General features: G+C 42.3%; 1 protein-coding gene across 1 annotated transcript; it reads left to right on the top strand.

Moving 5' to 3' along the window:
• Positions 1 to 21,047: 21,047 nt before the first annotated feature.
• ano7 (anoctamin 7) lies at positions 21,048 to 100,087 on the top strand. Its single transcript, XM_029714384.1, has 24 exons — positions 21,048 to 21,352; positions 30,159 to 30,281; positions 30,568 to 30,625; positions 33,909 to 34,060; positions 34,598 to 34,705; positions 35,054 to 35,190; positions 35,611 to 35,668; positions 36,344 to 36,454; positions 44,188 to 44,356; positions 45,882 to 45,972; positions 46,203 to 46,299; positions 47,878 to 48,021; positions 48,216 to 48,353; positions 48,671 to 48,769; positions 56,851 to 56,953; positions 57,060 to 57,171; positions 57,295 to 57,349; positions 73,145 to 73,242; positions 73,641 to 73,801; positions 93,710 to 93,915; positions 94,006 to 94,145; positions 94,269 to 94,359; positions 96,925 to 97,044; positions 98,994 to 100,087. The coding sequence occupies exons 2-24, from the start codon at positions 30,189 to 30,191 to the stop codon at positions 99,156 to 99,158; spliced, it is 2,706 nt and encodes a 901-aa protein (XP_029570244.1). The 5' UTR covers positions 21,048 to 21,352; positions 30,159 to 30,188; the 3' UTR covers positions 99,159 to 100,087.
• The last annotated feature ends 19,403 nt before the right edge of the window (positions 100,088 to 119,490 follow it).

The following is a 119,490-nucleotide window of genomic DNA, read 5'->3' as shown; positions in this document are numbered from 1 at the left end:
CAGACCCTTTACTCAGTACTTTTCTGAGGCACCTTTGGCAGCGATTACAGCCTCAAGTCTTCTTGAGTATGACGCTACAAGCTTGGCACACCTGTATTTGGGAAGTTTCTCCTATTCTTCTCTGCAGATCCTCTCAAGCTCTGTGAAGTTGGATGGGGAGCATCGCTGCACAGCTATTTTCAGGTCTCTCCAGAGATGTTCGATTGGGTTCAGGTCTGGGCTCTGGCTGGGCCACTCAAGGACATTCAGAAACTTGTCCCGAAGCCACTCCTGCGTTGTCTTGGCTCTGTGCTTAGGGTCATTGTCCTGTTGGAAGGTGAACCTTCACCCCAGTCTGAGGTCCTGAGTGCTCTGGAGCAGGTTTTCATCAAGGATCTCTCTGTACCTTGTCTCCCAGTCCCTGCCGTTAAAAAACATCCCCATAGCATGTCAACATTTACCTGTGTTCGAACCATCAAAGAACAGTCAGACCTAGAGCTCTGAAATGTTATAAACCTGTTCTAGGGCTTAAATTGGTAGTGCACTGTGAGTTATGTGGCTCTAGAAGGTTCTCAGGTCGAGAAACAGCCTTGTCCATTTGCAATACAAATCATTTAAACGTCGCGAAAATGACGACACTGAGGAAAGTCCCAGAATCACAAGACTAGGTGCATTGAAACTGCCTCAACCCATAGAGACGGACCCTAAAGTTTCTGTCCGATTTCTCTTTCAGGGACCTCATAGCAAGGCCCGGAAAAAGGGCATTTTCAGCACTAATTAACGTCGCTGCTCGAGCTCCGAATGACCTATCGAGACAGAATTTGGGGTTGCCTCAGCTAGGGCTGCACATAATGTCAGAACTGGACCCGCAGCTAGAATGTAACTACGTGTTTTACGTTTTTTAAAATTGTTTTATCAGAAGGCGCTGTGAATTTCTGGGCCGGCTCTGAAATATGTGATAGTTGGCTTCTAAACGAGTTGGACAAAGTGGGTTTGGTGTCAGTATGTATCAGTTTGGTGTAAGAATGATGTCTTATTGACTGATGGACACTGACTTGATGGTTGAGCGATGGGGAGGAACCACTATCACTGCTCGGCCACCCCGAGTTAAACGAGCCAGTCAATTGGGCATTTTGGCAGTATATTAGAGCATGTCCAATTCGTGATTTTACAGTTTACGTTTATCCATTTCCAAGTATTTCATGGGGGATTTTCCATCACCAACTGGACAGGCTGAAATCAACACCAACGAGTGATTGGACAGTGTTCATTACACATATCCTATATTGTCATTGTGAACTGCTCTTCTGCACGTTGAGTGTCCATTGCCAATGTATATCCATAAGGACTTCCCATTATGAAATGGATATGCTGAATCAACATCAACAAAAAAATCTTACTTCCTATGATCAAACATCACAAATAGACCTTCTAGGTTGATTCGGGGCTTAAAACCTCTTACATCTACACGTTCCGCTAGCGGAACGTCTGCTCCAATATCCAATGATGGGCGGGGCGCGAAATACAAACTCCTCTAAAATCCGAAAACTTCAATTTTTCAAACATATGACTATTTTACAGCTATTTAAAGACAAGACTCTCCTTTATCTAACCACACTGTCCGATTTCAAAAAGGCTTTACAGCGAAAGCAAAACATTAGATTATGTCAGCAGAGTACCCAGCCAGAAATAATCAGACACCCATTTTTCAAGCTAGCACATCATGTCACATAAACCCAAACCATAGCTAAATGCAGCACTAACCTTTTATGATCTTCATCAGATGACACACCTAGGACATTATGTTATACAATACATGCATGTCTGTTCAATCAAGTTCATATTTATATCAAAAAACAGTTTTTTACATTAGCATGTGACGTTCAGAACTAGCATTCCCACCGAACACTTCCGGTGATTTTACTAAATTACTCACGATAAACGTTCACAAAAAGCATAACAATTATTTTAAGAATTATAGATACAGAACTCCTCTATGCACTCGATATGTCCGATTTTAAAATAGCTTTTCGGATGAAGCACATTTTGCAATAATCTAAGTACATAGCCCAGCCATCACGGGCTAGCTATTTAGACACCCAACCAGTTTAGCCTTCACCAAAATCACATTTCCTATAAGAAAAATGTTCTTACCTTGCTTGTTCTTCGTCAGAATGCAGTCCCAGGACTTCTACTTCAATAACAAATGTAGGTTTGGTCCCAAATAATCCATCGTTATGTTCCATCAAGACGTTTTGTTCGTGCGTTCTAGACACTATCCCAACGCTAAATCTCGGCCACGAGCATGACGCAGAATGTGACAAAAAATGTCTAAATATTCCATTACCGTACTTCGAAGCATGTCAACCGCTGTTTAAAAGCAATTTTTATGCAATTTATCTCGTAGAAAAGCGATAATATTCCGACCGGGAATCTGCCTGTCTGTATACTGAGGGAAAAACCGAAAGCCGGGGGCGGGTCGCGAGCGTAAGGCTTAGTCCACTAGCATGTGACGTTCAGAACTAGCATTCCCACCGAACACTTCCGGTGATTTTACTAAATTACTCACGATAAACGTTCACAAAAAGCATAACAATTATTTTAAGAATTATAGATACAGAACTCCTCTATGCACTCGATATGTCCGATTTTAAAATAGCTTTTCGGATGAAGCACATTTTGCAATAATCTAAGTACATAGCCCAGCCATCACGGGCTAGCTATTTAGACACCCAACCAGTTTAGCCTTCACCAAAATCACATTTCCTATAAGAAAAATGTTCTTACCTTGCTTGTTCTTCGTCAGAATGCAGTCCCAGGACTTCTACTTCAATAACAAATGTAGGTTTGGTCCCAAATAATCCATCGTTATGTTCCATCAAGACGTTTTGTTCGTGCGTTCTAGACACTATCCCAACGCTAAATCTCGGCCACGAGCATGACGCAGAATGTGACAAAAAATGTCTAAATATTCCATTACCGTACTTCGAAGCATGTCAACCGCTGTTTAAAAGCAATTTTTATGCAATTTATCTCGTAGAAAAGCGATAATATTCCGACCGGGAATCTGCCTGTCTGTATACTGAGGGAAAAACCGAAAGCCGGGGGCGGGGCGGGTCGCGAGCGTAAGGCTTAGTCCACTGAGTGACCACTTAGCTTTTGCTCTCCTTTGTTTCAGCCAGGGCTTTGAATTACGCCATTCCTGTTTTTCCCGGGCTCTGAGACTCCATTGGAGACGTGGGAAGTGTCACGTAACAGCAGAGATCCTTAGTTTTTGGAAGAGATGTCAAACAAAGAAAATAAAAGGTCTGACAGGGTACTTCCTGAACAGAAGCATCTCAGGTTTTTGCCTGCCATAGGAGTTCTGTTATACTCACAGACACCATTCAAACAGTTTCAGAAACTGTGGAGTGTTTTCTCTCCAAAGCTAATAATTATATGCATATTCTAGTTTCTGGGCAGGACTAATAATCAGATTAAATTGGGTACGTTTTTTATCCAGCCGTGAAAATACTGCCCCCTAGCCATAAGAGGTTAAGATAGTATTATTTATATATAAAATTTGGTCAGACTTTTGTGTTCGGAAGCCGACTTCCTATGATCATATATGGCAAATGGACATAAAATCCTGATTTGGTACTTTCAACACTTATATATGCCACTTGGACATGGTTCACTGACTTTTGTGTTCGGAAGCCAACTTCTTATGATCATATATGGCAAATGGACAAAACATAGACCTTATGGACAAATGATACACATGATTACTACATATGTATAATTGACAAAAAAACACAATTAAAAAAAAACGGTCCAATAAGCACTTTTTATTAGGTTTTAAAATTATTATTTTTTTTTATTTTTTGTTAAATGTCACACTTGGGACCTGAGTTTGTGACCATTTCCCATATGAAAATCTACGGTGGTGCGCATTCACCCCAATGGGATTTTTGGTGTATTACACTTGGCATTTGTAATCCTCTGGTTGCAATATGGTTTTGATGAACTGCCGTCCATTTGAGTGGTATTTGTGATTGTGTATATGGTTCACCCAATGCCAATAAGTTGCCATAAATTTTTGTACATTTCATGGGGGTCTTCTCTTAACCCCATCATGCTAGTTCGGCATGACGGGAGACACCATTTCTGGGTCACAAAAATAAATAAAATTTCAGCACTTTTTTGTGAAAATGGCCACGAGTTCGTCTTGACGAAGACACCGTTTCTGTGTCTCGAATTTGAAACATATTTTTTTGACACTTTTATTGTGAAAATTACAAAACAATTTAATAATTTTTGGCCCTATTCGGCTTGACACGAGACACCGTTTCTGGGTCATGAAACAAATCCCAGTGCTGCCATCTTTATTTGCATCTTTATTTGCGCAAGCCTTCACCTGTTCTGCTTTTTTGCAGGGTTTTTACGGTCATGTAGGGCCATGCAAGGAGAAAATAACAAACATTAATTGTGTAATATGGACTCTTGTGACTGCAAACATATGAAGATCATCAAAGGTAAGTGATTCATTTTATTGCTAATGTTTGTATGCTTTTTGGAAGCGGGGCGCTATCCTCAGATAATCACATGGTATGCTTTCGCAGTAAAGTCTTTTTGAAATCTGACACAGCGGCTGGATTAACAAGAACTTAATCTTTAAGCCGATGTATAACACTTGTATCTAACATGTTTATTATGAGTATTTTGAATTTCGCGCTCTGCAATTTCACCGGATGTTGGCCAGGTGGGACGTTAGCGGTGAGCACGGAAGCCTAGGGCACGGGCCCGGGTGGAGCCGCCGCGGGTGCAGATCTTGGTGGTGGAAGTAGCAAATATTCAAACGAGATCTTTGAAGGCCGAAGTGGAGAAGGGTTCCATGTGAACAGCAGTTGAACATGTGTCAGTCGGTCCTAAGAGATAGGCGAACGCCGTTCGGAAGGGAGGGGCGATGGCCTCCGTCGTCCCCGGCCGATCAAAAGGGAGTCGGGTTCAGATCCCTGAATTCGGAATGGCTGAGACAGGCGGCGTGAGGTGTCGAGTGCGGTAACGCGACTGATCCCGGAGAACCTGGTGGAAGCCCTGGGAGAGTTCTCTTTTCTTTGAAGGGCAGGGCACCCTGGAATGGGTTCGCCCCGAGAGAGGGGCCCAAGCCCTGGAAAGCGTTGCAGTTCCGGCGGCATCCGGTGAGCTCTCGCTGGCCCTTGAAAATCCGGGGGAGAGGGTGTACCCATATCCGCAGCAGATCTCCAAGGTGAACAGCCTCTGGCATGTTAGAACAATGTATAAAAGGAAAGGCAGCTCGCTCTCACGGCCGTGCACATGACTGAGCTCATGCCAATTTTCCAGACACCTGATACAATCAGCTCTTATTCTCTCCCCCATTCACAGTCGAAGCCTGAAACAACGTTCTAAAGACTGTTGACATCTAGTGGAAGCCTTAGGAAGTGCAATATGACCCCACAGAAAAACTACCAACCTCAGATTTCTGACTTCCTGGTTGCATTTTTTTCTCAGATTTTTGCCTGCCATATGGGTTCTGTTATACTCAGACATCATTCAAACAGTATTAGAAACTTGCTACTCAATACTGCCGCCCCTTCCCCAAAGAAGTTAAGCAGGTGGTGTCAGAAAAGTTACCACAGGGATAACTGGCTTGTGACATTCAAGCGTTCATAGCAACGTCGCTTTTTGATCCTTCGACGTCTGCTCTTCCTATCATTGTGAAGCAGAATTCACCAAGCGTTGGATTGTTCACCCACTAATAGGGAACGTGAGCTGGGTTTAGACCGTCGTGAGACAGATTAGTTTTACCCTACTGATGTGTTGTTGCAATAGTAATCCTGCTCAGTACAAGAGGAATCGAAGGTTCAGACATTTGGTGTATGTGCTTGGCTGAGGAGCCAATGGTGTGACGCTACCATCTGTGGGATTATGACTGAACGCCTCTAAGTCAGAATCCCCCCTAAACTTAACGATACCTCAGCGCCATGGATCTTCAGTTTGCCCGGGATAGCCTGCTTCTTTTGGCAGGTGAGTAGAGCCGTTCGTGACAGGGTCGGGGTGCGGCCGGATGAGTTGCCGCCCCTCTCCTGATGCGCACCGCATGTTTGCGGGGAACCTGGTGCTAAATCACTCATAGACGACCTGATTCTGGGTCAGGGTTTTGTACGTAGCAGAGCAGCTCACTCGCTGCGATCTATTGAAAGTCAGCCCTCAATCCAAGCTTTAGTCGGGTACGGAAGGCGTCTTCCTCCACCTTCCTCCTTCTTTACTAACGGGTTACTAGGTGCACAGAGAAGGGCCAGGAGCCAGAGTACGAGAGGCTGGAGGCCCAGAGAGAGAGAGGGAGGGCAAGCAGACTAGTGAAGGTGGAGACCCGGGTTGAAAGTTCCACCAGCACCTGGTAATCCATGTGTATGGACTTAGTCTCTGAGCGGAAAGTGGCTGGGTGACCAGGTGCACACGGTTCGTAACAGCAGGGCAATATACTTTAGTGTCTGTGGAAGGGTGCTTAAGTGTGGGTGCCCCGGTTCGCCTGGTGTGCGAGGTTATGGAGGTGGGGGGTGTCCCCGGCTGGAAGTCATGCCCAGAGAGAGGGATGTTGACCCGGGCAGGGAGTTGAGGCCTGGAGGTCCGTAGTTCCAGGGAGTAAGCTGTACTCTCTGGCCTGGAGAGAGGGGTGTTACCCGGGCAGGGAGGGTAAGCCTAGAGGCCTGGATGTATTTAGTTCCAGGGATGATTTTGCATGATTTTTATTGAACACAGCGATTCTTCTATTAACAGTCGTGCTTTGCAAGCGTTTCTGGGTATAGTTGCAAAATTGTAGTGTCCATATTGAGTTTCCAGGGAATGTAGCATATACCGACCAACAATACCCCTGTTTGTATCATTAGATTTGGCAAAGTTCAGCGTTGCGATCGAACGGCGTATTGTTCCAAATATCATGGTATCACAGACACCATATTCTTGGAATATATTTTTCAAGGCATTTCCTAATGTGGTCAGAGGTTTGCCTTTTGACCTGAAAAAAAAAGGTTTGACTTTCCATAACCATTCAACAAGGGCCGGATTTTCTGAAAATGTTTCAGCCAGGCTACTTCCTCTTGGGATAAGACGATTCTGGATTCCCCAAATGCGAAGTTGATTTTGTGTTGGTAAACACACATTTGGAAGGTGCTTCCTTCCAGGGCAATGCCATTAAATTCTGCTTCCTTGAATGACATTAGCGGTCCCCGACGAGATCCATTAAAAATGTCCAATTGTCCGCAAATTAGTCCAGCAAAATGTAATATGTCTTTGTTTAATGGACACCCTCCAATCGAGCTAAGGCACGCTCTATCAATGAAATGTTGTTATCCAGAAACGTGTGAATCTGATCTGCGTTCAGGATGGAATCCCAGCATTGATTTCGAAATTGGGCCGGCTCTGCTGCCAGACCCATCCTGCAATCGCCATCTCTCTTAGCCAAAGTTATCAGGGTCTTCCTAACTCTTGAGGCGTTGGCTGCGAACATACATGGCTGGAATTCCAGGCAAAACGTAATAAATTGCCTAATATCAGCACGGTAACTTTTTAAGGTACTTGTCACATTCCGAAACCAGTCCCAAATCCGTTGGTAGTTTTCCAGAGATTTCAATCCGATATCGGGGTCCAGACCTGCCATTATTTTTAAGAATTCTTTAATTCTCGAGATTGGCGATTTGGAGTTATATTTACATTGAAATGAAGGGTTTGTTCCCATAAGGTAATGGGTTCCGGAGCATTCTTTGTCCGCCTCGGGTGCAGAATCTATCTCAGATTTGGACTTTGAAAGTTGGCTCTAGTCGGCAGCGGGAATCTCTTCCGTCGCTTGAAGTTGCCCGGGTGGAAGTTGTCTCTTGTCGGCAGCGTGAAGTTCCATCCCTTCTGTCCATGGTAATTCACGGCTTGATGAAACCATTTGCATAGCGTTACTGTAAAACTTTATAGCCCTTTTTAAGTTGTTGAACCGAGCGTAAATGTCTATCTTGTCTTGAAAGTCTTCGTTACCCACAGATCACAGTCTCATATCGGTCTGCCCATTGCAACCCTTCGATGCTAATGAGCTTCCCTTCCAGCCATTTAACCTAACCCCTACCCTCTAACCCTAACCCATTCTCAAGTCACCACCCATCCATTAAGGTTAAATACATAATAGATCCATGTGAAGTACACTTCTTGGATACTACAGTCTTCTTTAATCACGTAAATCAGTCTCGAAAAACAATACTCACAAAAGTTTATTTCTAACCAACAGATACACATGCTTTACTCCAAAAACACAATTATCATCCCAAACACATTTAGATGCATCGTTAAATTATATGGTTTCATAGGATATCCTCTGCAAACAGGATCTGGTAAAAGCAATTCAAACACTATTTCATGCACTCAGAGAGGTTACTCCAAATGATATCTCAGAACTATAAAAAAAAACAGCACCTTGGGGGCCCTCTCTCCCATTTAGCCTACACACTCGCATAACACAAGTCTGTCCATCACTTCATTATAGAGGTCCCGGAGACATTTCCAAATCAAACACAATTTTTCCCTCACCAAAGAGGCACACACACCCCTACAGCCGTATAGAATAATCTCAGCATTTAGGAGGAGTAAGAGTCTCAAAGACATCCTCATCCAAGTTAAATACAGTACTAAGCCCCCACAACCACCCAAACCCTACACGGCCCACTTCAGACCAAGAAAAATGTCAAACTCATATAGCAAGACCTCCACTTCAGTATTAGACTCAATTTCACTCTACACTCAAAATGTCATATATATATATATATATATCACTTGCACATTTTGCAAAAACACTACATTGGGGAAACCCAGTATACAATAGAAAATAGACTTAAACAACATATATACAATATCAAACGGGTCCATCTACACACAGAGCTAGTCACTCATTTCCAGGATCATCCCATCACTTACCTCAATATATCAGGATTACAGTTGTGTTCTGGGTGGACCAGTGGGCGGCGAAAAGCAGTGGAACGTAGGTGGATAAGAGACATACAAACAATTACACCCAGCGGTCTGAATGAGCGTTTTTAACCAGTCAGATAGGATCAATTGAAAGGGATAGCACTTGTTTACAGGGTTCTCAAGGAGTTGGAAGAAGGATGCACCACAAAACAAAAAACACAATAAATAAAGTTTGTGGTTTTTCTTATTTAACATATGCATGCTTATTTGTAATAGTTTTATTCCTTTATGTATTCGAATTTGTTTTAACAACTTAGCACTTGACCTCATAGCACTTTTATAGATATATGGGTTTATAACTGTGTTTATATATGTACTAATAAAGCATCTATCCCTTGACCACTTGTATATTTCAATATCTTAGTCTCTTCATGGTCCTAGATAAACATTCAGACTATAATTTTAGAAGCAATATTAACCTACTTACTTTTGGTAAGGTTCTTAGGAGGCAATCTATTGGATTTTAACAGTGGAATTTATTTAGATTGGAGTGGCACACAACAATAGGCCTGCGCACCACAAGACAAATCAGTCTCTTTTTAACCCTACTCAAATTAAAAACCTAACCATAACCCTAACTCTAACCCAGAGTTAGGATCATGGAAGGGAATAACTCTTAATTATACTTATGATTGAAAACATCCAGGACTACAGACAGACTGACACGGACTAAATACATAGACAACGTGGAGATAAAAAGAAGGATCCGATGGGGGAGTAACTCCTTGGTTGAACTATGCTTTCCACATCCATTGACAAACAGACTTTGAATGACCTACCTAACCTTAACCCTAACCATTCTAACCCTAAACTTAACCCGAACCTTAACCATTCTAACCCTAACCTTAACCATTCTAATCCTAAACCTAACCCTACGGACGGACTGTTTTAAGTCCAAGTGGGCAAACATGTGGTCTACAACTTTGCCTGGGTGCGCCCGGACTCCCCTGGCCCGCGTGTCAATGCTGTGGAGTGCACCCATTCCCCCCCCCCCCTTCGGCTTCCACGTGTCAGAGATGGAAGTGGATCAACCGCTTCAAAACTAGAAACTAACCCTAACCCCTAAACCTAACCTTAACCTTAATCTTAACCCTTTCCCGATTCTGGGTCCATAACCCTATCCCACCCCATCCTATCCCAGTCCTCCACCCCCTTTCCCAGACCCCCTGTTCCTATTCCCCCAATAGATACAGAACCCCAGATTATACCCATCATCAGCACCTTCTCAGACATAAACAGACTCCTTCATTGTAGACTTAAAGTCGCTTTCACTTAAACACAACGCACATTCCCCCCACTTCAGGAATATAGACCCATATCAGCTTTTCGCAGAAACCCCAACCTCAGGGATCTATTCATTTTTGCTAAATTTCCCAATGAACTCATTCCCAAACCACCCATTGATCAACAGTATTATAGACAACTTCCGCATATTCAAAATCCATATGCACAAACCTCCAGTCCTATCCCACAACTCATGACAATTCAAAGCATCATTCAAAGCACCACTATGCCATAACATGCACACTATGCCACAACATTTATATAGGAGAAACCGGTCACACAGTCTTGACACGCCTCAAACAGCACCTCTACACAGTTGAAAAAAACATATTACAAACACACCTGGTCAAACATTTTCAAATCCACCCTACAACCTCCCTCCGCGTTACCGGTCTGGAGATGAAAGCCTCCTGGACCACAGGCCAGAGAAAAGCAGCCGAATCCAGGTGGATTTCAAAACTTTATAATTTGGCTCCACTTGGAATGAATGTGTGGGAGTCGGTGGGGGCCTAATTAAGAGAGCTGGAGGGGCCCCGACACGAGGAGGAAGTTCAAATAAAACATTATGTATTTGATTGCTCAACCTGGTCTTTTTTTTATTTCGTACTGAATGTTATTATACACTGCTCAAAAAATAAAGGGAACACTTAAACAACACAATGTAACTCCAAGTCAATCACACTTCTGTGAAATCAAACTGTCCACTTAGGAAGCAACACTGACTGACAAATTTCACACGCTGTTGTGCAAATGGAATAGATAACAGGTGGAAATTATAGGCAATTAGCAAGACACCCCCAATAAAGGAGTGGTTCTGCAGGTGGGGACCACAGACCACTTCTCAGTTCCTATTCTTCCTAGCTGATGTTTTGGTCACTTTTGAATGCTGGCGGTGCTTTCACTCTAGTGGTAGCATGAGACGGAGTCTACAACCCACACAAGTGGCTCAGATAGTGCAGCTCATTCTGGATGGCACATCAATGCGAGCTGTGGCAAGAAGGTTTGCTGTGTCTGTCAGCGTAGTGTCCAGAGCATGGAGGCGCTACCAGGAGACAGGCCAGTACATCAGGAGACGTGGAGGAGGCCGTAGGAGGGCAACAACCCAGCAGCAGGACCGCTACCTCCGCCTTTGTGCAAGGAGGAGCAGGAGAAGCACTGCCAGAGCCCTGCAAAATGACCTCCAGCAGGCCACAAATGTGCATGTGTCTGCTCAAACGGTCGGAAACAGACTCCATGAGGGTGGTATGAGGGCCCGACGTCCACAGGTGGGGGTTGTGCTTACAGCCCAACACCGTGCAGGACGTTTGGCATTTGCCAGAGAACACCAAGATTGGCAAATTCGCCACTGGCGCCCTGTGCTCTTCACAGATGAAAGCAGGTTCACAGTGTGCACGTGACAGACGTGACAGTCTGGAGACGCCGTGGAGAACGTTCTGCTGCCTGCAACATCCTCCAACATGACCGGTTTGGCGGTGGGTCAGTCATGGTGTGGGGTGGCATTTCTTTGGGGGGCCGCACAGCCCTCCATGTGCTCGCCAGAGGTAGCCTGACTGCCATTAGGTACCGAGATGAGATCCTCAGACCCCTTGTGAGACCATATGCTGGTGCGGTTGGCCCTGGGTTCCTCCTAATGCAAGACAATGCTAGACCTCATGTGGCTGGAGTGTGTCAGCAGTTCCTGCAAGAGGAAGGCATTGATGCTATGGACTGGCCCGCCCGTTCCCCAGACCAGAATCCAATTGAGCACAATTGGGACATCATGTCTCGCTCCATCCACCAATGCCACGTTGCACCACAGACTGTCCAGGAGTTGGTGGATGCTTTAGTCCAGGTCTGGGAGGAGATCCCTCAGGAGACCATCCGCCACCTCATCAGGAGCATGCCCAGGCGTTGTAGGGAGGTCATACAGGCACGTGGAGGCCACACACACTACTGAGCCACATTTTGACTTGTTTTAAGGACATTACATCAAAGTTGGATCAGCCTGTAGTTTGGTTTTCCACTTTGGTTTTGAGTATGACTCCAAATCCAGACCTCCATGGGTTGATAAATTGGATTTCCATTGATTATTTTTGTGTGATTTTGTTGTCAGCACATTCAACTATGTAAAGAAAAAAGTACTGTAATGTAAAAGTAATAAGATTATTTCATTCATTCAGATCTAGGATGTGTTATTTTAGTGTTCCCTTTATTTTTTGGAGCAGTATATTATGCACTTTAGTATGGCATGTGATCCCATCACCCCCCCCATCATTTCTAATTCTATACTTGATTATTTGTTTAATTATTTAATTGTTTAGGTACTTAACTGATCTAGTATGCATGTTTTATCGTGATTTTATATGAAATTTGGTTTAAAGTTAAACCCTTTACTCCCAGGTTTTTATTGATGATTGTCTTCCTCCTGTTTTTTTAATTGTTGTGGGTGACCCCTCAGAGCTCTTGCTCTCTCATGTCCTCCCACTTTCTCGAGACCGGTCAAATGTACAACACAAAAACAGGGCGGAAAGTTGCAATAGGCCTGTGCAACCCAAGGTTTGATACCAATATATACATAAACCCTCTTAACCTTTAACCCTAACCCTTAACCCCTAACCTTAACCCTAAACCCTGACCCCAACCCTACCCCCTAACCCTAAACCCCAACCCCTAACCCCTCTCCAAATCTACCCTGCAACCACATCTTTAAGGCCTTCACGCGGCCCTCACCCTCGCTGCTCCGAGGGGCTCAGAGTTGGAGTGCAGGGATAAGAAACTCTAACAAAGCGATGCTGCCCTACACATATCCGTTCCATATCTCTTTAAAAAAAAATGCCAGACACTCACCGAAGAGAATGCAGGGCTTGACTAGCGGCCAACGACACGCTTTCGCTCCCGGCAGAGCTACCCTGTGAGCCACAGGCCTGCTGATTCAGTACCTTGACAGAATGAGTCGGGAAGTTCAGCCACTGACTGGCTGGTGGCTCTTGATGTCTCCGATAGAGTGTTGGTGAAATGGGCTTGGGACCGCTCGGCGCACCGGAACCTAGTTGGGGCCTCGGAACCTGGAAGGGAGACCAGGTGCTGTTTGATGGGGAAGAGGATCCGTCAGATATACAAACCAGCTTCGGACACTCTGCGGACTCCCGGCCCCGTCTCGCTCCTACTGATCCGACCACTATAAGACTTGAACAACATAGCAACAATAACTCACTGGCTAAGAATGACACCCTATGGGGACCCACAATCCTGGAAGGGAGTGGCCTCACTAGTTCTTGCCATCTGAACCACTGAGTATGAAGGACTGACTCCTGGGGTGGATGCATAACAACCTTAGAGGAGGTTATACTTCCTGGGTTTTTGTCTGCTCAAACTCTTAAGGCCGACTGACTGACATGCTTGGGATGGACACATGGCAACCGACTGAGAAGCTGGGCTCCTGGAAGGGAGCAGCCCTCTATGGTTTTTGCCTGACCCTAAACCAAGTATGTATCTATGAGGACGATGGATGGAGCGATGGACGGAGCTCAAAGGGTGGATGCATGACAACCGTAGAAAAGGTTAATCTTCTGGGTTTTTGTCTGCTGAAACCACAAGAACTCAATGACAGACTGTTTTGGTATGGACACATGGCAAGCAACTGAGACACCAGACCCGCACAGGATACGCAACTCAACCTCATTGCCTGATCCTACACCAAGCATGCCACGACAGCACCAGCTAGATGTGAATACATGGCAATTGCTTCAGAGTAAGGATCCTGGAAGGAAATTACTCTTAAACGAATTGACGTACGAAAACATCCAGGACCTAACGACAGACGAACACGGGGTGGACCAGAGGTGTGGACTCGAGTCACATGACTTGGATTCGAGTCAGACTCGAGTCACAAATATGATGACTTGCAACTCGACTTTGACTTTAACACCAATGACTCGTGACTTAACTTGGACTTGAGCCTTTTGACTCGAACTGACTTGATACCCTCCCCAAACCCAAATATAAAAAATCATGCTATTAAAAAAAGTGTGCAGCGCATAAACTCTTCATTTAACGGATTACAGTTTGAATCGGAAATCAGCCAATCAAATTGTGCCAGCTGAGAAAAAGTTGAGCGTGGCAGTGCAGAGGAACGTTGGCGGATGAATTCAGATGGAGCCCTTGGAAAGATGATACCCAAAATTATTATTTTCAGATGTAAAGACTACGCTGTATCAATAAAAAACAGATTGCAAAACATGCGGGAAGAAAATGACATACGGAGGTGCAACAACTTCCAACTTTGTTCGACATTTGAAGCTGCACAAAGGATGGTAAACCGTGGCTAATATAGCTGACAGCAATATAATTTACAACTTTGCAAGTGTAGCATGTATGCTGACGTAATATTAAATCAATGAGCCTCCACACAGTCAGTCAGTGCGGGAACGTGATCATTGCACCCAAGATTGAGCTACAACTGGCTAGGCAGTTAGTAGCCTAAATCCTGACTGATGTTACTGCTGTTCCTAAAACCATTGACATACGTTAGCCTACTGTAACCACACACAGAGAGGGTGTGGGGGTGTGTGTGTGTGTGTTAAGGTTGGGCAATTGTGTACAAGCCTACATCGCCAGATTGCGCCCCCATAGCGATCCTCGATCGTCGATCGCTATGGGGGGGGGGGGTCTTTCTCATGGCTACCCATGTATTTCCATGGAAATATAACATTTATTTAGAAAGTAATAAATATATATATTTTTAAAAGCATTCATGATTTGAGTAAATGTAATATACTAACTGTTACTAACTGGTACTTGTTAAAAATATGAAATGGTATTACATTTGGTGAAGAGCACATTGACATTGGACTTGAGACTTGACTTGAGACTTGACTCGGACTTGCCTGTCTTAACTTGGCACTTGAGTGCTACGACTTGAGACTTACTTGTGACTTGTAAAACAATGACTTGGCCCCACCTCTGGGGTGGACACTTGGCTAATCAGCAGGAAAAGATGGTTCAGAGGGCGAATTTCTCTCCGATGGCCTTTTTTTCACAACCGTCGACACTCGTACACATAGGAGGACTTCTCTAACCCTTAACCTACCCCCACCCTAACCTACCCCCACCCTTACCCTAACCCTGACCCCACCCTTATCCTAACCCTAAACTCACCCTTATCCCAACCCTAAGCTACCCCCACCCTAACCTACCCCCACCCTTACACTAACCCTACCATTATCCTAACCCTAATCTCACCCTTACCTCAACCCTACCCCTGGTCTCTGCATTAGCTTGAAGTCATCAGATCGACCTTGTGGATTTCTTACAAACACAAACCTAGCCCCTAATCCGAACCCTAACCCCTAACCCTAACCCTAGAGAGGACTTCCCATTCCTACAATCTACCGTAGTTGAAAACTCACATACCACAGCCAAACCAAAGACAATTACAATTGAGGCCCAGGTGATCCACACACCTTGGCGCTAAGTGGTCATCCCGACCACTTCTCAACCCACTGTAGCCATAGGGCCAGCACAACCACCTGGCAAATCTAGATCTAGATAATGTGGCAGTTTACTCTGACTTGAACATCTCAGGTCCATCCAGCCCAGACACTAACATCTTTACTTCTGTTTCCACAGAGACCCAAACCAACATACCCATAAACCCCACTAAGATGTTGAATAAGGAGAAAGGGGCTAAGGGTGCTAAAAATGTGATGATCGGACAGACTAAAGGGAAGTTCAATCCCTGTAATGTCCCGTCTGAACCCTCCCCAACACTTACCTCTCCACACACCAGACCCCCCTTACTACCTACCCTACTTAGTATGCCTCCAAACAATGGGCTCCCCAAACAGCCTATGGTGAGACTGGAACTCAATTTCCCCTCTGAAACATCTCCAATATTTGCCTCTACACATACTGGAAACCTTGTACCCACCCCACTTATTTGGGGTCCCAGGAAAAAGATTGACATTCCCAATGAAGGGGGTTAAGGTTAGGGCTTGAATAAAAGGTGAAGTTAAGGTTAGGGCAAGGCTCAAGGGCATGCCTTAATAAACTGTAAGTGCTAGGATTAAGTTAAAAAAAGGGTTAGGGTTAAAGTTACGGTTAGGGTTAGGTGGGGATAGGGGATGGTTGGGTTGGATGGGAATGGGGATTAGGGTTGGGTTTGAAATTACGGGTAGGGTTAGGATAGAGTTGGGATAGGTGTTAGGGTTGGGGTTAGGATAGGGTTGGGGATTAGGGTTAGGATGGGGGGAATTGGGGTTAAGGTTAGGGTTGAAATTACAGTAGTAAGTATTAACTATTGCTCCTAGGGATACATCTTTATGAAAGTTGTTATATGAGAAGTGAGGAGACATTCCAGTCAACTGGGCATTTGTGCAGTATATTAGAGCATGTCCAATTTGTGTTGGTAAATTCCCATTGGAAGACATTGAAAATGGACAGTGTACAATTCCAATGTATTTTATGAGGGATTTACCATCACCAAATGGACAGGCTGAAATCAACACCAACAAGTGATGGAGAGGAACAGCTATCACTGCTCGGCCATCCCGAGTTCAAAGGGCCAGTCAATTGGGCATTTCTGCAGTATATTAGAGCATGTCCAATTCATGATGGTAAATTCCCATTGTAAGACAATGCAAATGGACAGTTTACATTTCTCCATTTCCAATGTATTTAATGAGGGATTTTGATGTTAGGACTTCCCATTATTACACCTGGCATTTGCAATGTTCCGGTTGCAATATGGTTTTGATGAACTGCCGTCCATTTTAGTGGTATTTGCGATTGTGTATATGGTTCGCCCCATGCCAATACGTTACCCAGATCTTTGCCTCGACACAATCCTGACTCTGAGCTGTACGGACAATTCCTTTGAACTCATGACTTGGTTTTGCTCTGACATGCACTGTCAACTGTGGGCATGTATAAAGGTAGGTGTGTGTCTTTCCAAATCATGTCAAATCAATTGAATTTACGACAGGTGGACTCCAATCATGTTCTAGAAATCTCTCAAGGATTATCAATGGTAACTGTAGCATACTGCACTAGCATTGAATAGTCCCTGCGATATGCAACTTTTCAGGGAAGTCAGGAACCAATACACAGTCAGTTAGGAAAGCAAAGGCTAGGTTTTTCAAACAGAAATTTGCATCCTGTAGCTCTAACTCCAAAAAGTTCTGGGACACTGTAAAGTCCATGGAGATTAAGAGCACCTCCTCCCAGCTGCCCACTGCACTGAGGCTAGGAAACACTGTCACCACTGATAAATCCATGATAATCGAGAATATCAATAAGCATTTCTCTACTGCTGGCCATGCTTTCCTCCTGGCTACCCCAACCCCAGCCAACAGCTCCGCACTCCCCCGCAGCTACTTTTCCAAGCTTCCCCAGCTTCTTCTTCACCCAAATCCAGATAGCAGATGTTCTGAAAGAGCTGCAAAACCTGGACCTGTACAAATCAGCTGGGCTAGACAATCTGGACCCTCTCTTTCTAAAATGATCTGCCGCCATTGTTGCAACCCCTATTACTAGTTTGTTCAACCTCTCTTTCATATCGTCTGAGATTCCTAAAGATTGGAAAGCTGCCGCGGTCATCCCCCTCTTCAAAGGGGGTGACAATCTAGACCCAAAGTGTTACAGACCTATATCCATCCTGCCCTGCCTTTCTAAAGTCTTCGAAAGCCAAGTTAACAAACAGATCACTGACCATTTCGAATCCCACCGTACCTTCTCCACTATGCAATCCGGTTTCCGAGCTGGTCACGGGTGCACCTCAGCCACGTTCAAGGTACTAAACAATATCATAACCGCCATCGATAAGAGACAATACTGTGCAGCCGTCTTCATCGACCTGGCCAAGGCTTTCGACTCTGTCAATCAACGTATTCTTATCGGCAGACTCAACAGCCTTGGTTTCTCAAATGACTGCCTCGCCTGAATCACCAACTACTTCTCAGATAGAGTTCAGTGTGTCTGTAATCGGCCTGTGTGTTGCTCGTGTGGAGGAGTCAGGCGCAGGACAGCAGATATGAGTAAGGAACGTAATTTACTCAAGGAATCAATAGAATACAACACAATAAACTAGCCCACAATAACGGACCGTATACATACAAACAATCACTCACAAAAAACCATGGGGGAACAGAAGGTTAAATAACGAACAAGTAATTGGGAATTGGAACCAGGTGTGTAAAACAAAGACAAAACAAATGGAAAATTAAAAGTGGATTGGCAATGGCTAGAAGGCCGGTGACGTCGACTGCCGAACGCCGCCCGAACAAGGAGAGGGACCGACTTCGGCGGAAGTCATGACAGTGTCAAATCGGAGGACCTGTTGGGGGTGCCACAGGGTTCAATTCTCGGGCCGACTCTTTTCTCTGTATATATCAACGATGTCGCTCTTGCAGCGGGTGATTATTTTATCCACCTCTATGCAGACGACACCGTTCTGTATACATCTGGCCCTTCTTTGGACACTGTGCTAAAAAACCTCCAAACGAGCTTCAATGCCATACAACACTCCTTCCGTGGCCTCCAACTGCTCTTAAACACTAATAAAACTAAATGCATGATCTTCAACCGATCGCTGCCCGCCCGCACCCGCCCGCCTGACTAGCATCACTGCTCTGGACGGTTCTGACTTAGAATATGTGGACAACTACAAATACCTAGGTGTCTGGCTAGACTGTAAACTCTCATCCAGACTCATACTAAGCATCTCCAATCCAAAATTAAATCTAGAATCAGTTTCCTATTTTGCAACAAAGCATTCTTCACTCACCCTGCCAAACATACCCTCGTAAAACTGACTATCCTACCTATCCTCGACTTCGGCGATGTAATTTACAAAATAACCTCCAACACTCTACTCAGCAAACTGGATGCAATCTATCACAGAGCCATCCGTTTTTTCACGAAAGCCCCATATACCATCCACCACTGCGTCCTGTATGCTCTCGTCGGCTGGCCCTCGCTACATATTAGTCGCCAGCACTGGCTCCAGGTCATCTATAAGTCTTTGCTAGGTAAGGCTCCGCCTTATCTCAGCTCATTGGTCACCATAACAACACCCACCCGTAGCACGCGCTCCAGCAGGTATATCTCACTGGTCATCCCCAAAGCCAACAGCACCTTTGGCCGCCTTTCCTTCCAGTTGTCTGCTGCCAGTGACTGGAGCGAATTGCAAACATCTCTGAAGTTGGAGACTTATATCTGCCTCACTAACTTTAAGCATCAGCTATCTGAGCAGCTTACCGATCGCTGCAGCTGTACTTGGCCCATCTGTAAATAGCCCATCCAACTACCTACCTCATCCCCATATTGTTTTTATTTACTTTTTCGCTCTTTTGCACACCAGTATTTCTACATCATCAGTATTTCTACATTTCTACATCATCATCTGCACATCTATCACTCCAGTGTTAATTTGCTACATTGTAATTAGTTCGCTACTATGGCCTATTTATTGCCTTACCTCCTTACTCCATTTGCACACACTGTATATAGATTTTTCTATTGTGTTATTGACTGTACTTTTGTTTATCCAATGTGTAACTCTGTGTTGTTGTTTTTTGTCGCACTGCTTTGCTTTATCTTGGCCAGGTCACAGTTGTAAATGAGAACTTGTTATCAACTGGCCTACCTGGTTAAATAAAGGTGAAATCAATATAAAAAAAACAGGATGCACCTGAGCTCAATTTCGAGTGTCATAGCAAAGGGTCTGAATACTTATGTAAATAAACCTGTTTTCGCTTTGTCATTATGGCGTATTGTGTGTAGATTGAGGAACATTTTTTATATTTAATCAATTTTCGAATAAGGTTGTAACATAATATAATGTGGGAAAAGGAAAGGGGTCTGAATACTTTCCAAATGCACTGATTATACTATAAGTGTTATTTTCTTATGTCTCCGTGATTGTTTAACATAAGTATAAAAGTATCTTACCCTAACTCATTCACCACAGCATATAGACTGAAAACACCGTATTCATTATACTGTTAGAGCATGGGAAGGAGGTTATGTTAAGATATGTCAGTAACACTTCATAAAAGCTCATACATGCTTATAAGAAATAGGAAGGCATTATATTTTATGTCCTGGATTAACTGAATGGATATGGACTTGCCCTGAAGCTGGTCTTTCAGCAGAGCCAATATATTTCACAACATCTCCTTCATCAGTAGCATCCCTTATGTCTAGATTGAGAAAATACAAATGAGGAGCCTACAGCACTGGAGTGCAGTAGAGTGATGTAGTTAGTATATGAATGTGAAATGTAAGAATTATGCCTAGCCATCAGTATAGGGGTCAATTGCATTTTATTTCAGTAAATTCAGGAAGTAAACTGAAATTCTAATTCCAGTTATACATTTTTCCATTGCCACACACCAACAGTAATTCTGGAAGTTCTCATCTTTCATGTAGAATTACAGTTAAAATCATGTTTAAAGTATATACATCAGAAGTTATATTAAGCCTGTAAAACTCATATTTTACCTGTGAAGACAAGATCAATCAACTTGACCAATGCAAAGGCATGTATTTCCTCATAAAAAATGAATCATTTTGAAAAGATAAACTATTGCGTGCTTGCGTGAGTGCGTGCATCTGGTGTGTTTGTGTGTGTGCGTCTGCACGTATGTCTCAGGGGTTGTAAGGGTGAAATTAGGTGAAAGGAGCTCCACCTTCACAGCAAACAAAAGCCTCTTCTCCTTCCTGCTCTCTCTCTCTTACTCCCTTCCTTGCTAACTTTTCTTCCCTCCCTCCCTTGTCTCTTATCTGTCCTGCCCGGATGTGTATGTCTATGTCTGAGTGCTGTATCCTGCAGTGCCTCTGGCAGTTGCGACAGTTAAGGAAGTTAGTAACAACTACTACAGCAAAGGAGTACAGAACATTAGTTGCTGTTGGAGAGACGCCACACGGACCAAGCCTTTTAGTCTGGGAAGACCCAGAACAGAGTAGGACTTCTGAGGATATCCTTCCTTCCCATCTATAGTATCTGGACTGAGGAGGGACTCCACCTGTAACGTTGTGATGGTGATTAAGTGAAAGTTGTAACCTGGGTGTGCGCCATAACGGTGAAACTGGAGGAACACAGGTGAGCTCGAAATGAGAGAAATAAGAGAAGGGAAAACAGTGTAAATTAATAATAATTAATGTTGAGAGCGAGAAAGTATTTAGTCAGGTTCATTATGAGATGATTATAATGATACATGCTTAAGACAGGTCTTACAATTGCATCATATTCCATCTGCAGGCTAGTTAACAGTTTTTTATTTATTTTAGGTGTAGATCAGCTTTAATATTGCAGATTGTAGCTTCCATTCTCCCATATCTTTTTTTTGTAAATTTACTGTAACAGTCAGTTTGGACACAGCTACTAATTCATTTACATTTTAGTCATTTAGCAGACACTCTTATCCAGAGTGACTTACAGTAGTAAATGCATACATTTCATACATTATTTTCCCCGTACTGGTCCCCCGTGGGAATAGAACCCACAACCCTGGCGTTGCAAACACCATGCTCGACCAACTGAGCCACACGGGATTTTACTTTATTTGTTCTATTTTCTACATTGTAGAATAATAGTGAAGACATCAAAACTATGAAATAACACTTATGGAATCATATAGCAACCAAAAAAGTGTTGGTGAAGTACTGTATATACATTTTTACAAATATATTTTTCTTTATTATATTACCATAACCCTACCACCCCTCCCCTAATTGGAGTAGACTGATGGACAACAACACTTCGACTTCTATTTCCAGCTTATACATACTAAATACATTTTACGGACACAACTATTGTAAAATATATAATATATATTTTTTTTTTAATCCCGTCCTTCAGCTACCCTCAACCTATCCAATCTATCGCTGAAGACCATTCAGTTTGGGTTTTGCCATGTATTTTTAACTGCTGTTTTCACAAAAGTTCTGAACCTATATACATTTTACGGACCCAGTATATTTTTCATTAATTATATTGTTGTTTTTAGTCCCACCCTTCAGCTAGACTCAACCCCTCCCATCTAAACTCAGCAAAAAAGGACGCGTCATCTCACTGTCAACTGCGTTTATTTTCAGCAAATTTAACATGTGTAAATATTTGTATGAACATAACAAGATTCAACAACTGAGACATAAACTGAACAAGTTCCACAGACATGTGACTAACAGAAATGAAATAATGTGTCCCTGAACAAAGGGGGGACAACGGCGGGACTGAGACAGGTAGGGGCAGGACTGAGACAGGTAATGGCGGACTGAACGTAGTTATGTTGAGCACCTCAAGATAAAAACATAATATTCAATATCGGCAAGTTAGACTAAATATTAGCACTACACAATCTGGTGGGTGATAACTTTCAATCTGGATAATAACACAAAACAAATCTTAAGACTAAAGAAATTTATCGACAAATATTACGAAAACAAGCAACACCCAAACATGACAGAGTAAGACAGGGGAACCGATTTCAAAACGAAAACGTGACTCTTCTACAGACAGACAATTTAATTTTTTCACCACCGGGAATGGTAAAGGTCGAAACCGATCTGTTAAAATCAATAAATGACAAACTGGGTATACTTGAATTAGTCAGTTAGGATATAAAAGAGTTGAAGGCAAGCCTCGAGATGAGTGATGAAAAAGCTGCGACACTGAAGAAGGAAACAAACAAGCTAAAAGTGTCAGTCAATTAGATTGAAATCGAAGTGAATGAACTTAAAAAGGAGAACATCGTTCTGAGAGAAGCCTTACTTGACATACAGACTAGATCCATGAGATAGAATCTGGTACTTACAGGTATCCAAGAGAAAGAAGGAGAAGTTCCTGAATCTGTAGTTAGAGAGTTCCTCCTTACAGCGCTTCAGATTCCACGCGAAGCAATCGACAAAATCCAACTCGAACGTGTACACCGTTTCGGACAGAGAGGGCAGAGGTATGAACGCCCAATCGTTGCCAAATTTGCTTCATTTAAAGATAAAATAATGGTTAAAAGCCTGGGTAAAAGACTTGCTGGGACCAAAATTGGCATGAATGACCAGTTCCCGAAGGAAATTGCAGAACGGTGTAAAGTTCTGTATCCAATTTTCAAGGAAAATAGATTAAAAGGGAAACGAGTAGCTCTCGTTGTCGATAAACTATATATTGATAACCAATTGTTCAGAGACATAAAGACTACTCCACGGCTATTTTAAAAATTACAAAGTTCTTATAGACGAGGAAAATAATGAAACACAATTCTATCCTGGTTATGGATTGTAATAATACAATAAAAAATATAGCTTTTCTATATACAGTGGGGAGAACAAGTATTTGATACACTGCCGATTTTGCAGGTTTTCCTACTTACAAGGCATGTAGAGGTCTGTAATTTTAATCATAGGTACACTTCAACTGTGAGAGACGGAATCTAAAATGGAGGCGCACTGGAGTTCTGGAGCGTATAGCTGGCACAACCCGTCCTGGCTGGATGCTCACTTTAGCCCGGCACGTGCAGGACGCACTGGGCTGTGAAGGCGCACTGGCAACGCAGTGCGTAGAGCCGGTGCAGGATATCCTGGACCGAGGAGGCGTACTGGAGGTCTGGAGCGTAGAGCTGGCACAACCCGTCCTGGCTGCATGCTCACTTTAGCCCGGCAAATGCGGGGCGCTGGCACAGGACGCACTGGGCTGTGAAGGCGCACTGGCAACGCAGTGCGTAGAGCCGGCGCAGGATATCCTGGACCGAGGAGGCGTACTGGAGACCAGGAGCGCTGAGCCGGCACAACCCTTCCTGGCTGGATGCTCACTTTTGCACGGCAAGTGCAAGGAGCGGGCACAGAACGCACCGGGCTGTGGATGCGCACTGGAGATACATTGCGTATCTCCGCAAAGCATGGTATCTGAACCGTGACCAACTCCTCATCGTAAATACAGGGAGTTGGTTCTTGTTCCCACCTTTGCTCCGCTCACCACCCTGTGTGCCCCCCCAATTTCTTTTTGAGGCTGACTCTCGGGTTTCCGTCACCGTTCCTCTCTTGCTACCTCCGCCTGCTTCCATGGCAGGGTCTTGTCCCCTGCCATTACCTCCTCCCAGGTCCAGGATGTCCTCCACTCCCTTTTCTCCCGGGCCCAGGATCCCTGCTCCTCCTGGGCACGCTGCTTGGTCCTTTGGTGGTGGGATCTTCTGTTACGTCTGTTGTTGGAATGAGACCAAGGTGCAGCGAGGTAGGTGTACATTTTCATTTATTTCAAATGACACCGGGATAACAACAAAATACGAAAACGAATGTAAAGCTATGTGCAGTGCAGAAAGCAACTACACACAAACAAGATCCCACAATCACAGGTGGGAAAAGGGCTGCCTAAGTATGATCCCCAATCAGAGACAACAATAAACAGTTGCCTCTGATTGGGAACCATACTAGGCCAACAAAGAAATAGAAACATAGATATGCCCACCCAAGTCACACCCTGACCTAACAAAATAGAGAATAAAAAAGGCTCTCTAAGGTCAGGGCGTGACAAGTAAAGTACTTTAAGAATATGTTTTAATTTCAGTCTCCTCCGTCTCCACTAGCTGAAACTAATTGTATGGATTTTTTTCCTAATAATAATGTAAAATTAACACGCAACAAGAAGGTCTGATATCATCATTACTGAAACAGGACCCAAGTGGTATATATGAAGATCCATTCCAGTAAAAAAATTGGAGACCTCTTACACTTCAGTGTTGTGATGCAAAAACCCTAGCAAAATGCTTGGCGCATAGAATTAAAAAAGCATTGTCAGATATTATTCATCCTAATCAGACAGGTTTTTTACATGGACGATACATTGGAGATAATATAAGACAAGTTCTGGAAACAATAGAATACTATGAAATATCGGGGACACTAGGCCTGGTTTTCATAGCTGATTTTGAAAAGGCTTTTGATAAAGTACGACAGGAGTTTATATATAAATGCCTGGAATATTTGAACTTTGGGGAATCTCTTATAAAATGGATTAAAGTTATGTATAGTAACCCTAGGAGTAAAATAATAAATAATGGTTACATCTCAGAAAGTTTTAAACTATCTAGAGGATAGGGTTGTCCACTATCAGCAGATCTATTTATTATTGCCATCGAAATGTTAGCTGTTAAAATTAGATCAAACAATAATATTAAGGGATTAGAAATCCATGGCTTAAAAACTAAGGTGTCATTGTGTCACGACTTCCGCCGAAGTTGGTCCTTCTCCTTGTTCGGGTGGCGTTCGGCGGTCGACGTCACCGGTTTTCTAGCCACCACCGATCCACTTTTCATTTTCCATTTGTTTTGTCTTCATTGTACACACCTGGTTTCCATTCCCATAATTATGTTCCTTATTTAACCCTCTGGTTCCCCCATGGTTTTGTGCGTGTTTGTTCTTTGTAAGTTGGTCTGTATTTGTGAGCCTGATTATTTTCCTTCTTGGAAGATTTGTTGTTTTGAGTAAAGTTACGTGAATTACTCATCTCTGTGTCCTGCGCCTGACTCCGCCTTACCTGCTACACCTAGACGCCTTACATATTGTACGCTGATGATTCATGTTTTCTTTTAAAACCACAACTAGAATCTCTCCACAGCCTCATAGAGGAGCTAGATACTTTTGCTATCCTCTCTGGATTAAAACCAAATTACTTATTGGATCACAAAAAAATGCAAATTTTACATTACCGTGTAGTTTACCAATTCAATTGTCTGACGGAGATGTGGACAAACTCGGTATACAAATCCCAAAAGAAAGAAATTATCTCACTCCAATACATTTTTAAAGAAAGTTAGCAAAAATACATAAGATCATAAAAATCACCCTGATTAACTCTTTAGTTATATCACAGTTTACCTATTTGCTTATGGTTTTGCCTACACCTAGTGACCTGCTTTTTAAATTATATGAACAAAAAGATTCAATTTTATTTGGAATGGCAAGCCAGACAAAATTAAAAGGGCCTATTTATATAACGAATATGAATTCTGAGGGCAGAAATTATTAAATATTAAACCATTGGACCTCTCAGTAAAGGCATCAGTCATACAAAAGTTATACTTAAATCCAAACTTGTTCTCTAGTAAATTGGTAGGAATGTCTCTTCCTATGTCCAAGAATGGCCTTTTTCCCTTTATTCAGATTACACCTGCTCACTGTCGGTTGTTTGAAAAGGAAATAATCTCCAAAATATCATTATTTTTTAAACAAGCCTTAGAAAGTTGATTGAAATTTCAGTTTAATCCACCTGAAAAGACAGAACAAATAATACAACAAATAATGTGGTTAAACTCAAATATACTAATTGATAAATAAAAATTTATTTTTCGAAGACATTTTTTAAAAAAGGTATAATTTCTGTGAATGATATTAATAGGACTGGTGGAGTTATGTCACACATGCAGCTAATACAGACATATGGAAATATCTGCTCAACCCAAAATTACAACCAACTAATTGCAGCATTACAACAAAAATGGAAGAGGCAAGTAGAGGGGGAAAAAAGTAAGGAACTTGTATCCCTGTATTAAAGAACATAAATGGTTAAAGAAAAGTGTGATAAGTAAAAACATATACCAATTTAATTTAAGGACCAAAAAAACTGACAGCTGTGCAATATAAATTGCAAAATAGTTGGGAAGTGATTTTCGATGTACCCATTCCATGGCACATGATTTATGAATTGATACGCAAAACAACGCAGGGTTCAAAATTTTGAATTTTTCCATTTAAATTACTATACAAAATTCTTGCAACCAACAGAATGTTATGTATACGGGGGATACAATCTTTACAGCTCTGCAGATTTTGCTGTGAGGAGGCAGTCATTTAGATCATTTATTTTAGTATTGTCCATATGTAGCTCATTTTTGGTCACAGGTCCAGGAATGGCTGAAGAATTGCAACATTTGCCTAGAACTAACGCTGCAGATAGCAATACTGGGTGATTTGAAAAGGCATAGTCAATAAATCAATAATATAATAATTATTTTAGCAAAAATGTTTATTTTTAATTTACAATCTGTAGAAGCTATGCGAAACGAAAGGTTCAGTACTTTTTGTCAAGCATCACAGCACAGTTGAAAAATATATGGCAAATAGAAATTCAAAATGGATGGTGTTGAGAGATAGATGGGAGGGGTTGAATGGAGCTGAAGGGTGGGACTAATAACAAGATAACCAATGTAAAACATATGGGGTCTGTAAAATGTATATAGGTTCCGAAATGTTACAAATAGAAATCTAACTGGATGGACATCAGAAACAGAGGAAGGACTAAAAACAAACAAAATATAACATTGTAAAATAGATTGTGTCTGCAAAATGTGTATAAGATGTATATACTGAAGGTAGAAGCCTAAGTGTTATTGTTTATTAGTTTACTCCAATTCGGGGAATGGTGGTAGGGTTTTGCCATGAATAATAATTTTAAAAAGTATGTATGTCTATATAGGTATGTGTATGCATATGTATGCATATGTGTATGTATATGGATATCTTTACAAAATAAATATATGGGGGATTGGAAATGATGCAGACAATTACATTGATGGAAGCTAAAATCTTTTCGCAATATTAGGCTGATCCACCCATTTAAAAAAAAGAGAAAAAAGAAATGAAAAAATGGGGGTCAAAATCAAAGTAACAGTCGGTATCTGGTGTGGCCACCAGCTGCATTAAGTACTACAGTGCATCTCCTCCTCATGGACTGCACCAGATTTGCCAGTTCTTGCTGTGAGATGTTACCCCACTCTTCCACGAAGGCACCTGCGAGTTCCCGGACATTTCTGGGGGGAATGGCCCTAGCCCTCACCCTCCGATCCAACAGGTCCCAGACGTGCTCAATGGCATTGAGATCCGGGCTCTTCGCTGGCCATGGCAGAACACTGACAATCCTGTCTTCCTGTCTGAAATCACGCACAGAACAAGCAGGATGGCTGGTGGCATTGTCATGCTGGAGGGTCATGTCCTGATGAGCCTGCAGGAAGGGTACCACATGAGGGGGGGAGGATGTCTTCCCTGTAACGCACAGCGTTGAGACAGTCTGAGACAGTCTGAGCACTGATGGAGGGAGTGTGTAACTGGTGTAACTCAGGCAATTGTTGTTGCCATCCTGTACCTGTCGCGCAGGTGTGATGTTCGGATGTACCGATCCTGTGCAGGTGTTACACGTGGTCTGCCACTGCGAGGACGATCAGCTGTCCATCCTGTCTCCCTGTTGCGCTGTCTTAGGGGTCTCACAGTACGGACATTGCAGTTTATTGCCCTGGCCACATCTGCAGTCCTCATGTCTCCTTGCAACATGCCTATGGCACGTTCACACAGATGAGCAGGGACCCTGGGCATCTTTCTTTTGATGTTTTTCAGAGTCCGTAGAAGGCCTCTTTAGTGTCCTAAGTTTTCATAACTGTGACCTTAATTGCCTACCGTCTGTAAGCTGTTAGTGTCTTAATGACCATTCCACAGATGCATGTTCATTAATTGTTTGTGGTTCATTGAACAAGCATGGGAAACAATGTTTAAACCCTTTACAATGAAGATCTGTGAAGTTATTTGGATTTCTACAAATTATCTTTGTAAGACAGGGTCCTGAAAAATTGAAGTTTTATCAAGTTTTAAAAATGAGTTTATCTCTTAACACCATCCAGTTTTTCTATTTGCCATATATTTTTCAATTGTGCTGTGACATTTCACAAAAGTTCTGAACCTATCTAATGTCATAGTTTCTACAGATTGTAAATGATTATTATTAAGTATTATTATATTATTGATCGATTGACTATGACTTTTCAAATCACCCAGCAGTGCTAGTTGTAGAGTTAGCTCCAGGTAAATATTGCAATTATTCAGAAATTCCTGAACCTAGTTAAGTGTTTCCAAAGAAAGAAAAGTAAATAGATTAGTCACAGGATAGAGTTGTTCAGGGCCTAAGGCTGGGATTCGGTCAAACCTGACATATGTTTACGCAGTGTCTACATGTACAAACTACTGTCTGAAAACACACCAGCAGCAGCAGTAGCAGTAGTAGTAGTAGGTTTTCATAGCACCCAAAACCAATCTGTGATGTTATTTAACCATGGGATAAAAGCAACTGCATTAACACCGTAATGCAGGTTAGATTGAATTGAGCCCTATTACAAGTGCATGATACCATTCTGCCCTACAGCTGGCCCTGTATACAGTAGAGCCATTGCTGTGAGTCAGAGCCCGAATGGAGTGCTATCTGCATGGCTCATATCCAACAGTGTGAGGTGAAACATGCAGCCACACTCCAGTGCCACATAGCAAACCTCCTGACCGGTTTATTTGACTAGATTGTGAATAGACAAATTTGAGGCCTCAGGGTTTCCTCATTACTCAATGTCAGTTGGTCCTCACTGACTAAATTTGTGGTGAGACGTTGCTGTTAAGAGGCCATGTTCTCTGAACCCCAACTTAATTTGCTACTCTTAATGGCCTCAATTGAGTTAATATGAAAACATGATTTTGTATCAAATGGCACCCTATTCCATATATAGTGCACAGTAATGCACTATATAGGGGATAGTGTGTCATTAGGGACACAGCCCCATGACTGAGATGTTTGAGCTGTATACCTTCAAATGGTCACTGTCTAGCTACTGAGGCGAATTCATCTGCCACTGTATATTAATGCAGCTAATGATGGCATATCAGACATAATCGTGTTACATACAGACATACAATAACTTGGGATGTAAAGTCATTTAAATTGGACATACAGTGATGGGAACAATTAGGACGTGGCTGTTTTTCTGTATGAGTTTCATGTTGTGTGTTTTGATGAGAGGACATATTGTGCTGAGTCCCCTGGTATCTTGCTTGCTCTGGGAGCTTGTTCACACCAATGGAACATGAGGGTACTTTATGTGGAGCAGGCCTGCAGCCAGACAGCCTACTGAGGGACCATGATGAGGAGGGGAGAGGAGCGAGAGGACATCACCACTCTCATCTCCATGACTAACACTGCAGACCACAGCTACGGGAGCATGGATACTGGGGTAATCATGAAAATATATTGTTTGATCATATTTAAACACTCATAGTTATGGAGTGTGTGCGTGCGTGCGTGCGTGCGTAGAAATAATTATGTTATGTCAACACCCGCCCATGCTAGTCTCCTGTTATGGTGTTGGGACATTAATCAGTGACTCGGATTACAAAGACAGGAAGTCAGAGAGCATTAGTCGAATTGCAACAACACTATAACTAAGGGGAGAGTGGATGTTGGTTAGGAACAATCTTAAGTGGATACATTGATAATAAATCAACTATTCATGTTCACAGATTTCTCAGGTCAGCTCTGGGGACAAAAATGTGTTCAGCGATGGCATCACTCGCATTGGTGAGTATACTGATGGAATGGGATGACGTAAGGATAGATAAAAAAAAACTATTGGGAAAACTGGTTGCAATGGTCAGGTTGTACACAGCTTGTGTAAGGACGTTTTCTTAACATCTTTATCTGGTTGTAATCTTTAATCTGACCTAATAATAATGTATGGATCTTGTCATGAAAAATATATGTTTATATGGTCTTTACAGAGACCAGATGATTGTAATCTGGTGACGTCTTCTTAACCAGTTTTAACTTATGAAAGCTTAAATGAAAGTTTGCCCGCTAGGTACATTTCTTCCATTCCTGGAGTCCTTTCCTTTGTCCTCACTGGGTTTAGGGTGAAGTTGGCCCTAGACGCTGATCTTAGGTCAGTTTTGCCTTTCCCTACTTATTAGTCCATGGGCAAGAGGGTCACATTTCACATATTTGTCCACTTTGGATTATATTTTGGTATGTTTGCAATATATTCGAAGTAGCTAAATGTGTCTCACTGCATGCATTATATGTTATGACCCCTATACGGTTAGTACGGCAAACAGGATCAGGGTATTAAATGTGGTTTTGTATTATCAGGGAACAATCTTCTCTAAGGCAATTTGATATGTTATTAACTTCATAATGCAACATATTAAGGTATGAAACAATTGGAATGGGAAGGACCTGCATTGATTTTGCATGGTCAAAACCGAATAAATAATTGGTGTAACGACCAATTACAATGAGGACAACCCAAAATGATGGCCCAAGTATGTCATACATATACATATTTAGCTGAATATTACCAGAATAGTGATAAAAATAGGCCAAAAAAGCTGCTTGAATTGCTGAGTTCTGTAGCCGTTTCAAATATATTACATTAAAAACACTTAAAATGTTCTAAAAGCGTTGACTGATTTCTAATAATTCCAATGGAATGCAATATGATTCTGAAATATGTATTGATTAGTGGCTGCTGAGGGTTGTCAAGAGCATCAGCGATGGTTCAATTGCTAAAAGGCTGGATTTTTTTCTAATCATCAATTGCATCATTTCTATGCAATTTGTCAACCAGCCACTGAACTAATGTCTACAAAATAATTAGGCAACATATTTCAATAAATAACAAGGTTAGAGTGTATAAGTTTAAATCATGATGGTCAGGGACTGAAGCAGTGGTGTAAAAAGTACTAAATTGTCTTACTTGAGTAAAAGAAAAAGATACCTTAATAGAAAATGATTCATGTAAAAGTCACCCAGTAAAATACTACTTGAGTAAAAGTAAAAAAATATCTGGTTTTGCATTTACTTAAGTACAGGGGTGGAAAAAGTACTCAATTGTCATACTTGAGTAAAAGTAAATTCTGTACATCAAATTCCCATATATTAAGCAAAGCAGACAGCACAGTTTAAAAACAAATAATTTACAAATGCAGTATTTGCATTTAGTGAGTCCACCAGATCAGAAGAAGTAAGTATTACAACTTGTTATATTGATAGGTGTGTGAATGGGACCATTTTTCTGTACTGCCTGAGCATTCTACATCTAAAGAGTAGGTGTCAGGGGAACTGTATGGGAGTAAAAAGTACATATTTTATTTAGGAGTGTAGTGGAGTAAAAGTAAATATTGTCAAAAATATCAATAATAAAGTACAGATACCCCCAAAAACTACTTAAGTAGCACTTTAAATGATTTTTTATTAAGTAATTTACACCATTGGGCAGAAGAGATTAATCACACATATTCCTTTTTAGAGATCCTTGTGTTTACCTAAATCTTTGTTGACTTGCTGGGACAACTCAACAAACGACAGAGCACACATTTTAACTTAGCATTGCTATACTATCACGTTTCAGGTAAGACCCAGATGCAGAAAGTGTCGAAGTAACAAAAGTTTATTACTAGTACAAGGGACGGCAGAGGTCAGTAATCCAGATAGAGTGCAAAAGACCCAGAACTGCAGGCAGTCTCAGTGTCAGAGCAGGCAAGGGTCAATAATCCAGTGTGGTGTGGCAAGGTACAGAACGGCAGGCAGGATCGTAGGCAGAATGGTCAAAACCGGGAAAACAAGAACAGACAGGTGCAAGGGGAAACCACTGGTAGGTTTCACAAAACAAAACAAACTGGCAACAGACAAACCGAGAACACAGGTATAAATACACTGGGGATAATGGGGAAGATTGGTGACACCTGGAAGGGGGTGGAGACAAGCACAAAGACAGGTGAAACAGATCAGGGTGTGACACTATACAACAGACTATTACAGGTGGCAATTATAAAAACAATATGCTACCAGCTGATATCATCTGACTGTTATTTTGTCGTCTGAGTCATGTGACTGTAGTATTTTTTTATATCATGCGACAAATGGCAGTGTAAACCATGTTTTGGTACAATTGTTGATGGAATAACCATCAACTGTATGCAGTTGTTGACAGAATAACAATATGTTGTGTGCTCACTACACCCACTGAGACTTGGAAAAGCATGCACAGTTTTATTAGGCTACAGATCTAATCATTTATTTAGAACTTCACATGGTGGTGAGAGTGCACAGTGATGAGCTTGATGCTAATTTCCTATAAATATTGTATTCTGGTGAGATGATGATCAGTGCTTGGCTGCCATTTTTATGGACAAATAGAAATGATCTCGCTCCTATCCATAACATCCTCATGTACCCTCTAGACTGTATCTGCGAGCTGTTGGCTAGAGCATATGTGCAAAGAGCATAATGGCCACATTTACTGTTTGTTGCAACACTTTTTGTGGCAAAACTATCAACAGAGTTAAATATGGGATGGAAACACATAGACCTTCTGTTTTTCATTCGGTAAATGAAAATGTATACAACAAAGTGCTTTTCATGTGAACTGCGCCATTATGAACAGCTTTGCATTCGCAACAAGCCAGCTTGATGTAAACACACCGCTGACAATTGAATGTGCATATTTTTGTGTGCAAATATTAATATACTTGCTTGAAAATCTTTCAACAAATGGATTGAATGTTTGTTGAGCCGAGCCTAAGCCCGATCGGTAATTATAATGCTAATTGTACACTGCATGAAGGGGTATATGTACGGTATGCACATGTTTATATGACGTATATACCTGGGTCCCACAGAATTTGTGTTTAATTTAGGAGGAGAATTTGGCTGTGTTGAAGGATGGTGCTTCAGAGAAAGATACTGAGCAGAGCCTATGGAGAATATAAGTTTGCTGAGCAGAGCCTAAGCCTTATTGGTAATTACAATGTTCATTTTATATATCTAAACATGTTAATACCATGTATACACCTGGGTCCCACAGACTTTGTGTTAGTTTGGGAGGAGAGTTTAGCTGTGTTGAAGGATGGCGCATCAGAGAAAGACAAGTCAAGTCACGCCACCCAAGACTCACACAGGAAGTGGAGGGAAGACTTCCTGTCCAGACTTCAAGCAGCCGGCATCGACCAGGAGATGGTGAGCGAGTGCTAAGGGACAGGGTCGTTTACATTTACTAGAGCCCTGAGTTTTTTGCCCAGACTAGGAAAAACTCTGAGCCCTAGTTATAGCCTATAACCAGGGCCCAGAGTTATTCCTGATCAGGTCATGTTATCTGGAAAAACTCCTGCCCCAATAAATTACACATCACCCATCATAAACAACTGCTCCCATACCATTCATGGTTCCTATGTGAGTTGCACACTCCAGGATTCACCAGGAAAGAGAAAGACATTATCAATATTTACACGGCTTCCAGAGAGCTTGTCTTCCAAGTCATTTACTTAGCCCTTTCTACTGGGTGCTTGAATCAACAAGCTACCACATATAATATCGGTGCATAATACCATATAATTGTATTATGCCAACAATGTAAAAAGTGTGAAACTTTTTAAATGTTTTATTACATTATAATAGTTTTATCATCCAGCATCAGTTGAAATAAATCATTGCTGTATCCAGTTTATAAACATGCATAGTCAGTGATTTCTGTTTTCCTGTTTGCCTCTCCGCTAGCGGGAAGTTCTTCAAGCTAAGAAGAAAATCTCCTATGTGCTCCTGAGCGCCCCCTGGAGTGTCCTTTGCTACTACGCTGAGGAGATCAGTCTCCGGGTCCCTCTGCAGGTCAGTTAGTTAGTTGACTCAGTTCTTATGTTTCTACTCTCCTGTCACATGTCAAGAGATGTAGACCTTTGGTATTAGGGTCAATTCAGCTTTCAATTCAGTCAATTCACAAAGTGAATTGAAATTAAATGAATCAATTGAAAACATGCACATAGAAATGTTGAGTTCATTAACTGAATTTCAATTCACTAGTCAACCCTCATTCTGGAGAACTACTGAACAGCCTTTATACCCAGTAGCTCTCCAGGAGGAGGGTTGGTCACTCTTGCTTTAGGGTGCTTAATCTCACATGTTCACAAAATGAAACAAATGGGACACAAGTAGATAATGGTGCTGCATATTCCTCAGATGGTAACCACACCAAACTACAACTGGTCAGAAAGGATGCTAGAGAAAACAAAAATCCCAAACCTCATGAGCCAAGACGTGCCCAGCATGCCCCCGGACTATTACACCTGCATGTTTCGCACCAACAAACTGGAAAGGTACGTTAAAATCCAGCTTAGCAGCTGCTGTCATTCAAACCACACTAAATTCTTTGTATTTCCACAACTAAACATCTTCCTGAAACAGTTAAACAATATGACCAGTTTAGATTTTCCCAGCAAGACACTTGTCCAGTTTTAAAACCAGTTTACTGGTTTTGTACAAAGAAAACACCTTCTATAAAGTATTATTCCCTCAGGCCATGCCGTTTAACCTGAAGGTGAAAAGGCATGATGTGTACATTCAGGTTTAAATGGTGTCAAATACATGGTAAATAAAAACACAGTGTTGTGTTTGAGTTGCAGGTGTTGCTACAGAGAGGTGGAATCTAGGCAACAGACGAGTATATCCAATATTTAACATCAAAGCCTGCCATATACTGTACATACTATGTTATGACCACCTGGCTGTGTCTACAGGTTTCTGGGCAGTGAGAATAAGGAGACGTTCTTCAAGACTACCCAAAGACACCAAGTAGTGAGTTTGCCATTTCAACTTGATTCTTCAAATTGGATCAGTATCTTGCAGTAAAAGCGTCACCAATACGGTATTTCAAGGAAACACAGCCGTGCAGATTCTGTCACACAAATGTGGATCTTTCTACTCTTCAGGTAACTCTCTATCTGAGCTCAGGGTTGAGTTCATTAAGGCAGGCAACGGAAACCATTTCAAAGCATTTTGGAATTGAAAATGAAATTTGACAATTATTGTTAGTCCCTCCCTGTTTCCGTCCGTTTTCTTCCATTTGGTGCCCAGTGAACACTACCCTGATTTACTAGTCAGATCCTTCTAGGTTTAAACAGTCCCTATTTAAGGTCAATAATCCTATTTAAAAAAATATATTTTGGGGGTGTTTTTTACACTTTATTGAGACAGCATGCATATCAGAAGGGGATAACGGCAGGTGGAAGAAACAGTGGGAAGGGTGGACTCAGGGATAGAACACCGGTCTCCGGTGCATTACCACTCAACCATGGCTTCATTTGGATGACTGTCTATTAGATTAATGCAGGGAAATGTAATTGTCAAACCACCATACAAAGAGGTCATAATGAACATGTGATAAACACATCTGATATATTTGACACTACAGTAGTAGAATAATAGACTTACTCACTTTGACAGTACAACACATTCCTTTGTCTGACCTAGCTGTATGAGATTTTAGCACGGACGCCTTATGGGGCATTAAAAAGAGGAGAGGTGGGAATCGAAAGGCTGCTCAGCGAAAAGGCCTTCTCTGCTGCATACCCCCTGCATGAGGTTAGTGTCCTCCATAGACATACCATATGTATGTATGTATGTATGTATGTATGTATGTATGTATGTATGTATGTATGTATGTATGTATGTATGTATGTATGTATGTATGTATGTATGTATGTATGTATGTACAGTTGAAGTCGGAAGTTTACATACACTTAGGTTGGAGTCATTAAAAATCGTTTTTCAACGACTCCACAAATTTCTTGTTAACAAACTATAGTTTTGGTAAGTCCGTTAGGACATCTACTTTGTGCATGGCACAAGTAATTTTTCCAACAATTTTTTACAGACAGATTATTTCACTTATAATTCACTGTATTACAATTCCAGTGAATCAGAAGTTTACTTGCACTAAGTTGATTGTGCCTTTAAACAGCTTGGAAAATGCCAGATAATGATGTCATGGCTTTAGAAGCTTCTGATGGCAAATTTACATAAATTGAGTCAATGGAGGTGTACCTGTGGATGTAAGTCTAGGCCTACCTTCAAACTCAGTGCCTCTTTGCTTGACAGTATAAACACAATGGGACCACGCAGCCATCATACCGCTCAGGAAGGAGACGCGTTCTGTCTCTTAGAGATGAACATACGTTGGTGCGAAAAGTGCAAATCAATCCCAGAACAACAGCAAAGGACCTTGTGAAGATGCTGGAGGAAACAGGTACAAAAATATCAATAACCACAGTAAAACGAGTCCTATATCGACATAACCTGAAAGACCACTCAGCAAGGAAGAAGCCACTGCTCCAAAATCGGCATAAAAAAGCCAGATTACGGTTTGCAACTGCACATGGGGACAAAGATCGTACTTTTTGAAGACATGTCCTCTGGTCTGATGAAACAAAAATAGAACTGTTTGGCCACAATTACCATCATTATATTTGGAAGAAAAAGGGGGAGGCTTGCAAGCTGAAGAATACCAATGTGATGAAAGAAGTAAAAGCTGAAATAAATCATTCTCTCTACTATTATTCTGACATTTCACATTCTTAAAATAAAGTCGTGATACTAACTGACCTAAGACAGGGAATTTTAATGGGATTAAATGTCAGGAATTGTGAAAAATTGAGTTTAAATGTATTTGGCTAAGGTGTATGTAAACTTCCGACTTCAGCTGTATGTATGTATGCCTTCGGAAAGTATTTAGACACCTTGATTTTTCCACATTTTGTTTTTTTAAATACTCAGCAATCTACACACAATACCCCATAAAGACAAAGCAAAAAGAGGTTTTTAGTAGGGATATACCGAGATGACATTTTGGGCCGATACCGATATCCAATATTTTACTTGCCAAAAAAAACAACACCGATAACCGATATTTAACATTTTAGCGGCATTTTAAGCTTTCTAGTACAGTTAAATAGTTGAAACACACACACACATTGACCAAAAAGTTATTTTGTTGGCATGTCGCCATTATCAGTAAATCATAATCAAAACCTACAGTGGGGGAAAAAAGTATTTGATCCCCTGCTGATTTTGTACGTTTGCCCACTGACAAAGAAATGATCAGTCTAGAATTTTAATGGTAGGTTTATATGAACAGTGAGAGACAGAATAACAACAAAAAAATCCAGAAAAACGCATGTCAAAAATGTTATAAAATTATTTCCATTTTAATGAGGGAAATAAGTATTTGACCCCTCTGCAAAACATGACTTAGTACTTGGTGGCAAAACCCTTGTTGGCAATCACAGAGGTCAGACGTTTCTTGTAGTTGGCCACCAGGTTTGCACACATCTCAGGAGGGATTTTGTCCCACTCCTCTTTGCAGATCTTCTCCAAGTCATTAAGGTTTCGAGGCTGACATTTGGCAACTCGAACATTCAGCTCCCTCCACAGATTTTCTATGGGATTAAGGTCTGGAGACTGGCTAGGCCACTCCAGGACCTAAATGTGTTTCTTCTTGAGCCACTCACTTGTTGCCTTGGCCGTGTGTTTTGGGTCATTGTCATGCTGGAATACCCATCCACAACCAATTTCAATGCCCTGGCTGAGGGAAGGAGGTTCTCACCCAAGATTTGACGGTACATGGCCCCGTCCATCGTCTCTTTGATGCGGTGAAGTTGTCCTGTCCCCTTAGCAGAAAAACACCCCCAAAGCATAATGTGTCCACCTCCATGTTTGACGGTGGAGATGGTGGTCTTGGTGTCATAGGCAGCATTCCTCCTCCTCCAAACACGGCAAGTTGAGTTGATGCCAAAGAGCTCCATTTTGGTCTCATCTAACCACAACACTTTCACCAGTTGTCCTCTGAATCATTCAGATGTTCATTGGCAAACTTCAGACGGGCATGTATATGTATTCTTGAGCAGGGGGACCTTGCGGGCGCTGCAGGATTTCAGTCCTTCACGGCGTAGTGTGTTACCAATTGTTTTCTTGGTGACAATGGTCCCAGCTGCCTTGAGATCATTGACAAGATCATCCCGTGCAGTTCTGGGCTGATTCCTCACCGTTCTCATGATCATTGCAACCTCACGAGGTGAGATCTTGCATGGAGCCCCAGGCCGAGGGAGATTGACAGTTCTTTTGTGTTTCTTCCATTTGCGAATAATCGCACCAACTGTTGTCACCTTCTCACCAAGCTGCTTGACGATGGTCTTGTAGCCCATTCCAGCCTTGTGTAGGTCTACAATCTTGTCCCTGGCATCCTTGGAGAGCTCTTTGGTCTTGGCCATGGTGGAGAGTTTGGAATCTGATTGATTGATTGCTTCTGTGGACAGGTGTCTTTTTCACAGGTAACAAGCTGCGGTTAGAAGCATTCCCTTTAAGAGTGTGCTCCTAATCTCAGCTCGTTACCTGTATAAAAGACACCTGGGAGCCAGAAATCTTTCTGATTGAGAGGAGGTCAAATACTTATTTCCCTCATTAAAATGCAAATCAATTTATAACATTTTTGACATGAATTTTTCTGGATATTTTTGTTGTTATTCTGTCTCTCACTGTTCAAATAAACCTACCATTAAAATTATAGACTGATCCTTTCTTTATCAGTGGGCAAACGTACAAAATCAGCAGGGGATCAAATACTTTTTTCCCCCACTGTATTTCTTTCACTTACTTGCTGTGCTGCTTCGCTGTTCATTTGTTCAGTCTCAACCAGGATTTCATCATACATGTCAAGCAGTGAAGTTTCAGCTCTGTCTATCTGTGGCCTCTCTTCCTCGGTGCGCAATGTCAATGTGTCCGTTTCCATCTTGTCCAGCTGTGTCTGTAACATTTAATGTAAACACTATTTCTTGTCTGCATCGAAGTAGCGGTCCTTGTACCTTGCATCGAGTATGGTGGCGACACAGTAGAGGCTCAGAGAGAATGCCACGAATCGCTTGTTCACAGCCTCTAGTGGAGTACTTTTCCAAGTTAACCGGACGGTCTGTGTTGGCATTTTTGTTGAGCAGGCTTCTCAATGCCATGACAGGGTATCACGTCTGCTGCAGACGCAGTTTAGCTTTTTTCTCGAGTCAGTTGTTCGAATCGAGCTTGGAGTGTTCATGTTTCCAAGTTTCAAACATGTTCTCAAATGCCATTGAAATGGCAGCAGCGGTATGAGAACAGGCACATTCTTGAGCATGCTTTCCTCAGTAGGAAATCCTTGTCGACCAACTGTGCTGTCAGACTCATAATGCTCATGGGGCTGACATCACTGGTCCAAATGTCAGTCGTGAAGCTAATAGCAGTGACGCCCATTAAAAGTAGCTCATGGATGTGCGTTTCAACAATACTGTGTAACTCCAGTAGGGCAACATCTGAAAAATAGCGCCTATTTGGTAGTGTGTACCGGTGCTCCACCAGTCGGTGAAAGCCAACATCATCCACGACAGAGAGCGATTGATTGTCAAGGGAAATGAATTCTATTATCTTGGCGTTAATGGATTTCGCCTTTGAGTTGTCTCACTGGAATGTTCTTACTCTTTCAAATGACTGCTCGACTTGTTGACTGCTCGATCCACACAGCAGACATTGTGGGCTAGGTTAGGAATGCTGTGTTGCACGTATAGCTCTACATTTTTTGTGGCGTCATTACGTCATATACCTACGTTATGTAAGTATGCACGTCAGCTTTAACATGGGTTTAGCACATCGGCGTTAAACTCGACATCGGGCCGATGCCGATGTTGGCATTTTTAGCTAATATTGTCAGATTCTGATATGCTTACCGATATATTGTGCATCCCTAGTTTTTAGGGAAGAGTACCAAAACAAGTCTGGGGAAGGGTATCAAAAAATGTCTGCTGCATTAGAGGTCCCCAAGAACACAGTGGCCTCAATCATTCTTAAATGGAACACTTTTGGAACCACCAAGACTCTTCCTAGAGCTGGCCACCTGGCCAAACTGAGCAATCGGGGGAGAAGGACCTTGGTCAGGAAGGGGACCAAGAACCCGATGGTCACAATGACAAAGCGCCAGATTTCCACTGTGGAGATAGGAGAACCTTCCAGAAGGACAACCATTTCTGCAGCACCCCATCAATCAGACCTTTATGGTAGAGTGGCCAGACGGAAGCCAGTCCTCAGTAAAAGGCAAATTACAGATCCGTTTGGAGTTTGCCAAAAGGCACCTAAAGACTCTCAGGCCATGAGAAACAAGATTCTCTGGTCTGATGAAACCAAGATTGAACTCTTTGGCCTGAATGTCAAGCGTCACATCTGGAGTAAACCTAGCACCATCCCTACGGTGAAGCATGGTGGTGGCAGCATCATGCTGTGGGGAGTCAGGATCAATGAACAGAGCAAAGTACAGAGAGATCCTTGATGAAAACCTGCTCCAGAGTGCTCAGAACCTCAGACTGGGCGAAGGTTCAACCTTCCAACAGGACAATGACCCTAAGCACACAGCCAAGACACCGCAGGAGTGGCTTCGGGACAAGTTTCTGAATGTCCTTGAGTGACCCAGCTAGAGCCCGGACTTGAATCCAATCAAACATTTCTGAAGATACCTGAAAAAAGCTGTGCAGCAATGCTCCCCGTCCAACTTGACTGAGTTTGAGAGGATCTGCAGAGAAGAATGGGAGAAACTCCCCAAATACAGGTGTGCCAAGCTTGTAGCATCATACTCAAGAAGACTCAAGCCTATAATCGCTTCCAAAGGTGCTTCAACAAAGTACTAAGTAAAGGGTCTGAATACTTCCGTTTTTTTATTTTGAATAAATTAGCCAAAAAATCTAAAAACCTGTTTCTGATTTGTCATTATGGGGTATTGTGTTTAGATTGAGGGAAAAAACGATTTAATACATTTTAGAAGAAGGCTGTAAGGTAACAACATTTGGAAAAAGTCAAGGGGTCTGAACACTTTCCGAAGGCACTGTATGTACAGTATAAGTCAAAAGTTTGGACACACATACTCATTCCTTCTTTTTACTATTTTCTGCATTGACTTTCTACATACTATGAAATGACACATATGGAATCATGTAGTAACCAAAAAAGTATTAAACAAATCAAAATATATTTGAGATTGTTCAAAGTATCCACCCTTTGCCTTGATGACAGCTTTGCACACTCTTGGAATTCTCTCAACCAGCTTCATGAGGTAGTCACCTGGAATGCATTTCAATCAACTTTTAAGAAAGGCACACCTGTTACTTTGTAGAATTTCTTTCCTTCTTAATGCGTTTGAGCCAATCAGTTGTGTTTTTGACAAGGTAGGGGTGGTATAAAATTATAGCAAGAACAGCTCAAATAAGCAAAGAGAAACGACCGTCCATCATTACTTTAAGGGCTCCCGAGTGGCGCAGCAGTCTAAGGCACTGCATCTCAGTGCTAGAGACATCACTACAGACCCTGGTTCAATCCCGGGCTGTATCACGGCCGTCATTGTAAAATAAGAATTTGTTCTTAACTGGCCTGCCTAGTAATATAAAGGTGTAAAAAAAGAATGATATTTATGTACAATCCTGTTACTCTGGTTGTGTTATCTAAGATGCTGTTGTCACCTAACTCTATATCTAAATCCACCACGGCTGTGCACATCTCGTGTTCTTACTCCCACCCCCTGTAAGTCTGAAACTTGCATATTCGGAATGAGATATCTTTGTTCCGAACAAGTCTCTCATTATCCTCTATTCTAAGAGCAAACAGTTCTCGGTACGAGAACACAGAAGACTATCGGTTAGTTCGACACATTGAGACAGTTGTGGTTGATTAAGAAAATGTAACAAGGTTGGGCTATATATGGCAAGGCCCAACTCAGAATCATTAGGCTCTCACTCTATTCATTTTTGTGTGGGTATTGTGACCAGCTCCCTTATCAATAAATTATTTTAATAAAGTTAATAATCTGATTAGTGATTGACCTTGTCCCTCCTCATTATTGATAAAAATATCCATTACAACCCCCACATATCACACCTCCTCCTCCATGCTTCACAGTGGGAACCACACATGCGGAGATCATCCGTTCACCTACTCTGCGTCTCACAAAGACACGGTGATTGGAACCAAAGGACAGATTTCCACCGATGTAATGTCCATTGCTCGTGTTTCTTGGCCCAAGCAAGTGTCTTCTTATTATTGGTGTCTTTTAGTAGTGGTTTCTTTGCAGCAAATCATGAGAGCCTGATTCACACAGTCTCCTCTGAACAGTTGATGTTGAGATGTGTCTGTTACTTGAACTCTGAAGCATTTATTTGGGCTGAAATTTCTGAGGCTGGTAACTCTGATGAACTTATCCTCTGCAGCAGAGGTAACTCTGGGTCTTCCTTTCCTGTGTTGGTCCTCATGACAGCCAGTTTCATCATAGCGCTTAATGGTTTTTGCGACTGCACTTGAAGAAACTTTCAAAGTTCTAGACGTTTTCCGGATTAACTGACCTTCATGTCTTAAAGTAATGATGGACTGTTGTTTCTCTTATTTGAGCTGTTCTTGCCATAATATGGATTTCGTCTTTTATCAAATAGGGATATCTTCTGTATACCACCCCTACCATGTCACAAAACAATTGATTGACTCAAACTCATTAAGAAGGAAAGAAATTCCACAAATTAACTTTTAACAAAGGCACACCTGTTAATTGAAATGCATTCCAGGTAACTACCTCATGAAGCTGGTTGAGAGAATTCCATGAGTGTGCAAAGCTGCTATCAAGGCAAAGGGTGGCTACTTTGAAGAATCTAAAATATTTGTTTGATTTCTTTAACACTTTTTTGTTTACTACTTGATTCCATATAAGTTATTTCATAGTTTTGATGTCTTCACTACTATTCTACAATGTAGAAAGAAAAACCCTTGAATGAGTACGTGTGTCCAAACTTTTGACTGGTACTGTGTGTGTGTGTGTGTGTGTGTGTGTGTGTGTGTGTGTGTGTGAGTGAGTATGATTTCATTACTGTACGCCCATACCCAGGAATCTTCTGATAAACATAACTGTAAATCTCACTAATCTTATAAATCGTACCCTGTAATGTTAAATCAAGCATTCATCTTGACTGTAACCAGAGGAGTCATGCCCCTAATGTTTTTGAGGGGGCTCTGATGAGCAAAATTTATGTTTTTGGATTATATCTGTATAAAATAAATTGCAACTTGTGATTGTATACAATGAATATCCTTCGGTAACACTGTATTTGAAATTCATGTCATAATATTGTCATAAACGGGACATAAATGTTGTGATGTCTCATGTCACTGAATGTCAAGTCACAATGGGCATGGTACCTTTGACTCTGACTGTAACTCCAAAACCTGAATAGTTATCCACCGTCTGACTCTGTCCTACGATGTTCCTGCAGGGTCCATTTCAGATGCCAGAGGGGAAGGTGGTGGACCCTCAGTCCTTGAGCATGAGGCAGATCCTCCACCAGTATTGGGCTCGCTGGGCCAGCTGGAAGAATTACCAGCCACTGGACCACATCCGAGAGTACTATGGAGAGAAGATTGCACTGTACTTTGCCTGGCTGGGTAAGCATTCTCACTGGCAGGGTTTTGTTGGCTTGAAGTAGAGTCTGGCTTTTGGAGGAGTACTCGTCTTAGAAGCGGCTAGCATTTTTTTGGATGACTCATGTACTGGAGGCAGCTCTGTAGAGTGGTCATTAGCAGGCACAGCCACAAAGTCATAAAATCATATTTTAATCCTAACCCTAAACCTAATTAAAATAATAATGATTTAAACATACATTTTATAATAATTTAAACATACATTTAAACAAACATATAAACGTACCTGCAGTGAAGCTGCTCAACATTTACATTACATTCAGTAATCTAAGAGACTCCCATCCAGAGCAACCCACAGGAGCAACCCACAGGAGCAACCAGGGTCAAACACCCTGCCCATGGGCACGTCGACAGATCTCCCACCAAGTCAAAATGGAGATCCGAACCAGCAACCTATAGGCCACCGGCCCAAGCTCCCAACCGCCAGGCCACCAACCATCCAAGATCCTCCCACAGTTCCCCGAGAGCTGTCCCTCAACCATCTGAGACCTATCTCTGCTGGCTACCCACTTTGGATTTATACGCACCATATATCTTTAAACTTTTCTGTAATATTTAGCATACAATTTGAATCAATCAAATCAAATAGAATCTACAGATTGCGAGTAGAAGATAAATACTTTTACAAAGAGTAGTAATGTATTAATAATTGACTGAACAGGTCTCTCCAGATCTCCCAACAATGCTATTTCTATGGTCAATTTTACATTAATATTTAGCTTTTTCAGCCTTTACTGAACCTGAGACCAGAAACAAGCTACCTGAGGGCAATACCAGAACAAATAGTATTGATTCTGAGACCTCACAACAAAATCTGCAGAGCTGCGATGATTGTATGCCCAAATATTCAACATCTTGCGTCGTTTTATATATCATCTTATACAACCTGTGCCATGGTATTGGTACATGAAAAATCTCTTCCCAGATATTTTGCAATCAGTATGGCACAGCTGTCAACATCCTGGTCCTCAAATTAAACTGGTATTAATTCCTATTTATGCTATTTTTGTTCCTCCGCCAGTTTTGATCCTTTATATTGGGCAGACAGACCAGTTCCTTACCTCCTCACGCTGCCACCTGTCTCCTCAATTTTGGGGGTAATGCTGTAGTCAACCCTAACCTTAATTACACTGCTAACCTTAATGCCTAACGCTAACCTTAAATTAAGACCAAAAAGCAAATGTTGGTTTTCATGAATTTTTACAATTTAGCCAATTTTGACATTGCAGAGCACATCTAGGGGAAATCGCTCAGTTCTGCCACCAGGACAAGACGCATCCCAATAAACGTCAACCTGCTGCTTAGCTAAGCTTAAATATCCCATAAAGAGACATTTTCAAATTTGCTAGACAACAAAGAACAAGCTCCTTGGCAAAAATATCATCCCAAGACTTACGTCACATCAAATAACCCACATCACACAACACACATCACAAGACATAATGAAATGACTCTTCTTTTGCTTACTCTCTCTCTTACCTCCATGTAGGGTTCTACACAGGCTGGCTGCTCCCAGCAGCTGTGGTCGGAACACTGGTCTTTCTGTTTGGGTTCTGGCTGATGGTCACTGATGCGCCAGCGTGAGTATGACAGCGGACGACTTCAACCAAGCATGTCACTCCTCTTCTTAAGCCTCGCCCACCATAATCCGTGTTGAGGGTTCCGCCAGGGTTGTGAACATTCTGTTTTTGTTTCCACACCTTAACAAGTGTAAGAACTAATAGTTAAACTCTGCTCAGGTGTGTGTTCAAACAGGGTTTCACTGTATCACCAAAGGTCATTTTCTGAATGTCTATTCTCTGTCCCATAGGCGGGAGATCTGTGAGAGCAAGGATGAATTTGTCATGTGTCCTCTGTGCAAAATCTGCTCCTACTGGAACCTATCCAGCATCTGTACCACCTTCAAGGTGTGTGTGTGTGTGTGTGTGTGTGTGTGTGTGTGTATGTATGTGTGTCTGTGTGTGTGTGTGTGTTCACATGCATGTGTGATGGCATGATTGATTGTACTTACTGTGTGTGTTTTAGTGTACAGTGTCCTCAGAAAGTATTCACACCACTTGACTTTTTCTACATTTTTTATGTGTTACAGCCTGAATTTAAAATGGATTAAATTGAGATATTTCTGTCACTGGCTTACACACAATAACCCATAATGCCAAAGTGGAATTATGTTTTTAGAATTAATATAAATGGAAAGCTAAAATGTCTTGAATAATTATCTTGAGTCAATAAGTATTCAACCCCTTTTTTTATGGCCAGCCTAAGTACATTCAAGAATAAAAATTTGCTTAACATGTCATATAATTGCAGTTGCATTGGCTCAGTATGCAATAATAGTGTTAACATGATTTTTGAAAGACTACCCCACACAATCCTCAGTAAGGTCCCTCAGTCGAGCAGTGCATTTCAAACACAGATTCAACCACAAAGACCAGGGAGGTTTTCCAATGCCCTGCAAAGAAGGGCACCTATTGGTATATTGACATTGAATATCCATTTGAGCATGGTGAAATTATGAATTATGGTGAATGGTGTGTCAATACGCCCAGTCACTACAAAGATACAGGTGTCCTTCCTAACTCAGTTTCTGGAGAGGAATGAAACTGCTCAGGGATTTCACCATGAGGCCAATGGTAACTTTAAAACAGTTACAGAGTTGAATGACTGTGATAGGAGAAAACTGAGGATGGAACAACAACATTGCAGTTACTTCATATGTCACGCCCTGACCTTAGAGAGCCTTTTTATTTCTCTATTTGGTTAGGTCAGGGTGTGATTTGGGTGGGCATTCTAGTTTTTCTATTTCTTTGTTGGCCGGGTATGGTTCCCAATCAGAGGCAGCTGTCTATCGTTGTCTCTGATTGGGGATCATACTTGGCAGCCTTTTTTCCCACCTTAGTTTGTGGGATCTTGTTTTTGGTACTGTGCTGTATGCCCTACTGAACGTTAAGTTTTCGTTTGTATTTGTTTTGTTTTCGGTGTTCATTTAATAAATTGAATATGTATGCCTACCACGCTGCACCTTGGTCCAATCCTTCCATCGACGAACGTAACACCATAATACTAACCTAATTGACAGAGTAAAAAGAAGGAAGCCTGTACAAAATAAAAAATATTCCAAAACATGCATCCTGTTTGCAATAAGGCACTGAAGTAAAACTGGGACCTACAGGTGTGCAAAGCTCTTAGAGACTTACCCAGAAAGACTCACAGCTGTAATCGCTGCCAAAGGTGATTCTAACATGTATTGACTCAGGGGGTTCAATACTTATCGAATCAAGCTATATTAGTGTTTTTTTTTTCATAAATGTTAGAATTGTTCTTCAACTTTATTTTGTGTAGATCGTTGACAAAAGAGAATTAAATCCATTTGAATCCCACTTTGTAAAAACAAAATGTAGAGAAAGTCAAGAGGTGTGAATACGTTGTGTGCCCACTGCCCATGCCGTTTTACTACATACTGTATGGCCATCCTCTCTTCACAGGCAGGGCTGTTATTTGACAATGGGGGAACGGTATTCTTCAGTATTTTCATGGCTCTATGGGCTGTCACTTTCCTGGAATACTGGAAGCGCACCAGTGCAGTGCTGGCCCACCGATGGGACTGTTCAGAGTTTCAGGAAACTGAGGTACAGTACAGTACAGTACAGTATGATCTCAGTAATTATATTATTTTGGAAAGCCCAATCGATCCTAAGTTCAGGCATTTCAAGTTTGTATGTGAAAACTATTTCTAAGATGCACAATCTCAGATTTTCTGTCATGGAGCAATAAGGAATGACAGATTTTGGATGTTGTTCCCGTTTAACCCTTTGTGACCCAGGAGCGCCCAAGGCCAGAGTTCACTGCCACAGCGCCTATGACCCTGCGGAACCCTGTGACTGGTGCAGAGGAGCCTTACTTCCCAAAGCGACGCCGCCTCAACCGCACCCTGACCGGCGGCATGGTCATCATGATCATGGTAAGGTGCTGCAGGACAATGTTCTTTAATCCTACCTTGGGGTTGCACAAGGGTGCACATTTTTGTTCTAGCCCAGCACTAGCACACGTGACTAGCAAGTAATTAGCAAGCACTTGATTAGTATAATAAGATGTGTTGGGCTTAAACAAAAGTCTGCACACACTCTGGCCCTCCAGGATTGGAGATGCCCATCCCTGATGACATGTGAGATAGGAAGTCAACTTATGATGACATGAATTAATGACTAATGAATTACATTAATCAAGAATCCCCGAAAAGTCCTAACTTTATCTTTGATGCATTTTTGTCGCCCACAGGTATCCGTAGTGCTGATGTTTGTGGTGGCAATCATCCTGTACCGGGTGATTCTGAGCATCATCATTTACAAATCTCACAATGTCTTCTTGATCTTTTCTGTGAGTCCCTTTCTAGACCTAAAACCCACTATAGTTGCACCATTCTAGTGTAATTAGAAACTGTTCTTCTACCATTAACAGGACAATGATTAATACAAGTTCTAAAGACTATTGCTCTCAGACAACATACTGGAGAAAAAAATATTTGATGAATTTGGCCTTACTACTGTTAGCCCCTACAAACGCAATGAATAACAGATTCATACATAGAAAAACAGATAGTCCAAAAATAAATCAAAACTAAGTATGCTTTGAAGTGAAGCAATTTTTTTTTTAAATAAATCACCATGGAATTATTCGTATTCCTTTGACATGGAAATGCCCCATTCACACGGCACCGGGATACCATCAGACGAGTCCCGTGACACTTATGGGGGTCGTTGAGTAAAACATATTAGTTTGTAGCCCAAACCATTTCGGATGCTACAGACGTTTTGGTGAGAAAAAAGATATTTGTGATGTCTTCTGCTCTGACAAACAGCACTGTAGCTCTGCCACCTTCCACAGCAGATGTGGAATGCCGACATTGGCGGATGCGGTGACTGAGATGCAGCCCATGCAAAAACTCATATCTCTAGCTGAAACAGACAGATCAGAATGGGGATTTGTTTATTATGTTAATTAGATATCCACGGGGGCGCAGAAATTGACTCTAGATTATTTGGGTTCAAGCAGCAAAGCTGGATGAAACCCTATTGTATTTGTTGACATTCATTATTATTACACATCTTCAGTCAAGGACATGCAAATTCTTGTGAAATGGTAAGGCCTAGGAGGGTGCAACTTGGCGTGATGGTAAAGTCCCATGGGCCATACCCTCTCAAGCAATGCCATGTCAATTGGCCACATGGTGACGCTATAACATGCGATTGAAGATGTAAACTCACCCAGTTTGATAAAAAATATATATTTTTACCCTTATTTTACCAGTTAAGTTGACTGAGAACACATTCTCATTTACAGCAACGACCTGGGGAATAGTTACAGGGGAGAAGAGGGGGATGAATGAGCCAATTGTAAGCTGGGGATGATTAGGTAACCGTGATGGTATGAGAGCAAGATTGGGATTTTCGCCAGGACACTGGGATTAACACCCCTACTCTTACGATAAGTGCCATGGGATCTTTTTTGAACGTCCCATCTGAAAAACGCCACCCTACACAGAGCAATGTCCCCAATCACTGCCCTGGCGGAATGGGGATATTTTTTTAGACAAGAGGAAGCATCTGGTCTCCCATCCAGGGAATGACCAGGGTCAACTCTGCTTCCTTCAGAAGCAAGACAGCAGTGGGATGCAGGGTAGTATGCTGTGTGTGTGTGTGTGTGTGTGTGTGTGTGTGTGTGTGTGTGTGTGTGTGTGTGTGTGTGTGTGTGTGTGTGTGTTTGTGTGTGTGTGTGTGTGTGTGTGTGTGTGTGTGTGTGTGTGTGTGTGTGTGTGTGTTTGTGTGTGTGTGTGTGTGTGTGTGTGTGTGTGTGTGTGTGTGTGTGTGTGTGTGTGTGTGTGTGTGTGTGTGTGTGTGTGTGTGTGTGTGTGCGTGCGTCCCAGAGTCACCTGTTGAGATTGGTGTTTTGCGGGTACTATTTAATGAACTCCAGTTGAGGACTTTTGTGAGGCGTCTGTTTCTCAAACTAGACACTCTAATGTACTTGTCCACTTCCTCAGTTGTGCACCGGGGCCTCCCACTCCTCTTTCTATTCTGGTTAGAGCCAGTTTGCGCTGTTCTGTGAAGGGAGTAGTACACAGCATTGTACAAGATCTTCAGTTACTAGGCAATTTCTCGCATGAAATAGCTTTCATTTCTCAGAACAAGAATAGACTGACAAGTTTCAGAAGAAAGTTCTTTGTTTCTGGACATTTTGAGCCTGTAATCGAACCCACAAATGCTGATGCTCCAGATACTCAACTAGTCTTTCAAAAACAAGGGCATTTCTAAGTGACCCCAAACTTTTGAATGGTAGCGTGTATATATGTGTATATATACAGTATATACAATTGAAGTCGGAAGTTTACATACACTTAGGTTGGAGACATTAAAACTCATTTTTCAAACACTCCACTAAATTCTTGTTAACAAACCATAGATTTGGCAAGTCGGTTAGGACATCTACCTAGTGCATGACACAAGTAATTTTTCAAAAAATTGTTTACAGACAGATTATTTCACTTAATTCACTGTAACACAATTCCAATAGGTCAGAAGCTTACATACAGTGAGGGAAAAAAGTATTTGATCCCCTGCTGATTTTGTACGTTTGCCCACTGACAAAGAAATGATCAGTCTATAATTTTAATGGTAGGTTTATTTGAACAGTGAGAGACAGAATAACAACAAAACAATCCAGAAAAATGCATGTCAAAAATGTTATAAAATTATCTGCATTTTAATGAGGGAAATAAGTATTTGACCCCTCTGCAAAACATGACTTAGTACTTGGTGGCAAAACTCTTGTTGGCAATCACAGAGGTCAGACGTTTCTTGTAGTTGGCCACCAGGTTTGAACACATCTCAGGAGGGATTTTGTCCCACTCCTCTTTGCAGATCTTCTTCAAGTCATTAAGGTTTCGAGACTGACGTTTGGCAAGTCGAACATTCAGCTCCCTCCACAGATTTTCTATGGGATTAAGGTCTGGAGACTGGCTAGGCCACTCCAGGACCTTAATGTGTTTCTTCTTGAGCCACTCCTTTGTTGCCTTGGCCGTGTGTTTTGGGTCATTGTCATGCTGGAATACCCATCCACGACCCATTTTCAATGCCCTGGCTGAGGGAAGATTTGACGGTACATGGCCCCGTCCATTGTCCCTTTGATGCGGTGAAGTTGTCCTGTCCCCTTAGCAGAAAAACACCCCCAAAGCACAACTTTTGCACCTCCATGTTTGATGGTGGGTATGGTGTTCTTGGGGTCATAGGCAGCATTCCTCCTCCTCCAAACATGGCGAGTTGAGTTGATGCCAAAGAGCTCCATTTTGGTCTCATTTGACCACAACAATTTCACCCAGTTGTCCTCTGAATCATTCAGATGTTCATTGGCAAACTTCAGACGGGCATGTATACGTGCTTTCTTGAGCAGGGGGACCTTGCGGGCGCTGCAGGATTTCAGTCCTTCATGGCGTAGTGTGTTACCAATTGTTTTCTTGGTGACTATGGTCCCAGCTGCCTTGAGATCATTGATAAGATCCTCCCTTGTAGTTCTGGGCTGATTCCTCACCGTTCTCATGATCATTGCAACTCCACGAGGTGAGATCTTGCATGGAGCCCCAGGCCGAGGGAGATTTAAAGTTCTTTTGAGTTTCTTCCATTTGCGAATAATCGCACCAACTGTTGTCACCTTCTCACCAAGCTGCTTGGCGATGGTCTTGTAGCCCATTCCAGCCTTGTGTTGGTCTACAATCTTGTCCCTGACATCCTTGGAGAGCTTTTTGGTCTTGGCCATGGTGGAGAGTTTGGAATCTGATTGATTGATTGCTTCTGTGGACAGGTGTCTTTTTTACAGGTAACAAACTGAGATTAGGAGCACTCCATTTAAGAGTGTTCTCCTAATCTCAGCTCGTTACCTGTATAAAAGACACCTGGGAGCCAGAAATCTTTCTGATTGAGAGGGGATCAAATACTTATTTCCTTTATTAAAATGCAAATCAATTTATAACATTTTTGACATGCATTTTTCTTGATTTTTTTATTGTTATTCTGTCTCCCACTGTTCAAATAAACCTACCATTAAAATTATAGACTAATCATTTCTTTGTCAGTGGGCAAACGTACAAAATCAGCAGGGGATCAAATACTTTTTTCTGACCTAAAACAGGGAATTTTTACAAGGATTAAATGTCAGGAATTGTGAAAAACTTTATTCAAATGAATTTGGCTAAGGTGTATGTAAACTTCCGACTTCAACTGTATATGTATGTACCAGAAGCTTCTTGTCACGGTTGTCGTAGGAATGAGCGGACCAAAGTGCAGCGTGTGTGTCGTTCCACATTTTATTTATACTGTGAAACTATGCGATACATAAACAATAATCTGAACAAACAAAAACAACAAACCGTGACGCAGAGGTGAAACATACACTACTCAAAATTAATCTCCCACAAACCCAGGTGAGACAAACACCAACTTAAATATGACCTCCAATTAGAGACAATGATGACCAGCCACCTCTAGTTGGAGATCATCCCAAACACAGCCCAACATAGAAATACAAAACTAGAACAACCCAACAGAAATACAAAACTAGAACATAACATAGAAAACTTAAACTAGAAAACCCCCCTGTCACGCCCTGACCTACTCTACCATAGAAAATAACAACTTACTATGGCCAGAACGTGACAGTATCCCCCCCCAAAGGTGCAGACTCCGAATGCAATTAAAAAATTTAAAAAAAGGGAGGGTAGGGAGGGTGACAAGTGTTTATGGTGGCTCTGGTGCAGTACACAGAACCTTATTATCCAGCGGATCCTCCTGCAGAGGAGGGGCTCTGGTTCGGGGCGCAACCCCCGCTCTGCCCACTGAACCCTCTGCTTCTCTACCACTGGACCGTGGATCGTCGGAGAAGGAACTGGACTGCAGATCATCGCCGGAGGCTCTGCACTGCGGACCGCCGCCCGAGGTTCCGGACTGTGGACCGCCGCCGAAGACTCCGGACTGGATGACGTTGCCGGAGGCTCCGGACTGTGGGCCGTCTCAGGAGGCTCCGGACTGTGGGCCGTCTCAGGAGGTTCCAGACTGTGGGCCGTCTCAGGAGGTTCCGGACTGTAGGCCGTCTCAGGAGGACTGGGAACTGTCGCCGGAAGCTCTGGACTGGGAACTGTCGCCAGAAGCTCTGGACTGGGAATGCGCACTGGAGGCCTGATGCGTGGGGCTGGCACAGGTGGCGCCAGACTAGTAACACGCACCTCAGGGCGAGTGCAGGGAGCAGGAACAGGACACCCCGGACTGGGCAGGCGCACTGGAGGCCTGATGCGTGGGGCTGGCACAGGTGGCGCCAGACTGGTAACTTGCACCTCAGGGCAAGTGCGGGGAGCAGGAACAGGACACCCCGGACTGGGCAGGCGCACTGGAGGCCTGATGCGGGGGGCTGGCAATGGTGGCTCGCACCTCAGGGCAAGTGCGTGGAGCAGGCACAGGGCATACCAGGCTGGATAGACTCACTGGAGGCCGGGTACGTGGGGCAGGCACAGGATATACTGGGCCGTGGAGGCGCACTGGAGGTCTTGAGCGTATAGCTGGCACAACCCATCCTGGCTGGATGCTTACTTTCGCCCGGCAAACGCGGGGAGCTGGCACAAGAAGAACTGGGCTGTGAATACGCACTGGCGACACAGTGCGCAGCGCTGGCACAGGATATCCTGGACCGAGAAGGTGAACTGGAGACCAGGAGAGCTGAGCTGGCACCACCCTTCCTGGCTGAATGCTCAACCTGAATCGGCAAATGCAGGGCGCGGGCACAGATCGCACTGGACTGTGAATACGTACTGGCGACACAGTGTGCATCACCGCATAACACGGTGCTTGCTTCTTCACTCGCTCCCCACGGTAAGCACTTGGAGTTGGCTCAGGTCTCCAACCTGACTCTGTCAATCTCCCCATGTGCCCCCCCCCAAAAAAATGTGAGGGCTGCCTCTCACACTTGCCTCGTGGTTGGTATAGTGCCTAGTAGTATCCCCGCTCCGCTCTTGCTGCCTCGATTTCCTCTTTAGGACGGTGATACTCCCCAGCCTGCCTCCAGGGTCCTTTCCCGTCCAATATCTCCTCCCAAGTCCATTTGTCCTGCTGATCACACTGCTTGGTCCTTTGGTGGTGGGAGATTCTGGTTGTCGTAGGAATGAGCGGACCAAAGTGCAGCGTGTGTGTTGTTCCACATTTTATTTATACTGTGAAACTATGCGATACATAAATAATAAACTGAACTAACAAAAACAACAAACCGTGACGCAGAGGTGAAACACACACTACTCAAAATTAATCTCCCACAAACCCAGGTGGGACAAACACCAACTTAAATATGACCTCCAATTAGAGACAACGATGACCAGTTGCCTCTAATTGAAGATCATCCCAAACACAGCCCAACATAGAAATACAAAACTAGAACAACCCAACATAGACATACAAAACTAGAACATAACAACATAGAAAACTTAAACTAGAAAACCCCCCATCACGCCCTGACCTACTCTACCATAGAAAATAACAACTTACTATGGTCAGGACGTGACACTTCTAAAGCCATGACATCATTTTCTGGAATTTTCCAAGCTGTTTAAAGGCACAGTCATCTTAGTGTATGTAAACTTCTGACCCACTGGAATTTTGATAAGTGAAATAATCTGTCTGTAAACAATTGTTGGAAAAACTACTTGTGTCATACACAAAGTAAATGTCCTAACTGACTTGCCAAAACTATAGTTTGTTAACAAGACATTTGTGGAGAGGTTGAAAAACGAGTTTTAATGACTCCAACCTAAGTGTATGTAAACTTCCGACTTCAACTGTATATATATATATATATATATATAGTCATTATAAATGTATGTATACAATAGTCATTTACAACATTAACAATGTCCACACTGTATTTCTGATCAATTTGATGTTATTTTAATGGACAAACAATTTGCTTTTCTTTCAAAAACAAAGACATTTCAAGTGACACCAAACTTTTGAAAAGTATTATTCCTTGACTTTTTCTACATTTTGTTACGTTACAGCCTTATTCTAAAATTGATTCAATTGTTTTTCTCCCTCATCAATCTACACACAATACCCCATAATGACAAAGAAAAACACAGGTTTTTAGAAATGTTGGAAAATATATTTTAAAAAACAACTGCAATATCACATTTACATAAGTATTTAGACCTTTTACTCAGTACTTTGTTGAAGCACCTTTGGCAGCGATTACAGCCTCATAATGACGGATTTTTAGAAATGTTTGCTAATTTATAAAAAATGTAAACCATACCTTATTTGCATAAGTATTCAGACCCTTTGCTATGAGACTCACAATTGAGCTCAGGTGCAGCCTGTTTCCATTGATCATTCTTGAGATGTTTCTACAACTGAGCTGGCCGCCCGGCCAAACTGAGTAATTGGGGGAGCAGGGCCTTGGTCAGGGAGGTGACCAAGAACCTGATGGTCACTCTGACAGAGCGCTAGAGTTCCACTGTGGAGATGGAAGAACCTTCCAGAAGGACAACCATCTCTGCAGCACTCGGGGCCCATTTTGTGCCTTTATGGTAGAGTGACCAGACGGAAGCCAGTCCTCAGTAAAAGGCACATGACAGCCCACTTGGAGTTTGCCAAAAGGCACCTAAAGACTCTCAAACCATGAGAAACAATATTCTCTGGTCTGATGAAACCAAGATTGAACTCTTTGGCCTGAATGCCAAGCATCACGTCTGGAAGAAACCTGGCACCATCCCTATGGTGAAGCATTGTGGTGGCAGCATCATGTTGTGGTGATGTTTTTCAGCAGCAGGGACTGGGAGACTAGTCAGAATTGAGGGAAAGATGAACGGAGCAAAGTACAGAGAGATACTTGATGAAAACCTGCTTCAGAGCGCTCAAGACCTCCGACTGGGGAGAAGGAGCTTCCCCCTCCAACAAGATAATGACCCTAAGCACACAGTCAGGACAACGCAGGAGTGGCTTCGGGACAAGTCTTTGAATGTCCTTGAGTAGCCCAGCCAGAGCCCAGACTTGAACCCGATCGAACATCTCTTGAGTGACCTGAAAATAGCTGTGCAGTGATCTGCAGAGAAGAATGGGAGAAACTCCCCTAATATAGCTTGTTGCGTCATACGCAAGAAAACTTGAGGCTGTAATTGCTGCCAAAGGTACTTCAACAAAGTACTGAGTAAAGGGGTCTGAATACCTATGTAAACGTCATATTTAAAACTTATTTTGCTTCGTCATTATGGTATATTGTGTGTAGATTGATTAGGGGAAAAAACGATTTAATCCATTTTAGAATAAGGCTGTAATGTAACAAAATGTGAAAAAAGTCAATGCACTGTATATAATATAATTTCATTAAATCATATTATTTTAATAATAATAGTACTGTACCTATCTCGGCAGGCTGGTCGGATAGCCAGTCTCACAGGGTCCGTGCTGAACCTTCTGGTGATCCTCATGCTCTCCCGGGTCTACATCTACCTTGCCCAGATCTTAACGCGTTGGGGTGAGTCAGCAAGTCCGGCTCTTGTCAATCGTCGCTCTAATGGAAGATAAATCTGTGATTTAATTACCAATGTTTGCTCATTCTTTTTGCTTTGTCATATCAACAGAGATGCACCGCACACAGACGAAATATGAGGACATGTTTATTCTCAAGGTCTTCATCTTCCAGTTTGTCAACTTCTACTCCTCCCCGGTCTACATTGCCTTTTTCAAAGGCCGGTGAGTAGATCAAACAACATCAAGGCACAAATGAGCCTTATGTATTGAAAGCTCCTGTATTTATAGACCCTCACAGTACAATGAAAATATGGCTCATCATCAGCAAACTCCTATGTTTTGCAGGTTTGTTGGTTACCCTGGCAACTACTACAATCTCTTGGGAATACGGAATGAGGATGTGAGTGTTGTTCTTACATACTAAAACGTACTTAACTTCCCAACAAACAATTTCTAGTTTTCCTTGCATTCCCAGAATGTTAGTTACAACGTTACCTGAAAGTTTGCCAGAGATTCCCAGGGATGTTCCTATGACATATCTATAATGTTTTCTCCATTAAGGTTTGGTTAACACATTCTAGACGTGTTAAAAACAAACATTTCGATTTTTTTTCTCCAAATGTTACTATAACCATTAGAGTATGTCCTTCTACTAATGTTGATCAAATAATGTTTGTTGTGGCAATTTCAAAAACATACATTTTTTATTTAACCTTTATTTTGACAGGGAAAACATATTGAGACATAGAGGTCTCTTTTCCAAATGCGACCTGTATAATACAATATAAAATACACATTAAACACTATACAGTGCATTCGGAAAGTACTCAGACCCCTTCCCTTTTTCCACATTTTGTTACATTACAGCCTTATTCTAAAATTGATGTTTTTTAATCCTAATCAATCGAAACACTATACCCTATAATGAAGAAGAGAAAACAGGTTTAGACATTTTTGCTCGTTTATAAAAAATTCAAAATATAAATAACTTATTTACATAAGTATTCAGACCCTTTGCGATGAGATTCGAAATTTTGCTCAAGTGCATCCTGTTTCAATTGACCATCCTTGAGATGTTTCTACAACTTGATTGGAATCCACCTGTGGTAAATTCAATTGATTGGACATGATTTGGAAAGGCACACACCAGTCTATATAAGGTCCCACAGTTGACAGTGCATGTCAGAGCAAAAACCAAGCCACCAGGTCAAAGGAATTGTCCGTAGAGCTCTGAGACAGGATTATGTCGAGGCACAGATCTGGGGAAGGGTACAAACAAACATTTCTGCAGCATTGGCCTCCATCATTCATAAACGGAAGAAGTTTGGTACCACCAAGACTCTTCCTAGAGCTGGTCTTGGTCAGGGAGGTGACCAAGAACTCGATGGTCACTCTGAGAGAGCTCAAGAGTTCCTCTGTGGAGATGAGAGAACCTTCCAGAAGGACAACCATCTCTGCAGCACTCCACCAATCAGGCCTTTATGGTAGAGTGGCCAGACAGAAGCCACTCCTCAGTAAAAGGCACATGAGTTTGCCAAAAGGCACCTAAAGGACTCTGACCATGAGAAACAAGATTTTCTGGTCTGATGAAACCAAGATTGAACTATTTGGCTTGAATGTCAAGCATCACATCTGGAGGAAACACCTGGCATCATCCCTACGGTAAAGCATGGGTGGTGGCAGCATCATGCTGTGGGGATATTTTTCAGTGGCAGTGACTGGGAGACTAGTCGGGATTGAGGGATAGATGAATGGAGCAAAGTACAGAGAGATCCTTGATGAAAACCTCAGGCCGCTCAGGACCTCAGGCTGGGGCACCTTCCAACAGGACAATGACCCTAAGCACACAGCCAAGACATCGCAGGAGTGACTTCGGGAGTCTCTGAATGTCCTTGAGTGGCCCAGCCAGAGCTTGGACTTGAACCTGATCGAACATCTCTGTAGAGACCTGAAAATAGCCGTGCAGTGACGCTCCACCACCCAACTTCACAGAGCTTGAGAGGATCTGCAGAGAATAATGGGAGAAACTCCCCAAATACAGGTTTGCCAAGCTTGTATTGTCATACACACCTTTGGCTGTAATCGCTGCCAAAGGTGCGTCAACAAAGTACTGAGTAAAGGGTCTGAGTACTCATGTAAATTTTTTATACATTTGCAAAAATGTATACAAACCTGTTTTTGCTTTGTCATTATGGGGTATTGTGTTTAGATTGATGAGAAGAAAAAAAACAATTTAATCAATTTTAGAATAAGGCTGTAACGTAACAACATGTGGAAAAGTCAAGGGGTCTGAATATTTTCCAAAGGCACTGTAAGTAGTGAAAAGGACAGGCCCCAAAATCGACTCCTGTGGTACATCTTTATGCACTTCAAGAAATTCAGACATAACCCCATCCATCATGATTTTCTGAGTTCTGTCACAAAGATAATCATGAAACCAAGAACAGGCGTCAGAGCGCAGGACAACTTATTCAATAAAATAGCATGATCAACAGTATCAAGAGCTTTTGACAGGTACACAAACAAAGCAGCACATTTCATTTTAGTGTCTAAAGCATTTACAAGATCATTAGTAAGTAAAGTGGTTGCTGTAATAGTGCTATGCCCAGGCCTAAACCCTGATTGATTTACATTCAAAATACATTTCTCAGATAACAAAAAGAAAAATGTACATTTACCAAGGATTTGAGAATCTTAGCTAGACAAGGAAGATTTGAAATGGGATGATAAGATTAGATCACTACTATGCCGCCCTTATGGAGTGGCAGCACAAGAGCTGATTTCCATACTTTTTGAAAATTTCCTGATAACAATGTTAAATAAACATTTGGGTTATTGAGCCAAAAATTATGGGTGCTGCACACTAAAGCAGACCAGGATCCAATTTTTTGGCCCCTGTGGATTTCTTATTGCTCGCAAAGCGTCCAGGACTCCCAGTCCAATATCATTGTGAATACACTTAGAAGTTCTTACAAAGAGATAAAATGGTGATTAAATGCATCAATGATGGCATTTATTTCTGTAATGAGGATAGTGTCTGAATTAATTTGTTATGGTATAGAGGAAGTTGAACACTTTAGGATTTTCCAGTTTTCCAGAATTTAGCTGGGTTCTCATTACAATCTGAAAGAGTGATTACATAATAATCAGATTTAGCCTTTCTAATTTGTTTTCAGTTGCTTAAAAGCTTGCCAGTCCGGGCATAAGCCTGTGTTCCTGGCCTTGACCCAAGCATCATCTCTTTTATAAATTACTTCTGATAATTCCGGAGTGTACCAGGAATTCTGTCTACCTTTAACCCAAGAGGCTTGTCATCACAACTGGGCAATGATCACTAATGTCTTCGGAGAAAACACCAGTAGAAACATATTTCTCTGGTGTATTCATTAAAATAAGAGCAAAGAGGACTTTAAAGGATCTCTAGGGTTGGGGCGTGTAGGCTTAGTCACCAGCTGGGTTAGGTTTTGATCATTACACATGTTTATTAGATTGTCTGAAGCACTTTCAATCATAATTTAGGTCACCCAGGATAAACACTTCTGATTTAGTAAATTAAGTACATATATACACTACATGACCAAAACTATGTGGACACTTGGTCGTCAACATCTCATTCCAAAACCATGGGCATTAATATGGAGTTAGTCCCCTCTTTGCTGCCTCCACTCTTCTGGGAAGGCTTTCCACAAGATGTTGGAACACTGATGCGGGGACATCCTTCCAAGAGCATTAGTGAGGTCAGGCACTGATTTTGGGCGATTAAGCCTGGCTCGCAGCCGGCATTCCAAAGTTGTTCGATGGAGTTGAGGTCAGGGCCCTGTGTTGGCCAGTCAAGTTCTTCCACCCGATCTCGACAAACCATTTCTGTATGGACCTCGCTTTGTGCATGGGGGCATTGTCATGCTAAAACAGGAAAGGACCTTCCCCAAACGGTTGCCACAAAGTTGGAAGCACAGAATCATCTAGAATGTCATTGAATGTTGCAGCGTTAAGATTTCCCTTCACTGGAACTAAGGGGCCTAGTCCAAACCATGAATAACAGCCCCAGACCATTATTCCTCCTCCACCAAACTTTACATTGGTGAAGCGTGATTCATCACTCCAGAGAACGCGTTTCCACTGCTCCAGAGTCCAATGGCGGCGAGCTTTACGCCACTCCAGCAGCGCTTGACATTACGCATTGTGTTCTTAGGCTTGTGTGTGGCTGCTCGGCCATGGAAACCCATTTCATGAAGCTCCTGACGAACAGTACTTGTGCTGGCGTTGCTTCCAGAAGAAGTTTGGAACTCGGTAGTGAGTGTTGCAACCGAGGACAACCGATTTTTACGCACTACGTGCTTCAGCACTTGGCAGTCCCGTTCTGTGAGCTTGCGTGGCCTACCACATTGCGGCTGAGCTGTTGTTGCTCCTAGGCATCTCCACTTCCTTCATAACAGCACTTACAGTTGACTGGGGCAGCTCTAGCTGGGCTGAAATTTGACAAACTGAGTAGTTGGAAAGGTGGCATCCTATGGTGGTGCCACGATGAAACTCAACGAGCTCTTCATTAAGTCCATTCTACTGCCAATGTTTGTCTATGGAGATTGCATGTCTGTGTGATTTTATACACCTGTCAGCAACAGTTGTGGCTGAAATAGCCGAATCCACTAATTTGAAGGGGTGTCCACATCCTTTTGTATATATAGTGTAGTTAACTCTTCGAGTGCACAAAGGTTAGCCGAGGGAGGATGGTAGACTCCTATAACAGTTATGGATACATTTTTCCCAGACAAAGGCTTAAAGATAGTAGATCAAATTTTAGGGCAAGTGAAATGGATTTTAGTAAAGAAACAGATACATTATTTTAAATGACAATGGCCACTCCACCACTTCTACCCTGCTTGTCAAGTCTCAGAACACATCATAAGAATGTTCCCTGAGATCCAAGTTTCAGTCAATACCAGAATATCCGGATTTGTCTGCATAGCCCAGATCTTGATGTAATCCAGTTTAGGAAGTAAGCTCCTAATGTTCAAATGCATCAACCCAAGACCTTGAGGATTTTTAAAGACACATGGAAGCTCCAACTCAAACAAGCTATGTTCAATAGGCAGTTGATATTGATATATAGTAGTTGGTATGGCTATAAGATTGCATAGAACTGCACCACTTGGTCTATCTCTATTAGTAATAGAGGAAGGAGAAGAAATTGGAAAATTACTTTTCCAAGGTTAGCACCATAAGGCCATAGGGCCACAGCTCATGTCAATATGAGGAACTCTCAGAGTAACCAATTATGGGATGTTATAAACTGACTTACATAGGCTTTGGTTGCTATCGTGCAACAGCCCAAGCCCTCTACGTGATTTGAAAACCAAGTGGTTATTCAACTTTATGGAATTCACATTTGAACTAAAAGCACTGGATGAGCAGACCACAGTGGGATCCTCTTTTGAGCTAACAACAGCAGATCTAAGAGCTGGAGCCTCAGACACCCACAAGGCCTGATGTGTGAGGGAGCCCAGGAGGTACGGGCCTATGGTAGAGACCCCTGAGCTGGACCCTCAGGAGACAGGGTAGAGGACGAAGGACCAGGAATCTCTGGAAGCAGGTGTGGGAAACTGTTGGTCACCATGATGGGATAAAGTCATTTCAGCCCCATTCACCAAAGCCTTGCGCTGGGCTCACGGTGTGTGACATGACTCCACTGGGATGCAGGATCGCCAGCTCCTCCTAAAGCGTCCTTGCTCCTTTATTCTCCAAGGGGGGTGGGGAGTGGGTGCCAGGATGGGAGGTCGGGGTAGGATGGGAAGAGCGGGTGAGATGGGAGGGGAGAGGTGACTTCACTAAGGTGGGGTCACTGCAGGGCAGCCCTGGCCTGTCAGTCAGAGAGTGGCAACACGGTGAAGAGGCAGTGGCACGACATCCAGGCTGTGGAGTAGAAAAGGAAAAGGTCTTAGAGTGGGACCTATCCGGGATATGCTGCAATGTCTCCATTTGCTTTCTCTGGACGTCCAGCTCAGACAAATATTCCTCAATAACTGTGCAAAATATAATGAACAAAATTATAAACTCAACATGTAAAGTTTCTCCCATGTTTCATGAGCTGAAAGAAAAGACCCCAGGAATGTTTGTCAAATTGTGTGCACAAGTTTGTTTACATTCTTGTTAGTGGGCATTTATCATTTGCCAAGATAATCTTCCACCTGACAGGTGTGGCATATCAAGAAGCTGATTAAACACCATGATCATTACACAGGTGCAACTTCTGCTGGTTGAAAATAAAAGGCCACTCTAAATTCTGCAGTTTCATCACACAACACAATGCCACAGATGTCTCAAGTTTTGAGGGAGCATGCAATTGGCATACTGACTGCAGGAATGGCCAACAGAGATGTTGGCAGAGAATGTAATGTTCATTTCTTTAAGATAAGCCACCTCCAACGTCGTTTTAGAGAATTTGGCAGTACGTCCAACAAGCATCACAATTGCAAACCCTGTGTAAATACGCCAGCCCAGGACCTTCACATCCAGCTTCTTCACCTGCAGGATTGTCTGAGACCAGCCACCTGGACAGCTGATGAAACTGTGGGTTTACACAACCGAATAAATTCTGGACAAACTGTCAGAAACGGTCTCAAGGAAACTCATCTGCATGCTCGTCGTCCTCACCAGGGTCTTGACCTGACTGCAGTTCGGTGTCGTAAGCGAGTTCAGTGGAGAAATGCTCACCTTCAATGGCCCCTGGCACGCTGGAGAAGTATTTATTATGGATCCCCATTAGCTGCTGCCAAGGAAGCAGCTACTCTTCCTGGGGTCCAGCCAAATTAAGGCAGTTATACCATTTTTAAAACATTACAATACATTCATTACAGAATTCACAACACACTAAGTGTGTGCCTTCAGGCCCATACACCGCTACCACATATCTACAATACAAAATGAATGTGTATCTGTGTGTATAGTGCATATGTTATCAAGTGTGTGTATGCATGTGTCTGTGCCTATGTTTGTGTTGCTTCACAGTCCCTGCTGTTCCATAAGGTGTATATTCTTATCTGTTTTTTAAATCTGATTCCACTGCTTGCGTCAGTTACATGATGTGGAATAGAGTTCCATGTAGTCATGGCACTATGTAGTACTGTGTGTCTCCCATAGTCTGTTCTGGACTTTGGGACTGTTAAGAGACCTCTGGTGGCATGTCTTGTGGGGTATGCATGCGTGTCTGAGCTGTGTGCTAGTCGTTTATACAGACAGCTTGGTGCTTTCAACATGTCAATACCTCTCACAAATACAATTAGTAATGAAGTCAATCTCTCCTCTACTTTGAGCCAGGAGAGATTGACATGCATGTTATTAATGTTTGCTCTCTGTGTACATCCAAGGGCCAGCCGTGCTGCCCTGTTCTGAGCCAATATATATTTTTTTCTCTCTCTCTTTGTGGCACCTGACCACACGAATGAACAGTAGTCCAGGTGCGATGAAACTACAGCCTGTAGGACCTGCCTTGTTGAAAGTACTGTTAAGAACGTAGAACAGTGCTTTATTATGGAAATACTTCTCCCCGTCTTAGCTACTCTTGTATCAGATTGCGGGTACTGGTTACCGTTTGAAGCTTTTTCTTGAGTGGGCAGCTTGATGAAAGCCAGATAATATCTAAATCACCCAGAAAATACACCTCTCTGTTGATATCACATACATTATCAAGTATTTCACACGTGTTATCCAGATACTGACTGTTAGCACTTGATCTATAGCAGCTTCCCACAAGAATGGGCTTTAGGTGAGGCAGATGAACCTGTACCAATATTACTTCAACAGTATTTAACATGAGATCCTCTCTAATCTTTACAGGAATGTGGTTATTTATATAAATAACGCCACCACTGGCATTTCTGTCTTTTCTGTAAATGTTATAACCTTGTATTGCTACCCCTGTATCATCAAAGGTATTGCCTAAGTGAGTTTCAGATATTGTCAGAATATGAATGTCATCTGTTACTAGCAAATTATTAATTTCATGTACCTTGTTTCTTAAGCTACATATGTTAACGTGGGCTACTTTGAGCAATTCTGTATATATCCAAGATGGCGCAGCAGTAAGATATATTCAGTCTTTTTCGTTTTTTTGTATACATTTCATTATATTTCAATCTCTTTTTTCCATTTTCGAATTGAATATACCTTCCTGCAACCCGCCTCACCCAATGTGGTACGGATCTGCTATTTTTTTAGACCTTATAACTGGAACCTCCATTAGGAGCTAGCCAGCTAATTAGCTACTAGCTATTTAGTCATTGTTAGCCACTGCTAGCGGTCTTTACCTTTAGCTCGGACACCAGCCGCTTTAGCCCGGATAACACCTGCCAGTCTGCACAGCGCGATATCAGCCCTGAGCATACCGGACTAGCTTTTTTTCCCACTACATCACCGGATTCCTGCCGCAAGCTCTGGACCATTACACCGGATCTTCGCAGCTAGCTAGCTGCTACCGAGTGGCTATTGCGGCTAACACCCTTCTCCATGCACCAGTTAGCCTCGAGCTAGCCACATCTCCCGGCTAGCAAAAGAAGTACACCAAATACAATGCCTCTCTAGCCAATTGGTCTGGACTTTTTGTCAACACAGAGCTCCGCCGATCCATCACGACTGGTCTGCTGATCTGCTGACGTAATTCAGCCGATGTGCTCTCAACCGGCCTCTGCATCGTGGATGTGGTGAAGATCCATCTTCTTGCCCCGGCCTGCTAGCTTCCTGAACGCCGTGTCTCCCGCTCGCCTAGCGTAGTAATTGACTACCGAACGACTCCCTGTTTCATCTATTGCTGCTCATTGGACCCTATGATCACTCAGCAGCTACACAGCTGATGCCTGCTGGACTGTTCATTAACACGGTACATCATTTTGTTTATCTGTCGGCCCCAGCCTCGAACTCAGGCCCTATGTGTAGCTAACTGACCCTCTCCGCCCATTCATCACCATTTACCCGTTGTTGTTGTCTTAGCTGTTTACCCGTTGTTGTCTCACCCGCTGTTGTCTTAGCTCTCCCAATCAACACCTGTGATTGCTTTATGCCTCTCTCTAATGTCAATATGCCTTGTATACTGTGGTTTAGGGCAGCTCTCATTGTTTTATTTTTCTGCGGAATCCCTAGTCCTGCTTAACATCACTCAGAAAGCCCCCTTGTCCCACCCCCCACACATGCGGAGACCACACCTAGCTTAACTGGCGCCTCCAGAGATGCAACCTCTCTCATCGTCACTCAATGCCTAGGTTTACCCCCACTGTACTAGCACCCTACCATACCCTTGTCTGTACACTATATCCTGAATATATCCTACAACGCCCAGAAACCTGCTCCTTTTATTCTCTGTTCCTAAAGCACTAGACGACCAGTTCTTGTAGTCTTTAACCGTATCTTCATCCTACTCCTCCTCTGTTCCTCTGGTGATGTAGAGGTTAAGCCAGGCCCTGTGTGTCCCCAGGCGCTCTCATTTGTTGACATCTAAAAGCCTTGGGTTCATGCATGTTAACATCAGAAGCCTCCTCCCCAAGTTTGCTTTATTCACTGCTTTAGCACACTACGCCAACCCTAATGTCCTAGCCGTGTCTGAATCCTAGCTTACGAAGGCCACCAAAAATTCTGAAATTTCCATCCCCAATTACAACATTTTCTGTCAAGACAGAACTGCTAAAGGGGGCAGAATTGCAATCTACTGTAGAGATAGTCTGCAGAGTTCTGTCATACTATCGAGGTCTATGCCCAAACAGTTCGAGATCTACTTTTAAAGATCCATCTCTCCAGAAACAAGTCCCTCACTATTGCCGCTTGCTATAGACCCCCCTCAGCTCCCAGCTGTGCCCTGGACACCATATGTGAATTGATTGCCCCCAATCTATCGTCAGAGTTCGTACCGCTAGGTGACCTAAATTGGGATATGCTTAACACCCCGGCCATCCTACAATCTAAGCTAGATGCCCTCAATCTCACACAAATATTCAAGGAACCTACCAGGTACAACCCCAAATAAGTAAACATGGGCCCCCTCATAGATATCATCCTGACCAACTTGCCCTCTAAATACACCTCTGCTGTTTTCAACCAGGATCTCAGCAATCACTGCCTCATTGCCTGCGTCAGTTATGGGTCTGTGGTCAAACGACCACCCCTCATCACTGTCAAAAGCTCCCTAAAACACTTCTGCGAGCAGGCCTTTCTAATCAACCTGGCCTGGGTATCCTGGAAGGATATTGACCTCATCTGTCTGTAGAGGATGCCTGGTTGTTCTTTAAAAGTGCTTTCCTCACCATCTTAAATAAGCATGCCCCTTTCAAAAAAAATATTGAACTAAGAACAGATATAGCCCTTGGTTCACTTGAGACTTGTTTGCCCTTGACCAGCACAAAAACACCTTGTGGCGTACTGCACTAGCATCGAACTGTTCCCGCGATATGCAACTTTTCAGGGAAGTCAGGAACCAATATACACAGTCAGTTAGGAAAGCAAAGGCTAGATTTTCTAACAGAAATGTGCATCCTGCAGCACTAATTCTAAAAGGTTTTGGGACACTAAAGTCCGTGGAGAATAAGAACACCTCCTCCCAGCTGCCCACTGCACTGAGACTAGGAAACACTGTCACCACTGATAAAACCATGATAATCGAGAATTTCAATAAGCATTTCTCACCGGCTGGCCATGCTTTCTACCTGGCTGACCAAACCCCGGCCAACAGTACTGCAACCCCCACAGCAACTGGCCCAAGCCCACCCTCCGCTTCTCCTTCACCCAAATCCAGACAGCTGATGTTCTGAAAGAGGTGTAAAATCTGGATCCCTACAAATCAGCTGGGCTAGACAATCTGGACCCTCTCTCCGCCATTGTTGCAACCCCATTACTAGTCTGTTCAACCTCTATTTCGTATCGTCTGAGATTCCTAAAGATTGGAAAGGGGCTGCGGTCATCCCCCTCTTCAAAGGGGGAGACACTCTAGACCCTAACTGTTACATACCTATATCCATCCTGCCCTGCCTTTCTAAAGTCTTCGAAAGCCAAGAAAACAAACAGATCACCGACCATTTCGAATCTCACCGTACCTTCTCCGCTATGCAATCTGGTTTCCGAGCTGGTCACGGGTGTACCTCAGCCACGCTCAAGGTCCTAAACGATATCATAACCGCCATCGATAAGAGACAATACTGTGCAGCTGTATTCATCGACCTGGCCAAGGCTTTCGACTCTGTCAATCACCGTATTCTTATCGGCAGACTCAACAGCCTTGGTTTCTCAAATGACTGCCTCGCCTGGTTCACTAACTACTTCTCAGATAGAGTTCTGTGTGTCAAATCGGAGGGCCTGTTGTCCGGACCTCTGGCAGTCTCTATGGGGGTGCCACAGGGCTCAATTCTCGGGCCGACTCTTTTCTCTGTATACATCAATGATGTCGCTCTTGCTGCTGGTGATTCTTTCCTCCACCTCTACTCAGACGACACCATTCTGTATACATCTGGCCCTTCTTTGGACACTGTGTTAACAAACCTCCAAACGAGCTTCAACGCCATACAGCACTCCTTCCATGGCCTCCAACTGCTCTTAAATACTAGTAAAACGAAATGCATGCTCTTCAACCGATCGCTGCCCGCACCCGCCCGCCCAACTAGCATCACCACTCTGGACGGTTCTGACTTAGAATATGTGGACAACTATAAATACCTCGGTGTCTGGCTAGACTGTAAACTCTCCTACAGACTCATACTAAGCGTCTCCAATCCAAAGTTAAATCTAGAATCAGCTTTCTATTTCGCAACAAAGTCTCCTTCACTCATGCTGCCAAACATACCCTCGTAAAACTGACTATCCTACCAATCCTTGACTTCGGCGATTTCATTTACAAAATAGCCTCCAACACTCTACTCAGCAAATTGGATGCAGTCTATCACAGTGCCGTCCGATTTGTCACCAAAGCCCCATATACTACCCACCACTGCGACCTGTATGCTCTCGTTGGCTGGTCCTCGCTACATATTCGTCGCAATCCCACTGGCTCCAGGTCATCTATAAGTCTTTGCTAGGTATAGCTCTGCCTTATCTCAGCTCACTGGTCACCATAGCAACACCCACCCATAGCACGTGCTCCAGCAGGTATATTTCACTTATCATCCCAAAAGCCAACACCTACTTTGGCCGCCTTTCATTACAGTTCTCTGCTGCCAATGACTGGAATGAATTGCAAAAATCACTGAAGTTAGAGACTTATATCTCCCTCACTAACTTTAAGCGTCAGCTGTCAGAGCAGCTTATCGATCGCTGCAGCTGTACTTGGCCCATCTTTAAATAGCCCATCCAACCAACTACCTACCTCATCCCCATATTTGTTTTTGTTTTTCTGCTCTTTCGCACACCAGTATTTCTACTTGCACATCCTCATCTGCACATATATCACTCCAGTGTAAATTGCTAAATTGTAATTACTTCGCTACTATTGGCGTATTTATTGCCTTACCTCCTTATTTCATTTGCACACACTGTATACAGATTTTTCTATTGTGCTATTGACTGTGTGTTTGTTTACCCCATGTGTAACTCTGTGATGTTTTTTTCGCACTGCTTTGCTTTATCTTGGCGTCACAGCTGTCGTAAGGTACAGACCAAGGCGCAGCGGGTATAGTGCTCATCTTTCTTCTTTATTTAGAAAGAACACTCAAAACAAAATAAACAGACGACGAAACAGTTCCATAAGGCACACAGGCTATACAGAAAACAACCACCCACAAAACACAGGAAAAAACTGGCTGCCTAAGTATGGCTTCCATTCAGAGGCAACGAAAAACACCTGCCTCTGATTGGAAACCATACTCGGCCAAACATGGAAAAAGAAACATGGAAATAGAAAACCAGAACCAAAATCCCCTAGAACCAAAAAACACCAAAACACACAAAACAAACACCCCTGCCACGCCCTGACCATACTACAATTACAAATGACCCCTTTACTGGTCAGGACGTGACACTTGGCCAGGTCACAGTTAAATGAGAACCTGTTCTCAACTGGCCTACCTGGTTAAATAAAGGTGAAATAAACCTTTTCTGGAATGCTTGCTTGTTTTCATTGCTTTACTGGGAAGCTTAGCAGTAGATATACTCATGTTATTTATGTTAGTGCAGGGTGAGCTGCACACAGTGGACTTCCTACTAGGGCTAACAGCATAAATCTGATCCACAGGCACATGATTTCTGCATACAAAGCTGTTCGATCAGCAGAGGCATTCAGGGCAGTTAGCGGGACATATATTAGGTTACTTACATTGTGTCTACCAATGCCCCTGGTAAAATGTACATTTGCTAAAGCATTATGATGACTCAGCGATACAGTGGTAGGGATTAACTGAGCTGGGCTTGTGTCATTGATAAGTCATTGTCTCAACGCAGCCTTATAAGGCTGTGAAAGGGTCCAGGAACCCAAATTATTTGGGTGGATCCCATCCTCCTTATAAAACGTGTTTTGTTTCCAAAAGGAATCGAAATTGTCAACAAAAGTTACACCCACTGAGCTGCAATAATCACGTAGCCAGTTGTAAAGTGAAAGAATCCTTTAATGCCATGATTCAGAGAAGGCACAGGGCCAGATATGATGGGTCTTTTATTAGTGTCTAGCAGAGAGTCAATCAGCTCTTTGAAATCCAGTTTCAACTGTTTTTAGAGCTGCTCTTCATAATGTCATTAAAGCCCGTATGGACTACGATAGAATCGAATGTCATTTACTCGAGTTCCATTATAAGACATTCCTCGATTCAGATCAGGGACGGATGGTTGATGACATCAACTTCGAAATTGTAGGGGAAGGAGTAGGAGTAGGCACAGCGGCCACAGACACAGGTACTCCCAGCGACAAAGGTGCAGGAAGATCAGGCTCCAGGGCGGTGATACTATTCGTTGTTTGTATCCGCTCCGGGCCTCTCAGTGGGAGTGGAGGCTGCTTTGCGGCAGGCCGCTGTCTTCGACTTGCTCGTGACATGCGACAATCGTTGATTGCCATGCGGTGCTCCTTCAACTCCGCTATCAGATGGGGGAGGAGCGGCAGGAGATGGCTCCACTGGGGAACGAACTCCGAGCAACACTGGCCAGTCGGATAATGACAAATGACAAGATGGAGATGCATCCAATATGCACGAACGCCGTCCAGCCACAGGCGTAGAAAAGGTAAACATTCCACTGCGGTTTCCCCAATTTCTTACGTAGGCTGGCTACATGCGTGATCAAGGAAGCCACCTCAAGCCTATAATCCTTGGCAAGCAAACAATTGGCACATTGGAACTCTGGGTAATCCAGTTTGTCCCGAAACAAAGCATAGTAGATACAGCTCCTACAGCGCTGGAACCGATCATTTACCTCTCCAGACAAAGAGGGCTCCATTGGAAAACTTATCTGGGACTAACTTTGTTAGCTTGATGGCTAACGTTAGCAGCTTAACTAGGTTAGCGGCCCTTTCAAGCAGACTTTAACCTGCCAGTTAAGCAGGATTCCGGGACAAGAAATAGCGGTCCTAGCTGTTAAAAGCTAATCGCATAGCGGAATCCATGCAAAAACAAGTTTGGTATTTATGTTTAACAAAGATTGGTTAAGTTTTAGTTAAAATAACAAACCAAGTGTTTCCAGTATACAGTGTGCTCTTCACGGATGAATCCTGGTTTCAACTGTACTGGACAGATGGCAGACAGCATATGGCAGCATCGTGGGTGAGCGGTTTGCTGATGTCACCATTGTGAACAGAGTGCCCCATGTGGGCGGTGGAGTCATGGTATGAGCAGGCAAAAGCTAAAGACACAATTGCATTTTATTGATGGCAATTTGAATGCACAGAGATACCATGACGAGATCCTGAGGCCCATTGTCGTGCCATTCATCCGCCGCCATCACCTCATGTTTCAGTATGATAATGCACGGCCCCATGTCGCAAGGATCTGTACACAATTCCTGGAATCTGAAATTGTCCCAGTTCTTCCATAGCCTGCATACTCACCAGACATATCACCCATTGAGCATGTTTGGGATGCTCTGGATTGACGTGTACGACAGAGTGTTCCAGATCCCACCAATATCCAGCAACTTTGCACAGCCATTGAAGAAGAGTGGGACAACATTCCACAGGGCACAATCAACAGCCTGATCAACTCTATGTGAAGGAGATGTTGTCGTGCTGCATGAGGCAAATGGTGGTCACACCAGATATTAACTGGTTTTCTGATCCACGCCCCTACCTTTAAAAAAAATATATCTATGACCAACAGATGCATATCTGTATTCCCAGTCATGTGAAATCCATATACTAGGGCCTAATGAATTTATTTCAATTGACAGATTCCTTACACAAACTGTAACACAGTAAAAATCATAGAAATTGTTGCATGTTGCGTTTATTTTTGTTCAGTGTAGGTGCAGCTCCTACATGGGATGAAACATTCACCGTAGTCTCTAAAGGTGGTAGACGCCATTGTGGAAGTATTCAGTTTAAATCCACGCAAATAAAAAAGGTTGGCGAGGAATCAGCTTAAAATCAAGCAATCCACAGTGTGATAGTTAGTTTGAAGTTATAGGCAGCAAGCCAGAACCCAACCACAGACTAAAAGGCAGCACTAGGACCCACAATCAACACAACCAAGGCACAAAACTGGCCAACATAACAACAGCAAGGAGAGAGGGGTGACTTACTCGATGCAATTAAATGCTGGGGCCCATCAAAACAGCAACGCAACGCAGGCCATGTTACCAGTATTATAGCCAGGAGAGAAGCATCTTGAAGGGGATGTAGTTTCCAGTACAGGCCGGTGGAAAGCCAGGAGGGTGGCAAGCGCTACACGGGGCTGTGGAAGAGCCCAAAAGGGTAAATCCAAGTGGAGTTCAAGTTTGGTAGTTGTCCAAAAACATCCAATGCACAATGTCAAGTGGAAAGATGAAAGCCACAGTAGGCAGGTGTTTGCTCAGATCATGTCCCAGTGCAGGGTAGGGTGCCCAGGTATATCCAAGTAGGCTTTAAGAGTTTCATAGTTCTGTTTTGTATGGGATGCTGCCATGCTAAGGGACCTGTAGCAATGTTCACTGTTTGCTGGGATGTACCTTTGCTGTCTTTATCAGCCTGTGAGTGTGAGTGTGTGTGGGCGTGCATGCGTGCATGCGTGCCTACATCTGTGCATAACCTGTAAGTGTGTATTGTTGTTTGCAGTGCGGTGCTGGGGGCTGTCTCATTGAACTGGCCCAGGAGCTACTGGTCATCATGGTGGGAAAACAGGTCATCAACAACATTCAGGAGTTTATCATGCCGTGAGTCTTGTAATCCTACAGCTTCCCCCAGTTTTGTCTAAAATCCAATCACAATCTCAATACACTTGGGAAAAACTGGTTGAATCAACGTTGTTTCCATGTCATTTCAACAAGAAAATGCAATGTGACGACGCTGAATCAATGTTGAAAACTGATTGGATTTGTCTTTTTGTTCACCCAATTTTTTACCTAAATCCAATGACATGGTGACATTTTTTGTTGATTTAATGTTGAATTCATATTAGTTGACGACAAATCAACCAAATGTAAATCAAAACTACATCTGACATCTGTGTCCAGTGGGAGTAAGTTATTGTAACTGTCTTGCCACATAAAGGACCTATGAACTGCTTCTGTGCTCGTTAAGGTAAAATCTCTCTCCTTTTGTCTCTTGATAGAAAACTAAAGTCTTGGTGGCAGAAGCACAAGATCCATCCTAAGGTTAGAGCTGACAATGGGAAGGTGAAAGAGGGAGGACAGACACAGGATGCTGCACCCTGGGAGACCGACTATGAGCTCCTGCTGTGTGAGGGACTGTTCGATGAATATCTGGAAATGGGTGAGTGTTCCTGCCCACCTTTACTAGGGCAGGGCTGTGGAACATTAGGGCACACAATGTTTTAAAATAATTTTAAATGGAAAATGTAATTGTGGGTTTCTTATTGGATAAGGAATTACTCTTGTGATTTTTGTTACTCTTGTATAAGTGAGGTTATCTGGGTAACTGGCAGTGACACGCACTGGGAGCAAACGAACCCTAACATTTGAAATAGACAGGAGTCTGTGTGCGATCAAGTAATTGATGGAGAAACACAGTTGAAACCCCTAGGTCTTGACAATATGATTCTACCGTTGAGGAGGATTAGCTACACACTTTTACTGCTCTACTTCCCACGTGCTCTACTACCCCCAGTCAATGTAACTGTCCCCTCATCCCAAAGATTAATGTGGCATGTAGGTAATAAACATTGCTGTGCAGAACCTACTCAATCAGACTGTGTAATCCATAACCCAAATTAATGAATTCACTTGCTCTGGAGGATAATATACAGAATATACAGTACACGTCGTGTACCATACATGAAGAAGACCTTCCTTATATTGAGTTGCAACCCCCCTTTTGCCCTCAGAACAGCCTGAATTTGTCGGGGCATGGGCTCTACAAGGTGTCGAAAGCGTTCTACTGGGATGCTGGCCCATGTTGACTCCAATGCTTCCCACAATTGTGTCAAGTTGTCTGGATGTCTTTTGGGTGGTGGACCATTCTTAAGGCACACAGGAAACTGTTGAACGGGAAAAATCCAGCAGCTACAAACCGGTGCGCCTTGCACTTATTACCATACCCCGTTCAAAGGCACCCTCTGAATAGTACACACAACCGTGTCTCAATTGTCTCGAGGCTTAAAAATTATTCTTTAACCTGTCTCCTCCCCTTCTACGTGGATTTAACAAATTACATGAATAAGGGATCCTATTTTTCACATTGAATTAACTTGGTCAGTCTAGATCATGGAAAGAGCAAGTATTCTTAATGTTTTGTACAATCAAAGTATTTATACCCCTTGACTTATTCTACATTTTGTTGTCACAGCCTGAATTCAAAATTGGTTAAATATATATTTTTCCTCACCCTACACACAATATCCCATAATTACAAAGTGAAAACATGTTTGTATTGCAAATGAAATACAGAAATATTTAATTTACATAAGTATTCACACCCCTGAGTCAATACTTTGCAGAAGCACCTTTGGCAGCAGTTACAGCTCATAAGAGCTTTCCACACCTGGATTGTGCAACATCTTTTCAGAATTCTTCTAGCTCTGTTAAAACCTGTTATGGCTTGATCCCGTTAGCCATCCCGTACACCATTTTAAAGCATTACTTCTTTTTAATCCAGCCACAGTGTCTGATTTCAAAAAGGCTTTACGGTGAAAGCAAAAAATATGATTATGTTAAGTCAGCGCCAACACACACAAAAACACAGCCATTTTCCAGCCAAAGACAGGAGTCACAAAAGCAGAAATAGAGGGAAAATTAATCACTAACCTTTGATGATCTTCATCAGATGACACTCATATGACTTCTTGTTACACAATACATGTATGTTTTGTTGGATAAAGTTCATATTTATATCCAAAAATCTCAGTTTACATTGGCGCGTTATGTTCAGTAATCTTTTGCCTCCCAAAACATCCGGTGATTTTGCAGAGAGCCACATCAATTTACAAAAATACTCATCATAAATGTTCATGAAAATACAAGTGTTATACATGAAACTTTAGATACACTTAACTTAATGCAACCGCTGTGTCAGATTTCAAAAAAGCTTTACCGAAAAAGCAATAATCTGAGTACGGCGCTCAGACAGAAAAACATGCCAAACCATATATCCGCCATGTTGGAGTCAACAATAGTCAGAAATAGCATGATAAATATTCACTTACCTTTGATGATCTTCATCAGAATGCACTCCCAGGAATCCCAGGTCCACAATAAATGTTTGTTTTGTTCGATAAAGTCCATCCTTTATGTCCAAATACCTCCTTTTTGTTCGCGCCTTCAGTTCACAAATCCAAATTCAGGACGCGCATGTCAGACGAAAAAGCAAAAATGTATATTACAGTTCATAGAAACATGTCAAACGATGTATAGAATCAATCTTTAGGATGTTTTTATCATAAATCCGCAATAAAGTTTCAACCGGAGAAATCCTTTGTCTTCAGAAATGCAATGGAACTGAGCTACCTCCCACGTGAGCACGCATGCCTGAGGCTCATGCCCTGCTGGCAGTGATCTGACTCCAGGAGCTCTTATTCATCCCCACTTCACAGTAGAAGCCTCAAACAAGGTTCTAAAGACTGTTGACATCTAGTGGAAGTGCAACATGACTCCACAGACACTGTAGTTTGAATAGGGAATTAATTGAAGTCCTACAGACCACTTCCTGTTTGGATTTTTTCTCAGGTTTTTGCCTGCCATATGAGTTCTGTTATACTCACAGACATCATTCAAACAGTTTTAGAAACTCCAGAGTGTTTTCTATCCAAACCTACTAATAATATGCATATCTTAGTTTCTGGGAGTGAGTAGCAGGCAGTTTACTCTGGGCACGTCAGACAGGGTTTAAATTGGTTGTTTATCATTGCTATACAACCATTTTCAGATCTTGCAATAGATTTTCAAGTAGATTTAAAACTGTAACAGCCACTCAGGAACATTCACTGTCTTCTTGGTAAGCAGTGTACATTTGGCCTTGTGTTTTAGGTTATTATAGATTTTCCTTTAGGGTTTTGCCTGTGCTTAGCTCCATTCAGTTAATTAATACAAGAATACCCATAACATGATGCAGCCACCACTATGCTTGAAAATATGGAGAGTGGTACTCAGTAATGTGTTGTATTGGATTTGCCCCAAACATAAAACTTTGTATTCAGGACAAAACATTAATTGCTTTGCCACATTTTTTGCAGTATTACATTAGTGCCTTGTTGTAAACAGGCATAGCCGCGGGAAACAGTTTTGGGGATGCAGAAAAAAAAGGACCAGTAAAGGCCCAGTGCACTATTTTTGTGAAAACTGAAATGGTCTAATCATTCCTTTTACATTTTACTGTAGTAGACACTCTTATCCAGTGCAACTTACAGTAGTGAATACATACATTTTCATAGTTTTTCCCCATGGGAATCGAATCCACAACCCTAGCATTGTAAGAGCCATGCTCTACCAACTGAGCCAGATCGTCACATCACATCATCACAAACCACTTGATGTGTCAATGTACTCAATTACTGTATTGTGAATCGTTTTTCTTCATTTTTAAAATTATTTATTTAACTAGGCAAGTCAATTAAGAACAAATTCATATTTTACAATGGCAGCCTACCCCGGCTAAACCCTCCCCTAACATGGACGACGCTGGGCCAATTGTGCGCTGCCCTATGGGACTCCCGATCACGGCCGGTTGTGATACAGCCTGGGATCGATTCAGGGTCTGTCGTGACGCCTCTAGCACTGAGATGCAGTGCCTTAGACCGCTACATAACTCGGGAGATATATTATACAGTGGCTTGCGAAAGTATTCACCCCCCTTGGCATTTTTCCTATTTTGTTGCCTTACAACCTGGAACTAAAATAGATTTTTGGGGGGTTTGTATCACTTGATTTACACAACATGCCTACCACTTTGAAGATGCTAAATATTTTTTATTGTGAAACAAACAAGAAATAAGACAAAAAAACAGAAAACTTGAGCGTGCTTAACTATTCACCCCCCCAAAGTCAATACTTTGTAGAGCCACCTTTTGCAGCAATTACAGCTGCAAGTCTCTTGGGGTATGTATCTATAAGCTTGTGATTTTAGCCCATTCTTCAAGGCAAAACTGCTCCAGCTCCTTCAAGTTGGATGGGTTCAGCTGGTGTACAGCAATCTTTAAGTCATACCACAGATTCTCAATTGGATTGAAGTCTGGGCTTTGACTAGGCCATTCCAAGACATGTAAATGTTTCCCCTTAAACCACTCAAGTGTTGCTTTAGCAGTATGCTTACGCTTCGAACATACCGACTGTGTTTTTGCGTTTTGGTACACCAGAAGTACATTCATTTCCAATAGAATGCTGCGTTTGCCTTGAAGCATTGCGTTGCAGAAGCAGTTGCAGTGCGTTTTGTGTGGTGCAAAACGTATGCATCAAATTGTATGTGTAGACTTGACAGTAAGTAGCAAAACGTGAATGTTGAATTTTTGTTGCACACATATCCAGTAAAAAAAAATGTTGGATAACATAATATAAACAGTTTGACTGTAGAATTTCTTTAAACGTTTTATTCATTTATTCATGAATTGTGAGAGCCTATAATATAATTTCCCTGAAATGCAGTTTTGGAGCGAAATTCAATAATAAATAGTCAAGATAGCAGAGAGTAGGCTCTTTCAACAATGAGACCAATGTTGAGGAAGGTGGTCTTGATCGCGCTGTTGGGCCGGGACCAGCCTCTCCGAAAGTGCAGGTCTGTGTGGGTCCAGAGATGGTTAAAGTCCCGAATGCAGGCAGGGGAAAGCAGGCAGGGTAGTTCCACCGTCTCATTCAAGAGCTTCGACTGTTTGTAGAGGAATTCCGAAGTTACTTTCGTCTGGACCGAACCTGCTCCAGATGGTTGGAGCCAGGATCGCCCGGATGGATACCAACTACCGGGAGTCCATCAACCCAGTTGAACGCGTGGCGATTTGTCTCCGGTAAGCTAAATTCTACTACATTTTTAAATCCTTTGATACCATAATTGATTGATATGTGCAACCTAGCTAGCTAAAAGGGCTCTCTAGTTAATAGTCCCTGTTTGACATCAGATGTACATTTAGAGAATGTTCATTAGGATGATAACTTTTCACAAAGTTGGTTTATAATCCTTTTTTAATGATGCAATGTTACCAAATGAAAATAAAGTTAAGGTGCCTTCTGCCCTGATGAAGGTAGGCTAGTCTTCTCCAGGACCCATTGTTTTTCAAGAAAGTTACAGTCATTCATTAAATTCTTATTGGAATTACATACACTCTTAGAAAAAAGGGTTCCAAGTGTCCTTCTGCTTTCCCCATAGGATAACCCTTTTTGGTTCCAGGTACAAGCCTTTGGGGAAAAGGTTATACATGGAACTCAATAGGGTTATACTTGGAACCAAAAGGGTTCTACCTGGAACCAAAAAGGGTTCTTCAAAGGTTTCTCCTATGGGGACAGCCGGAGAACCCTTTTAGGAAATATTAGGTCAATCATATTTCACAAATACCGGAGCATGTGAGTTCTAATAGACTTTTTATTACTTCATTAAAAAAGCCGAGCTGGATCATGAATACAACTGCCTTCCAGTCTTGGCACAGACATCATATACATCACAGAAGTCACAGAAATAGTTTCATGCATGTAGGACCATAGCAACAGACCTTGGCACTCTACAGGAATAACCAACACATGTCATGCTGCTGACTCCTCAGAAAGGGACACCCCTGTTCTGGAAAAAACCCAAGAGGTGTAACCATAGTTGGCCATAACAGTTACAAGAATAACCACGTGCATGTCTAATGGTGTGAAATTACCTAGAGCACATACACGTACACTAGTTTTGCTGGCTCCTGAAATAAATAATTGCCACATATGTACTGAAGTATTCACAATAATAATACCTTTTGTTCTAAGAGTAGAGTTGGCCTGGGCCACAGTTTATTAATATAGACTGAATTGTACTGTTTCAAGGCATCGTTAATGATGGTTGATGAGTATTACAATATAATTAGTAGAGCATAATAAACAGTAATGAGGTAGCTATAGGAGTAGATAGAATATGTGGGTGGAATTGAAGTTACACACAATATTTATCATTATTTTGAATTATATTTCAGATTCTTGGCAACAGGGGACTCCTACAGGACCATCGGATTCAGCTTCCGAGTTGGACGGTCCACAGTGGCAGGTATTGTCCCCTCTGTGGCACAAGCCATTTGGGACTGTCTGGTTGGTGAATGCATGCCTCTCCCCAAGGAGGAACACTGGAGGGCCATCGCTGCCGAGGTCCTGGAGAGGTGGAATTTCCCCAACTGTCTTGGCTCCATTGACGGGGAACGTTGTAATTCAGGCTCCACCGTGCTCAGGTTCACAATTCTACAACTACAAGGGTATATATTCAGTTTCACTCGTGGCTGTAGTAGATGCCATCTACTGTTTCCGTGTCGTCGATGTTGGTGAATGCGCCTTTGGGATTCTGGCAGCCCGGTGGAGAATGTATCAGAGAGTGCTTGGTCTCAGCCCCTCAAATGTCGATGCCTACGTGAAGGCCACGTGTGTTCTCCACAACTACCTGCGGAGGTCATTCCAGGAGCCGTTCCGGATGGAGATGGGCACGCCAAATGTTTTACATTTATTTATTTCACCTTTATTTAACCAGGTAGGCTAGTTGAGAACAAGTTCTCATTTACAACTGCGACCTGGCCAAGATAAAGCAAAGCAGTGCGACAGAAACAACAACACAGTGTTACTCATGGAGAAAACAAACATACAGTCAATAATACAATAGAGAAAGTCTATGTACAGTGTGTGCAAATGAGGTAGGATAAGGGGTGTGAGTCAATAAATAGGCCATAGTGGCGAAATTATTACAGTATGGCAAATTAAACACTGGGGTGATAGATGTGCAGAAGATGAGTGTGCAAGTAGCGGTACTGGGGTGCAAAGGAGCAAAATAAATAACAATATGGTGATGAGGTAGTTGGATGGGCTATTTACAGATTGGCTATGTACAGGTGCAGTGATCTGTGAGCTGTTCTGACAGCTGGTGCTTAAACCTAGCGAGGGAGATATGAGTCTCCAGCTTCAGTGATTTTTGCAGTTCGTTCCAGTCATTGGCAGCAGAGAACTGGAAGGAAAGGCGGCCGAAGGAGGAATTGGCTTTGGGGGTGACCAGTGAAATATACCTGCTGGAGCGCGTGCTACGGGTGGGTGCTGCTATGGTGACCAGTGAGCTGAAATATGGCGGGGCTTTACCTAGCAAAGAGTTATAGATGACCTGGAGCCAGTGTGTTTGGCGACGGATATGAAGCGAGGGCCAGCCAACAAGAGCATACAGGACGCAGTGGTGGGTAGTATATGGGGCTTTGGTGACAAAACAGATCGCACTGTGATAGAGTGCATCCAATTTGCTGAGTAGAGTGTTGGAGGCTATTTTGTAAATGACATCGCCGAAGTCAAGGATCGGTAGGATAGTCAGTTTTACTAGGGTATGTTTGGCAGCATGAGTAAAGGAGGCTTTGTTGCGAAATAGGAAGCCAATTCTAGATTTAATTTAGGATTGGAGATGCTTAATGTGAGTCTGTAAGGAGAGTTTACAGTCTAACCAGACACCTAGGTATTTGTAGTTGTCCACATATTCTAAGTCAGAACCGTCCAGAGTAGTGATGCTGGGTGGGTGGTTAGGTGTGGGCAGTGATCGGTTGAAGAGCATGCATTTAGTTTTGCTTGCATTTAAGAGCAGTTGGAGGCCACGGAAGGAGAGTTGTATGGCATTGAAGCTCGTCTGGAGGTTAGTTAACGCAGTGTCCAAAGAAGGGCCAGAAGTATACAGAATGGTGTCGTTTGCGTAGAGGTGGATCAGAGAATCACCAGGAGCAAGAGCGACATCATTGATATATACAGAGAAAAGAGTCAGCCCGAGGATTGAACCCTGTGGCACCCCCATAGAGACTGCCAGAGGTCCGGACAACAGGCCCTCTGATTTGACACACTGAACTGTGTCAGAGAAGTAGTTGGTGAACCAGGCTAGGCAGTCATTTGAGAAACCAAGGCTGTTGAGTCTGCCGATAAGAATATGGTGATTGACAGTCGAAAGCCTTGACCAGGTCGATGAATACAGCTGCACAGTATTGTCTCTTATCGATGGCGGTAATGATATCGTTTAGGACCTTGAGCGTGGCTGAGGTGCACCCGTGACCAGCTCGGAAACCAGATTACATCGTGGAGAAGGTACGGTGGGATTCGAAATGGTTGGTGATCTGTTTGTTAACTTGGCTTTCCAAGACCTTAGAAAGGCAGGGTAGGGTAGATATAGGTCTGTAGCAGTTTGGGTCTAGAGTGTCTCCCCCTTTGAAGAGGGGGATGACCGCGGCAGCGTTCCAATCTTTGGGGATCTCAGACGATACGAAATAGAGGTTGAACAAGCTAGTAATAGGGGTTGCAACAATTTCGTCAGATAATTTTAGGAAGAGAGGGTGCAGATTGTCAAGCCCTGCTGATTTGTAGGGGTTCCAGATTTTGCAGCTCTTTCAGAACATCAGCTATCTGGATTTGGGTGAAGGAGAAATGGGGGAGGCTTGGGCAAGTTGCAGTGAGGGGTGCAGGGCTGTTGACTCGAGGTCGGGGTAGCCAGGTGGAAAGCATGGCCAGCCATAGAGAAATGCTTTTTGAAATTCTCCATTATCGCAGATTTATTGGTGACCTGGTCACCTACCTGATGTCACCTGGGCAGGTGCCAACAATGCCCCCAGACAGGCACTCCAGGTGAGGGAGAAGCTGACCACCTACTTCTCATCGCCAGCAGGGGAAGTCCAATGGCAGTATGCTGTGGAGTGAAACTGCTTTTTTAAGAGCCCCCTAACACAAAGGTTATTTTAAGAACCATCCACCGTTGTTCATAAAATAGCATTTTTTCCCAGATTATTTTATGTCTCATTGTATCTCTTCATTTGGAAGTTATATGAAATTTAACACCTTCCCTCTCCCATTAACGTCAGTATTATACACACCTGGAATGGTACATCAGGTGAGCAGGAGCACTAATTAAGGTTATACGACATATACTTAGTATGATAACAAAGGGAAAGGGTAACCTAGGGTCTATACAAATAGTACAGTTTATCACCCTCTTCACTGGTCTGACAAAATGCAGGTAGAAAAAAAACAAATTAGGAAGAGAATGTGTTTTTACTTTCATCTTGTCTTAGATCTACAAAGGTGTAGGGAAGAACTTAGCAGATTTAAGTATAAATGAGATATTAATAAAGAAATGAAACAACTGACTATGAAAACATAATTTAATAGGTATTCAAGTACAGGAAAGAACATGACAGGTATGTGTGTTGTAAAAATGTTACAAAAAATAAAACTATTGAAAGAGGTGTGTGTGTGTAAGTATGTGCATGTAAAAATACAAAAATGTATGTGTAGCCTGTAATCTGTAAGAGAACAACAAGAGCATGTATTGTTGGCACAACTGCAGACAGATACAGGCACTTCTCATAAAGCCTAGACGTAGTAGGGGAACTTCAGACATGGCCATAAAGAGAGAGAGGGCATGGCACTGGAGATCTGAGGTGCAGAGAGGAGTGGAGGAGAGGTGTGTGTGTGTGTGTGTGTCTCTGTCTCTGAAAAAATTTTTATAATGTGCAGCCATAACACAGCTAAACAAACAGATTGTCCCTGGACGTCATGGACCAGTTGATGGAACATAACTTCACAAAAATATTCAACACCCTGGTTTTCAAGTGGTTTTAAATTAAATATATATATTCACCTTTAATCTTGTAAGAGACCAAAAAGAGCATCTGTGAATTCTCCAGTGGGTGAGTTTCAATTCTGTCAATTCAGAAATCTATGAGTGCTATCCTAAGACTTTAGAAACATATTACTTCATGAATTGACTGAATTTAAAGGGAACTGATGTGTGTAAAAGGAAAGGTACAATGAGGGAGGTCAAAACAACAACCAGACAACTCCTCTTCCTGTCCTTCCTGTGAGCTGGTCGGCTAAATTGGTGGAAGGGAAGAGAAAAACAACATACAAGCTTTACATAATATAACACCATAAAAGTTGAGATTTATGTTAACTAAATACTGCTTGTATAGTGTAGTTAGTGGCATAAATATTGGAACATTGTGGTAAAGTTGGTAATTCTTGCTGTTTACTCATGGAATGTGTATTTCAGATCAAAAGATGAATGTGACAGGCAAATATTTAGACAGCAAACTGTTGTTTTAGGATATTTTCTAACGCAGAAACAACATCTATACATTTGCTTCATATTAATCCTTTGATCTAAAATACCAATTATCCGAATAGGTTTACTGTAAAAATGACCTACTTTACTTCACTGTCGCAACACTTATGACACTACCTGTGATGTGAAGAGAAAAAAAAACGTACCATTGAACTCGGCTTTGAAAAGCAGCTGATACATTTTAACCTTGACTGCTGCTTTTCTTTGCTGAGGCAGCCTCTTCAGGGTTTGCACCAGGCTCATGGCAAAGAGGGTCTCTTCATCCTCCTTCCTGTGAGCATCAGGTTGGGCTGCATCCCTCTCGACGGCTTTGAGGAGCCTCTGCTGAAATGAGTTGGGTGGCTCTGAGGGCTAGTACCTCCGATGACGCCTGGCGTGACATTGTTCCTCTTCGTTTCTCTCCCTGTTTTTCTCCTCGTTTGTCTCCACGGCCACATCCTGTTCAACGAGGTCCTCAGTGGTCACTTCCGTGAGGTTCATAATAATCTCAGGTGGTCCTAGATCCAGAGGTGCTTCCTCCATTTCATCATCTTCCATGGCTGCACCGGTGCTGGTCATACTTGTGGATGATGTAGACGTTGTAGAGGGTCTCGCTGCACTGGTGATGGTCACACTAGTAGATGACATAGAGGGTCTCGCTGCACTGGTGGAGGTGGTGGTCGCACTTGTAGATGACGTAGAGGGTCTTGATGCACCGGTGGTGACCACACTTGTAGATGACGTAGTAGAGGGTCTGGCTGTGAAATTGCCACTCATTGCCCCAGGCACAGTAAATGGATCCAGAAAATAAAGAATGTGGCAGAAGAGCCAAGGCTGCTGGCCTAAAGCTGATGACTCAGATCACTTCTTCTCTTTCTCTGCCCTTCTCTCTCTCTGATACCTTTCCCTGAGTCCTCTCCACTTCCTCCGACAGTCTTCTTCTACATAGACATGAACATGATAAGCCAAACCATTACCTACTGTAGCATAACAATTGTTATTAGATAACTATCATGGACATGTCACCTACTGTATACACACACACACACACACACACACACGGTCATCTGACCAAAGTATCGGGGTACAGTAGTATCTACCATTTCTATTTCTATTTCTCTGACATACACACTCACACTCTTTCAAACATGAATATTTGGGCAAGTTATCAGGGGTAGTAAATAGCATAATTTATATCACTATTTCACACACACACACACACACACACACACACACACACACACACACACACACACACACACACACACACACACACACACACACACACACACACACACACACACACACACACACACACACCTCATTGGCTAGGTTAGCTAGCTAGCTAACTAACCACATCTAGCACAAGCTCACTACTAAACTGATCTGGCAGAATCAGAACTAAAGTTTTGTTGCTAAGTATTCCACGATGCGGTTAGCCTTTCATGGCTGGGCCTGCAAGTTTGTGTTCCTTTTTTTGTGTGGATTCCGCGAGCGCTAGCTTGCTCTACTACAGACATCTGTCATCGTCGTGGGAAAGACTCATTGTTATCTTTTTGTAAAACAAATGGTTGCAGTAAAGAGCCAATCTGGATACTAAGGAGATCCTGAGGGAAATCAACGAGTACCAACAGCTTGACGCTATGGAGGAACAACATACTCCATCATGGAAAGATCCGACCACCTCACAAAATAACTTTAACCAGACAAAAAAAAAGAAAAACAGATTAATTTACAGACACGGATGATTTACTTACCATTGAGATAGAGGCTAGTGCTCTGGCTGGAATCCATGCAACACTGGAAAAGTTGTGTGAGGAGGTAGCAGGGATGAGGGAGAGTTTGGAGTTCAGCCAGAGTGAAATTCTCACGCTCCAAAGAGAGAACAAGACACTCACAGCCAAGGTTAAAATATACGATTCCAACATTGTCTACCCAGGGAAAACAGGGTAATGAAAGAGTCGCTACTAGACATACAAAGTCGTAGCATGCGTGAAAATCACATTTTTGCTGGGATTCCTGAGGACGCATCCAATAATCCAGAGGGCGTGATCAGAGAATTCATGCAATCCGCCTTGAAACTTCCTATAGAGACTGTAAACAAGGTGGCTTTCCACCAAGCACACAGACTTGGAGCTCGGAGCGACAAGACCAAGGGTCCCCGACCAATCATCACAAATTTTGAACACTACCAACAAAAGGAGCTGATCAAAAGCAGGGAATGGAGCATAAAGGGACCAAATTTGGTCTCAATTAACAATTTCCAAGGGAGATAAACGAACGTCGTAAGAGACTGTATCCGGTACAAAGACAACAAAGGGAGAACGGTAAGCGTGCCTTTATCATTGTGGACAAACTCTTTATAGATTGACAGCTATTCCGAGACAGCTCCATAACACCGTGGCTGTACTGAATTCTACAGGGACTTCAAGTTACGAAAAAAAGAAGGTATGGGAACTGTAAAAATATCTGAACATTATGAAGTGGATATGTGGGATGTGTTTTTCAATAATGCGAAAGGTAATTATGATGCAACTATGATGGTGATACGATATGGATTACAGTTATCATAATGAATATTAAGGCTTTACGCACTACATGTTACACACATAGACACTCAACCATGAAAATTGGCAGAGTTATTATTTATTTGGACATCACACATTATAGTCTTACTCTTATACAGACATCGTACACACTCTCACTATATCACATCCAATATCATACACATCAACCTACTCAGATTTGCTACACACATAATATCTTGTCTCAATTTTCTAACATCTGTGGCATTGACTCACAGGCAAACAGGCAAGGGAATGAAACAAATATTGCTAGAACCTATTTCTTGAATTCTAAATATCAGACATTTGAAAGCTCTAGTTTTGACCGTCATAATACTTCTGATGGCAGTAACTTTACAAGCACTAATTATGGTCAATTTAGACTGGGAATAGTATCTAGTTATGGTAAGGGGTGAAATAAGTATAGCCAGTTATAATTGTAACGGTTTAGCAGATTATAAAAAAAGAAGATCAGTCTTTACATGGCTAAAAGAAAAGGAATATAACATACACTATTTACAGGAAACTCCCTCTACATCCTTAGATGAAGTTGCGTGGAAAAAGGAATGGGGTGGTGAAATAATTTTCTGTCATGGACAAAGGAACTCAAAAGGTGTGATGATATTAATGAACAAAAATTTAGATCTGAATGTGCCAATAGTCAGGAATGATTCGCAAGGAAGGTGGATCCTTCTGAATATGAAAGTGGACGAAAAAGAGATTTGGCTCATTAATCTATATGGTCCAAATCAGGATGATCCACACTTCTTCGAAAACATTTATACCAATTTATTGAACTTACAGGCAACAAATGATCTAATCATTATGGTAGGAGACTATAACACAGTGTTAAGTACCTCAATGGACTGTAGAGGTAATCACTCTACAAACTATCATCACCGTGCCCTTATTAAGAAAATCACAAATATTATGGACACATTAGAAAGAGTGGATATTTGGAGACTAAAAACCCTGACCTAGTGAAATATACATGGAGGAGACTTAATCAAGCTAGTCGTCTTGACTATTTTCTTGTCTCTTTCTCTCTTGCATCAAAGGTTAAAAATGTTTTAATGGGAGACAGAATGCGATCGGATCCTCATCTAGTTGGCATTCACATAACTCTTATAGATTTTCCATGTGGACGTGGATATTGGACATTTAATCAAAGTTTACTGAAGGACAACTTCATTTTAACTAAGACAAAATAATTTATAACTGAATTTTTCCAGTGTAATATAGGTTCAGAAAATCCCCTTACTGTTTGGATACCTTTGAATGTACCTTCAGGGGTCATTCAATTCAATATTCATCGATAATAAAAAAGCAGTTTCTGGCTAAAGAGACAAGACTAACAAGGGAAATCCATGAACTAATAGTATAGGTAGATAGCAATAAAAACATTTACATTTATACATTTACGTCATTTAGCAGACGCTCTCATCCAGAGCGACTTACAGTAGCGAATGCATACATTTCATACATTTTTTTTTTTTCTCTGTGCTGGCCCCCCGTGGGAATCGAACCCACAACCCTGGTGTTGCAAACACCATGCTCTACCAACTGAGCTACAGGGAAGGCTAGGATACTAAAGAGATACAAAACAAGTCAGAGTAAAAACAAAAAGAACTTGAGGAACTTATTCAAGAATGATCTAATGTAATCTATTACAAAACTAAAGCAAACTGGATGGAATATGGAGAAAAATGCACAAAATTCTTCCTGAATCTCCAATACAGGAACGCTAACAAAAATAATTTGCGGAAACTCATTACTGGAGACGAGTCATATTTGATTCTCCCAATTATATTTTAAAAGAGGAAGCTAATTATTTTAGGCAGATGTTCTCTTTTCCGTCTCATCCTTTCCCACTGAATGAAGATTATGGTAAGGAATTATTTCCAAATAATATAAAAAATGGAAAATTAACAAATGTACGGAAAGATGTACGCGAAGGCCAAATTACAGAGGAATAACTTTTTGAGGCTATTAAATCCTTTCAGTCTGGAAAAACCCCAGGGCTTGATGGTGTAGAGGTATGTCAAGTATTTTTTGATATACTAAAAGCTCCATTGGTAGATTGTTTTAACTACTCCTTTAGAAATGGTAGTCTGTCAGGTACTCAGCAGGAAGGTCTGATTTCTCTATTATTAAAACAAGACCTAGATGGCAAATATAAAGACCCAGTCTAAAAAACTGGAGGCCCCTTTCAGTTCAATGTTGTGATGCAAAAAGACTAGCGAAATGCATAGCACTCAGATTTAAAAGGGTTTTACCAGGTATTGTTCACCCTGATCAGACAGGTTTTTTACATGGACGATACACTGGAGATAATATACGACAACTACTAGAAATAATAGAACATCATGAAACATATAAGAAGCCAGGAATGGTATTTATAGTGGATTTTGAAAAGGCATTTGATAAAGTAAGACTTGGTTTTATTTATAAATGCCTGGATATTTTCAATTTTGGTAATTCTCTTATAAAATGGGGAAAATTATGTATAGCAACCCCAGGTGTAAAATAGTAAATAAGGGCTACTTCTCAGAGAGTTTTGAATTGTCAAGAGGAGTTAAACAAGGGTGTCCGCTGTCACCATATCTATTCGTTATGGCCATCGAAATGCTAGCTATTAAAATCAGATCCAATAACAACATTAGTAGATTAGAAATCCAAGGCTTAAAAACAAAGGTGTCCATGTATGCCGATGACTCAAGTTTTATATTAAGTCCGCAAGCTAGATCCCTGCAATGTCTCATTGAAGATCTAGACTCTCTGGACTAAAACCTAATTATGATAAGTGTACAATATTACAATTGGATCCTTAAAAAATACAACTTTTACATTACCTTGCAGTTTACCTATAAAATGGGCTGATGGTGAAGTAAACATACTAGATACTCATATCACAAAATATATAAATAAGCTCTCCACAATGAATTTCAATAGAAAACTTGTAAAAATAGACAAGATCCTGCAACCATGGAGAAGTAAATACCTGTCTATTTATGGAAAAATTGCCCTCATTAGTCATATCTCAGTTTACTCACTTACTTATGGCGCTGCCTACTTCTGATGATTCGTTTTTCAAATCATATGAGCAAAAAAAAATGCACTTTATCTGGGACGCTAAACCAGACAAAATAAAATGTGCCTATTTATATAATGAATATGAATTGGGCGGGTTGAGATTATTAAATATTAAAGCACTAAACCACTCTCTAAAAGCTCCACTCATTCAAAAGTTTTATTTGAACCCTAAATGGTTCTCAAGTAGGAAAGCTCATCCATTGTTTAAAAATTGCTTTTTTCCCTTTGTGCAGATTGCCATGTCTCATTTTCGATTAATTGAAAATGATACTTTTTCAAAGTATCTCTCTTTTTCAAACAAGCATTGCAGAGCTGGCTACAATTTCAATTTCATCCCCCTGAAAAGATAGAACAAATATTATGGCTGAACTCAAATGTGCTGGTTGATCAAATACCTGTATTTATGGGAAAGATGTTTGAAAAGGGTATTTTGTTCTTAAATGATATTGTAAATTGGAATGGTAGAGTTATGTCCTTCTTGGAGTTATCAGAATTGTATGGAAAGGTCTGCTCAATCCAAGAGTACAACCAATTGATTACAGCGTTACCACTAAAAATGTAGGAGGCAGGTGGCAGCGGGGGGAGGTAGGGAACTGGTCTGTCTGCCAAAACTTCGGAGGAATAAAGATAGCATAAATAGGAAAGTTTACCTGTTTCATTTGAGGACCAGGATGTTGACAACTGTGCCATACAGATTGCAAAATAGTTGGGAAGAGATTTTTGATGTACCGATTCCATGGTAGAGGGTGTATGAGTTGATATATAAAACAACGCAAGATTCAAGACTTCGTGCTTTTCATCTAAAATTATTATATAGAGTTCTTGCCATAACAAAATGTTGAATATTTGGGGCATAAAATCATCAAAGCTCTGCAGATTTTGTTGTGAGGATACAGAATCATTAGACCATTTATTTTGGTATTGCCCTCAGGTAGCCTGTTTCTGGTCTCAGGTTCAGGAATGGCTGAAAATGCATAGCATTGATCTAATATTGACTCTAGAAATAATAGTGTTAGGAGATATGGAGAGACCGGGTCAGTCAATTACTAATATACTAATACTCTTAGTAAAAGTATTTATCTTCAACTCGCAATCTGTGGATTCTATTTGATTAGATAGATTGAAATTGTACGTTAAGCATCACAGCATAGTTGAAAGATATGTGTTGCGTAGAAACCCGAAGTGGGTGGTCAGCAGAGATAGATGGGAAGGGCTGAGGGAAGCTGAGGGTTGGTATGTGGAATTGAAGACAAGCGGGAGTGGAGTTGCTGTGTGGGAGATAGAATGATGGTCAAAGATAAAAGTAAAAATAAAAAAAAGTAAAAATAAAACATAATAAAAAGTACATTTGAATGAGACTAAGTGGCAGTGTTTTTACAACTAATGCCGGTTTGCCTGAGGCTGATGCCGTGCAGGTGTTTGTACACATGCATAAACACACACTCTCATTCAAATAAACACATGCAAGAACACACACATACATGTAATAGTGCCAAACATGCACACAAACATATACAGTTGGCATTGCTGTTATGATTTTTGTTGTCCTTGATGTCCTTTGTTTTAAATGTATTATTTTGTTTTATATATTTTTTTTGCATTGTTGTTTGCTGTTTTCTTCTGTCTACGGTTTGCAACTGCACATGGGGACAAAGATTGTACTTTTTGGAGAACTCTCCTCTGGTCTGATGAAACAAAAATAGAACTGTTTGGCCATAATGACCATCGTTATGTTTGGAGGAAAAAGGTGGAGGCTTGCAAGCCAAAGAACACCAACCCAACCGTGAAGCACGGGGGATGGCAGCATCATGTTGGTGGGGTGCTTTGCTGCAGGAGGGACTGGTGCACTTGACAAAATAGATGGCTTCATGAGGGAGGAAAATGATGTGCATATATTGAAGCAACATCTCAAGATCAGGAAGTTAAAGCTTGGTCGCAAATGGGTCTTCCAAATGGACAATGACCCTAAACATACTTCCAAAGTTGTGTCAAAATGGCTTAAGGACAACAAAGTCAAGGTATTGGAGTGGCCATCACAAAGCCCAGACCTCAATCCTATAGAAAATTTGTGTGCAAAACTGAAAAAGCGTGCGCGAGCACGGAGGCCTACAAACCTGACTCAGTTCCACCAGCTCTGTCAGGAGGAATGGGCCAAAATTCACCCAACTTAAAAACCTCTTACATCTAGATGTTCCGCTAGCGGAACACCGCTCCAATATCCAATGATAGGGCGTGGCGCGAATTACAAATTCCTCAAAAATCCCAAAACTTCAATTTTTCAAACATATGACTATTTTACACCATTTTAAAGACAAGACTCTCCTTTATCTAACCACATTGTCCGATTTCAAAAAGGCTTTACAACGAAAGCAAAACATTAGATTATGTCAGGAGAGTACCCAGCCAGAAATAATCCCACACCCATTTTTCAAGCTACCATATAATGTCACAAAAACCAAAACCACAGCTAAATGCAGCACTAACCTTTGATGATCTTCATCAGATGACACTCCTAGGACATTATGTTATACAATACATGCATGTTTTGTTCAATGAAGTTCATATTTATATCAAAAGACAGCTTTTTACATTAGCATGTGACGTTCAGAACTAGCATACCCACCAAACACTTCCGGTGAATTTACAAAATTACTCACGATAAACGTTCACAAAAAACATAACAATTATTTTAAGAATTATAGATACAGAACTCCTTTATGCAATCGCGGTGTCCGATTTTAAAATAGCTTTTCGGTGAAAGCACATTTTGCAATATTCTGAGTAGATAGCCCGGCCATCACAGGCTAGCTATTTTGACACCCACCAAGTTTGGCACTCACCAAACTCAGATTTACTATAAGAAAAATTGGATTACCTTTGCTGTTCTTCGTCAGAATGCACTCCCAGGACTTCTACTTCCACACCAATGTTGTTTTTGTTCCAAATAATCCATAGTTATATCCAAATAGCGGCGTTTTGTTCTTGCGTTCAAGACACTATCCGAAGGGTGAAGCGCCGGCGCGTATCGTGACAAAGAATTTCAAAATATTCCATTACCGTACTTCGAAGCATGTCAAACGCTGTTTAAAATCAATTTTTATGCGATTTTTCTCGTAAAATAGCGATAATATTCCAACCGGGAGACGTCGTTTTCGTTCAAAGACTGAAAATGTAAAATGGACTCTTCACGTGCACGCCCGTTTCATTGTTCTCAGATCGACCACTATCCAAATGCGCTACTGTTTTTCAGCCAGGGACTACAGAGTCATCATTCAATGTTCTGGCGCCTTCTGAGAGCCTATGGGAGCCTTAGAAAATGTCACGTTACAGCAGAGATCCTCTGTTTTCGATAAAGAGGGTATAGAAGGCCAAGAAATGGTCAGAGAGGGCACTTCCTGTTTAGAAACTTCTCAGGTTTTGGCCTGCCATATGAGTTCTGTTATACTCACAGACACCATTCAAACAGTTTTAGAAACTTTAGGGTGCTTTCTATCCAAATCAAACAATTATATGCATATTCTAGTTTCTGGGCAGGAGTAATAACCAGATTAAATCGGGTACGTTTTTTTATCCGGCCGTGAAAATACTGCCCCCTATCCTAAACAGGTTAATGTGGGGAGCTTGTGGAAGGCTACCCGAAACGTTTGACCGAAGTTAAACAATTTAAAGGCAATGCTACCAAATACTAATTGAGTGTATGTAAACTTCTGACCCACTGGGAATGTGATGAAAAAAATAAAATATTAAATAAATATCTCTATTATTATTCTGACATTTCTCACTCTTAAAATAAAGTGGTGATCCTAACTGACCTAAGACAGGGAATTTTTACTCTGATTAATTGTCAGGAATTGTTAAAAACTGAGTTTAAATGTATTTGGCTAAGGTGTATGTAAACTTCCGACTTCAACTGTATTGACTCCAGACATTTCAGCTTTTTATTTTTTATTAATTTCTAAAAACATAATTCCGCTTTGACATTGTGGGATATTGTGTTTAAGCCAGTGACAAAAAAATCTAAATTGAATCCATTTTAAATTCAGGCTGTAACACAACAAAATGGGAAAAAATGTCAAGGGGTATAAATACTGTGTTCAAAACATAAAGAACACTTGCTCTTTCCATGACATAGACAAATTAACAATTGTTTCAGAATATTTTCTGTGGGCACTATATTCTGCTAATCCATCATTTAATGAATTTAACGGAATTGTACATTACTACATGGCTCAGATTACAGATGCATTTACATACCCCAACACAAGCAGAAGGTGACTGCTGACTGCCCCCCTCTTTGCAGTGTTGCAGTTTGGCTTCATTACCATCTTTGTGGCGGCATGTCCACTTGCCCCGCTGTTTGCCCTGATCAATAACTGGGTAGAGGTGCGTCTGGACGCGCAGAAGTTTGTGTGTCAGTACAGACGGCCCGTAGCGGAGAGGGCTCAGGACATTGGAATCTGGCTGGACATCCTGCAAGTCATCACCTACTTTGCTGTCATTAGTAATGTAAGTGTACTGTATGTGTGTGTGTCTGTGTGCGTGCGTGTGATGTTATAAGTGTGCTTGGTTTAATGAAGACTCCTGCCTCTCTGCCAGGCCTTCCTGATAGCTTTCACTTCTGACTTCCTGCCTCGCCTCTACTACCGCTACAACAATGATGGAAACCTTCAGGGTTATGTTAACTTCACTCTGGGTACTTCCCCAAGCAACTTTAACGCCAACAACACGCAATGCAGGTAGAGACACACTCATAATCACCCATGAATGTATATATGCATTTCGTGAATGTTGTTATTTTTTTGTTCCTATTACTCTACAACTGGCATTGTCATCTAGCATTTGTTTGTTCGTTTTTTTAGATATCGAGGATACAGGGACAGAAATGGGCATTTCCGACCGGAGTACTTCCACCTTCTGGCTTGCCGGCTGGCCTTTGTCATCATTTTTGAGGCAAGTTCCGTTGAGTTGAGCTATGTCATTATGTGGACGACTTTTGCAGTACAGATTTAATGCAATTCATTGACTAATTCAGTGTTTATAGGTCTATCTGTGTATGCATTTTTGTTAAGGAGCTGAGGCATCTTGGAGAATTGAGATTGAGATGCCTTGTCGTGTGCTCTGAGAATGTGTGCACTGTCACTGACTGGTTTAAAACCTAAGGGTGTTATGTTTTTATACTGTGGTGCTTCATTTTGGTGTTTTATTTTTATACTCTTGTCTCGGAGTGTTGGCTAGTCAACACATTGCATCTGAGTAAGCTTAAAGGCTTCTTACAATGTTCATATACAGTGCATTCGGAAAGTATTCAGACCCCTTGACTTTTTCCACATTTTGTTACATTGCAGCCTTGTTCTAAAATGTATTAAATTGATTTTTCCCTGATAAATCTACACACAATACTCCAATACGACAAAGCATAAACAGGTTTTTATAAATTCTAGTAAATTCATAAAAAATAAACAACAGATACCTTATTTACATAAGTTTTCAGACCCTTTGCTATGAGACTTGAAATTGAGCTCAGGTGCATCCTGTTTCCATTAATCATCCTTGAGATGTTTCTACAACTTGATTGGAGTCCACCTGTCGTAAATTCAATTCATTGGACATGATTTGGAAAGGCACACACCTGTCTATATAAGGTCCCACGGTTGGCAGTGCATGTCAGGGCAAAAAACAAGCCGTGAGGTCAAAGGAATTGTCCGTAGAGCTCCGAGACAGGATTGTGTCGAGGCACAGATCTGGGGAAGGGAAACCAAAACATTTCTTCAGCATTGAAGGTCCTTAAGAACACAGTGGCCTCCAAGTTTGGAACCAATAACACTCTTCCTAGAGCTGGCCGCTCGACCAAACTGAGGAATCGGGGGAGAAGGGCCTTGGTCAGGGAGGTGACCAAGAACCCGATGGTCACTCTGACAGTGCTACAGAGTTCGTCTGTGGAGATAGGAGAACCTTCCAGAAGGACAACCATCTCTGCAGCACTCCACCAATCAGGCCTTTATGGTAGAGTGGCCAGACAGAAGCCACTCCTCAGTAAAAGGCACTTGACATCCCGCTTGGAGTTTAACAAAAGGCACCTAAAGGACTCTCAGACCATGACAAACAAGAATCTCAGCTCTGATGAAACCAAGATTGAACTTTTTGTCCTGAATGCCAAGCATCACATCTGGAGGAAAACCTGGCACCATCCCTACGGTGAAACATGGTGGTGGCAGCATCGTGCTGTGGGGATGTTTTTCAGCAGCAGGGACTGGGAGACTAGTCAGGATCGAGGGAAATATGAATGGAGCAAAGTACAGAGAGATCCTTGATGAAAACCTGCTCCAGAGTGCTCAGAACCTCAGACTAGGGTGAAGGTTCAACCTTCCAACATGACAACGACCCTAAGCACACTGCCAAGACAATGCAGGAGTGGCTTTGGGACAAGTCTCTGAACGTCCTTGAGTGGCCCAGCCAGAGCCCGGACTTGAATCCAATCAAACATCTCTGGAGAGACCTGAAAATATCTGTGCAGCGACACTCCCCATCCAACCTGACAGAGATGAGCGGATCTGCAGAGAAGAATGGGAGACACCCCAAATACAGGTGTGCCAAGCTTTTAGTGTCATACCCATGAAGACACGAGGCTGTAATCACTGCCAAATGTGCTTCAACAAAGTACTGAGGAAAGGGTCTGAATACTTAAGTAAATGGGATTTTTCAGTTATTTTTTTTATCAATTTCCAAACATATAAAAAAACAGTTTTTGCTTTGTCATTATGGGATATTGTCTGTAGATTGAGGAGGGGGAAAAAATATTTAATCAATTTTAGAATATATATATATATATTTTCAAATTTATTTAACCAGGTAGGCAAGTTGAGAACAAGTTCTCATTTACAATTGCGACCTGGCCAAGATAAAGCAAAGCAGTTCAACACATACAACAACACAGAGTTACACATGGAGTAAAACAAACATACAGTCAATAATACAGTAGAAAATAAGTCTATATACAATGTGAGCAAATGAGGTGAGATAAGGGAGGTAAAGGCAAAAAAGGCCATGGTGTCAAAGTAAATACAATATAGCAAGTAAAACACTGGAATGGTAGATTTGTAGTGGAAGAAAGTGCAAAGTGGAAATAGAAATAATGGGGTGCAAAGGAGCAAAATAAACAAATACAGTAGGGGAAGAGGTAGTTGTTTGGGCTAAATTATAGATGGGCTATGTACAGGTGCAGTGATCTGTGAGTAGCTCTGACAGCTGGTGCTTAAAGCTAGTGAGAGAGATAAGTGTTTCCAGTTTCAGAGATTTTTGTAGTTCGTTCCAGTCATTGGCAGCAGAGAACTGGAAGGAGAGACGGCCAAAGGAGGAATTGGCTTTGGGGGTGAATAAGAATAAGGCTGTAACGTAACAAAATATGGAAAGAGTCAAGGGGTCTGAATACTTTCCAAATGCACTGTATGCTTATAATGTGTCTCCTTCCCTGGTCCATCTTCGCTCTCTTTCTTTTTTCCCTTTCTCTTTGCTCAGCATGTTGTGTTCTTAATCGGTCGTTTGATTGACTTCATGGTCCCTGATATACCTGAGGACGTGGAGATCAAAATTAAGAGGGAGCACTACATGGCCAAGGAGGCCCTGGCTGAGAACGAGGTGAGAACCCCTGTACCTCTTTCTAGATACCTGTTAGTTAATCGATCAATCAACCAACCGATTAACCAATCAAATCTCTATATTATTCACAGGGTAATTTTGGCTTCTTTTTTTAACCAATGATAACACCAGCTGACTCTTTTACCAATTAGATAGTGTATTTTCTTCCTCATTATCAATCATCGAAACAACTTTACTATACACACAATTTCTCAACATAAAAGTTGAAACATGCCTTGCAGTAGTGGTCGCTGATTGGCTGGTGACTGATTGATTGATGAAGGGAAAACAGATTAAGCACAGATGCAACAAATGAAAAGGAATGATCTTACTCGGGATAACTAGTGTATATCACAAAGTAGGATGAGCTAGCTAGCCAGTTTACTTTCCTAAATATTCTGAAATATTAGCTCAGATATAAATGGGCATGCTACTAGTTCTAGCTAGCTTACTCTACCTTATCAAAAGTTACTAGCTAATTTGACCAAAGTTATTTCTGAATGTTTATCAAAATAACTTTAGCTGGCTAATTAATTTGTTCATGCTTTGTGATACACCCATGACAGAACTTTTTCACCAAGCTGTCACACTCTCTAAACTGATGCAAAGGAATTTTAAGAAGGAACGGTCAGATGCAACAAAATATCCCAGAACCTAAGCTGCACTGTGAGCCAGATTGCAAAACAGAATGACATTCAAATGAATTGACTGATGCATGCTCAATTTTCCGTCCCGACTCCCGGTCAGAAGCCCCAAAAAGATCTATAACCATCCATGAGCTATAATTTGCAGAAGAAAAGTATAGACGCGCAAGAGTCTACACTGGATAGGTCAGAATGAGACACGCCTAACCAATGACATTACAATAGAGGCGGGACTGAAGTTGTGTGGACCAATAAGGTGACAGGTCGCATGGCGCAAGCATCAGAAAAATTAACAAGGCGTCCCACATCACTGCACAGAGCAAAGACCGCTCAAATTTATTTGTCACATGCTTCGTAGTCAACAGGTGTAGACTAACAGTGAAATGCTTACTTTATGAGTCCTTTTCCAACAATTCATAGTTAAAGATAAGATACATTTTTATTTATAAAAAACATAAATGTCCCCACAGTGAGTCAGGCTGGTCAGGACAGCCCGATTGATTACACATGGTATTCAAAGTTGGGGTCGCGGGGGAATTGCAGTGGGGCCACCATATTTATAAAAAATATATATGTAAGAGTACAGATTATTGTATGGGACAATATAAACTTTTTTTTAGAAAGATCATTTACAATTTATTTGATTGAGTAAATGTATTTAGTTCTCTTAATTTTGATAAATGAATGTTGATGTAAAATTGAAATTTACTGATTTTAAAGTTGTGTCATTAGATTTGGGGTGGAGTCACAAGAAGATATTGTGAAAAAAATTGCTTCCCTTTTGAAAAACTATGAATACCACTGGATTACAGTATATTTTGGAACATTAAATCTACTGGGGCTCCACCCCTAACGCCCTATTGGTAGAGCCATGACTGGGCTCTTGAACAGTGTGACATAGGACATGTGGGCTACAATACATATGCCGCATACATGTGCTAGTCGGAACTAGGAAACTCTGAAATGTATAACTTGCTAACTGGTTGTAGTTATACACAAGCAGTGTTCGACCAGTTATCAAGTACAGAATTTCAGAGTTTCCTAGTTCCGACTAGCATGTAAACGCTGCATGTCTCAGGAACTAGATGTCAATGTGTGATCCCTTTCCAGTGTTTTTTTGTACTGCATTATTATGTTGTATTATAGTGCATTGGTTGAGTATTTTGTTTGCTAACCTCAGAAAATGAATTTCCATGTAAATGAAGTTATTGTATCCTATGACATGAAGAAAATTCTACGCTAATTTTTCAGAGTCAATGAATCCACCCTTTGCTTTCTTTTTGTTTCACACCCTGTATGTTGCAGGCTTTGGGTAAGGTTGTCGTCCTACTTGAAAAGGAGAATCTGTCCACTGAGCTGCGACACAGAGCCAAACCTCAAACTTCCACAGCGTCTCCACCCCGGGAGAGCAACTCACCACCACCCTTACTGAATCCAATCCCAGAGGACCCAGACAGATCACCGCTCTAACCCCTGACCTCCCCAGGGGTCATATGGGCGCCAGCTCAATGTCACATGATGGTGTGATGAGACTTATTTTTCAGCTCTGTGTTTCTAACAATCTTCAGTGACATGGACAGGTACAGTCATGACTGTAAGACTGAGGAGAAGGCAAATAACAGGACTAATCCTTTCTCAGGACAGACTGCAGTGAGTTTGAGGCTTTGCATTGTGCTTACTGTACCCATATTGAGCAGCAGCATCCCCCCACTCTAACCATGCAGCAAATGTGTGGACTACTAGAGAACTGTGACTAGACTAGTCTTTCGAATGAATCGTTAGACGGGAGTCCTGACTCTGTGGTCATAGAAAATTCCATTGCACTTACGATAAGTGCAATGGAATTTTCTATGACCACAGAGTCAGGACTCGTAAGAATAGGGGTGATAACCACGGTGTCTTGGCCAAATTCTCAACCTGGCTCCATTCAATCATGGCCACCTAATCATTCCCCTGATTCCCAATGGGCATATATCACTCCTCAACTCTCCACCATGATAGCTGCTGTGTGAGTGTTCTGGCACAAAATGGTTGCTGTGCATCACCCAAATGGGTGCTACACATTGGTGGTGGAAGAGGTGAGTTCCCCCCTTTAATATGTAAAGCACTATACAAATCCAATCAATCAATTACTACTAGAGAAATGTGTCTCTTTCGGTGAAGCTGCTCAGTCCTTAACTGAATAATATAATTACCTTTTGGGGTTCACTTCATGTTCATGTTCCAGGAGTTATAGTCTTCCCGTTCAGTCCCCCCCCCCCAAATATACTGTATATTTACTGTATGAAGCAGCGTGAACAAATAAGCGCACAGACGGGAATCAACTGAAGTATTTATTTAACTAACACAATTATGATACATGTGTGTATATATATAAACTCAGCAAACAAAGAAACGTCCTCTCACTGTCAACTGCGTTTATTTTCAGCAAACTTAACGTGTTAATATTTGTATGAACATAACAAGATTCAACAACTGAGATATAAACTGAACAAGTTCTACAGACATGTGACTAACATAAATGGAAAAATGTGTCCCTGAACCAAGGGAGGGTCAAAATCAAAAGTAACAGTCAGTATCTGGTGTGGCCACCAGCTGCATTAAGTACTGCAGTGCATCTCCTCCTCATGGACTGCACCAGATTTGCCAGATCTTGCTGTGAGATGTTACCCCACTCTTCCACCAAGGCACCTGCAAGTTCCCAGACATTTCTGGGGGGAATGGCCCTAGCCCTCACCCTCCGATCCAACAGGTCCCAGATGTGCTCAATGGGATTGAGATCCGGGCTCTTCACTGGCCATGGCAGAACACTGACATTCCTGTCTTGCAGGAAATCACGCACAGAACAAACACTATGGCTGGTGGCATTGTCATGCTGGAGGGTCATGTCAGGATGAACCTGCAGGAAGGGTACCACATGAGGGAGGAGGATGTCTTCCAAGTAACGCACAGAGTTGAGATTGCCTGCAATGACAACAAGCTCAGTCCGATGATGCTGTGACACACCGTCCCAGACCATGATGGACCCTCCATCTCCAAATCGATCCCTCTCCAGAGTATAGGCCTCAGTGTAACGCACATTCCTTCGACGATAAACGCATATCCGACCATCACCGCTTGTGAGACAAAAGCACGACTCGTCAGTGAAGACTTTTTGCCAGTCCTGTCTGGTCCAGCGACGGTTTGTGCCCATAGGCGACGTGGTTCCAGTGATGCCTGGTGAGGACCTGCCTTAAACAGGCCTACAAGCCCTCAGTCCAGCCTCTCTCAGCCTATTGCGGACAGTCTGAGCACTGATGGAGGAATTGTGTGTTCCTAGTGTAACTCGGGCAGTTGTTGTTGCCATCTTGTACCTGTCCTGCAGGTGTGATGTACAACCAATCCTGTGCAGGTGTTGTTACACGTGGTCTGCCACTGTGAGGACGATCAGCTGTCCGTCCGTCCTGTCTCCCTGTAGCGCTGTCTTAGGTGTCTCACAGTACGGACATTGCAATTTATTGCCCTGGCCACATCTGCCGTCCTCATGCCTCCTTGCAGCATGCCCAAAGCACGTTCACGCAGATGAATAGGGACCCTGGGCATCTTTCTTTTGGTGTTTTTCAGAGTCAGTAGAAAGGCTTCTTTAGTGTCCTAAGTTTCCATACTGTGACCTTAATTGCCTTTCGTCTGTAAGCTGTTAGTGTCTTAACGACTGTTTCCCAGATGCATGTTCATTAATTGTTTATTAAACATTGACCAAGCATGGGAAACAGTGTTTAAACCCTTTACAAAGAAGATCTGTGAAGTTATTTGGATTTTTACGAATTATCTTTGAAAGACAGGGTCCTGAAAAAGGGACGGTTCTTTTTTTGCTGAGTGTATATATATATACACACACATATATATACATATATTTTAGTAACAGAAAGTAACAGAAAAGTTGTATTCCATTCATTCAAAACTATACCTACTACTACAAACCAGTTCACATTATGAATTGACAACTACATCTGTTTATGGGAGAGTCAAGCCAGAGATGATTAATGCAACATGCACGTAGCATTGTCTTTGAATATAATATACAATATTTAAATGTGGTGTTTATTGGAACAAATAAAAATGTGATAAAATAAGTAACTTGATATTACAGTATCGAATCTAAATTGGTTTTGAAGATTTAATCATTTTTAAACCATTTGATGTATTATTCTCTGCCGTTAAATAGTCGTTTGAAACATGCATACAATTGGGCTCCTCAAGTAACAGTGACATTTGAAAAGGATAAAGCTGATGATCAACATTGACTTTGCTCACTTTGCATGAGCAACAATAGTGAAATCTGCGGTTTGCCTGTAAGATGGCGCCGGAGAAGAAGGCAGACGTTTTACATGCCCCCAACCGATTGTGTTTTTTGCTCATTTATTTGAGTTGTTTGTAACTTCTTTTTTGACTTATTTTGTACATAATGTTGCCACTACGGTCTCTTATGACCGAAAATAACTTCTGGACATCAGGACTGGGATTACTCACCATGGACTGGCAGAATCCTTTTTTTCATTTAACGACTCTGACGAGGCTGACTCGAACAATATACTGCTTTCTCGGGAACAGGCCCAGATCCCCGTGATTTGCGTGAAGAGGAGGCAGAGAGAAAGAGGCCAGAGGGCGGGCTGCCATCTGAGAATTTGTAGGCGATCGAATAAACCCCGACTTCCTTCCATTCTGTTAGCAAACGGGCAATCTTTGGACAATAAAATAGATGACCTGCGCGGAAGATTAAACTACCAACGGAACATTCAAAACTGTAATATCTTATGCTTCACGGAGACGTGGCTGAACGATGACACTATCAACATACAGCTGGCTGGTTATACGCTGCACCGGCAGGATAGAACAGCGGCGTCTGGTAAAACAAGGGGCGGCTGACTATGTATTTTTGTAAATAACAGCTGGTGCACAATATCTAAGGAAGTCTCGAGCTATTGCTCGCCTGAGGTAGAGTATCTCATAATAAACTGTAGACCACACTACCTACCTAGAGGGTTTATCTGTATTTTTCGTAGCTGTTTACATACCACTACAGTCAGAGGCTGACACCAAGACGGCATTGAATGAGCTGTATTCCGCCATAAGCAAACAAGAAAATGCTCATCCAGAGGCGGCGCTCCTAGTAGCTGGGGACTTTAATGCAGGGAAACTTAAATCCGTTTTACTACATTTCTATCAGCATGTTAAATGTGCAACCAGAGGGGGAAGTAAAGGACCACCTTTACTCCACCCATAGAGATGCATACAAAGCTCTCCCTCGCCCTCCATTTGGCAAATCTGACCATAATTCTATCCTCCTGATTCCTGCTAACAAGCAAAAATTTAAGCAGAAAGCACCAGCGACTAGATCAATAAAAAAGTGGACAGATGAAGCAAATGCTAAGCGACAGGACTGTTTTGCTAGCACAGACTAGAATATGTTCTGGGATTCCTCCGATGGCATTGAGGAGTACACCACTTCAGTCATTGGCTTCATCAATAAGTGCATCGATGATGTTGTCCCCACAGTGACTGTACGTATATACCCCAACCAGAAGCCATGGATTACAGGCAACATCCGCACTGAGCTAAAGGTTAGAGCTGCCGCTTTCAAGGAGCAGGACTCTAACCCGGAAGCTTATAAGATATCCCGCTATGCCCTCCATTGAACTATCAAACAGGCAAAGCATCAATACAGGACTAACACCGATTCGTACTACACCTGCTCTGACGAACGTTGGATGTGGCAGGGCTTGCAAACCATTACAGACCAGAAAGGGAAGCACAGCCAAGAGCTGCCCAGTGACGCAAGCCTATCAGACAAGCTAAACTACTTCTATAATCGCTTCGAGGCAAATAACACTGAAACATGCATGAGAGCATGTTCTGGAAGACTGTGTGATCACGCTCTCCGCAGCCGATGTGAGTAAGACCTTTAAACAGGTCAACATTCACAAGGCCGCAGGACCAGACGGATTATCAGGACATGTACTGCGAGGAAGTGTCTTTACTGATCTTTTCAACCTCTCGCTGTCTGAGTCTGTAATACCAACAGGTTTTAAGCAGACTACCATAGTGCCTGTGCCCAAGAACACTAAGGTAATCTGTCTAAATGACTACCGACCCATAGCACTCACGTCTGTAGCCATGAAGTGCTTCGAAAGGCTGGTCATGGCTCACATCAACACCATTATCCCAGAAACCCTAGACCCACTCCAATTTGCATGCCGCCCCAACAGATCCACAGACGTTGCAATCTCTATTGCACTCCACACTGCCCTTTCCTACCTGGATAAAAGGAACACCTATGTGAGAATGTTATTCATCGACTACAGCTCAGCGTTCAACACCATAGTGCCCTCAAAGCTCATCAATAAGCTAAGGACCCTGGGACTAAACACCTCCCTCTGCAACTGGATCCTGGACTTCCTGATGGGCCGCCCTCAGGTGGTAAGGGTAGGTAACAACACATCCACCATGCTGATCCTCAACACAGGGGCCCCTCAGGGGTTCGTGCTCAGTTCCCTCCTGTACTCCCTGTTCACTCATGACTGCATGGCCAGGCACGACTCCAACACCATCATTAAGTTTGCCGATGACATAACAGTGGTAGGCCTGATCACCGACAATGACGAGACAGCCTATAGGGAGGAGGTCAGAGATCTGGCCTCTCACTCAACGTGATCGAGACAAAGGAGATGATTGTGGACTACAGGAAAAAGAGAACCGAGCATGCCGCCATTCTCATTGATGGGGCTGCAGTGGAGCAGATTGAGAGCTTCAAGTTTCTTGGTGTCCACATCAGCAACAAACTATCATGGTCCAAGCACACCAAGACAGTCGTGAAGAGGGCACGACAAAACCTTTTCCCCTCAGGAGACTGAAAAGATTTGGCATGGGTCCTCAGATCCTCAAAAGATTCTACAGCTGCACCATAGAGAGCATCCTGACTGGTTGCATCACTGCCTGGTATGGCAATTGCTCAGCCTTTGACCGCAAGGCACTACAGAGGGTAGTGTGAACGGCCCAGTACATCACTGGTGCCAAGCTTCCTGCCATCCAGGACCTCTATACTAGGCGGTGTCAGAGGAAGGCCCTAAAAATTGTCAAAGACTCCAGCCACCCTAGTCATAGACTGTTCACTCTGCTACCGCACGGCAAGAGGTACCGGAGCGCCAAATCTAGGTCCAAGAGGCTTCTAAACAGCTTCTACCCCCAAGCCATAAGACTCCTGAACACCTAATAAAAATTGCCCCCCCCCCTTTTACACCGCCGCTACTCTCTGTTGTTATCATCTATGCATAGTCACTTTAATAACTCTACCTACATGTACATATTACCTCAATTAACCGGTGCCCCCGCACATTGACTCTGTACCGGTACCCCCCGTATATTGTCTCGCTATTGTTATTTTACTGCTGCTCTTTACATACTTGTTACCTTTATTTCTTATTCTTATCCGTATTTTTTTTAAACTGATTTGTTGGTTAGGGGCTCGTAAGTAAGCATTTCACTGTAAGGTCTACACCTGTTGTATTCGGCGCATGTGACTACTAACATCTAATTTGATTTGAAGATAAAAGTCCTCCATTGAAACTGTGGTATGTTTCTACTATGTATTTTATCCGTTTGTCAGGTTCAATGGGGGACTTTTATTTAAGGCCAACTGCCCATTCCACTATTATTGCTTACGCCAATGTTGTTCAGAAATTGTAACATTGAGGAGGTTCGATTAATCCCGGGCACCCATGTAGGCGTATTTTGTACCGGGTGAATGTTGATTGCATTTGGAACTGGGCTGCCTCCCAGGCGTGAGCCGCCTCCCAGGCGTGAGCCGGGTGCCCTGTTCAAAGCCCATGGCGAAGTCGGCTCAAAACAAAATGACGTAGGAGCACTTGAAGTAATGAGTAGGATTCTGTTTTCACATGCAAAAGTGATTGCTTTTGAGCTTTATCTGACATCCCAATGAAAATGAGTTAGAAAATGCAAACATTTATTTTATGGAAAAGAGACGTACAGTACCAGACACACCTACTCATTCACGGGTTATTCTTTATTTTTGCTATTTTCTACATTCTATAATAATAGTGAAGACATCAAAACTATGAAATAAATCATTTTAGTAACCCAAAATATGTGAAACAAGTCATACATGTTATATTTGTCATGGTTCCACCTGTCACCAGAGGGTGGCAGAGACCATCCTAGAGACATTAGCGACACTCAGGTGTGTCCTATTTACACGTTATGATTTCCCTGTTAAAAGAGGTGTGTTTTCTGTTGTCCTTTGCAGAAAGTTGAATTGTCTACCGTGTGCATTTGTTTCCTGAGGGAGTTTTTGAGACTTAGTGTAATAAGTGTACTGTGATCCTTCGGCTACTGTTTCTCAGTAAAGTATTATGTTTATCCTTAACCACTGATTCCTCATCTGGTCTCTTCTCTGCACCTGGGTCCAACCTCACCACGTCATAGCAAGCTTCTGCCTCAACATGGACCCAGCAGAGATCACCCAGATCCAGAATGCTATAACCCACCAAGGAGCACTGCTGGGGCAGCAGCAAGACCAACTATCCCAAATATCAGAGACCCTCTGAGCACTTACCGTTTCCCACCAACCACGGTCCAACCCCAACCCAGGAGGTGCCAATGCCCCAAGTCTCATCGCCCAGTGCTACAGGTGTCGCTGTAGTTCCTCCAAGGAACCTGCACCGGGAACCCAAGACTCTAGCCCCCGAGCGGCATGACGGCCACTCGGGAGGATGCAAGGGTTTCCTCACTCAGTGCTCTCTGGTGTTCGAGCTACAGATATCCTCGTTCCACACCGATCGGGCCATGATCGCCTACATCATTTCTCTACTCTCAGCCAAGGCCCTGGCGTGGGCAATGGTGGTGTGGGAACAGCAACCACTATCCTCCAGATCCATATTAGCCTTCACTACCTAGCTGCAATGAGTCTTCAACCACCCAGTTGGTGGACGAGAAGTGGCAAACAGACTGTTCAACCTCCCGCCAAAGGGCCAGACCAGTGGCTAACCTCGCCGTTGAGTTCCGCATCCTCGCCGTCGAGAGTGGGTGGAATACGGGGGCACTGGTCACCACTTTCTACCAGGGTCTGTCTAACTCCATCAAGGATGAACTGGCTGCTCGGAAACTGGGAGAGGACCTTGAGTCCCTGATAACACCTGACAACCGCATCTGAGAACGTATGAGACAGTGCTTTTTGACACCATCCCGGTTTCCGGAGCACCGTGAGCCTCCCGAGCCCAGTTTTGAGGAGCCCATGCAACTGGGACGCACACATCTGAGCCCACAGGAACGTGACAGGCGCATGCGTAACGACTGCTGCCTATACTGCGGAAGTCTCGGCCATCTCCGTTCCACATGGCCAGAGTTGACGGGAAATGCAGGGGCTCGCCAGGACAAGGGGAGACCCTAACGAGCTGTGCCGTTACACCCCAGCTACCCGGTTACCATCTGAAACTACCCGCAACCCTCCATTGGGACAACCCTTTCTCACCTGGATAAAAGGAACACCTACAGTTGAAGTCGGAACTTTACATACAGTACACTTAAGTTGGAGTCATTAAAACTAGTTTTTCAACCACTCCACAAATTTCTTGTTAATTAACAAACTATAGTTTTGGCAAGTCGGTTAGGACATCTACCTAGTGCATGAGACAAGTAATTTTTCCAACAATTGTTTCCAGACAGATTATTTCACTTATAATTCACTGTATCACAATTCCAGTGGATCAGAAGTTTCCATACACCAAGATGACTGTGACTTTAAACAGCTTGGAAAATTCCAGAAAATTATTTCATGGCTTTAGAAGCTTCTGATAGGAAAATTGACATAATTTGAGTCAATTGGAGGTGTACCTGTGGATGTGTTTCAAGGCCTACCTTCAAACTCAGTGCCTCTTTGCTTGACATCATGGGAAAATCAAAAGAAATCAGCCAAGACCTCAGTAAAAAAAATTGTAGACCTCCAGCATGATGGAGTACCTTGCCATAAGGCAAAAGTGATAACTAAGTGGCTCGGGGAACAAAACATTGATATTTTGGGTCCATGGCCAGGAAACTCCCCAGACCTTAATCCCGTTGAGAACTTCTGGTCAATCCTCAAGAGGCGGGAGGACAAACAAAATCCCACAAATTCTGACAAACTCCAAGCATTGATTATGCAAGAATGGGCTGCCATCAGTCAGGATGTGGCCCAGAAGTTAATTGACAGCATGCCAGGGCGGATTGCAGAGGTCTTGAAAAAGAAGGGTCAACACTGCAAATATTGACTCTTTGCATCAACTTCATGTAATTGTCAATAAAAGCCTTTGACACTTATGAAATGCTTGTAATTATACTTCAGTATTCTATAGTAACATCTGACAAAAATATCTAAAGACACTGAAGCAGCAAACTTTGTGGAAATTAATATGTGTCATTCTCAAAACTTTTGGCCACGACTGTACAGTATGTTAGTATGGGTATTCGGACACAGCTCTAGTGTTTCCATTCCCTTTTAAAGCAATACATTTGTGCATTTTTGCCGCCATTTTCTTAAAAATTTTAAACAGTGTGAAGCCACGCCCATTTTACGAAGAATTGCATTATGGGTCCTAAAAGCACGGAAATAGTGTCCACAGCTTGTATACTTCATATTTTGGCGAATTTAGTACGACATCTGGCATACTAACTATATCCATACTATGACCAATAAGCATACTACATACTCAATTTACGACACAAATAGTGCGGTTAGTATGAGTATTCGAACACGTCTATGTTATTGCGTCTTTCCCAATAGCGTCATGGTAGCAACATTCGTGTGCAGGCATCAACACTAACACTTCCGATTTTCCGATTTTGGTTTCAAAATAAAAGTCTGTTTAAAACGCTATGTCTATTATGCGAAATCAATCGTTTTTGCAGCTTTGCCTAGTGCATAATGTTAAACTATATGTTAAACTATATATATAAACTATTATTTATTGGATGACTGTGGTCTAAATAACAAGCAGTCCTTTCTACTCCACCCATTCCATTGGTCCCAATGCAATACACTGTAGGCCTATTGCATATTGGTTTATATAGAAAAAAATATTATATGTGCTGATATAAAAGTGTGGTTGGGAATACTCATTTCATGGGGCTCTGAATAATACTGAGTGTTGCTGGCCTTTTACTCCACCCATTCCATTGGCCACAAGGTGAATCACTGTATATGGAACACATATTGGCTTACAGGGCAAAACTATTCTGGGTGCCGCAGTAAAAGTATTGTAGAGAATACTCTGTAGGTAGGGTCTGTAGAATGTATATATGGTGTCATTTCATGGGGCTCTGAAAAACACGGCATGTTGCTGGCCTTTTACTCCACCAATTATATTTTTATGAAACTCACAGGGGAGGGTGTTCCACCCCTTCCTCTGAGGAGCCTCCACTGATATAGAGGGGCGCAGTTTCGCTCACTCAGATGCTTTTCTCCGGTGACATACTTTTGGTTATGTAGTGTATGTGGACACCTGCTCTTCTAACATCTTATTCCAAAATCATTTGGCACTGATATTGGGCAATTAGGTTTGGTTTGCAATTGGTGTTCCAATTCATCCCAATGGTGTTCGATGGGTTTGAGGTCAGAGCTCTGTGCAGGCCAGTCAAGTTCTTCCACACCGATCTCGACAAACCATTTCTGTATGAATCTCGCTTTGCGCACAGGGGCATTGTCATGCTGAAACAGGAAAGAGCCTACCCCAAACTGTTGCCACAAAGTTGGAGGCACGGAATCGTCTGAATGTCATTGTATGCTGTAGCATTAAGATTTCCCTTCACTGGAACTAAGGGGCCTAGCCCAAACCATGAAAATAAGCCTCAGACCATTATTCCTCCTCCACCAAACTTTACAGTTGGCACTATGCATTCCAGTAGGTAGCGTTCTCCTGGGATCCGCCAAACCCAGATTCAGCCGTCGGACTGCCAGATGGTGAAGCATGATTCATCACTCTAGGGAATGCCTTTCCACTGCCCCAGAGTCCAACGACAGCGAGCTTTACACCCCTCCAGCCGACGCTTGGCATTTCGCATGGTGATTTTAGGCTTGCTTGGCAATGGAAACACATTTCATGAAGCTCCCGACAAACAGTTCTTGTGCTGACGTTGCTTCCAGAGGCAGTTTGGAACTCGATGTTGCAACAGCCGATTTATACGCACTTTAGAACTCGGCAGTCCTGTTCTGTGAGCTTGTGTGGCCTACCACTTCGTTGCTGAGCCGTTGTTGCTCCTAGACGTTTCCACTTCACTATAACAGCACTTTCAGTTCTATCAGGGCAGGAATTGGATGAACTGACTTGGTGGCATCTTATGACGGTGTCACGTTGAAAGTCACTGAGCTCCTTAGTAAGGCCATTCTTTTGCCAATGTTTGTCTATGAAGATTGCATGGCTGTGTGCTTGATTTTATACACCTGTCAGCAACGGGTGTGGCTGAAATATCCGAATCCACTAATTTTAAGGGGTGTCCACATACTTTTGTATATACAGTGTAGTTTCAGCAGAGAGGAAGAGGCAAAGCGAGAGGGCTCACTCTCGTCAACATCTGTCCAGAATAAGCCCGATGTGTTTCTATGGGCATAATATGCAGACCTAAACTTGTCCCATTTCTCTCCTTTATACCTCTCTCGACACCTTTTCTTTCTTTATAATGCACACAAGATGTGCATTGAAGTACAGATTGAACTTGTATTTATAATATATTACAATGCATGTATTATGTATTTATAACCCTTGGATAATGAACTTCTTTCGTTTCACATTCTCTACTGCTAAAATGAAGTCTCGTGTGATAAAATATTACACCTATCCTGTGTTTATCAGATCAATGCAGATGAAGGAAATTAGATATTGAGATGAACCGGTTTTAGAGTATTTACATGATGCATAGGAAGTGTAGTGTACTGTTTTTGAAATTATATTTATGTATATATGAATTACAAATCATCCTTTAACCAGGTAAATCATGTTTCTCGTCTATTGCATAGTTACAATTGATGTCCCAAGGCCAGGATTGGTAAACACTGTTGAAGTGTATAATTGTAATACATATATGCAGACACAACATCATTCAAAGACTGGAATTTGATACTCCTGGTATTGGATATGACTGAATAAGAATCTCACAGACATTCATACCTGAACTGCACCTTTATTTGCCAAGGTAGAGTACATGATCAGTGAATATATTAAATGTACAGGCTAAATGTCGGGATCTCATGCATGGTAATAACTACATGTATATATGACTTGCATCCTTGGCACAAAGTTATATTATAGTCTACTCAATCCATAGACATCATTAATGTCAGTCAGAATGTTTTGAAGTTGATACAACTGGCTATGATAGCTGAGGTTCATAGCTAAGTTCTGAACTAATATGTATACCAAACGTTTTAGGGTTCATACACAGATCGGCTACATAGCTAGCTACACATCCATAGGCATACAGGTATCTTTATCCTCCACTGCACAATATGCAAGAAAATAGTTAGCTTGCTATGTTACTTCAGCTGCTTTGCATGGCAAATATCAGCAAGGCAAGCTTACAAAATTGTACATTCAATTTGCAGTAAATGCTTTAGCTAGCTTAATTCTTTACATCCACTGTTTCACAAGAAGACAGCCTGGTTTGCTGGTAGTTTCAGGAGTCCCTAAAACATTAAACAACCAGAATTACAATTTCAAACTCATGTCACAACACCCATAAAGCTAACCAGCTAGCTTGCTAAATAGCAATTTTGGTAAATTAACTTCATGAAAAAAATATTTGCATAATTGTTTGTCTCTACATTAACAAACATATTCCTCTCAATTGTAAATGTTTTGCATGATTTGTTATGATGTTATAATTACTTACATTTGCTTCCATCCTAGTTCTTTTGTCAGCCATCTTTGCTGAAGAAAGTCTCCAGCCAAATTTGTCATGGGAACCACTCGATATTATTGGTCATCGCCTAGTGGTCGCCGCGGTGGGAAGCGGTGTTCCACCGAAACAATACATTAAATGCACTATAACGGTGACAAACGGTGTCCACAAACTTTTAGGGTCTACTTAAAGCTTTCCCGAGAATGGAGCTTATGGCTGACTTGCTTAAATAAATCTGGTTTCTATTGACTCCTTGTGGATTTGTGTAACTGGGTAAGAACAGCATTCTCCTTCAATAATAATGAATGTCGACATCAATTTTGACTTTTGAACCATACACAAACATTATTACATTTATGTTCAGTAAATTCACAATTTTTGTTCTTATTTAATTAACACTTAGCTCTAAGTATAAGCTAGTGCAAGTAAAGTGTGATGAGCTAGGCCTATTCGTTCAGCAATTTCTAAATGGACAGCGACAGAAATTCAGATATTAGTTCAGATAAATTCAGTAAGATGTTGAGGCCTTAACTTTACTCTTCCTTAAGTCACCACAGAGATAGAGAGAGAACCAGACTCAGCAGTTAGCCTACCATTTTAAGTATTTTATTAGGCCTATGTGGTCTAAAAAAAGGAAGGACAATACAATCACGAGAGTCCACTATTATAGACAATATAAAGACTAGAGGTCGACCGATTATAATTTTTCAACGCCGATACCGATTATTGGGGGACCAAAAAAAGGCGCTGCCGATTAATCGGCCGATTATTATTATTATTATTTTTTCTTTGTAATAATGACAATTACAACAAAACTGAATGAACACTTATTTTAACTTAATATAATACATCAATAAAATCAATTTAGCCTCAAATAAATAATGAAACATGTTCAATTTGGTTTAAATAATGCAAAACAATGTGTTGGAGAAGAAAGTAAAAGTGCAATATGTGCCATGTAAAAAAGCTAAGGTTTAAGTTCCTTGCTCAGAACATGAGAACATATGAAAGCTGGTGGTTCCTTTTAACATCAGTCTTCAATATTCCCAAGTTTTAGGTTGGAGTTATTATAGGAATTATAGGACTATTTCTCTCTATACGATTTGTATTTCATATACCTTTGACTATTGGATGTTCTTATAGGCACTTTAGTATTGCCAGTGTAACAGTATAGCTTCCGTCCCTCTCCTCACTCCTACCTGGGCTCGAACCAGGAACACATCGACAACAGCCACCCTCGAAGCAGCTTTACCCATGTAGAGGAAGGGGAACAACTACTCCAAATCTCAAAGCGAGTGACGTTTGAAACGTTATTAGTGCGCACCCACTAACTAGCTAGCCATTTCACATCGGTTACACCAGCCTAATCTTGGGAGTTGACAGGCTTGAAGGGGTGGGTATAATTTGTGGAACGTTCCAACAGGAATCTGTTCCAAAAAACGTAAAGTAAAAGGTTGCCAACCAACAACGGATACAAAGTAGCAACGCATACAAACCTAGCTAACTAGCTGCCGAATAGGCATCAACTCACCACGTAGCTTATTCTTAATGTTTGTCCATAGACAACCAGAGTGAGGACAGACATTTTTCGGAATAAACGTGATGAGTGAAAAACGCAATGAAATAGACCACTCACTACCCGGTATCTTATTCTGCCACTATACAACATTGTATGCGTTGTTTTTTGGCAACCTTGTTATTTACGACGTTTTTGGAATAGATTCTTGTTGGAACGTTCCACAAATTATACCCACCCGGCTTGAAGTCATAAACAGCTTGAAGCACAGCGAAGAGCTGCTGGCAAAACGCACGAAAGTGCTGTCTGAATGAATGCTTACGAGCCTGCTGGTGCCTACCATCGCTCAGTCAGACTGCTCTATCAAATCATAGACTTAATTATAACATAACACACAAACACGAGCCTTAGGTCATTAATATGTTCGAATCCGTAAACTATCATCTCAAAAACAAAACGTTTTATTCTTTCAGTGAAACACTGAACCGTTCCGTATTTTACCTAACGGGTGGCATCCCTAAGTCTAAATATTCCTGTTATATTACACAACCTTCAATGTTATGTCATAATTACGTCAAATTCTGGAAAATTAGTTTGCAACGAGCCAGGCGGCCCAAACTGTTGCATATACCCTGAATCTGCGTGCAATGAACGCTAGAGATGTGACACAATTTCATGTTAGCAGGCAATATTAACTAAATATGCAGGTTTAAAAATATATACTTGTTTATTGATTTTAAAGAAAGGCATTGATGTTTTGGTTAGGTACATTGGTGCAACGACAGTGCTTTTTTCGCAAATGCACTTGTTAAATCAACACCCGTTTTGCGAAGTAGGCTATGATTCAATGATAAATTAACAGGCACCGCATCGATTATATGCAGCGCAGGACACGTTAGATAAACTAGTAATATCATCAACCATGTGTAGTTAACTAGTGATTATGTTAAGATTGATAGTTTTTTATAAGATAAGTTTAATGCTAGCTAGCAACTTACCTTGGCTTCTTGCTGCCCTCGCGTAACAGGTAGCCAGCCTGCCATGCAGGCTCCTCGTGGAGTGCAATGTAACGCAGGTGGTTAGAGCGTTGGACTAGTAACCGAAGGTTGCAAAAACGAATCCCCCCTGAACAAGGCAGGTAACCCCGGTTCCTGGCCGTCATTGAAAATAACAATGTGTTCTTAATCTGACTTGCCCAGTTAAATAAAGATGTTAAAAATAATAATAATAATAAATTAATTAAAAAATCGGTGGCCAAAAATACCAGTTACTGATTGTTATGAAAACTTGAAATCGGCCCTAATTAATCGGCCATTCCGATTAATCGGTCGACCTCTAATAAAGACACACTGATAGCGTATTGCACAAACAAAACAACCCTCACAATATGAACTGGATTTACATGGGTTTATTACGGAACTTTTTGTTGAACAAAAAAATATGTTAATTGGAATAGACTGTCGCTGGAAAACATGGTTACGAGGAGGGGATACTATAATATAATATTGTTGAGTCTGTAATTTACCACCCTCCTCGTGGAGAAAAGCACCAGAGCTAACTACACACAAAGTACACATTTTTTTTAATGTATAATTCTAACATTAAGATACTAATGATATACCTATATAAGCAATATAACAATGCAGATGTACAAACTATGGCATATATGACAATAAGTGGTTAAGAGGCAAGCCGTAATTTGGATTAAGACATGAGCGAGCTGAGACGGATGTAGTCAATATGCCGCCTATTTGTTCAGCACTTTTGAAATGGACAGCAACATAATTGTAACGATTGTCGTAGGGTTTAGACCAAGGCGCAGCGGGTTGCGTGCTCATCATTATTTTATTTATAGGTGAACACGAAAAAACAATAAACAAAGAACGACAGCACGACAGTTTCGCAGGCTATACACAGCAGTGCAAAAACAATCTCCCACAAAGGGACAGGTGGAAAACAGGCTCCCTAAGTATGACTCTCAATCAGAAACAACGATGTACAGCTGTTCCTGATTGAGAGCCACACCAGGCCAACAAAGAAATACACAACATAGAAACCCTAGAATACAAAACAAGAACATAAACCAAAAACCCCGGAACACATAAATCCAACACCCCTCTACATACACACACACCCCGAACCATATAAACAAATACCCCTCTACCTAAATACATAGCCCAAACGACATGAAACAAACACCCCCTGCCACGTCCTGACCAAACTATAATAACAAATAACCCCTATTACTGGTCAGGACGTGACAATAATTCAGAATATGTGCCGTTCTTATAGTATTCTCCCTGTACACCAAGTTCAAACAGTAGGCTAAATTCTAAGGGGGGAAAGGGACCACATTTTTAAGGTGAGGCATATATGCTACTAACTGCTTACTACACAACATACACTTAGTCTTACTTTCTTAGCTACAGTATATCTCCCTGGCATATTACATCACTTATGCAGCAGCATACTAGACATATTTATGGACTCACCATTGTTGTGTTGTGCTCACTTGAACAGGAAGTTGGCACGGCGGTCCTTCTTGTGGGCAAACTTCTCAATTACTTTGTCATCAAAGTCTAGCATTCTCTGGATGAAGTCATGCTGGATTGACAGCATGGCAAATGCATTTAACCTTTTCTGGTCCATGGAGTTGGATATGAAGGTTTTTATCCTTTTAAGGGTGGAAAAGTTTCTCTCTGACTCGGCGGTTGTCATCGGAGTAGTGATGATGATTTTGAGAAGAGAGACCATCTCAGACAAGACCTCCTGCAGGTTGTTCCCGTAGAGTGATTTCAATAAAGAAAGTGTTTTCTTTCCAGTGTGCAGCTCAAAATGCCGGTAGACAGTGAACAGCTCCCTTTTCAACTTTTCCTGGTTGCCTACAGGCCATAGCTTGGTAGCACACTGGAGTTCTGCGGTCGGAATGGAATCCTTCAGTAGTGTTTGGACACCACGTACATTAACACTGCCCTGTCGTAGGTTTGTGCAACCAGCTTCTCCTTGACATTCAGTGGCGCTAGGACTTGTTTGATGGTGTTGGAGAGGCCAACACTGTCACGTGTGCTCCCTTCCGGCCTCTAGGTCACCAGGCTGCAGACCTGTCACCAGCGTTATGCGCATAATGACACTCACCTGGACTCCATCACCTCCTTGATTAGCTGCCCTTTACATGTCACTCCCTTTGGTTTCTTCCCCAGTCATCATTGTTCCTGTTTCATGTCGGTGCGCTGTTTGTGTTTCTTGTTTTGTTCATTTATTTATTACATTTATTCACTCCCTGAACTTGCTTCCCAACTCTGTGTACTCATTACCGAATGAAGACGCAACAAAGGGAAGCATCAGGCAGTGCTTTTTGTTTTTTGTTGTTTGTTTTTGTGTTGGGGTGGTCAGGTCCGGGTGTTGGAGTCGGAGCTACCTGGGAGGTCTCAGCCGGTTTGTAGGCTCCCATGCCTCAGCATGTTCATTAGGCTCATCTGTGATTTACAGGAGACGTCAGTGATCTCGTCTGCCTGTACAGTTGCAAAAGGAGTCTCAGAAACATCCTTAGTTATAGCTTCTCTGTACACTTCATACATACAATCCAAAAAATAGTTTTGAATCGTGATTGATGTACCCTTAAAATTGGTTGGTCGTCATAATGCCTTTGTAGCCTTTAATCTCCTTCAAGCATGGTCTCAAAAATACACCTGAAAATGCCTGGGTTCAGGGAGTTGGCCGACTCGTCATGGCCCCGCAGTGCTGTCTCACAATTGCCAAACAATTTAATGCATGCTATAATTCTGGCAAGCGCGTACCTATTCTCCTCCGTTTGTTGGTTGTGAAGGTCAATGGCTCGTCTATATGCGGTGTCTAGCTGAGCCACAACGTTTAATTTCCCCAGTAATCCCAGTTTAACAGCGTTGTCTATATGTGATGAACAATTCTCATGTTTTGAGACCCTTTCAGACAGATTTTTTAAATCCTGAAACCCAAACTTGGAACACACACCGTCTCCACTGAATAGCAGGCAGGGGAAGCAAAATAGTGATTGCTTTGCTATGCTAGCAGTGCTTCCTTCCAAACCACTCATTGTTGAATTTGCAATTTCCAACTTGTTGTGTAATGTTTATGTCCAATGGCCGATGAGCACCGAGAGGTTTTATTTCTAATTTCTCTTCATATGACAAGGATTGAAAAGGATTTGCCAGTAGATTGTGACTTGATTCATGATGATGACTGCCAGCTTGCTTACTAAGGTTTTGAAAGTGTGACATTGACATGATGAGTCCAATCAAAGCTACTGTAGATATGTGATTTGACGTCATTTTATCTGTGGCCAATGACCTTGAGGCTTCTTCGAGGGCACTTCTAATGTAACTCTATGCCAGCACCTAAGGGGCTTGAATTTTCGAGCTCTCTCCATAGATTTTACGGTAACGCAGTGTCCCCATGAGTGACAGAACACTAGAGAACATTACCAACCCTTACACTCTGTATTTTCCGCTGGCTGCCCCAACACCACGGAAAGCACTAAGCTAGGCTAAAACAGCTGCATTTTGGTGGTGCCTTACCCAAGAAAGCAAAAAAATGACCATGTTTGTATGCAGCTTTATTAACTCAATATTTATTTTTGTAAATTTTTTGCAAACTGATATGTGACACCTGCCCTGAATGACACGTCGCCACTGGTCATGGTAGCTAGCAATGTAGGTTAATCTGTTATCTCCTCCAGACAGGGCAGGTCACAGGGAAGATTGAAAACAACAACAAATAGCAGGGATCTAGACAGCCACAAACCCGGGACAATCCGCGGTCCAAGCCACAATGGCTAACCGTGTCACGGACCGTCCTTGGTGGTTTCTCCATTGGCACACTTTCATTCTTACTTTCCGTCTCACTGGTTATCTGCCTATTACCGATGTTGAAAATGTACAAGTCGTATTACACTCATAAGAAATTGTATCCAGGCAGTTGGAAAACATCTAGCAATGAATGCAGAGATATTTAGGCTATCATGTGGTTTTATGAACATGAAGGATCTCTAAATTATATTTGTGTCACGTCCTGACCAAAATAAGTTGTTATTTTCTATGGTAGAGTGGTCAGGGCGTGACAGGGGGTGTTTTTGTGTTTGTTCTATGTTCTCTATTTCTATGTTGGATTTCTAGTTTGTCTATATCTAGGTTGGGGTTTATTGGGTTGACCTTCAATTGGAGGCAGCTGTTCCTCGTTGACTCTAATTGGAGGTCATATTTAGTAGGGGTGTTTTTTCATGTTGTTTGTGGGTAGTTGTTTCCTGTTTAGTGTATGTTCACCTGACGGAACTGTTGTCGGTCATTTTGTTGTTTTTGTATTAGTGTTTCATTAAAGTAAGTGAATATGAGCACTTTACACGCCGCGCCATGGTCCCCTTTGTATGACCCACGTTACAGAACTACCCACCATGACTGGATCAAGCGGCGTGCCCGGGCAGAGATGGACACCTGGTCATACATGGAATGGATGGAGAGGAGAAACTGGACTTGGGGGCAAGTTATTGAAAGCTACCGGAGAGGCAGCCCCCCCAAAAAAATTGTGGGGGGCACACGGGTAGTTTGGCTGGGCCAGGGGTGAGCCCTGAGCCAACTCCCTATGCTTATTGTGGTGAGCATGTGCCTGCCTCTCGCACTCTCTCTCCGGTACACCTCCATAATCCAGTACGTCCTGTTCCTGCTCCCCGCACTAGCCCTGAGGTGCGTGTTACTAGTCTGGCGCATCCAAAGCCAGCCCAGCGCATCAGGCCTCTAGTACGCCTCCATAGTCCAGTAAGTCCTGTACCTGCTCCTCGCACTCACCCTCCAGTGCGCATCCATAACCCGGTACAGCCAGTGCCTGCTGTGAGCACACGGCCTTCAGCGGTGGTCTGCAACCCAGAGCCTTCGGCGGTGGTCTGCAACCCAGAGCCTTCGGCGGTGGTCTGCAACCCAAAGCCTTCGGAGGTGGTCTGCAACCCAGAGCCTTCGGCGGTCACGTCCTGACCAAAATAAGTTGTTATTTTCTATGGTAGAGTGGTCAGGGCGTGACAGGGGGTGTTTTTGTGTTTGTTCTATGTTCTCTATTTCTATGTTGGATTTCTAGTTTGTCTATATCTAGGTTGGGGTTTATTGGGTTGACCTTCAATTGGAGGCAGCTGTTCCTCGTTGCCTCTAATTGGAGGTCATATTTAGTAGGGATGTTTTTTCCTGTTGTTTGTGTGTAGTTGTTTCCTGTTTAGTGTATGTTCACCTGACGGAACTGTTGTCGGTCATTTTGTTGTTTTTGTATTAGTGGTTCATTAAAGTAAGTGAATATGAGCACTTTACACGCTGCACCTTGGTCCCCTTTGTATGACCCACGTCACAATTT

The sequence above is a fragment of the Salmo trutta genome, chromosome 26 (assembly GCF_901001165.1).
Source record: "Salmo trutta chromosome 26, fSalTru1.1, whole genome shotgun sequence".
Classification (NCBI taxonomy): Eukaryota; Metazoa; Chordata; class Actinopteri; order Salmoniformes; family Salmonidae; genus Salmo; species Salmo trutta.
This window is presented reverse-complemented; position numbering and strand designations above follow the sequence as displayed.

What these genes read in the sequence shown, in the direction of transcription:
- ano7 (XM_029714384.1), top strand. Translation starts at nt 30,189, where the DNA reads ATGATGAGGAGGGGAGAGGAGCGAGAGGACATCACCACTCTCATCTCC. An exon ending in CTACCCAAAGACACCAAGTA is followed by an intron (nt 35,669 to 36,343) that starts GTGAGTTTGCCA and finishes TGTCTGACCTAG; the next exon opens with CTGTATGAGATTTTAGCACG. An exon ending in AGGCCCTGGCTGAGAACGAG is followed by an intron (nt 97,045 to 98,993) that starts GTGAGAACCCCT and finishes TGTATGTTGCAG; the next exon opens with GCTTTGGGTAAGGTTGTCGT.